Source organism: Mytilus californianus, unplaced genomic scaffold (genome assembly GCF_021869535.1).
Source record: "Mytilus californianus isolate M0D057914Y unplaced genomic scaffold, xbMytCali1.0.p SCAF_4, whole genome shotgun sequence".
Classification (NCBI taxonomy): domain Eukaryota; kingdom Metazoa; phylum Mollusca; class Bivalvia; order Mytilida; family Mytilidae; genus Mytilus; species Mytilus californianus.
This window is the reverse complement of record NW_026262690.1, coordinates 47240332-47362227: the sequence shown is the minus strand read 5'-3', so window position 1 is coordinate 47362227 and position 121896 is coordinate 47240332. Positions and strand designations below refer to the sequence as shown.

The 121896-nt window shown below is 32.9% G+C and overlaps 1 protein-coding gene and 2 long non-coding RNA genes across 4 annotated transcripts in view; 1 reads left to right on the top strand and 2 right to left on the bottom strand.

Moving 5' to 3' along the window:
- Window positions 1-4272: 4272 nt before the first annotated feature.
- LOC127738162 (uncharacterized) lies at window positions 4273-72096 on the bottom strand. 2 transcript variants are annotated; one of them, XR_007999947.1, is made up of 4 exons: window positions 71975-72096; window positions 28440-29099; window positions 4646-4686; window positions 4273-4416 (listed from the first exon to the last, which is right to left on the bottom strand). It is a non-coding gene; the product is annotated as an uncharacterized LOC127738162 (long non-coding RNA). The 2 variants fall into 2 exon arrangements; XR_007999948.1 differs by lacking the exon at window positions 71975-72096 and adding an exon at window positions 42290-42531.
- A 30467-nt stretch (window positions 72097-102563) lies between these two features.
- LOC127736943 (collagen alpha-4(VI) chain-like) lies at window positions 102564-116833 on the top strand. The gene is given in 13 exon segments (XM_052247507.1): window positions 102564-103161; window positions 104710-105276; window positions 105480-106040; window positions 106809-106826; window positions 107061-107624; window positions 108408-108437; window positions 108992-109083; window positions 109085-109550; window positions 113062-113625; window positions 113946-114014; window positions 114379-114555; window positions 115587-115636; window positions 116781-116833. Coding segments are annotated over 13 exon segments (3792 nt in total). The 3' UTR covers window positions 116817-116833.
- Window positions 116834-119250: 2417 nt separating this feature from the next.
- Window positions 119251-121896, bottom strand: part of LOC127738167 (uncharacterized) — a 7507-nt gene continuing 4861 nt past the window's right edge. The window contains exon 3 of the long non-coding RNA XR_007999952.1: window positions 119251-121836. This is a non-coding gene — a long non-coding RNA (uncharacterized LOC127738167). The remainder of the gene's footprint in view (window positions 121837-121896) is intronic.

Here is a 121896-nt window from a genome sequence, read left to right as displayed (position 1 = left end):
TACTACAAAGAAAATCTCACTTATATTTTACTTTAAAGTGCAAGCAGGTCGATACTTTTACACGAATCAAACATTTAACAACATTGTGTTAACTTGAAACAACTGTAGGCTTTATGGAGTACCGGACACGCCATATCTTTTAATTCTTTTATCGGGTTTGTCTGACATTTCGTCGTTCATTTTCTTTCGGTTGTTTCATTTAGAAGTCGGCGAGTACATCCCTTTTACGTGGGAAGAAATTATACGCACTGAATATTTAAAAGATAATTAAAGGATTAATGATGCACTTTAGTTTTCACAGATTGATTTTTTTATAAGTTTACAAGAATAGTTTTGTTTGATAAAGTTAAGTGCTTGACCAAGAAATTTAGCCATGAAGAGCAGAGTAAACATTAAGAAATCAAGTACTATTTGTTCATTTTAATTGAACAAAAGATAGCTGCAACTATTTAAACAGTATCCTGTTCAAAGATTAACTATTTTATAGTTGATACCATAATGGAAGAAAATAGTAACTATATAATAATGTTATTCTTTATGTCTCTTGCATACCAATACCGATTGCAGTCTAGCTATTTTCAATATTTTTTTTATCACAACTGAGCAGATACATGTTTGAAACGTGCATCAAATTAAAATCAATATCTTATACATTTTATTATATTACCACTTCTGGTGAACTTGCAGGTTCAAGAAGGTACAACAAATGTATCACCAACGCTGTTCTCTTGTTTGTGTTCTGGCATTGTATAACTTTATTATACATTTTGGGGAAATTTTCGGCAAGTTATCCTCTTATTGCACAAATTTCTTAGCTGGTTTGTGTGTTCCTTTTTAGTGTTAAATCCCAAGTTCACGAATTTTCACATTATTTATTCCCTTTCTGTCACATATTCCGAAATGCATTACAATGTATTTTTTCCCCACATAATATCTATATCTTTTGAGTGTATAAAAAAGCTTTCACAAAGTGTCTGTCAGATTTTAACATGAACAGTACTAACATTTACTAAAATATTTGTTGGTATCATAGCTATTTTAAACTTAAAGCTCCTCCCATCAGACTTTAAATTCTGCGAACACAATTTTCTACCCAAAATTTAAAAACCGACAAATGCTCCATTCAAGGATATAGTGAAGGCGAAAGCATTCACTTACATTTTTTAAATCACTGCGTGAAAAAACGTCAAAGATCCGATGCTATCCCGAACATTCATTTGCAAAGCGAGTGCATATGATTCGGAAAATCTGAACAGACAAACAATGTATTTTGCCAAAAATAATAACAATAACCGGCACCCTTCATTGAGAAAGAAAAGATGGCTTGATATTTGACATCTAGTGGCTAATATTAGAACCAAAAAAAACTGTTAATATGTAATAAATATGAACCCTGGTTGCTTTGTACACTCAACCGATTATTTAATATCTGACTAGGTAACGGTCTGTAGGAGGGCAGGAGAACGTATCACTATTATGAGCGTGTGAACACTGAACAAAAATCCAGTAAAACACTAGGAAATAACAAATATAATCAAGAAACCGATTGTGGTTTAATCATTTTTTCCAACAGAACTAAGCATTTACATAAAATGCCCAAAATTCTTATATTTCTCATTTTACAATAACTCTAGTATATATAGCACGACACTACCTCAAAGGCAAACTATTTTTGCTGAAATTTTAAGTATTGATTTAGGATATATTTCTTATGTTTCCCAAAACGTAAAATCATTAAGTTGGTATTTAGCTATTAATTGGCCAGTAGATTACTTTATCCTGTTAATGTCAATCACAACTGTCTCTTTGATGGGCATTTATTTATAAGCAAATAAACAGATTATCTCTTAACATAGTATTAAGTCAATGAAGTATTATCATTTCAAAGAAGGATGAACAAAATTTAATGCTATCCAATATACACGGATTGCCGCTTAAAAAGTATAGCAAGTAACATGTTCTCAAATTAATATTGTTTGAAATGTTCTTTTCTTTTTAAAAAAATTCTGTGAAACAAAATTAACAAATATTTCTAAACTTGTAGTCCAAATCGAGGACACGATCTGGTGTACTCATTTTTACCGGCAAAAAGACGCTATCTCGTAGAGTAATATTGTCGTACGATACCTTTCCAGGTTACAATATTTCCATCCCATTGACTTATATATACTAAGCATAGCCTAGAAGAAAAAAATAATGAGGTTTGTTTTTTTAAATAATCTTTTGACTGAAAAAAGGATTAAACATTACAAATTTACTTTTATTAGACAAAATAATCGCATTTCGACTTTTCGGAAAACTCCTTTGGAGTGGGGTTATATTAAAACTCATTTAAAAATTATTGCATACGTGTGTTTTGTTAATACAACGGTATTGGTGTTTAATTAAGGACGATAACATGCGAATCAATATTACAATGTAATCACGTTTATGTTCACATCACAAACTTCTGGACTTGCGGTCACTAAAATTTCGAGCACGATTATCGTACTCAGATTAAAAAATCAACCAATCAAAATACTGGATTTGATGTTAGGAGCACAAGTTTTGTACTCCGAGTACTGAGTAAAGTTATATGACCGTGGGCCCGGTAATTGTGATGATTGTTAACGTAAGATACAATTGCAAAGTTGTTGTGTTTTCGCAGCAAAATTCAACCCATATCCCCGTACATACTATATAATGTTATCTAAAATATGTGATGGTATAAGATGAAAAACATATAACGTTAATTTCTTGTTGTGACATAATTGACTCTATAATATCCATTAAATATGTCATCCTTAATTTTAATTTCAAACAGGATACATGCGATCAACATAGTCATTAAACTTTGAACAATTCAGTTAAAGGAATTCATCTGTATATTGAAGGTTATAGGATAAGGTTAGCTTCCATGAATTCTATTTGAGATTAACATCTGTGCAACAATTGCAACTTGCAGAACATGCATATAGTTCCTCTTTTTATATAATAAAGCGGATTATGAATAAGAAATTGATGTTATAGTACCAGTTAAAGCCCTTATAGAGGAAGACGTATGGATTCGCTGAATGTGTCTAAGAGGTAGAAAAAAAAACGTTACCATTTAATCATTAAAACAATTGGTATATAATTATTCAGTTAAATGCAAGTTTGTTAGAAGTTAAAATTACATAGTCATACAAACCATATATTACTGTACATTAATTGAAAGCCGGGGGTATAGTGAACCAGTAGTATTCCCATGGAGGGATGCACCTCGTTTTATGAAAGTATATTTTTGTCGATTCTGGATTCAGACAATGACTTAGATATCAAATAGAACTGGCTATTGTCGCAAGCTCTGTCATCACCAATTAGAAAACCAAGACAAATGACATAGATATGAATCAAAGTCATAATATCAAAGGAAACGAGAAATTATATTTCAGAATAAAAAAGTAACTTATATCAGAGTAATATACATATGTCTTATTTAGATACGCACATCCGTCTTCAACGCAAAAATAACTGATATGCTCTGTTCGCTTAAACATAATCTAAATTTCATCATCAAGCAAATAACAAAAGAAGAAAAAAAACTTCACAGAACAAAATAAAACGCGTTGCCTTGAAAAATTTAAAACACAATGATATTTTAACCAAAAAGACTGACAAATATTAAATTGAAAAATTCATTTGAACAAATAAAAAATAGAATAGGAATATTTTGCTATTTCAATACTTCTGTTCAATGTATTGCTTCATTTCAATAAAGCATTCATTATTGCTGCTTTTAATGTACAAAATGCTATCAAAAGCCAATTAACTACTAAAACAATCTACAGGTAATTTCAATGTGCCGTCCGAACGTCTTCTAGTTTTTTTTTCCGTTGGGTTGCTGTCTCATTGACGTATAGCCCACATATCCTTGTATTATATGTATTTTTTTTAAAAACTGTTAAACCACTTCTGAACTCACAACCCATGAAAACGGTATCAAAACATACCAATATTCATTGCTTTACCTGTTATTCACTTATTTCCCATAAGAGATTTTCTCTTTTTAACGATACATGCTATATCTGACACCGGATGTTAAGCAACCATTAATTAATTAATCAATCATACATTTATTGTTATAATCATTACTTATCTAGATCTATCGTTAAACTTCATGTTCACGCATTTGCTTCTTTTCTCTAAAGTCATCGTAGACAGTAACTGTTGTTAATTATTTTTACATTCTATACTCAAATCTTTTTTTTATAACGACGTGCATAAAAAAGATATTTATATACATGCCTGTTGTTGAAGTGCCGCTCTAATTTCTTGTATTTTTCTCTCATTTTTATAACATCTTCTGGCAGCATATGCCATACCAATAATACATGCTGCCCCAGCAATACCAACTCCAATAGGTACACAAACACTCATCAGATATTTGCTGTTATTCTGGAGAGCAAACAGAAAATGTCAGAGAATTACTGAGTTATGTATATGTGTATAATGTTTATAAATGATTCTCTACGACAATAATCTAATATAATTATCAAGAAGTGCAATACGAATAATTTTATCATTTTAATCTATAATACTCTGAATCTTTTTATATTTGATAGGAAATGTTTTAAATGCTGCAGTTGAAAACGTTTAAAGAAACTGATTCAGAGCAAATATTTACCTTCCATAACACTCCACCAAATGGTTCATCTTCTATTGGCACTGCAAGGAAAACAGACAATTATTATAATTCAACGTGTGAAATTTTTGAAATAAAAGTTGTTTTTAAAGCTTTACTCATATGAATCGAGCATACTAAACGTATTTGCATATTTTTAGCAAAGTTTCGACGATATTGAATTCGGCTAAATAATATGGCTGTCTAGCCTTCCGAACTTCAATATTGCAGTTTCTGAACACACTATATTGAGTTACAAACAAAACATATCAAACTTTTTTTATAATGCCCCATGGAGTGAGGAAGAACCCTTTTGACTTTGGGTCTAATGGACAAAGTTTGAGATCACAGCAGCTACTGATAAAATTATCATTTGGGGATAGTCCTGGAAAATTTCCATACTATTTTTTTAAAATAGATTTGCAACAAAATACTGATTTAGGTTTATTACATGTACATGAAGACTCATTCATGTAAACTCTGATTATAAGTGATCACATCCTAGACATAGAATTATGGCGATAAAAAACAGACCCTAGTGATATAAAAACTTGTGAAATTTGTAAGGTTTATGATGATTACCTTTTTGGCGTACCAGTATTCATATTAGAAACAATTCAATTGATAACATTAAAAAATCACCCCAATGTTAATCAGCTTGAACCATTCTCAAATCTAATTGTTTTTGTAATTCCTAAAAAACCTTTTTTTCAAGTGTTGTAGACTATAAAAAGCTATCTAGAGAATTGGGAAAGGGAAGTCCACATTAGTCAGTTATATAATATTAATGAACAGATATGGTGCACGTTTTGTAATGTTGTATAGAATATATGTTTTGTATTGCTAAACCCGTTAGTCTTTTCTTAAATGCAATAAAGGTTTTTACTGGCCTCTTACACACCACCATTAATTCCATTTTACTATTGCAGAAAACTTTTTAAAACATAATAATAATTGAATACGATGTCTATGAACAAGGAAATTGTTCACTGGAATTGAATAAGAATGATTAAGATTGAAACCTTACAGAAAATAATTGTTCAACCAATATTAGATCGTGACGAAGTAAAATATCATTTCACAACCTTTAATCTTCAGGAAATACGATTACAAAATATATTTGCTTGGATTTTCAACCCGACCCTTTTGAATGACATTCTGAACATCTTCAAAGGGAAAACATTTTAATTATCTAACAAATGGGAAAAGTTTTTATAATTACATTTTCTTTGTTCTAATCTTTTATTAGTTTTCATCTTTATTTTTGGTAAACGTGATCCACTTAGATGACGTCTTACGTCTTCTTAACATCTAGTAATATTTCTTGATAAAACCAAAAAGTGGATTTTACAAATTTTTGCAAATGTATATGCAACTATAAATAAAACATTCAAGATAAGTAAACAACAACAATGTGTTACACCAAGAGTCAATAGAATACAATCCAGCATCAGGTATAACGTACATTGTCAATCTGGACCGAAATTCATAAAACTAGTAATAGATAGTATTCCCCGATCTTTAGTTTTACCGTTTAGGTGGAGCGATCGTATTTTCTAGACCATACGGATAATTACCATGATATCAAAACAAAAACAAAAATAATACCAGAATGTAATAAGACATTATATACCATCTTCAACAATAAAGCAATATCTGTACCCATTTGTCATGCTGTAAAATGCCAACACTCTAAAAACCGGTTAATATTTAACAAGAACTATCAAAGATCAGCAATCAACACAATATTAGATGTAATTCTTAATTTAGATTAATGGTTATTTAAAATACGTGAAGCAATAGGTATTATGTGACGTGTTTTTGTTAGGTTTTTTTTTCTAAAATCAGATTTTAAATTTCTATTTTTTCCTTAACACTAAGCTTGCATTGATTTCCCGATTTTTGACATCTTTCAAACAATGTGCGAAAAGTTCGTTCTACAGCAAACATTATAATTATACACATCAATTTAATGCTTTTGAAATTGAATTTCGTGCAATTATCCATAACTTAGCCAATACAGATAAACTCGCATTCAATATTTGCTTTGACAGATACTAACAAGAACTATTTCCATTTAAAGCGACTCCTTTTGTGTTTTAATGGGAAGTTGTAGTTCTATAGGAAAATGTACCAAGTTTACAAGATAGATTGAGGTATAATTGATGTATTCTGACAAAGTACATGGAACAGTTACAAAAACTTTTTAGAATTTTTTTTAAATTACCTTTAATCTATATTGGAAGTGCAATAATGTTTCATTTTATTCTTTTGATGATAAAATTTCTTTTGATGTTGACTAACTTTTAAAGGGGTCAGTTTTGTTTTGTTAAATTCTACTGTATTGAAAGAAAAAGATGTTCGAAATGACTGTTCTTTTCTTTAGACAAAAAGTTGTGAGAAGTCTGTGTTCAGAGAATTGTATTTTTGTTGAACATTCATAATTTCTATTTACAATGTTTTTCTTTCATTTTACTCATGTTTGATTTATGCTCGTTTTATCTTTGCAATTATTCACTATTTCATCCCGCAAAAGAATGAAAGAATAACATTAACACTGCGAAATAGGATGATTAATCACAAGTAACAAGGAAGAGTAAATACGACCACTCCATTCAAGGTTAACTTTTCTGTAAAAGTTAACATCATTTCAAAAAATAATAACAGCAAAGATCAATAATGACGCACCACTCACACAAACAAAACTAATTACTCCTCTAAACTACACGAAGATATTTGATAAGCATAAGAAATACCAGTAATAATATTCAGACTAAGTACAGACACCAAATCTCCTCAATCTACCTGAAGCTATACTGTAACGGAATGTCAAATCCATTTGAGGTGAACTTTGCTTTACTAAATTTGAACCACCACCTTCACTATCATCAATCATCATCATCACTATCACTGATCATCACCTTCATTAACAAAACACGTATAATGTTGTGACCACTGCATATAATGTTGTGACCACTGCATATAATGTTGTGACTACTGCATATAATGCTGCCAGTCTGCATATAACGCTGTAACCACTGCATATAATGCTATGACCACTGCATATAATGATCATCAGAATAAGGCCGTCATGGTGTTCAATATAAAACTCCGTACATAATAACAAATATACTAAACAATGGTATTAACTTATTAACAAGTATAGTTTTTGCCAGGTACAAATTCTTGCCTTCGCACTTAATTCGTTTAATACCTGGATTGAAAAGATTCGTTTATTATCCAGAAATTGTGATTGGAGCGTCGCCTATAATTTTCTTCTTTTGACGTTTTCAATATGGCATATACTTAAAAATAAAATACAATGGCGAGAATTGACTTTCGACGATAATTACTCTCTAACCAGTAGGAATCTATGAATTTAAATAAACACAATAGTATTGGTGGTTATACGGTTAGGAATCAGATGTGGATACTTAAAATAAATCAAGAAATCTGTAAGATAATTTCAATCTCCTCATCCACTAAAACATATGTGTCTTCTTTACTCTTTTTACTAGTGTTCCTCCTTCTAAACTTAAAGACCATTTACACGAATTAGTTCAATTTTGTTTCACAGAACAGATTTAGAATGGCCAACGCAAATAAAAATTTCTTGTTTAAGTAAGAAAGAACCAATTTATACCATGTAAAACACTTTGGATTTTTGTATTGACAACATATTTGTTACGTCTGAAGGACCTGTATTTAAACAGGAAATCAGTATTCATATGGGAACCAGCTGTGTCCCTCTGCTTGCCGACTTGTTCCTTTATTGTTATGGACAGACTTTATACAGGAACTTCGCAAGAAATATAAAAATAGGCTGGAATTATTCTTTAGCTTACTTTTCCGCTATAAAGATGACGTCCTTTCGCTGAATTCTAAGTTTGGTGACTATGTTGCCTGGATCTTATGCAATGAAATTGTAATAACAGATATAACAGACAAAAGAAAGGGTTTCAATTTTCCTCTTGTGAACTTTTCATTCCGAGTGTAGCAACATTCCTAGAGCGCCTGCATATGGAGTATATATATTTCACAACGGTTACGATATTCCAAGGGGTTCCTATCATGAATACCTTGATAGAGGATTACTGCTTACAAGGAAGCTATTGCATCAAAGGTTCAAAATGTTATAGTTTAAGTCGTCTCTTCAAAGTTTTACGGACGCTTTCACGGTTTAGTTGATCATTATGGAATACCTATATCATAGATGTCCACTTATATGATCCACTCGTTACAACATTCCCGTCCTCTTTTCCTAGATTGTGACATTACAGGAAGGTAGTTTTTACCGATTGTCTACCGGTACTTGCATGAGCAACACGACGGGTATCGCTAGTGGAACAAGAACTGTTTACCCTTCCGGATTACCTGAGTTTATCATGGCTTGTGATAGTGTTCGTGTTGCTCAAACTTTTGGTTTTCCGTGTAATATTTTCTAAATGTTGTTTTTCTTTTGATTGTTTTTCGTTTTGGTCATGGTGTTGTCTGTTTTCATTGAACTTGTAACTTTTGATTGCCTCCATGATTTCTTCTCTCTCTTATGTTGACTGGGATCATCCTTTTAAAACAGGCTCGGCTAATGAGTAAAGTTAGAAAATTCAAATCAATAACTAATGAACGTTCTGATAGTTGTTTGAATACAGTCAACATAGTGCTGAATTACTGTGATGCAAATATTACAGAATCAATTCTGAGTGGGATAGGTGTTTCTTTGTCCGAAAGTGTTAATCGCGTGCAGAATTCGCTGGCCTTTTCGACCTAAAAGCCGCATATATTATATTTATGGATGCCTAGTGTGTTTTTCTTCTTTGTTTACAAATACAAAAACTCTACCATCGTTTAAACAGAATATTCATAGTTCTGTCATTTATTGATGAAGGTAAATCCAGAAAAGCGCTTCGGATGCATAAAATTTTTTGTGTGTTGTTTTCATTTTTTACAGCACTGGGTCGATACCTCTGCTGGTGGAATATCAGTCCCCGAGGGTATCATCAGCCCAGTAGTCAGTACTTCGGTACTGACATGATTTATAACAAACCTTTCTAAAATTTTCAATTTCCCTCCCATTATTATAATTTATAGTATTATTATTGCAGACGTAAGTTAAGTAAACGTTTGTTTCTTTCTCAAATTTTAACTGAAAAAAAGAGGGCTGGTAAAGTTCTTCGCTTCAGCCAATTTGCATTCGGGGAAATTTTCCAGCCTCTCCAACTAAAAATATGGGACACGTAAATGATTCAAACTAATAAAAATGTCAAGCTTAAAACTATGGTTGAAATTAAGAACACTCAATTCAAAGACTGTGCCAATGCTGTAAAACATTAAGCATGATATTGGATTTGAGTATACCCAGATAGCTTGGAAGTGATGCATTTAGTCCCAATATTAACATGCTCTAAGATATAAAGAAATATTACAAAAACATAACCAGTAAATTTGACTAAAGTGAGAGGTTGAGAAAAGATATAACAGGAGTGAAGTAAAAGACACCAGCTAAAATGTATAAATCATTGCATGATCAAAACCAAATAAAAATAACTGTTCTGCCATGTCAAAGAATACGTTTTCTCACTTGTCAAATCTATTTTGCTATAAAATGCATTACTAGAAGTATCGTGATCAAGGTTGACACATACACCAGTTCTCTTTCAAACGACGTGATGATATTACTTCCAGTCATCAATTCGTTTAATCAGAAATAAGTAAAATGTCAAATTATTTCCAAATTTTGGAACAGGGTAAACATATCTAATTATGTCTTCACCGGTTTAAACCAAATGCAATTATCCTGTGTACATATCTTCCCTGTCTCAAATGATAAATACAACTCCGACATCCTACCGGTATTTGTATTAAACGTTTGCTTTTATATATTTGTGAAAGTGGAACTAGAATAAATGATGCAATAGCATGTAAAATTCTCATTCCTTTTAATATCAGTTGTGCGAGTAAATGAAATCTTCAATGAAAAAAAAAATGAAATAGTTTTGTATAATTGGTTACAATTAAACTGGAATATAAACAGAGAAGTCATTATTTTATCAAATAAAACACAGTCTTCCTTCACGATGTCAAAATTGGAAATGGCTTTTGTTTGCATAACTTTTTATATACTTCCCCCGTTTATTGAATTACATTTTTATGTTTTTTTTTCTTTAAATGTGTGTATACTTCTGTCGGAATGTCCTACATCTTATGGGTAAAATGGTAGTTATTCCTAGCTATTGTTAAAATGAAACAGGTATATAACGCATCATACACACAAACACTATATGCAACATGAACCCTCTCAAAACCGTAAATATTTCAGCACTTCAGTTTCTAGATTCGTATTGAATCATTGAAAAATCCAATAGTATTTCTTATTTCTTTAAATATTAGTCTTCGCCCGATTGTGAACCTCTATAAATTCCATTGACATATATTTTTTAAACCGTATGCTGCAACTCATCAGAAATAGGACTCCTCCAATATTTTTTTAAAAATCTTGAATAAAACACAAAAATCTTGTTTAAATAGACAGCTGTTTACAGAATTGCCGGCAACTGGTTATGAAATCAATTTATTCAAAATAACCCTTATCACCAAATCATTAAGATACGATACAAGACAATCTCTGACGAGGTTTCAGACTTGAGACAGGCACATGCATATGTTGTTTTATTTTTTTTTTTAACTTTTTTGGCTGTCGCCTGCACGAATTAACCCATTCAAAAGAAAATAAATAACAACCTAAGAAGTTGATATATTATCTCATCTCCCTTTTAAGGAAATAATATTTCACATCTTGTGTGAAGTAAGACTACAATTAGATTATTTGTCCGTTATGCCCACACAACCGTTACTCAATGAGGTTATCGTGTATGTATATTGTTATCATTTGTTTCTGGTTATCTTTATTTTATTTCAATCAAATTAAAACAAATTTGATAGATCAGACGGGCATGCAATTTAATTGGAGTATTTGTTCAGTAAAGATAGCAAATCTTATTAGTTTTGCTACATTCCTAAATATCATTACGGAATTTTGTACTTTGGAGTTGTTTTATACTATTAAATTAAGTATTTCATACGGGACAACTCGGAAGGTACGGTATATACGTCGATATTGCACTTTATACTTATAACTACTGTTGTTATATACTTTTACAGAATGGAATGGCCAGTTATTCATCATCTTGAACGTTCATATAAAAAGTAAAATCACAAAAGTACTGAACTCCGACGAAAATTCAAAAAGGAAAGTCCCCAATCAAATGGCAAAATCAAAAGTTCAAACACATCAAACGAATGGATAACAACTGTCATATTCCTGACTTGGTACAGGCATTTTCGTATGTAGAAAATGGTGGATTGAACATGGTTTTATAGCTAGCTAAACCTCTCACTTTTATGACAGTCGCATCAAATTCCATTATATTGACAATGATGCGTGAACAAAACAAACAGACACAATAGGTAAAAATGTCAAAAATAGGGGTACAGCAGTCAACATTGTGTTATCATCTTAATCACTATAAAAACAAACAAATGTAACGAAGAAGCACAAAAAGGCATACATCAAATTTAACATCCTCATTTTGCTTATATTATACGATTTTATTTATAATCTATGTAAAATCCACCCATAAAGGATGGAATGTTTTAAGTACTGGCGTAAAATCGCGCGTTTGAAATTCGCACAGGTAGACATATAATAATTTTGTCGTTCAAAGTATGAAGAGATACATAAATACAGAGTCACGTAAAATGGATATCACAAAAACAGACTTTAACAGTAAAAGTAATATTAATAAATAAAATAATTGTGTGGTTCAAATATGACGGGATGCATAAGTACAGAGTCACGTCAAATGTATATCATAAAAAACAGACTTAACATTTAAAGTAATATTAATAAATAAAATAATTTTGTCGTTCAAAGTATGACGGGATACATAAGCACAGAGTCACGTCAAATGGATATCTCAAAAAACAGACTTAACAGTAAAAGTAATATAAATAAAGACAAATAAAAGAATACTATAACACGTTATTAAGATGATAAACAACGTCAGTACGCAAAATCTATACTTCAAGACCATCGTGTATTATTTGTGAAGTTGATACGGAATATTTATCAACAAGTTCTTGGTACCTTTCGATGAACTTTTTAGAAAAAGGACAAGACGTTCTTTGACATACCCCTGGTTCATCAACTTTCTGCTCAGACACTGGTGACGTTTTACAAAGTCTGAGTAGGAGCTGCAAGCTCTTGTATACCGAATAAGTTGGGAAATGTATATCCCATATGCAGGTGAAGTTGGTATATTGCTACTAAGGTGGGGGAAATTGATAATTTCAAAATTAAAATCGTCTCGTTTGTCATAGATTCTGGTACTGAGTTGACTGTGTATGTCAAATTCGAGGTATAAGTCTAAAAATGAGGCGGAGCAAGCCGTGTCTGTTGTTTCTTTAATTTCTAGTTCTGGTGGATATATTAATGGAACCCAATCAGAAAAGTTCGGATTGTTAATAGAAAGAACATCATCAATATATCTGAAAGTGAAATTAAATTACCTGGCTTCTTTGATCTTCTTGTTTTTGACAAGTGTCTGAAGGAACTCCGATTCATATGAAAATAAGAAGAGGTCGGCAAGGAGAGGCGCACAGTTCGTTCCCATAGGAATGCCGACAATTTGTTGAAAAAGTCTACCTCCAAATTCAACAAATATGTTGTCAATAAGAAACTCCAGCATACAGATCACTTGTTCCTCTGTGTAGCATGTTTTACCTTTTTGTTCACTATTAACAAAATATGCCTTAGGGTATCCCAAAGTAATAAATTTATAGCGTATGCTACCATTTTTATGATGAAAAGCATTGTGGATTATTTCTTTTAGACGGGTTTTCAATTTCACATGGGGAATGGTGGTATACAAGGTTGAAAAAATAAAAGTTTTGATAGAACTAATTTCAGAAAAAGACCGAGATTTAAAATTATCCAGAAGTTCTTTAGAGTTTTTAAGAATCCACATATGGTTAATACCACTACGCGAGTAAACAGTTTCACAGTATTTCTGAAGACCCTCTTTTACTCCGGACAGAATTTTAGTCAATCTAATGGACAATTCTTTAGTGGAACATGCAGATAAGCCGGCAATGTACCGTTGTTTGTACGGAATTTTGTGAAGTTTAGGTATTCAATACAAACAAGGTAAGTCCTCCGATTTGTTGTTCAATGCAATGTTCTTTGAAGCCATGAAGGACTTATGATTTGCCAAAATCTCATCCTTGTCAAATGATATGTTTTTGTATGTGGGATTACCTGAGTGCTCATTTATTCCTAATTCTTTTACAAGACACTCGTAGTAATACGATTTACATATAAAGACAATATTATTTGAAGCATTGTCCGCAGGAACAACAACATACTTATCTTGAAGAGATGATATACATTTCACAGCCTCTTTGTCTCTGAAAACGGACTTTGGTCGGTCATTCACACAGTTTTTCAACTTATGAATGCGAATATAACATATAACGAATATGTTAATGTTTACAATACATTGCGCGAATGAACTAAACTAGTTTAACACCTTCGGTAGTTTAACCCCGCTACCAACTGTCTATGTGTCTCTCGTACATTTACGTAATGGAACATCGTCAGTGATTTACCCCCCCCCCCCCCCCCCACACACACACACACACTATCCATTTATGTGGCTCTCGTGCATTTACGTAATGGAACTTCGTCAGTGGTTTAACCTCACCACTACCTGTTTATGTGTCTCTCGCAAGCGAAAAACATCGTCAGTGGTTTGACAAATGAAGAACCTCGGAAGTGATTTAAATCCGCCACTATAAATAAGAAGATGTGGTATGAGTGCCAATGAGACAACTCTCCATCAAAGTCATAATGTATAAAAAGTTAACAATTATAGGTCGAAGTACGGCCTTCAACACGGAGCCTTGGCTCACACCGAACATCAAGCTATAAAGGGCCCCAAAATGACTATTGTAAAACAATTCAAACAGGAAAACCAACGGTCTAATCTATATAAAAAACGAGAAACACCTATAAACCACACCAACAAACGACAACCGCTGAACAACAGGCTCCTGACTTAGGACTACCTGTTTATAGGACTCCTACGAGTGAGTAACCTCGTTTGTAGTTGTCCTTTGTTATCTCTCGATGGTATTTTTCATTTTTAGATTTTTCGGGTGCGATTAAGAGCATGGCAATTTGTAAAGATACCCGTCTAGTTTCAAGACCTCTAAATAATTTTTGTTTTTATTGTCTTTGGAATTTTGCCTTATTGACGTATGCTCATATCTCCTTTTTATGGTTATTAAGATTTACGATATAATAATTATTTTCCAATAACTTTTTCGGTGACATTACAATTTTAACTACAAACTCTCTAGTAATAAATCATTTCTAATTGGCAAGAAAAGTCTTCATACCATATTTCAAAGAAAAAACGACTCTGCGAATAAGACATTTCAAGGCAAGAAAATTGATTACTGGGAAATAAACTGAAAAGGGGGTGAGCAGGGCATCTTTACATGATTTGCCAATTATTTCAAGAAATATAAATTTAATTAAAGTAATCATTCCTTTGGTATTAATTAACTTTTTTTTACATTACTCATCCATTATTATTAACCTTGCAACCAATTTAATTACACAAGACATGATGCAATCTACTGATGTACCTTCCATTGCAATATATTGCTTCTTCCTTTTTCTATTTACCAGAAATGAACATCGGTAAATTACTTTTGTCTCTTTCTGAATTCCAAAACCTCAATAATTACCACATCATGCCATCTATTATCCAGAGTAGTATCGATGATAGATGTTGATGAATCGTGTGTTCAGATATCCATTTAAATCGCTGAAATATTTCAGGTCATTCAAACAGGAATCCTGAAGTAAAAACCGTACAATATGACGTTTCTTTTTCATTTTCTATATTTCATGGCAGTCTTAAAAGGATTCAAAAATTCATCCTCAATCCTCCACCGTACAACTATTGTGGCTAGATCAAGAAATGAACATAAACTCGCTACAGTTTTCACCATTCATTACAAAACTCAACAGATATCGAAGTATTGATTTACTATGTACGGAATTCGACAACTAATTTCTCTTCAATTGTACTAAAAACCAAAAATTGGAAAAAAGAAAGTATCAAACGTTCTAAAAACAAATCTAACATCGCACCAAAAAATAGGAGTCTGAACTACTCATCTTTTAAAATTTCCTCTTAATTCCTCAACAGAAGACAACTGCTGACAAAGTTAGCCTTCCAAATTTAGTGAAATAAGCCAAGTTGTTTGAGAAAAAATTTGTGATTTTCCAGAAGATTTCAATGGGAACTATATGCCAACAATGCGGCTATCCTTGTCACCCTGTCTTCAAAAGTCAGCAAAAACGGGAAGTTATAAAATGTTTCGCATTGTAGAAATCTTTGAAAATTGGCCTATCGGGATCCTATATTGCCACTGGCTGGAGTGATTTTCATCCGATCAGAACCAAATGAAATTTCATATATAAAAGATATTGCATGTTTGCCATCAGATAAATAATAAATGAAAGGTCATTTTATATGACTAGCCTGGATTCAGAAAAGTTGGGCATGTACCCGCAATCCCTACTTTCTGAGGGTCCCACAAAAAATAAGGGAAGCATATATGTCTTATACAAATATCACAGTAATTAAAGTATTTATATATATATATATATCTAAAGACAAGTCTAAATTGAAAACAACGTCCAAACCTATGATTGCGTTGGATAAAAACCGCAATTTTTATACGTGTGCATGCAAAACAAATTTCTTGGTAGAGGGGTCTAAATACAGTACAAACAACATTTTCCATAAGACCAAAAAAGTGAAAAAGTATATTTTAACAAAACGCATTTGACTAGCAGGTCGAACAACGTATGTTCTTAAACCCTGCTGACTACCATGGCGATTGCCAAATAAACGGATCACCAGATGTAACAAAATGGATCTTAATTATTAATTTAATACCAAACAGAAAAAAATAAACTTGCGGAAAAGATGGTATATCTATATCTATAGACATACATTAAGATGTTTTTGACCTGAATTTACCGACCAATTGTCGAACAGCGTTTAATTTTCTTTAACTTTTCTAAAATTTAAATTATAATTTTGACATGACTAAATGTTATGGATATACAAAGAAATAAAGAATATGTTTTACGGAACGTAAACACATTTGACTAACAGATTGGAAAACAGGCTTTTAAAAAGGCACAAAGCACGAAGACAAAAAATAAGAAGAAATCACATGACAAACGCAACATACTAGTTTAAATAGAGAATATCATATAGATAAACAGACAGAGGAAATCACAAAAATACAAAAAAAAAACCAAACAAAAAAACACAACAACAGCAACGGAATGTGACCTGTAGCTGCTCACATTCTTGACTTTGGTCTTTGGCGGATAATTCGACATGTCACCTTATTTGCATATGTTAGTTGGAAAATATATATATAAAATAGGATAAAAAAAAATAAAAGGAACAAGCAGGCAGAGATTATCTCCTTTAGGAATTTTGGGTCCTCAATGCTCTTCAAATTCGTACTTAATTTGGCTTTTTAAAACATTTTTGACTCGAGCGTCTCACTGGTGAGTCTTTTGTCTGGCGGACAAAATTGTAATCCTTGTATATATGATGAGTTTATTCTACATAGACAAGAAAGACATAGCTGATTACGTAATTTTCTCGTAAAGTAATCTTCAAATGACGATATATAAAAATTAAAAAAAACTTTTCTTACATTCTGATTTGAGAATGTGTTTTCTATTCTAATGAAATCCTATGAAATGTAATAAATCAAAATCTTTATAACCTTAAGCCTATTAATAAAGTGATAGTAAGATATACTGGCATTATATGGCATCAATCCAATTTGGTATTAGACAACTAGACAGTAAAAATGGCCAATACTTGGAAAACAACGACTTCTTCATAAATATATTTGATTTACTTACTTTTGATCGGAAAACGATAAGAAGAGTGATGTCGGTTCATTATCATCTATTTAAGGACCACAAAGTGTGTTGAAAGTGGAAATCGCTATATTTTACCTTTAGTGAATATGACTCTTTTATTGGTTTTGACAACCAGTCACATAATCGATGGTTCAAATTTAGATAATTCAATTTCCGACAAAATTTCGAAAAACCAAATTTCAAAATCAAGATTAAAAATCTTAGAAGCCGTTTCTCTAGAAATTTTCCTCAAACAATCTATTTATGCCTTAACGCTTAAATAAAAAAGCGACAGCAGTTAACCGATTTTCTTAACTTTTGAATTAAAAAATATACAAATCAAGAGAAAACAACTTAAAATTTTAAACTTGAAAATTTATTTGGACAATACCAACCAAAATAAAACAAATTAAAGGAATTCTTAACCCGTTAATTAATTTTCTCAATATCAACATGAGCTCCAAACGGTCGACGATCGGTAAAAGCATCTCATGCTATCCATGATTCCTCCGCCATCCCGACTATGTAAACATGTCAATTGGTAATAGGACAATCGAAACTTTATCAGATCTAAGAAATCCCAAGCTCATTAATATTATCAATTTTATATTGGACTTCTGCATGTTCAACAAAGATTTCCCTATTTTTGAATCATGATTTCATAACATCATCATAGAATCCAAGTTAGTCATTTTATAAACGAAAATATTTTACAGACTACAGTCGAAAAAGGGCAGTAGACTAATGTACTAGGGATGCGAGCGTAATTGTCAGGGAAAATGGGCACACAAAGATGTTATTGTCTTTTAAAATGCACATATATTTCAAAACTCCTGGGTATGTCTGTGAATAGTATATGCAATCGTGCAAACATGGGAACAGAAAAATAAACATTCTAGTGAACAGGTAAATAAAAGACAAAGTTAACAAAAGAGGATTAAGTTCTCAAGAATCTAGTTGAATAAAATAAAAAGATGTCGTATGATTTCCTATGAGCCAGCTATTCACCAGAGACAAAATGACGTAGATAAAATTGAGAATGGAAATGGGGAATATGTCAAACAGACAACCCGGCCAAAGAACAGATAACAGCCGAAGGCCACCAATGGGTCTTCAACGCAGTGAGAAAATCCCGCACCCGGAGGTGGTCCTCACCTGGCCCCTAAATAAAACTGTGTACTAGTTCAGTGAAAATGGACGTCATACTAAACTCCAAAACATATAAATGAACTAAAATTAAAAAAAACATACAAGACTGACAAAGGCCAGAGGCTCCTGACTTGGGACAGGCGCAAAAATGCGGCGGGGTTAAACATGTTTTGTGAGATCTCAACCCTCCCCCTATACCTCTAGCCAATGTTGAATAAAGAAACACACAGCAATAGATGTAAGCAATTATAAAATTTAATGGGCTCGTGTGATTAGTTGCCTAAATGGCAGTCATATTTCATCTCAGGTCTTATTTATATATTGATCCTCAAAGAAATGCAGCTTATACAAGGAATTTTGAAACACCCCACACATAGTTAGCACTGCTATTATATAAGCTTTGTCAAGAATTTTTGATAATTAATCCCTTAACTATAATAATATTATTAGTCAGCACATAACATTTACCTAATGCAGATAAAGATTTTATATCAATTTAGGAAGCCAATGCATCATGAAAAGTGTCAGCTTTAAGTCAAAGTGTGTTACGATGTTTATAACTACGATAAATATTTTCATTGGAAGTGGTAGGAATAAAGGTACTGAAATTTGTAGTATCGCAATGTTGTAACGCTAGTTTCTGAACTAGAACAGACAAACACAAAACGTTAACAAAATATTTAACTTGTTTTAACAATACCCATGGATATATAGGATATACCTCAATGACACACATATACACAATTTAAGATATAAAGAGGATAAAGTACCATACTATACAATTGTGTATCCGATACTTCAAATTTTTATCGCTAAAGGGTCTTAGCAAGTAGTATATAGATAAAACAGAGACCTTCAAAGACCTGACATCAATACCAAGATTTCCAAAGAAATGAACCATAGCTAAAGACAAGTACTGACGAAGCTCCTGACTATTGACATACACTTGAACATGTGGGGTGATTAATCTAGCTTTTAGGATACTCACAACTTCCTCTGTTATCATCGAGTAGAGAAATAACAAAAGATATATAATAGATGAATTTACAATCAAAATCAAAACATAAAGGTACTATCATGTACTATATCAATATACTAGGCAACAAAAACAGGGAAATTAATTCAATATCAAATTGTACCGTATCAACATCAAAGAAGTTACCGAACTTAAGTATTTAAACTGCTGATATAAATCGGTCCTATACTATAATATCGGCGACATTTCTACCAAGTAGATTTCACCCATAACACCATGACTAATATAATACACGATATCGTCTAATATACCCACGTTTGTAAAGAAATCCGATACAATTAAATGGTATTTCGAACTTTAAATACAACAAAACGGAAATTTGGTCCCTTAAGTACAAAATGTAGCAGGTGCAATGTTCAACAAAAAGCGTGTAAATATAACCTCTTTGAATAGAACTGAGAATGGAAACGTGGAATTTTTTATAAAGCTAGAAAAACTAAAACTTATCTGCTCTAAAAATGAATTAATAACCAGTTTAAAAATTTGAAAGCCCAAAATGTATTCGTTCTTGGAAACGTAGTAGTGGAGTGACAAATCAAGGAAAGTCGCTTATTTTAAGAGTTTAATGGACCGACATACCTCACTGCTGAAAATCCACATGATGATAGAGTAAACATTATATTATCATTTTAGCCCTGTCGTAGAGTTTTCCCACGGTGCAGTTTTTTTTGTAAAATCGCGGTAAAGCGTGATTTTCTAATTTTTTTCTTTTTCATTATCAAACACGGGACCGCTTATAACTAATTCCTGAATGAAGACAGCTGCAAATATTTGCTATGAAATGAAAGAGTAATGTGTCAGCTTTCATTTAATATCAAAATTAAATATTAGATAAAATACACATAGAGTGAATTTGAAGAATTTCAATTGCATGTGGCATTTTTTTCAATCTTACCGTCTGTCAAAGTATATTAAATTTCTTACACACATCAACCGTAGTCGATTTTGGCCAAATTTTAAAATTAGTAAGAAAAAAAACCCCAGTACTTAAGAAGTTTTAATATATCAAAGTTTGATAGAGCATACAAATCAACTTTTACAAGTCTTTTTAAAATACTCATAATATAGCAGTTTTACTATTTCCCCCTGACTTATGAATTGCTGTGTTTTTCACAATGAATTAAATATGCATTTTCTTAATTTTTGTAAATAAGAATAAAGATATTTATCAATGTTTGTGTCTAGATGTTTGAATTAGTACAGATGTTAAGGTTTAATAACTTTTGAAGTGATTTTTTCGAATAGACTAATTTTAAATCAAATTGGAACACATCCGAGTTAATCCGGAAAATTATGGGCAGTGCTAATTCCATTGAATAAGAACAAGTAAAGTAGAGGTCGCGTTATAAAGCCTATACATGTACAAGAAGAATACATTTTGATACATTTGAATTGTGGAAAAGAATTAGGGAAAAACAATGCGTGTGATGATGAATCAACTTTCGTTATAAACATGCTCAATAACATTACCATTAGATTGGTCCAAATATTTATTCTGCAGACAAATGTCATACAACGAGATAATCAATTAAGGCATGTCGATTCATTTGAGCGTGCCAATTGTGTTTAAATGACGCAAATTACCAGGCAGACTATCCAGTGGTAAGTTTACTCTCCATATATTACTTCAGATTTGTTGTTCATTTAAATATTCAATAGGTCATGAAGGGCTTGTGGTTTGTCAAAATCTCATCTTTATCGAAGGTTACGTTTGGATGTGGGAATACCTGAATGTTCATTTATTCCTAATTCCTTGAGACACTCGTAGTAATAGGATTTACGTAAAAAAACAATATTGCTTGAAGCTTAGGCCGCAGGAACAACACCATATTTGTCGTGAAGAGACTTCCTACATTTTACAGCCTCATTGGCTCTGAAAACGGAATTAGTTCGAACATTTACACAGTGTTTTAACTTGAAAATTCGTTTTCTCAACGACCTAATTGTTTTAACCCATTCTGACAGAGAGTCTAGTTCAATCTTTTCTCGTTTTGCCCATGCTCTAGCTTAATCCTTAAGTACAAGGCGCTGCATCAATCAGCATGCATTGTTTACTATTGGTTGAACTGAAAAAAAATTACTTGCTTCTGATGCTTCAAATCAGTCGGAGCATGATGTTGCTTTCCAAAAACTAACAGAAAGTCTACATGATGATCTGTTTGTTAAAAAAAAGCATTTTCGTTGTCGTATAGTTTGCTAGATACATATTGTCCCTTTCTTCCAGATCCTTCATGATTTGCAATTTACGATCGTTCGAAATTTCAAATTATGACTATCTATTTCCGTCAAAATTTATTATTCCAACAGCTTTACATTTTATTTCTATCTTTCGGATAAATATTTGTGCCTGGTTAGTAAATGACAATTATTTTCATATGGATGATGATTACAATGCACTCTCATGTGGTACTGTACGGAAAAGAATACCTTTAGCTGTGTGATATACCTGCATTAAAAACCAGTACACCCCTGATCAGAGATGGTATGGGTATTGTACAAAGTCTTTATGTAAAAAGGTACATCAGTTTTGAAGATTTTGCCAAGGACGCCTTTAAAACCATAATAGCTTGTTTTGAAAACTTAGGTTGTGTCGTGGACGTGTTTGATCGATATAATGAGGAACATTCTACAAAATCAGCAGAACTTGAAGAATAAGGAGTAAAATTGAGAATAGAAACAGGGAATGCGTCAAAGAGAGAACAAGATATATTTCAAATGGTGGTAGATCTAAGGTTCTTCAAGACATTGAATGCAGATCAATTAGAGATTGTAAGAAACCTGAAATTAAACAGGTGTTGATAAGATTTGTAGGTGACTATGCATACCACACTACAATGATTTTGATTTGCAAGACCATGACGAAATACTCCTAGCGGGATCTTTTAAAAATCTATGGACTGTGAAGCAATTTTGTGCCGGATCTATAAGTGAATGAAGAGACAGATATAAGAATTATTCTGCCGTCTCATTTTGCTAATGAACAGAAAGGAAAAAGTTATTCCAGGGGTCGCATTATATTAAAATCATCGGCCACTTATATTTTATTTCTAATTAGGTCTTTTCCTCAGATGTCAAACATGATGAATTGTGGTTTCAGACTGGAAGCGTTTCTTCAAACAAAAAACACAAAATGGTTTTTACCCGTTCAAAACATACTTATTTTTAGTTATTGGACCACTGACTGGCACACTACCAGCTGTTCATGCTCTTAAATGATGCGACACGTCTTCTTTAATCGGAATTGGCAAAAAAGACAATTACAAGGCGTCGAAACAAAACCCATGCATGTATCTAGCTGGTTTTAATATTGTTGCAGTTTTGATCTCAGAAGTATACATCACTAATCTCTGGCAATCAGGCATAAATATGACTAGCTGAATTCGTAGAGCATTCCCAGAGCATGATTCCATAGAAATTTTTTCTCAGTTATAATGAGGTACTACCGAGAAATTGTCCAAAATGTCCAAAAATTCCGATTTTCTAAAATCCCCCTTTTTAACCTTTGACCACAGTTTTCAAAAATCTGCACCACTTTGGCACTCTACGACATGCCTTAATCAAAGGATATAATATTTATCTTCAAAATTAGACCAAAATTAGCCGTGAGGTATTTCGGTCCATTATTTTTTTGAATTTACCTTACTTGTCACCGTACTATGGGGATCTTTACGACCAAACAAATTAGAGACCTAAAAAGAATAGCCAAATATTCAACCGTTTTAGTAGTAACTTTTGTTTTAATGTACTTTCGATATGTTTATTAGTACGATCATCAACTAGGTTCAAAAAATCTTTTGAGAAAGTATCCAATGATTTTTACCAGCTTTCTATCGTTAGTACTAACGTTAATTTTCATTAAAAAGTACGACAAATGTCAAAGTATTTTCATGACGAGTTTAATGATACGTAAAAATTGAAAAATACGAGATACTTTATGGAATTCCACCTGGTTATAGACAAATTCAACAGCATTGTAAATATTTTTCATCGCACCATGAACACAATTACTGACTTATCATTATATTTACTATACTACACATAAGAAATGGATTATAATGTCATGTTCTAAGGAATTTTATAGACGTTCGTTAATTAAGTCGTACTACATTAGGAATGAAGAGCAGTAAAAATGTAATTGATATTTCAGTATACAAATATTGCCAGCAGCTGAAAATTCCATTCAAATATTCTTCCTATTCATTATATATAACTTCTGGTATTATATAAAATAGAATAAGAGCTATTCGAGCTCATATATGTATTATTGAGAAAAATATATTATTGAATTAACACATATACATTTGTTTGAACATGTGAGCTTCTTAATTCTTCTTCGTGTACTAGGGACACTTAAAGTGTTGAAATCACCTGTATGGATGATTGGCATGGATCAGACCTGTCCAGGAACTAATCTGCCTTATCTTGTTTATAAAATCAGACTATGAACCAGTCTGCTTCTTGAACGGTTTTGTCTGCAGGTGATCTTCTTAATCAGTCCTGTGAGGGGTCTCCATTTGAATAGACTTGTAGAAAGGTATACCCAATGACATTTATGGTGATTAAATCAAATACCACTAAGAAGAAATATATTTACAAATCATGTGCCTTCTGTTGCACTGTAACGATCTTTCATAAACAAAAATTGAGGCAAGAAATGGTGGCCTCGCGGTACTTCTACATATTTTTTCTTCCGCCTAATTTTTTTCTTGCGCTGTATTGATGTTTCAAAAGATGTCGCTTAAATATTTTGTATATAATATTGTACAGTTTATACGCTTTTGAAACTGACCCTGTTTAACCGAACACTTTTCTTTGTAAAAGTTATCTCCCCAAAAACTGCTTTTCTTGTTATGCCTACTCCTTCTCAACCGTAAGAAAAAGCGACACATTTATTTTTCCGAATTGCTCGCTACATCCTCAGAATGTTACATTTAATTTTAACCGATGCTTTCCGGAGACTCCATATGAGATTTATTTCCCCTTCTGTATTTAAAATAAGTGAAATGTAATTGTAAGTGGTAAACCATTGGTGAGAGAGACCTAGGGTCTTTTGATTTGAGATCCTTGGTCCACAAAATGAAAAATAAGGTCAAGGTCAAAGGTCAAGGTCATGTTCTAAATTTTGATTTTGGCTTGTTATTACTTATTATTAGAAGCCGTATAAGATATCGACAATATATATTTTTACAGAATTGTTATATGCGACATGTAACATAAAAATTTTGGTTGAAAGGGTACGTTGACATTAAATGGGAGTTTTCTCCCCTTTCATATTTAAAACTAGCTGTATGGTGATATAACTCATTATCCATATATAGTAGAAACCTATGGTCTTTTGATTTGAGGTCCTTACTTTTGACCTTGAAATTTAGGTCAAGGTCAGAGTTTAATTTGATGTTCTAGATTTTGAGCTTTACAGTAACTTATTATTTGTACATGATAAAGTCATATGGTTTTTTGAATTGGGCTGTAAGACATATGACCTTGAAAGGTCAACTGAAAATGACATTGTATAAACCGGAAGTAGCCATTTTTGTCATCATCTTAATGTAAAATTTACTAGAACTTTATATTTTAGGAATCGATGTGAATTAAGGTTCATTTGAAACCGGAGTGGAATTTTGTAAACCAAAAGTACCTACCTATCACCTTTATTTTGAGCACAAGTATATAAAAACCAGATATATATATTGAATCAACGTAAATAAAGCTATCATCTGAAAGCAAAATTGACTTTATAAATCTAAATTGAATACTTTTCTATCAAAAGAAGAACATTTGGGTGGAACAATTGGTTTTTAATTAAAATTGTTTTTTTTTTTATTTTGAACCGAAATAGTTACATTTGTAATTGATAAAGTTTTTATTTCACATTTGTGGCAAAAAGAATATTACTGTTTTCTAATGTTAGCTATTCTTTTAGAAAATGTATACTAGTTAACAAAAGAAACGATACATGGCCATGCATTTTCCATATATAATGAAATTGAATACACTGTACCAAGGTAAATAGTTGCCCAATTGGCCTAATATTTACAGAGTGTTATTTTCTTATCGAAACCATTGATTTAAGGCAAATACGCGATTTTTTTTATTGCAATTTTTGTTATTTCAAAAATCGTATTTTCACCCAAAAATTCAAAAATCGATATTAGAACTTAAAACTTTAAACTTAAACATGGTCTGCTTAAAATTTTGAATGCCTTTGCAGAAATTTGAATACTTAATTCTCATCTTCGAAATTAAGTGCCGATTTTTGTCATCATTTCCCGCAAAAATAAATTTGACCTCTGTGTTCAACAAAACGGTATTTTCTCACTTTCCAATTTGGTCAGATTCTTTTAATCATATGCATTTGCTTTGCTAATGAATGTTTTTCATTGGATAATTTAACAGTTTTTCCTATTTATTATATTTTATGATAAATTGGAGTTCAAACTTGTGTATCGTTACTTTTGTTGACTAGTATATTATCATACCGAGCTCCAAGGTAAATTCAAAAAGGGGGAAGTCCATAAAACCTGACAAAATCAAACGTTCGACTATATCAACCAACGGATCGAATGGTAAACAACTGTCATATTCCGGACTAGATACAGGCATTTCCGCAGAAAACGGTGGGTTTAAGCTGGTTTTATAGCTTACTAAACCTACCACTTGTATGATGTTATTTAAAAATTGATAAAATTGTCTGGGCAAGCCAAAAAGGCATAATCACTCATTGCTATCCAGCAGCAAAAATTGTGTAAACATATATCATAAATATACAATACAACTGACTTTGAAATATTAAAACAAACATACAATTAACGCCACAAGAACAAGTTTTGTAGTTGATAGTACAGTATAGTAAATCATTATGACATTTTAACTTTTCTGATAAATTACAAATTAAGTAAAATTTAAATACAAGGATATACAAAATGAAAATATGAAAACTTCATGCGTCCGAATCGCACCTCTGTACCGACCCGCAATGCAAACGGTAAAAGTCAAAAACACGAAAGATTTATGCACAAATATCGAGCCACACCAAGAGTCAAACTACTAAAAGAACATAATATTACAAAGAAAAGAAAGGGGGAAAACTGCAAAGTAAATAAACTGATACATAACGTCAGGACCTCAATACTATCCTGTATTATTTGTGAAGTTGACATTGTATATTTATCTACATGTACATGTATTAGGTATTTGTGCCTTTCGATAAAGTTTTTGAGAAAAAGAACGAGACATTCTTTGACAATACCCTGACTCATTATTTTTTTGTTAAGATACCGATGACATCTTACAAACTCTGAGTAGCAGCGCCAAGCTCTTCAACATCGTATGAGTTGAGAAATGTATACTCCATACGCGGGTGAAGTTTGTATATTGCTGCTAAGTTGAGGAAAATTCAAAATTTCAAAATTGAATCGTCTCGTTTGTCATAGATTCTGGTACTGAGATAACCGCTGGAGTCGAATTCGAGGTATATGTCTAAAATGAGGCGGAGAATGCAATCTCTGTTGTTTGCTAATCTCTAGTTCAGCAGGATATATTAATAGAAAAGTTTGGATTGTTTATGGAGAAAACATCATCAATATACCTGTAGGTGAAATTAAATGATCTAGCTTCTTTGATCTCTTGGTTTTTTACAAGTGTCTAATGGAATCCGACTCATAGGAAAATAAGAAAATGTCGTCAAGGTGAAGTGCATAGTTAGTTCCTATAGGAATGCCAACAACCTAGCTGGTGGAAAATACTACCTCCAAATTAAAAAAAAATATGTTGTCAATGAGAAGCTCGAGGATACTGATCACTTGTTCTTCGGTCTAGCATGTTTGAATGTTAACGGAAGGGTTGATTGTTTAAATCGTTTGTGCGATATACATTTAACTGTCGTCTTTTCCTTTGCCAATATGACCCTGACCAGTCTCTCCGTTATTCTCGAATCACGGCTTTGAGACGCAGGCAGGATTTATCAGCGACGTCACAATGTCCGTGAAGAAGTTATCAAGCTTGCTTTTGTCGAGGTTAAAACTGTCTAAGAGAGGAGAAAATACCAGTAATAGAACAATAAACAGATTGTCGGTGTTTTCAACGTACAGATAGGTATTCTATACGTATCATATTTTTGCTGAAATTTCGTCGTTATTCTTCTTTTAAGGGAAAACATCATTTAGCCAAAATTATTTTCCTTTCGTCTGGATATCACAACGTTTTTCATTCTTCCCAAATCCCACCCACCATTTCGTTGCGATCCGCGTTAATATAACTTCGACATTTCATTAGTGGTATTAATTAATACAAAACGGTTCTGAACAGAAGTTAATTTTAGAAACAAGCAGTTTACTTTAGCATAAAGCTGACCAGACCAGACCATTGTTAAGCTTAGAACGTTTCTGGTTCTACCAGAGCAGATCAGATCCCCGTTAATTTGTATGCAATAAGTAGAGTAATTCTAAAGAATTGATGTATAATATACATTGTATAAATCAGTAAAAAAGAAAGAATACCTAAATGAAAACATGTCAAAGACCAAATTCATGTGTTTCCTTTATAAATTTGGGTTCTTGTTATCTTAAATACAACAGATTACCTACCTAAACTCAAGTGTTTCAAAATCTTATGTCTGGGAATCATAGCAGTTATCTTTAGGGAGTCTTTATGTTTAAACTCGGAAATAGTCGTATGCTTATCTTTTGAGTGACTGTCTGAGATATTGAACTGAAAGTTCTCTGTATTGTTGACCTCGTTAGTATTGACTGAATCTTTAAGAGCTGGTTCTTTTGTGATCTGATTTGATTGCAATTTGCTGTCATCAACACTGGTTAATTCAATCATGTACATTGTATTTGTTGTCCTATCGCTCAAATTGTCTCGTAAATTTGATTTTTTTTCCTCGTCGTCTTTTACAAATGTGATAGAATTATTCACAGAATTCTGAAAAGAACCTTGCGTTTCCTTGACGTCCCTGCTGCTATTCTTGTATTTGCTTTTATCTTGTTTATGTATATGATAAACTGTGGAATTGTCTTGGGACACGAAACTTAATTCTAAATTCTCTGTTTCATTTCCGCCTTGCTTCTTTTCTGAGATTGAATTTAAATGGTGTTCATTCAAATAAAGTGTTGAGTTATTTGTTCTGTTACTCGTGACAGGAAATGCGCAATCCAATAAAAGGAAACAAACAAACAAATAATTAGGTCCTAGAAGAATTGTATCGGATGACATCTTTATATAGATTTCCTTTATTTAGACTCCTGAAATTATAAAACAGAAATACAAAGTGACAAATTGGATACGAGTTCGAATCATTTTTCAAATTGTATATCACAACAGTACTTCCATTTTTTTTATTTCATATTTTTATTTTGTTCATATAGAAGATGAATATAAATGATTACAACAAAAAAAAAACGTAAAGAAAGGCAGTACGTGCTGCTGATTATCGTACCATAACTGTTTGATGCTCAACTCGTCAGGTCTAAGAAAATTTTAGGACCGATATGGAATGTACGTGACAATCTAGACCAGTGTAATAAAAGGCACATACGGAATGTACAGACAAAATCAGTGCAGAACGAACACTTTACTTCATACAAGCGGTATAATATATAATAGATGATAAAACAATACTGCAATAAAACAAACAAAATCATCAAACCCTTAAAAAAATCCAGGAAAGGCGATAATAAACCACATCGTATCAAAATGTGCTCGCAGTTACTGTAAACAAGCTCAGTTGAAATTATCAAATTCTGCGGTCCTACATAAACAGCGAAAAAAGATACGTACAAAGCTATGTAGCAACATTCCAGCATCACCTATATATGATGTATATATCTCTTAGTTGATACGATATTCCAGAGCTTGCATTTCTTATCATGATTTCCTTGATAGAGGGTTGCTGCTTTCAAGGAAGCTATTGGACTAAAAGTTCCAAGTGGTGAAGTTGAAATCATCCCTTCGAAAATCATAAGTTGGTTGACCGTTATGGAATATCTGTTTCACAGATGACGACGGGTATGTTCCAATTGTTGTAACCACAATCCTGTCCTCTTTTCCTCAAATGTGACCTACCGAATTAGATTCACCGGCTTTGTAGTTATATTAGCAACACGACGGGTAACAGCGGTATCTGCTTAACCTTCCGGAGTACCTGATATAACCCTCGGTTTTTGGTGTGGTTCGTGTTGTTCAGTCTTTATGTTGATTTTTTGTGTACTGTTGTTTGTCGTTTTTCGTCTAGATATTGTCAGTTTTTTTTTTGGCTTACGAGTTTGAATATCCCTTTGGTACCTCTCGCCTTTCTTGTACAGATTTTCTCTTGTTTAAACTAGGAATTAACGAACTTATGTTATATAATCCCTGAAATACTAGACAATCACTGAAATGCACATGTATGATTATAACTTTTATCAACTAAAAATTAGTCATTGTGTTACGTTCAATGATAAAAAAAATGTCAATGTCTTATAACTCCAGTAAAAATGTCAAATCAAAATGGCGGTATTTAAAAGTTAATTAGCAATGATGACGTACAATCCCAAGTATAAAATATTTCTTGAAAACGGTCGCGGAGAGGAGAAAATTGCACTAATTAAGGATAGACGGGCGAAGATTATAATCATAACTTCCAGATTACAAAAAAAACTAAGATAATACGCAGAAAACTTATAAAGTCTAAAAACTAAACAAAACACGAAAAAATGAACTGGTAGTTCTTGATCCGTTGGTATTACCCGTTGTGTTACTCCTGTTCGGTGATACGATTTCATGCAGATGGTAAATTTCATAAAATAGGCTCTGAATTCAATTATGGCTTTTTAAAATCTTAGCTTTGTATGCCCCCGCCGTAGGCAACGGGTGCATTAATTGTTACCCTTGACCCTCTGTCCCATTTTCGTTGCAAAGCTTGAGCGGGGGCGTTTGTGTCCTCAGACACATTCTTCTTTTATGTTTATAAGACTTTCACCTGTACTGCCGTGTAATCCAAACCCAGTTCAATGTAAACAACACCTGTTATTGTACGATTCCGTGTGCATTTTCTGAACTTCTAGATAGGAATATTGCCCAGACTGCTAATGCAGAAAATGCATTAAATAAAGACTAGTTCCAGACAGTTTCTGTATTACCTATCCGCATATTAAAAGTTTATTAGCCACTGAAAAACTTTATCGATGAGAAAACATAAATAACATAAATAATTGCTATCAAAATATTAATTTCCGATAAATGTCAGCTAATATAAACACGATATTGAAAATGTTGTCTAGTTTATCACTAAACTAGAGCTTCAATACATAACAAGTTAACCGACATGTTTTGTTATTTTGATTTGCAAGTGTTTATTAAAAAAGACCTATGAATAAAAAATAGTGGATGCCATAAACTTCTGGTGTGTCAATAACACCTACATTGAACATTGGGAAGTAAATAAAAATTCCCACTTAAAACCGTGAGATATATATATATCTGTTGCCGAAGAAGATCGCCATATCTGTTATTTACAACGCCTCTGTGGTACATGTACCTGTCGCCTGTACCATGTATATGTTGTGTACAAATTGTAATGTTGTACAAATTATAATTTGTACAGAATTTTTGTACAAGTTATCAGTGTTTTATGAACCGCTTAACACAAATGGATGATACAAGCACACAGTCTTTTGTTTCACATAATTCTGTCATATTTCCATGACTACATGATGCAGTCTAATACTGAGCATTGATACAAAAAACATTATAAGAACACAAAATGACTTTTTATGGATATGATTTTGGTATAAAGAGAAAAATAAAAATAGAATTTAAACCATTCAGGTGTCCTTATTTCCAGTTTTAGGACAAGGAGAATAACACTAAATGTTAAGTTGAAGTATATAAATTTGAATTTAAGACATTAAGCTGATAAATTTTAGAAGATAAACTTTTATCACCTGGTGCAAAAAGGTATGTGTCAAAAAACTTATAACTTGTACAAAAACCCTGTACAAATTATAATTTGTACAAACTTGCATCGTGTCCACAACATATATATCACCTCAGTCACTTTGATTACGAAGCATTTATTTTCGCCTCGCTCATTAAGTCTCTATATTAGAAGAAATTGATCATAACAATTGTGATCAAAGGTTCACATTATGGGATTTATAAGGCATGACGTCATAATGTATTAAAACGTTTGATAACAGTACAGAATGATGAGTACAAAGTCCATGTATATTTGTACTGATTTGAAAAGCAGATGACAAAAGGTGCAAAATCAAAAATCCAAACACATCAAACGAATGGAAAACAACTGTTATATTCCTGACTTGGTACAGGCATTTCCTTATGTAGAAAATGGTTGATTAAACCTGATTCTATAGCTATATTCCAATTTTGTAATAGTTTTAAAGGTAGGTTCAAGTACGCTCTATGTTAAAATATGAATAATACGAAACTCGGGGTTTACATTAATGACAACCCAATGACAGACACACAACCACCCACACACAAATCGTAACGATATCTAGAGGTTAACATGAGGTCAACAACAAACAGAAAAGTTTATACATAAAATGTCAAGCTCTTAATCAGCCCAATTCAAGAATAAACTTGAACAGAGACTATCAAAAGATTTTTAAAATATTGTAAAAACAAAATTGAAGGACATTATCACATAGAAAGCTATACATAACGACAAACAAACTCAATACGGACGGATGAAGAAAAAAAATATGACCATATCTTATAAAAGGACACAAAGACACAACATTCCATGCTGTACACAGAAAAAACTTAGGACATTGAATGATGTTTTTTAGATGAGCGATTAATAATGTAAAAAATAGTACGACCTGATCACGGAACACTGCATTTCTTATATAGATTTAATTTTTGTCTTGTGGTATATGCTCGTTCTGTGTTAACACAATAAACCACAACCAATACGATTAATGAAGATACGTTTTTATTCTGCACTCGGATACTGCACGAAAGAAGCATAAACAAGCACAGTTATAATCGTTAGATTTCATGAAAAAAAAAAGATAAAATAAAATATAACAAGGCTTCTTGATCAAAAACCATAAGATGCCTGTACTACGTACGTCTATCGATTCCGCCGCGACATCAAAGTCTTTATGGTCTCCTCTCTCCATTACGTATCTACGGGAGGAGATATCGATTGGAGGAAACCGTTACATAAAGTTCGAATACTAGTAGAGGTTTCTCAACATCTTACGAACGGGCGAAACTCTACGAACGTATCGATAAGGAGCAGTGATTTTGTTCAGTAAGAAATTTCTACCGATATTGCCAGTGTGTTTAAAGACAACAGGAAACAATTTGATATTGTATTGTATTGTTGTGGTTAAACATTAGTGTTCCAATTTATTTTGTGTTGTTGAATGTTGCGTAATCTTACGTTGAGTTTCGTTGTTTGCATGTCGTATATGCGTTCGATTTATCTCCCTTATCCATTAAAAAAAGAACATTGTTTTGTAATGTCGTTAAAAAAAAATTCCGCGCATCTGGTTTGCATTTGATTGATTGATAGTTGGAGGTTAAACGTTCAGTGACAAGTATTTCATGCATATCACGACGAGATTAACATATGACAAAGGATTGAAAAGAGATTGAGATGACACAACTTTAATATGTTTCATTTATTACAGGCACACGTCTTTTTGATAACCCCAAAAAGTTCTACAACACAAGAAAATTGCCATCTTGGGTGACGGTACAACGAACCAATGACTCTAAATATTTTCAACTCTTTTATTACATGTTCTACATACAGTGATTTCAATATGATTGATTAATATGAAATCTCTTTATTTTTTGTTTACCCGCAGTTTACACAGACTAAAGCAGTCAAGGTTTTCGTTGTACATGTATAAGGAGGATATATGATGTTAATTTTCAAGAGATTGTATGAGTAGTCTAACTCGGAATAGATTAAAGACGGGTTTCATATTTGCTCCATTTTGGTTTATACAAGTTTTTATGTTCTGCTTTATTGAATGATGAAAAAGGACAGGTCTGATAAAGATTAACCAAAGGGGAAAATTTGATTGCGGAGGAGATATATTTTTTGGCGTGACAAGGTTTAATTTCAATGTTTAGGTTTTTTTTTTAATTTAATTTCATTTTTAGATAGGATAAAAAGTTTGTTGCGGAAAATATGAGAGGAAAAAATGCTTCTCCACATTCGGTATCAATGTTTGTTTCAAACAAAGCAAAAACAAAACAAAAGGACATAATTATTTAAAATCTCAATCCCCCCCACCCGGAATAAAACGTTCTAAAGTATTATCAGTTCACAACTAATTATTGTTTTCTGTTTGCATTATCAGATTAAAAGATTAATGTCGACAAACGGTTTTGCCATAATCAAAACAGAAAGGTGATCAGTTGGGGTGATTGTACATGATACAAAAAGGATATACTGTATTTTATCGTATTCAATTGCAATACATAGTTTTTGTGAACGCTTCAGAAATTCTCATATTCCGACTTTGTGACGTCGAAAAAGTATGGCCGGACATTGGTATGATCTGACCCGAACTTATTATTGACTTCTTTTTGACACGATTTTGATTTAATTTGATAAGAAACTGTATTGTTTCTTGAAATTTCAAGAAAGTATGTTGAAATTTCAAGAAACAAGTTTCTTAAAATTTTAACATAGTTTCTTGTCTGTACGGCTCACGGCTGATATTTTGGTATATCAATATGCGAACTATATAGTTAAAGTACGGAGCCCTTTGGTCTCATACAGATGAAGAGTTGTGGTTTTTAAAGTCAAGCGCTGGAGATGTAAAGTCTAGCGCTGTAGATTTAAAGTCAAGCGCTGGAGATGTAAAGTCCAACGCTGTAGATCTAAAGTCAAGTGCTGTAGATCTAACGTCTAGGCGCTGTATATGTAAAGTCCAGCGCTGGAAATGTAAAGTCCAGTACTAGTGCTGTAGATTTAAAGTGCACTTTACATCTCCAGCGCTTGACTTTAAATCTCCAGCGCTTGACTTTAAATCTACAGCGCTAGACTTTACATCTCCAGCGCGCTTGACTTTAAAAATACAACTCTATATCTGTATGAGACCAACAGGGCTCCGTATTAAAGAGATATAGACTAAGTATACTGTCAGTGAAAACACCTTTGATAGTGACGAAGATAATAAAAAAATATTTTATGTTGGTATTAAGATCAAAATTTGAGTAAACTATAAGTCACAGCTGTGAATTTAAGGATGGTCCGTTTAAAGTTGTTACAAAATGTAACTCGAGCTACATTTTATGCATGAATGACTGCAAAGGTTTTGCATGGATTTATAGGGCAAGCAAGACTAATATATCAGCAGTGCATATGGTCTTAGCTAGTTCTGAAAGTTCAAACAAAGTAGAATAATCTTTTCCTGTCCTCTTGTGGACGAACAACACATATTGAATTTTGAAAATCACAGAGAAATGAAATTTTGTCACTTCATAAACAAGGTAGTAAGAAAGGTCTAATACAAAAACTCGGTAACCATAACAATTTTTTCATATTTACTGATTCAGGTTAATACATGTATACATCTAAGTGTAAAGCAAATTTGATAACAATTTATATTAATAAAAACGGGTTAAGAGATAATATGTCTTTTACGACATTTCAATTTCTTCATTCATCTTCACATTTATTCGATAGTATTCAATAATGAATTTTAGCAACCATTACTTACAGTAAGATAAGACGGCAAGTTTTATGCTTTCTTGGGTATATATTTGTCGTTAACACCGCTATTTATTAAATTTCTCTAAAATATTTTTGGGAATCAGTTACAGAAATATAAAGGTGCACTCGATCGATCGTAAAGTAATAGAGTTTTGTTTATTCTAGTTGAAAGTATGAGTGCTACAGCACCAACAAAACTGATTCACAAAGTTATTTAAAGATACATTTTTTTTAAAAATTTCATGATTAAAATAAAAAGAAAAAAATAAGAAATATAAAAACAGAAGAAAATATAAACAACATGTCATAAAAGAAAGCAAAACAAACAACAAGAAAACAAAATAAATTAATTTATACTAATATTTGTACGACAATAAAAACATACACACAAAGAATAAGAAAGGCCATGAAATTAAAACAAATAAAAACAAAAACAAAAACACAATACATTACAGAACATCTTTTTCAAGTTAACTGTTTTTTTTCAAATATTTATTTCAATATTTCCCTTTATATATCTTCTTGAGTATGCCAGTTTAGCTAGAATATAAATCAGTATTAATCATTTAAGGCGAAGAAGTGATCATTTGGATTTTAGGGGTTGGGGACAACGAAGTTATCTCTGATCCGAGGATGTTTTTTTATCAAATTAAAAACCGATTTTCCCTAGAGGCGTTCACTCCTAGATTTGTGTTACCTAATTTTTGCGCAGGAATTTTTACCTTTGAATTGAGCCTAGATAAGTTTTCAAAAAGATACCCAGCCCCTCCCATCCCAAAGTATTACATTTTCTCTTTTTCACATGTATGTACTAAAAAATTCGATATGATTTCATGTTATCAAAATTTCTTGTACTATTACTGTCCTTGGTCTAAATATTTCATATTCTTCGCCAAAATTTACTGATAAATTAGACTTACTACAGTGTTGATTGAATCGTTAATTGTATAATATTTATTATATATATCAAGCCAATATAATATGTCTACAACTCAAAATGGTTAAAAAAAATCCTGCATGTACTTTTTTTTATGTAAAGGGCATTTCTATGGGAAGTGAACAGCCGATAGTCCTATATTATTAAATGAATAAATGAATGCTTCCTCATTTCTCGTTACGGTAAGTTACGTCAAGTTAGGGCGATTTTTGTTCGTTCGTATGATGTTGAGAAACCTCTTATACGAGGTAATAATGTAATTTGGACATTTCCTATTTACAAACACTCATTACAAATGATTTTCAAGTATTTCTATGCCAAATTTGATTAAAAAGAAATGAGGGTGGCACATCAACAACAAAACGATACAAAAAAAAAAAAGACAACATACGTTCTTAAACAATTGACAAGTTTCTATCTAGTATTAAATTTGCTCTAAGTCACGAAAAGTAAAAACAAACCAGGAAAATATCAGTTAAAGTAATCATTGAGCAGATCCTGACTTGCCTAATAAAATGTACACACGAGAACTCACAATAAAAATCAGAACAAAAAAAACATTTAATAAAAAAAACAAAAACGGAAGTTTCTTTCAAGTATTAAATTTGTCCCGAGTCACAACAAGTAAAACAAAACCATGATCTTATAAGTTAAACCCCATTTTCATAAGTGGAAAATGAAAACACCGGAAAAATAGATGACAAAAACAAAATTAAAAGCACAACAATACTAACCAAAACATATCATTGTAGAATCATCGCAGTTAAACTGAAAGCAAGCTTAATGTACTTATCCTGCAGATGTAAACAAAATCCGTCCTGCACTGTAAAATCGGAGGTTATCGTTCGGAGTGAATTTCAAAAGTTGGGTAAACAAAATACACACATTACTTATGGATAATTGGATTAAATGTGATTTGTTTAGATTCAACTCTTCCTCTTTTCAAAAGTTGATTTACACAAGGAATTGAGAAAAACGTGAAACTAAAGCCAGCACGAGAAAAACCCCACTTAAAGTATCAATATCACAGACGACAAAACGGTTTAACAGACGTGAAAATTTGTCTCAATTTTATTAAATTTTAATAATTCATTATTTGTACCTTTCAATCAATATATATTTTTACATCAAACAGTCATACTTCGAAGATACTACACTTTGTGAGATGAACTATTGATGTATCAATAAACTCTACATGTTACGGTTCTACACTGAGAGATAGACATCCAGTAAATATATCCCGAAGGGAATCTTGTAGATTGGTTATCGTTTCTATATAATCTAGAAACAATTCCGTCCTAGTCTGATGATGAATTGTGCTATTCAGGGATAAACAAATTGTATGAAACTATTGTCATGATGCGATCTATCATGAATAACATTAATACTTTACTTAAATATAAGATTTTAGGCATAAAGAAAATGTAAATTTAAAACACTGAATTCTTCCTGACTCAATCAGCAAAAACAAAACTTCGATTATAAAAAGAAACAATAAAATATAAACTTGAATAATCACTTGGGTACTAGTTTTTCACCAGGAGATTGTATGTTATAGAGGTACATAGTAATTAAACCAATGCATTCCATGTTATTTATTTACTTTAATTGATTACACATCGGTTTTACTTGAGAGAACGAATGCATATATATATAGGATAAAGACCATTAAAATGCTTACGGATAAAACTAGGAGTTACAGTTATTTAACATTGTGTACAAGTCGAAGGTTTCAATTCTCTATTTTACTTTGAGTCGTAATAGCCACTTGTCATGTCGAAAAATGTCTATCTTAATTTAGTTCCGTGACTTGCAATAACAAGAATATTCTTATATATGGCTTTAGTTGCACTTGTGTATATACTGGTATTATTCTTGGTTTTTCCGTACAAATTGAATTGTATTGTTAGTTTTGATATACATTTATATATATATACAAGTCTAAATTGAAAACAACGTTCAAACATATGATTGCGTGTGAATGCAAAACAAATTTCTTGGTAGAGGGGTCTAAATACAGCACAAACAACATTTTCCAAAAGACAAAAAAAGTGAAAAAGTATAATTTAACAAAACGCATTTGACCAGCAGGCCGAACAACGGATGTTCTTAAACCCTGCTGACTGACATTGGCGATTGCCAAATAAACGGATCACCAGATGTAACAAAATGGATCTTAACTATTAATTTAATACCAAACAGAAAACAATAAACTTGCGGAAAAGATGGTATACCGGAAAAGATGGTATACCGCAAACGAAAGGTGCAAACACTAGTACACCATATCCGGATTTCGACAATTAATGTCTCTTCAGTGATGTTATGAATCGAAACGGTATTTGGAAGGCCATACAATTTACCTCAATTTAGGTTAGACTCTTGAAATTTGAAGAGTCGAGATAGGATGAACGGATCATAGAAACCCAAAGGCATATATAATACAAGCCCAAACGAAAAAATGTAAACAAGTCTAAATTGAAAACATTTATATATATATATATATATATATATAAGTGCCTATAAATAGCAGCACATGACATACAAATCTATGGGAGTGTGGATTAATCAGTACAGAGATTAATTCAATTACACAAATAAAATTATAGATTGCCTAACAATGTAATTTTAACACACTATTTAGTATGTAAATATAAGAATGTTTAAAATATTTACAAAATGATCAAAATAAACGCAATATTTCGCTAGACTAACTAGCTTTATCAAGCGTGCATCTATCCAGGTGAAATCGGATGATGATCTACATCCGATTTCACCTGGATAGATGCACGCTTGATAAAGCTAGTTAGTCTAGCGAAATATTGCGTTTATTTTGATCATTTTGTAAATATTTTAAACATTCTTATATTTACATACTAAATAGTGTGTTAAAATTACATTGTTAGGCAATCTATATATATATATATATAGAGAGAGAGAGAGAGAGAGAGAGAGAGAGAGAGAGATCTTCTAACATTGTTAGGTTAATTTTCTAGGCACTTTATATATACTTCTTCTCAAATTTAGCCCAATAATGTTAAATCTGCTAATTTGTGTTAGCAAATTTTTGTTTTTCCCTTAGCGGGATTCGAAACCTTGTATATATTATATAGAACGTCTAGATAGTAGTTAAACCATCATTCTTATGAGGGTGTCGAATCGTTATGGAGAACGATACTGTTCACGGTAAATAAATAGAATATACGTCTAAAAAAGTGTACAACAACACCGAACAATGATAATTTATAAACAAATATAAAACAAAAAATACAAAATCCAATAAATATTCGGATAACATATATTCTTCATCAGTATGAGCAGCCTGGTGTAAAATTGCGTCACTAGCTATGATAATTTTCACAAATCTTGAAAATCGTTTGTAGAAAAGTTTAAGTTACAATTTGAAAATTTTGAATTTCATTCACATTATTTAAAAACCAAAAGATGGAAGGTTAAAAGTACTTGTTTTAATAGATGGTTTGGTATTTTTAACAAAATACAGGTGACATTTTTTCGCAGCTGTTACGGTTTTCCCTCAATTTTTATTTTCATTATTTTTTTGGGGGAAGGGGCTTTCTTGGGGCTGCACATTGATAGCTAAAGCAGCAAATATGAAATATAAATTAAAGAATAGCAAAATAAGTAAAAAAAATATCAGAAAACATAGATAAAGAACAAATATCGCCCCACGTCATATGTTACAATAATAACCCGGAACTTGACCAGTAAAAATAGTTTCAGTCCTCCGGACTAGATAATTGTTTGCACAAAAAATTAAGTCGCATTGAAGACAACAACGATTAGATTTGCTTGTTAATTCAAGCATCATGCTTACACAATTTAACTCATGGAAATATCATTCAAGTACCATATGAATCCGATCATTTAAGTGTAAAAATTAACAGTGACGTTTTTTGAAATCAAAAATCGCAGCTCGTAATTTCAAGATAATGAGAAATAACTACATATATACAGGTTATGGAAAGTAACTAAGGTTTTGTTGATGTAGACTATTAAAAAAGAGTTGCCGGGTATATGTCAATGCGACATATTACCCAAGCGACATAAAAAAACAAAATGACATCTAAACATTCTTTCATGACCGACAAAATACACAGAAAAAGAAAATGCACATAAAAACAGTCCAATTGAAAAGTTAATAATTTAGACTCATCTGTCCCGTTTGTTTGAAGTTAGAATGGGACGGATCACAACAATCAAGTTGGATCATACAAACACCGCGTCTTTCGTGTGGTACTTGTTGACTTGTCGACTGGGTTAGCCTAAAGTTTTTCTTTTTTTTTTTGGTTCAGTTGTATTTTTCTCGTTGAAAAAAGTAACTTATATTTTCTTCCAAGATACACAGAGTAACTTTAGTTCAAACGTTTATATTTTTATTTGACATTTAGTATTACTAAAATGAAGGAGTTAATTCCTGTCAATGTGGTCTATTTACGGTTGAAATTAATATTTTGATTTGCGGACGCCCATTTGAGTCAACGCTGCATGATTTGTTTTTTCATTTTTCATGCCGAACTATTTCCAAAATATCATAGTTCTCCTGCCCCCTAATCTTAACTGAATGATCATCCCCTAACAATTTAAGTTTGTAATTATGCTTTACTTTCTTTTTCTTCGGTTTCCGTAGCTATTGTTCAATAAATATTCATGAATAAAATGATATTAGTTCAACATAAACCTGTAACAGTGCAATCATACTAATTTTTTAAAGTGTGACTATATATGTTTTTTGAAAATGTTTTTTAAATACAATATGAATGTATATAGCCGTTTTTGAAGTAGATCTATTAGAATAAAGAAAAACTTATTTATACTTAAAATATTTGAAAGTTTCAGAAAAATCAACATTCAGTGTAGAATATGTACCCTTTGTATGTCCCTCGATATAATTCAAGCTAGTTGACCGTAAAACAACACACGGGAACCCGAGATGAATGGTCAAGTGAATTTACGATATCCATGCAGTTTATGTGTTCATTCTATAAGAGATGCACAGTAAGTGCATATCGGAATATCAATTTCTAACGGTATATTTAATCTTTATGTACAATGCATAACAAGGGATAATAGGAATCTACAAAAATACCGCAAAATACAGATCACAACAACCACCAACTCCTCCGAAAAACACATACAAATGAAGAAAAATAACAAACAACAAATGGTCTAGATAACCTGACTTAGTACATGCATACATCGTGGACGTGTGCACAAAACTCACCCTTTGATTATCTATAGCATATGTCGTTTAACTTAAACACAATATACAAATTTAATCATCATAAATACAATTATGTATGATTTTTTTGATTTTTGCTTAGTGACGTTGTTATTCATTCATTTATATATTTGTTTTAGATAAATTATTTACTTATTTTTTGCTTTTTATTTTGTTTTTACTAAATCCACTCAATTAATTATTTGTATATGCAACACAGCTAAACGACATTATCCGCGGCTAAAATATTAAGAGTCATTGTTATTTCAACCATGAAGAGAATATATTTCTATATGCAGCAAAACATTTACTGAACATTTCAAGTTCGAACAAATGAAAAAAATTATTAAGAGTCATTGTTATTTCAACTATAAAGAGAATATATTTCTATATGTAGCAAAACATTTTTCTGAACATTTCAAGTTCGAACAAATGAAAAAAATACAATAAGGTTATCAAAAGTTTCCATCATGTTAGTGTTTAGCTACAAGAAAAACAGAAATAAATATTTCCGGCAAACAAAAGAAGCAAACAAATAATATCATAAACACAAAGTGACTACAGTAAAACTTACCATTTAACTTTATATGTATAGTCCTTATCGACTGAATATTAGTTGTTTATGTAACTTTTATGATAAAATCAGATATTTTTCAATATATGAACAATATGATCATGAAATGATACTGTTATAGAACTAAGCTATAAATCACTCTATTGATTTAATAATTGTCCTTCTAATTGAATTCGTGTCTATTATCAGTCATAGTGTGACAGCATGCAAAGGAACCACGCACCACAGCAACAAACCACATGTCGAACACTGACGCGTAAAATGAAGTATTGTTTTTTTTTAATTTCTCACTGTCATAAAATAACCATTCATCATGGCTTACTAGTTCTGATTGGGACAATTTGAAAAACATTGTTTCAGTCAGCATTTCTCTTCAGTTGTCATTTTTCATTAAAAGAAAGCATTGATTTAAGGAATGTCATCAAGAACATATCACGTCAATCCGGACGTAAGACACAGCATTAGTTCAATCTTGAAATAATATTTTATAATAAAAATAGAATATCTGTATATCAGAATTTGTTATAGAATTACTGTCAAATTATCAATTAAACATTTTGTCCACGTAAAGTACTCTTGAGACATATTGTTTTTTTTTTTAATGAAATGTAAAAAAAATGTGTTTTTACTGAAGCTATAAGGTCAATGTATGAGAAGTTAAGATCTTTGTTGCATATTGTAAGGTTCATTTAACCTACATCTCACTTTCTTCATATTGATTCAGATGCCCGTTGAATCTGACTAAAGTGACGTTTGTATTGAGGCGACAGTAGTTTACCGATGTTCAAATCTCATAAATTGATTAAGAAGAGACAAATCAACGGTACCGAACAAAAACTGAAGGAATTACATGAACTTAAAAAGGAGCCATACCGGCTGTGTCGACAGGGTTTAAAGCGCCTCCTACAATGCATCAGTCTCCATGTGAATCCACATTCAGTCAAAAGTTCACAATCCGGAATAAGAAATAATCGGTAAAATTACAGATCAGACAACTATACTGGTATCTCAAGATCGAAGACCACGAAAACATGTCATGTCTCTAGTGAGTTGAGACACCGACACATCGTATCGGTCAACCAATTCGTGATGGTGACCGTAAAACTTATGTAGACGTGTCAATTACAGTCGTTCTTCCTCATAACTCAGTTGGAATAGTTTTGTGTAAGGAGCACACACTGTTGAAGAAATCCATTAAGGTTATACTTGCACGAGCGTAATAAATTAACTGAGATATTTAAATGCCATATGACGGAGCAGAAAGTTTGTTATTGCTGGCAAATGGGGAGTTAACAATTGGAAAGTTGAAATCATCATGATTGTCATAAATTATAGTTTGAAGTCGTCCATCTGTGTCAATATCGGTAGGATTCTTAATATCAATTTCAATGGGATAATTGAGCTGTAAGCACTCATTGAAATGTGGGTGATTGAGTGACATGACATCATCAATATATATACTAGTCAACAAAAGAAACGATACAATGCAATGTATTTTACATATAAAGTGAAATTGGAGACACTTTACCAAGGTAAATAATTGCCCAATTGGTCTAATAATCACAGAGTGTTATTTTCTTATCAAAACCATTGATTTAAGGCAAATACGCGAATTGTTTTTTCTTTCATTTTTTGTTATTTCAAAAATCGTATTTTCACTCAAAAATAAAAAAATCGATATTAGACTTAAACCTTTAAACTTAAACATGGTCTGCTTAAAATTTTGAATGCTTTTGCAGATATTTGAATACTTAATTCTCATCTTCGAAATTAAGTGCCGATTTTTGTCATCATTTTCCGCAAAATAAATTTTACCCCTGTGTTCAACAACACGGTATTATCTCACTTTCTAATATGGTCAGATTCTTTTAATTATATGCATTTTCTTTGCAAATGAATGTTTTTCATTATATAATTTAACAGTTTTTCCTATTTATTATATTTAATGATAAATTGGAGTTCAAACCTGTGTATCGTAACTTTTGATGATTAGTATATATGAAAGTGAAATTAAACATGTTCTTGGTTTTTAATACTGATAACGTGGTGCACAATTTCAAAATGTTTTTTTTCTTTTTATCTCTGAGAAGGTTCTGGATAAAATTTGAGTCATCTGATTATAAAACAATAAAACAAATCGGCCAGTAGTAGTGCACAATTTAGTTTCCATTGGATTACCGACTGTCTGCTGATATATTAATCCACCAAAATCAACAAACATGTTGTCGTTCAAAACAATTATAGGGTAAAATATGTAAAATGTAGAGTTATTAACATCTAAAAGATAATTACTCTTCATCAGTCTTGCCTTTGAGTTGAAGAACAGTAGTAAAAGCGCTATTGTTTTTTATCATGCAATGATTTCTTGTCATGAATTGATATACCATAGATATTATTTTGCATTATAATAGGTTAGACAGATTTTTGTTGTGTAAATAATAAACAAGATAACCAAGATAACTAGCAAACAATCGCTTTTTTGACAAATATTTGTTTAAAGAGATTCGTTCAAGAGCCTATATACGAATGACTCACAATCGGAATAAATAGTTACTCGTTTTAGATCCTAATATGGTTAGATCATGGATAGATATTGCTATTTTGTGTGTTCAACACCTTAATTAATTCATTGCTTATTTTCCTGGTCAATCTTTTAATAGCCGAACTTTACTTGGTTTTTATCATTTAACCGAGGCAGAAAACTGTGTCATGAAAATCCGAAGTAAGAAGGAAAACATACCAAAAAGAAATTAGACCTCAAGAAAAACAACTGTTTACAAAACACTACGCAGAAAACTAAAGATTGTGAAAACAAACCCTTCCTATAACTGGGGTGAACTAAGGTGATGCATAATGGTCAACTGTTCTATAGTACAAAGGGTAGACAAGACCATTTCAGATACTTGCAGCAGTGACATTTAAAAATAATTTTATCACAAATACAACACAGAAAACTAATGCAAAAGGAATCTCTTGACAACTATTTATCAACTTCCGTGCATAAGCAATTACTGCTACACTAAAGGCACATTTTATTTTGCTCACGAGAAGTAAAATTCCGGTAATCTCACAATTAAGGAATGGAAGTGTGACGCAGATATTCCGTATTCGACCAATTGAATGATGATGGCGTCTTCAAAACTGTCGAACAGATAACTTTACCATTATCAACTCTAGTTTCAAAGGCTTTTTCAGCAGCAACCCTCTAGATCTATCTAGAAAATAATGATAGGAAACGAAAGCCCTTTAATATCGTAATAAATTGAAGGTGTATACTACACATGCAGTTACTGCTGAAACATTGCTACATAAAAATAGAAATTTCACAATTGAATAAGTGATCTTTTCAATAGTAAAGCTTACTTCTTAACCGATCCACACTGTCAATTTCTAAATGCAAGTCAAACAAAGAAGCAGACTTAAATATATCTATGGTATCCTTTTAAAATTTAAGTCAGATATATGCGATCAACAATATCACCAAATTATTTACAAGTAGTCAATGAAAGAACATCATGAAATATAACGGAACGTGGATTTATAGTATAATACAAGCTTCTTTTCAGTCTTCTTGAAATCCTGTTTAATGTCTGCCTCGTAAGAAATAAAGGACAATTTCGGTGGTAATAGTAGTAACGCATTTATCTATCTAAAAATACGTTCACCGAACAAAACAACAGTATTGTCAATAAAGAATAGATCTAAAGCATCTTGATGTTTGTTTCATTGAACATTATGTTAGATTTACAAAGAGACCCCGTATAGAAATATGGTCATCATCTCTGGACTTCCCAATCTGACAGTATAACATTTGTCTAAAGGGGGCATCCATTTGATACGTCTTGTCAGAGTAGGAACGTTAGATTCGAGGTTTAGGGAGAGTGCTTTAATCTGTAAACGTAGAATAACCCTTTCAAATACTTTAAGAAGGGTCTAGGGGTGACTTGGTGCAAGGCAACATTTCTGTCTCTTTTCATCATATCTCATTTTCTAGCAGAAGGTCGAAATTTCCGCCCTTCATCCATGTAGACCCTGTATTAAGATGCATGGAATATTTTCAGTTGGACAAACTTTTTTTTTAATACTATTGCTTGAGGCGAGGGAAATATATTGCATGTAGCCCTGATTGGTCTTGGAAATTTTAGAATCCACATTTTATTTGCTCCGCCCACAAAGTAGGCAGCTCCATTGCATTACTGAAAGCCAATTATGTTTGCTGATAAAATAGACCTTAAACATAATAATTTGGAAATGTTTGAAAATTGGTTTTCACGGTGTAGCATTTAGCAAAGAAAAAGAAAAAAATATAACGTTATTTTAAGGACATCTTAAATTGGTATCCGATAGAGAGAAGGGAGACTTATTTCTTTATCTATTGTTGAAATTCCAAAAAAGAATAAAACGGACCTATGATTGTGCAGGATTTCATATATACGTTGTAGTAAGTGCCGTTGGGTTACCAAGTGAATTGTCAATATCTAATTTTCTAATCAAGCAGTTTATACGTGAAAGTAAGTTTTCTTTGCAGGACATATTTGAACACATACATTGTGTAATCTCATTAAAAGAGGGAAAAGCTCATTAAAACCAGCGTCTTTTGATTGCGACTAGTTAAAAATTAAAGAAGATTCGATCAAGGTCGTAAAAGTGTTCTAAAATGTTCTTAAGTATGCAAAATCGTAGACTGATACTAATTGAAATGCTTGTTAACGTAACTTAATTTGTAAATTTGTTGAGGCAGATCATGTCATTAAAATCGTATAAGTCGTAAATAGGTTTTTTAACATATATTTTCTTTTACAACTGATGTAAACTGGTAATTCTCTCTAAGTGAATTCTAAAGCATGACATTTTACTCAATTATCTTCATTTCAAACGTAAAATAATCACCTAAATAACCTTTTGAGCCATGTATATTGACTTAATAGATTGTAATTTAATGGCAGGTAACAATTCCAAAATTGCTTTTCTTGCAGACCCTATATGTTATTAAATTGCAAATTGGTTACTTATCTGAAAATTAAGAGCATACGGGAAACGTTTATATTACGATTTTATGTAAAGAATAGCATGTTATTCTTTAATGTGTTCGAGTTATTATGATATCTTTCAAGTTTACTGCTTAAAGTCAGAGCTAATGAGAGGTGTAATTTGAATACAGGAAAAGCACTTTTGAAAAAGAAAACCGAATCCTAAATAATTATATAATTTTCCTACAAATTGGTAACTTTATAATGAATATTTAACATCATAAATATAATATAAATCAGGCTGTTGCTTTTCTCCTTTGAATTGTTTCACATTTTTTCATGCCTGGACCTTCTATAGCTTACTGTACGGTATAGTTGAAGGCCACACGGTGCCTTATGGTTGTTTACAGTCTCGTACTTTGGTCTCTGGTCATATCATATCACATCTCCTTATTTTCATATAAAACTTGAATAAATTGTGTTTTGACAAAGGAAACCTAAAAGGGATGCAGAGTAAAAGACACTGTATAAACTAAATTAATTCAGAACTTAAAGATTAAAAAAACATAGCTGTGCGAACCAACAAGCAATAGGTCATGATCGAGTGACTTTTTAATAGGGTCTACGGTGTATTTTTCCTTGAGGCATAGATAAACATTTCAAAACTTTGTAAGAATTAAACAAACAGACTGTTTAATATGATAAAACAGTACAACACACAAATGCTTTTTGATAAACAAGCTACAAAAGCAAATGACCGATAACTTAAATCTGTTAAAAAAACTATTCATTAAAAGTTCCAGTAAATAATAGTGATCCTCAAAAGAATAAAACATTTCTTTAGGGATAAACCAGTTAAATAATAATTCTACGGATAACATTGTCTGTTTAGAAAGTGTAGTTTAATTAATTGCTAAAAATTACGATGAATAAGTAGTTCTTCCAACATGAATAGGGTATGGACTAAATTTCAAAGCTACTGTAACATGTCAATAATATGTTGAGATGCTTCAAAACATGCCTTGGTTCCTTACTTCGACCCGGCAAACTTGCAATTGGCTAAGAAGTTTGCCCCCTTGGTACTTTTACTTTTATTTACATTTATAAAGACCATGGATAATGATATATGGTGTTGGTTCTACTTATGTAAATTAAAAGATTTTGCACAATCCGTAAAAAGTAAGGAGATGTTGCATGATTGCCAATGAGACAACTATCCAACATAGTCTAAATAACGTGGATTGAAGCAATTATATGTAAACCCATATCGTATAGTTAGCTATAAATGACGCTGACATGACAAAATGTGAAACTATTCAAACGAAAAAAACCAACGGCCTGATTTATGAAAAAAAAAGAATAAAGAAAAAAGAGATTTAACCAACGACAACCACTGAATTACATGCTCTTGACTTTGGACAGGCACAAGTTCTTAAAAGAACAGATTTTTCTTTCTAGTCAATCACCATTAAGTTTGTGCATTTACAAAAGGAATATTCTTCTTCTATCTAGTTTCTATTGAAACAGAAGTTTTATATTTTAATAATTTTGCATATTTTTATACATTTTTTTATCAATCAGACAGCAGAATGTGTTATTCTTCTGCCATTTTGATGAATAATGGATTTCTTTTACATCGAGATGAATTGTTGCCATTTAAATATTTGACGACCGGGCAAAATATAAAAAAATATATATGGTATGCTGTCCTGTGGTATATGACATAGCCACGTTTTAAGGTACGAACAAGTAAAATGAAATGATGTCCTATGGTACATGACATAGCCATGTTTTGGGTACGAATAGTAAAATGATATGCTGTCCTATGGTACATGACATAGCCAGGTTTTAGGTACGAACCAGTAAAATGATATGCTGTCCTGTGGTATATAATGTAGCCACGTTTTAGGTATGAACAGTAAAGTGAAATGCTGTCCTATGGTACATGACATAGCCACGTTTTAGGTACGAACAGTAAACAATTAAATCATATGGTTGATGTCACTCCACTAACATTTTTTCAAACAATCCCTATTAGGAAAACATCTTGAACCTAGTTTGTTTACTTAGACGCTGTCGATATTTCTTGATTGCTATACCTTGCGGAAATTACTTGTCTAACAAATAACTGAAGTATTTAGTCTTTGCTCAAGCTGAAAGAGAGGCGAAAGAAAAAACGATTCTTCAGCAATTAAAGTAATCTTTATTCAACCGATCGGAAAATTATTTTCGGTGACTTATCTGCTCAATATCGTATTTAATTGAGACGTCGAAGAGACTTTGAACACACATTATCTGTTGTATTTGCGTAGTCTCTGATGAATAATATTACAAGTTAATATTACCTCTGAATAAATAGAAGAACATTATTGCATGTATTTTTGACAAAGAGGCATACAGAGTAAACATGACATTCAGATGAAATGATGGAAGAAATAACAGAAATATTGTGTTATCTGCTAAAATATCGATAAAGTCCTCCTTAAACTGACGATGAAGCGGATTTATAGACAATAGAATCCTTTATGCAAATGATATTCATGATTTTAGAGACAAAATTACTGATACAACACATACAGATATTGATAAAAGTGCAATACACACTGTGATCTAAATTTGAATAGAAAACATTGTCTAGTTCGATGAATATTTACATGCAAAATCAAAATACCATTACACTATCGTTCTAGAAATCTTTTTTTAAAACGAGATAATATATCCACCCTCTGCATACATATGTAAAAGGAGACACCAATAAAACAGTGTTGAACGTATAACTACAGACCCATGTATATTAAAAGTTTGCGCCATAAAATAGCTAAGCCGCTTATTCTTATCGAACCTGCTGTTGGAATGAGTTTTTTCACCCCTGAAGTAACTATGATTATTTAAAATGAATTCCTTGATTGTTTCACTGGAATAAGAAATACAATAAAATCACTGCAACCAAGAAAACTTTGAAAGATACTGTACTTGAAGTAGCAACTTATTCATTCAGGTTGAAACATACAAAACATGCAAGAATATCCTCTCGCTTCAGAATCCATTATTTATATATTTTCAGTAAAAATGTTGATTAATATGATATTACAGAGTATATATCTCCCAGTTGATACGATATTCCAGGGCTTGTATTATCTATCATGATTTCATTGATAGAGAGTTGCTGTTCACAAGGAAGCTATTAAACCAAGAGTTCCAAGTTGAAATCATCCCTTCGTAAATTTTACGGACGCAATCACGAATTGGTTGACCGTTATGGAATATCCATCTCACAGATGATAGCGATCTATATTCCTACTGTCGTTACTACAATCCCGACCCCTTTTCCCGAATGTGACCTACCGAATTAGACTTATTACCGGGTTTGTACTAACATGAGCAACACGACGGATGCCACATGTGGAGCAGGATCTGATTACCCTTCCGGAGCACCTGGGAACACCCCCAGTTTTTGGTAGGGTTCGTGTTGCTCAGTCTTAAGTTTTCTATGTTGTGTTTTGTGTACTATTGTTTTTCTGTTGGTCTTTTTCCTTTTTAGCCATGGCGTTGTCAGTTTATTTTCGACTTGTGAGTTTGAATGTCCCTTTTGGTATCTTTCGCCTCTCTTTTAAAAATATATCTGTTTGAAAAAAAAAATAGAATACGTAAACTGTTAATATTTCGGTCTTTTATTGTTGGAAATTTATAGTCTGCTCTTTAGTCAGACTAAATATGTTTTACAAGATTTGTTTAATGTTTTTAACTTTCGATATCTCGCCTTGACGACCTTTAATATAATGTTTCTAAGTTGTTTTAATGAATGCAAATTATAGAGCAGAAAGAAACATTTGTCTTTCAAAATATAACTTTCAATTAGAGATCGTAATGACGCAAGTGAATAAAAATAATGATTTTCAGGAACTATCTTGACAGAACGTCATCTCCACAAAGGACACAATTTATCTTTATTATGAAAATCAATAAGTTTAATTTTGAAACAATTCTAGCTAGGTAGAAACCTACCTGGCTCTCAATAGATTCAAACATATAAATCACTGATATATGGAATCAACATGCATTATTCATTGTCCAATATATGCAGATTTACGTGATAGCCCTTTTAATCATGCTATAAAAAATAAGAAGGTGTGGAATAAGTGTCAATGAGACAACTCTCCACCAAAGACCAAATGACATAGAAGTTAAAATAAGATAATTTTCAGAATATGTATGAAGATGAAATACTTTTATTTATGTTTAATAAGGATGCAATTTTACACTGCCCCACATTATATTATTAAAAAGAAAAATAGTTTTTCATATGTTTAATGCTTGTATATATTTATATATATATATACAAAATAACTGAATAATAGCCAACGATAAATCTTACGGGGCGATGTATCATAAAATTATGATACAGTACACTACAAAATATAATATATAACAAGTCTAAAAGGGTACAACATCACCAAAAAATAATTAAATCATGAACAAATTTTAGATATTTCGGATAACTAATATCCTTCATCAGTAAGATGTAAAATGAATCTTATCTTGACATGTGGTAGTCAAACTGAAATAAAAATCTTGAATGCTTTAATTATCAATAATCAATACGCTGGTAATTTTTTTTTCAATATTGATGTTTGGGAGGACGAATAAATTTCTTAAAACTGTAAGAGTCCAAAACGGAAGCCTGAGTTACTGGAAACAAGTGATGGTAGGGAAAATGAGTGACACATTCTATGTTTTTTTCATTTATGCCCTCTGAGGAAACTGTCCTAAGCTTTCTTATCCAAAACCTTTCCCGAGCAAGTCTGTCGGCCCTTGACCAACCCTCGTTGTGGTCTATGATAGTGATGGTAAGGTTTTTGAGATCAGCTTGGGCGTGCCCAGGTGATCTCAAATAACGACTTTCGGGGAGGTCGGGCTTGCAGGTGTAGTCACTTCGATGACCATTCATGCGTTTGTTGAATGGCTGTTCTGTCTCGCCAACATATTGCATGCCACATCGGTACTGAAGAAGGTATACAACATTCTGGATTTTGCAAGTTACATTGCAAAATATAGTGTACACAGACCCGGTGGAGTGGCAAGTAAATGTTTGAGTATTCAGTATTTGTTGGCAAGTCAGACATCGTCTGTTACCACACGACTTGCACCATCCTGCTGTTGAACAGCTTTTATTAGAGGAGACATCAGCTCTCACAAATAAGTCTCTCAGACTTGCTGGTCCCCGAAAAGCTAAGACAGGAGGTTTGGGAAAGATCTTGGATAATTTAGGGTGCTTGGCAATAGTTTGCCAATTGGCATGTATCAAACGTGAAAGGTTAGTAAAGGCGGGATTGTATGTTAAAACAAATGGAACTATTTTGCTGCGCCTCTTCTGTTTGTATTGTAATAGGTCATTGCGGCTGTTATTGCTAGCACGTGCAAATCCCTTATCTATGTCCCATTTCTTATAACCTCGTTTGGTCAAAAATCCGCGAAGTTTCTGTAACCGTTTAGTGACAGCCTCCTCATAGGAGCAAATCCGCTTTACTCTGAGAGCTCGACTATAGGTGATACTTTTTGTACAGTGTTTGGGGTGACAGCTTTGGGGAGAAAGGTACTGATGTTTATCTGTAGGTTTACAGTAGAGGTCTGTCGATATGACACCGTCTTTTATAGATGTTGTAGTGTCTAAGGAAGATATTTTAGAGTCGGAAATTTCATATGTAAATTTAATTGACTGGTGGGCGTTGTTTGCATGTCTTATGAAATCATCCAGTTTAAGTTGGGATTCAATCCATTTCATGTCAACATCATCGATGAAACGGAACCAAGACAGAGGTTTGGATAAAGATGTTGAAATGATTTGTTTCTCTAATTTGCCCATGAAAATATTGGCGTAAGACGGTGCCACTTTCGTCCCCATCGCTGTCCCGTTTATCTGAAGGTAATGTTCACCATTAAAGGTGAAACTGTTGCATTTCAGAACCAGAGTACGCAGCTGGACTACACATTCGGTAGGTGGTTCTAAAGTGTTGCACGAGTCCCTCATTTCCTTACACGATTGTATTCTGTCATCATGAGGTATGTTGGTATACAATGAGGTGACATCTAGAGTGACAAGGAGAGTTTCCGGAGGAAGAGGGTTCATGGATTCCATTTTACGAAGGTAGTCTGTGGTGTCTTGAATGTGAGAAGGAAGATTTTCTACATGAGATCTTAAATGAAAGTCTACGAATTCCGAGATTTTCTCAGTCGGGTGGCCGTTTGCGGATACAATGAGTCTACCAGGGTTGTTAACCTTGTGTATTTTGGGGAGAAGATACAATCGACCAGGCTTGGCGTTCTTTGGTTTTTAATATCCGAATGTATCCTCATCTATGTGACCGTCATTGTGCATGGCTTGTAACGCTGTAATAATTTTGAACTAAACTCGGAAGTAGGGTCATGGTCAAGCTTCTTATAAAATCTCTCATCAGAGAGCTGACGCTCTGCTTCAGCGATGTAGTTAGCTTTGTCCATTATCACAACGGCACTTCCATTGTCTGCTGGTTTTATCACAATATCATCTCGGTTTCTCAGCGTTTGTATGGCATTTTCTCGTCAGAAGAGGTGTTTTAAAACGACGAGTACTTGTAGTTAGCTTGATGAACAACATCCGATTTGATTTTGTCGATATAAACGTCTTCCAGTGTAGCAGATTTGCTGGGTTTAGGAATCCATGAACTCTCCTTTTTAAAGCGCGGAATTCCGTTTTGGACTCTTACAGTTTTAAGAAATGTTTTCCTCCTCCCAAACGTCAATATTGAAAAAAAAATTACCAGCGTATTGATTATTGATAATTTGTATAGCATTCAAGATTTTTATTTCAGTTTGACTACCACATGTCAAGATAAGATTCATAATACATCTTACTGATGAAGGATATTAGTTATTCGAAATATCTAAAATTTGTTCATGATTTAATTATTTTTTGGTGATGTTGTACCCTTTCAGACTTGTTATATATTATATTTTGTAGTGTACTGTATCATAATTTTATGATCCATCGCCCCGTAAGATTTATCGTTGGCTATTATTCAGTCATTTTATATTTTTACCTTTTTTGTAGTCTGCATTGAGTGTGTTCACTCGATCCGATATTCTTACTGCATATTCCATCATGCATTTGCAATTTTATTTTAAGAAATTGAGATCTTTTTATACTATCAAAATTTTCAAAACAGAACTTCATATTTCAAATTTAGAAAGCTACATTGATCAAGGAATTATTCCAAAAGGGGTGGTTTTAAAAGCTTCGCCACTAACAACAGGAGAAAAGTCCAACAGATTTTTTCCATAGATGGAATAATATTCTGCACCACAGTTCCTTTAGTTTGATGGATCTGTTACGTCAAGAAGCAATCCGTCAAGTTAATAATTTATACAAACTTAGTGATAACTTGCACTGCCGATCTCGTGACCAATTGTCTGAACTTGACCTTGACGAAATTTTTAAGTACGTCTTAGTGATATCAAACGTATTGAATCACATAAGTTCACGTCAGGCAGATAAACAAATTTAAACGTGATGGTGTGCAAATTAACCACCCTTTAAACAGACCTTCAAATTCAACTAAAAAGCCTCGCAACCGTAGATTTCGAAGAAAAACTCAAATTCCGGTCAATCCCAACAACACGGTTGTCAATTTGTCAACAGTCTCTTCAACTGGGGATGAAATTTTAAAAGTCTTGTCTAAGGGTTTGAATTTTTGCCCTACGCCCAGTAACATAGATAATATGAAACTGGAAGATGACCTGAATAATTTTGCCAGAACCCTCAGATATGGAACGCCAACACTGTCTTGTTATGACCATTTTCATTATATGATGTGCATTTACCTTTATATGATGTGCACTTGTCATTATATGATGTGCAAACACCTTTATATGATGTGCAAACATCCTTATATGATGTGCAAACATCATTATATGATGTGCAAACATACTTATATGATGTGCATATATACTTATATGATGTGCTAAATACTTATATGATGTGCAAATATACTTATATGATGTGCAAATGTACTTATATGATGTGCGAATGTACTTATATGATGTGCAAACATTCTTATATGATGTGCAAACATTCTTATATGATGTGCAAATGTACTTATATTATGTGCAAAGATCCTTATATGATGTGCAAATATACTTATATGATGTGCAGATATACTTATATGATGTGTACATATCATTATATGATGTGCAGTTACCATTATATTATGTGCAAATATCTTTATATGATGTGATTGTGTCATTATATTATGTGCTCGTAATCTTATATAATGTGGTTTGGTTTACTTCATTATATGATGTCGAAACGTCATTATATGATGTGCTTTCATCGTCGTTATGGTCAATGAACATGATTACGATTAGAATGATTACTGTCTACGTCATAACTGATTCCGATCTGCTTCTGTAAACTATAAACCCAGCTCAAATATGTGTCTATCGCTAGCGAGAGTGCAATTAATAGGAAAAATGAGACAATGCAATTTAACAAAATCAACGTTTCAAACATTTCGGAGGGAGATTAAGATCAATTAATACAGGAGCTAATTGGAGAAATTTGCGGCTGTGGCGAAAATATGATAAAACAAATTTTGAGGCTCTTTATAGCTTGCTATTTGGGTTAAGGAAATGCTACGTGTTGAAGGTCGTACTTTGACCTATGATTGTTTACTCTTACAAATTATGACTTGGATGGAGAGTTTTCTCATTGGCTCTCATACCACATCTTCTTATTTCTATTCATTGCAAAATGCACCATTGAACTCACAGTCAGTTTTAAAAATATTTCACAACAATAGCTTTAAAATTATCTACTCGTGCATAATATGGCGAGATGGTTTATTTTATAAAATGTTATTGAATGATATAAATGGTAAGATGTATAATGTAGTGTTACTCCTACAAAACCATACAAAGTCGGAAATATTTGTGATATGACGTATACATGTAGTGTTTTGTACTTCCTTATGCTGCGTTCACACGTAATTCGAATTCGATTCGCATTAACTAATTCGAATTAGTTTAATTCGCATTCGAAACGTTTAACGTCCAAACGTAAATTCTAATTCGAATTGCAATGCGCGTCAAATTCGCTTTACTGTCCTAACGACGTTAACTTTTGATTCGTATTAACAAAAACGCATTTCTAATGCGAATTGGATAATGCGATTTAGCCAATTCGAATCAATTCGAATTAAAAAAGAAGAGTGTGTGAACGCGATTAGCGAATTCGATTCGCATTCGATTCGAATTCAATTCGAATTAAATGTACGTGTGAACGAGGCATTAATTTGTCTTTGAAACAATCTTTTTTCCACAGAAAAAGCCAAAATATCCAAATTTGGAGACCGCATGCTTAGTCCACGTACTGCCCGCGAAATGCGAAATGGTCAGGTTGGGTAATGTTCACATACTTGTATATTCAGATTGTTTATTTTTAACTTATTTTAATGGAGATTTTTTTAATTGCTAATAAAATTCTGCAACTTGAGTATGACAACAGATTTGGAGTGGCGTCAATGGTTTCTGAGATACAGAGGGGTTGATTCCTGGTGAAGTGTTTTGGATTTTATTTTTCATCCGATTAGATGGGATTTTTTTCTTTGTGTACTCATTTTGATCCTTTTCGGTAATGTCAAAGGATTTTACGTAGTTCATACGGTTATTTAGTTAAAAGAAAAAAAACCCCACTGAAAATCACACTTTGCCACACTTTTTCAATTTAGGGTATTTGATGTTTTTATTTTCTGGCATCTTCTAGTAATTATAATTCGAAATACTTTGCTTGCTTGTGACAATGGTGTTCGACAAGGAGTAAACTTATCACCTTTTCTATTTTCTTTACTTTTGATTGACTAAAAAAAAATCTTAGTGAGTAAAAATATTACAGGACTTAACAGAACTATACCAGAAGATCTGGAAAGAGAATAAGAAATATATCTTAAATTTTTTATACCTCCTGACTAAAGACTTTTGAAACCTCTCTCTCTTGTTTTGTATATATTGTAAAGTTATTATTGTTATCTCTGTACTGATGTCATACATTGACTTTATGAGAATAAAGATATAGAGTTAGAGGCCATAATTATACCGGTATGGATGATTGATTGATTAATTTGTTGATTAATTTATATTTACCGCCACTTTCAACACTTTCATGCTATTTCGTGGCGGTGAGTTTATATTGGTGGAGGAAGCCGAAGTTCCCAGAGAGACCACCCAACCTTCGTTTGGAAAACTGACAATTCTGGTCAATTAAGATAGGAGTCGAGCTTACCTGCCACATGCGGTATTCGAACTCACACACTTAAGTGTCGACAGACAAGTATTCACACCACTCGACCAACGAGCGCCCATCTCTTTCGTCCGAAATGCTTTAAAGGAGATATGGAATGAACTTCAACTCGGTGTTTTTCATTTGCTTTCAGCTTTTTATTATGTTTTCGTGCATATATTTCACAACTTCAATATAGATGGTTATGGATGGATGCTTGATGTGCAGCGGCAAATTGATATGCATATTCGTACAAGAACATGTTACAGCTTTTTTCCTGATGTATGTAGTTTAAAGGTTTGGTTGGCTTGCTTGCTTTGTTCGTATAAATGTTTGTTCAAGCATTCAATAACATCATACAAGCTGAAACCCAGCCTATCTGTTGATTAGAATTGTAAAACTTAATTAAAATGCATAAGCAAACAGTTATAAAAACAAAGCAATCAAACCTTTAAACTACATGCATTAGGAAAATAGCTGTAATGTGATATGAATATTAACCCTGCTTTGTACTAGACCGACACCCTGAGCCGGATTTTTAACATGCTATAGTTCACAAGGTAACTTTCCGAAGGAAGACATGTCACCTTACCCGGACAAATTCTTCTGATTCCGAGCCGACCAGCTTTTGCTCTTATTCCTTAATTTCGCGGGCTTAGCAGGGAAGCAGCAAATATCAATTTGAAAGTCTTTGGATTTGACCCGGCCGGGGGTCGAACCCATGACCTCTCCCACTCTATGCGAACATGCTACCACGAAAGCACCACCACATGCAGTAACCCGCAATATAAAAGGTTTTGTGGGAAGCCGCTCATTTTTTGGTGAGGGGGGGGGGGGGGGGGGGGCAACATTTTTGGAAAATGTTTGATTCCAAATTTCTTGAAAGAGATTTTATATTTTCAGAAGGGGAGCGAAATAGTTTGTTTCCATTTTAAATCAGGGAAAAATAAAACAATAATGAAATTAAAAAAAAAATAACCATGTTCTTTTTTATTAAAGTCCATCAAGGAAATACACGTGCTCCTACCCACACTACAGTCGGTGTCTAACAAATGATTAATATATAATGTACAGATCATCTGTCTAAGCTTTAGTTACAGGGATCTGACAACACTTCGTTTTACTTTCTGTCCTGGTTAATATTACATCAGCCAATAAAATTTCAGCCTTCATATTTTTGAAGGTGTGGATCAATCCGACAAAACCAGAGAATCCCAATGGTCTTGAATTGAGCGTTTTCAGATCGGCGTAAGCAAAGGTTGAACACACAATACCTGTAATCTAATCAGATTGGTGTCTAAATGAACTTAAACACTGCATTTACTTATTGTTTACTGAGACCTGTTGTTCTCTTACAGATAGAGAGTTGTATTTTGAATTTTTCAAAGTGAAGATTTACGGCAGCGGCTTTTAATATTTTGCGTTTATCCTGGAAACTATAATAGATTTAAAAAACAAATAGTGCAATGTGTCTGAGTAAACTCTATAGTAAAGGTCCTTTTTGGGCAATTTTGGCTCTTCAGAGTTTTGTTGTTTTATTGCCTATTATCTTGATAACTTATCTATAGAGAAACCTTTTCTTGAAAACTGGTATAGACAAGAACAGATATAATCAAAGTAGCGAAGTACTGATCTTCGGATGACCGCACATTCTTGTGGATGGTCACAAGCACTTGTCCCAGAAAAAAATCATATCTGTATCTGAAAGTAATGTTAATGTACAGAGATGTATTTTTTTTCTGAGACAAGTTCGTGCGTGGATGATGAATAAATGTTCGGGAATTCAACCTCACCGTAATAACTATTATATTGTAGTGGTACAAATTATATACTATTAATCTGTGATCTAAAAAAAAATATTTTTATGAGTATTCATTAAAGAAATAAACTTATAACAAGCAATAAGGAATGTTATTTTGCACTCTATAATGTCCGTATTTATAAATCGGTTACCAGTCAAAAACGAAAGCTACGTAAGTAGAAATCTCTTTGGTAACAATACATCGGAATGTTAAAATAAATTAATAAGTTATAATTATGGTAATTTTCTTTCATTGGGGGTGGGGACGTGTGAGGAAACAGTGGAATTTCTCTTATTTTTTTTCAAGTCTACACCTTGAAGAAGGAAAACAGTCAATAAATACCCCCTTTTCCAAAGACCTACAAATTTCAACCCCCCCCCCTCCCCCCTCTTCCTAAAAAAAAAAGCCACCACCGGACAATTACACACAAACGCACATACACACATTTTTAATACTTTTGTTCGTAATAACAAAAAAATCGTATAAAGTTTCTAAATGCATTATAAGTTTAAAATATTGCGTCAGTAGTGAATCTAGAACTTCAAGTGTGGAAGTTGTTTGCGACTTCACGAACTTAATTTGGATTTGCCGGTTATGGTCTCATTAATATTTACCACACCTTCATTCGATATTAGCTTCAGATGAAAAATTTTCTGCTAGTGAAATTGTTGAAAATAAGGATTCAGGTTTTAACAATTGAGGCGAGCGGAACCAGGCGTAAAAATTGATGCCTACGGATTTTGAGGACATCGCCATAACATTATACCGCAAATCTATAACTATATAAAATTGAATGCACCTTTCCATTAAAAAAATGATGAAATTAAAGGCCCCTTTTATTTCTTCCTATCCCTCTTTTTGGGGTTACAAATGACTGGTCCCTTATATAAGCCTTTACCCTATCAAAGTCCGATTTTTTCCCATTCTTTTGTGTCTATCTTGAGAATATACAAAGAGATACTCGAACAGCTAAAATAATCAGCAAGGCAAAATTTACATTAATGTACATACTAGAAATTCGTGTATTAACTTCTTATAGATTTTTCTTTTATGGTGTACAGAAATTGACAAATATAATGCCCTCCCTTGTTAAAATGAGCATAGAGCATGAAATAAAAGAATTATTTCTTAAATTTAATAATTTTAACCGTATGTTCATTATTGCAGACTACGTATGTTTATTATTTTAGACCAATCGATTAAAACAAAACGTTGCAATTCATATATTTTGACATTTTTCCAACAATATCAGGTGTGATTTTTTACATCTTAAAACGAGGTACTAATATGCCAAGGTTTATCTCTTTTTAAATCTCAACCATTTTCCAAACGACAGCTAAAAATTTGAGCCTGATTAATTGTTACACCGCAGAAGCAGATCGGAATCAGTTCTGACGTAGTGAGTAATCGCTTTAATCGTAATCATGTTCATTGACCATCAGGACGATGAATGCACATCATCATAATGATGTTTCGACATCATGATAATGATGTTCTGACATCATATAAAGATGTAAACCGAACCACACAATATAACGATGTTAGCACATAACATAAGGATAAGTTCACATCATATAAAGAAGTTTGCACATAATATAAAGACATCTGTACATGATATAAGATAATTTGCACATCATATAAGACCATTTGCACATCATATAAGATAATTTGCACATCATATAATATAATTTGCACATCATATAATATAATTTGCACATCAGATAATGTCAAATTGTCATCATATAAAGGTGATTGCATATCGTATAAAGGTGATTGTACATCACATAATGCCGTTTCTACATCGTATAAGGAAAGCATCACATAATATAAGGACTCAATCACATAACATAATATAAGGATACGTGCACATCATATAATGTCATTTGCACATCATATAAGGGTAAAATGACATCATATAATGGCAAATGAACATCATATAATGAGAAATGGCATAATAAGACAGTGTCGGCGTTTCATACTCAGAATTAAAGAATACTTTGGTAACAAGGATAACGAGGAAGTCTCAGACACTTCCGACTCGGATGGAGAAATCAGTATTCCGCGCTTTAAAAGAAGAGTTCATGGATTCCTAAACCCAGCAAATCTGCTACACTGGAAGACGTTATCGACAAAATCAAATCGGATGTTGTTCATCTAGCTAACAACAAGTACTCGTCGTTATATAACACCTCTTCTGACGAGAAAAAAGCCATACAATCGCTGAGAAACCGAGATGATATTGTGATAAAACCAGCAGACAAGGGAAGTGCCGTTGTGATAATGGACAAAGCTAACTACATCGCGGAAGCAGAGCGTCAGCTCTAAGATGAGAGATTTTATAAGAAGCTTGACCATGACCCTACTTCAGAGTTTAGTTCCAAAATTATTACTGCGTTACAAACCATGCACAATGACGGTCACATAGATGAGGATACATTCGGATATTTAAAACCAGAGAACGCCAAGCCTAGTCGACTGTATCTTCTCCCAAAAATACACAAGGTTAACAACCCTGGTAGACCTATTGTATCCGCAAACGGCCATCCGACTGAGAAAATCTCGGATTTCGTAGACTTTCATTTAAGATCTCATGTAGAAAATCTTCCTTCTCACCTTCAAGACACCACAGACTACCTTCGTAAAATGGAATCCATGAACCCTCTTCCTCCGGAAACTCTCCTTGTCGCTCTAGATGTCAATTCATGAAGGACGCCTCCGGGTGCGGGAGTTTCTCGCTGCATTGAAGACCCATTGGTGGCCTTCGGCTGTTGTCTGCTCTATGGTCGGATTGTTGTCTCTTTGACACATTCCCCATTTCCATTCTCAATTTTATCATTGTATACCAACATACCTCATGATGACGGAATACAATCGTGTAAGGAAATGTGGGACTCGCGCAACACTTTAGAACCACCTACCGAATGTGTACTCCAGCTGCTTACTCTGGTTCTGAAATGCAACAATTCCACCTTTAATGGTGAACATTACCTTCAGATAAACGGGACAGCGATAGGGACAAAAATGGCACCGTTTAACGCCAATATTTTCATGGGAAAATTAGAGAAACAAATCATTTCAACATCTTTATCCAAACTACTGTCTTGGTTCCGTTTCATCGATAATGTTGACATGAAATGGATTGAATCCCAACTTAAACTAGATGATTTCATCAGACATTTAAATTTACATATGAAATTTCCGACTCTTAAAATATCTTTCTTAGACACAACTACATCTATAAAGGACGGTGTCATATCATTAGACCTCTACTAGAAACCTACAGATAAACATCAGTACCTTTCTCCCCAAAGCTGTCACCCCAAACACTACAAAAAGTATACCCTATAGTCAAGGTTATAAGAAATGGGACATAGATAAGGGATTTGCACGTGCTAACAATAACAGCCGCAATGACCTATTACAATACAAACAGAAGAGGCGCAGCAAAATAGTTCCATTTGTTTTAACATACAATCCCGCCTTTACTAACCTTTCACGTTTGATCCATACCAATTGGCAAACTATTGCCAAGCACCATAAATTATCCAAGATCTTTCCCAAACCTTCTGTCTTAGCTTTTCGGGGACCAGCAAGTCTGAGAGACTTATTTGTGAGAGCTGATGTCTCCTCTAATAAAAGCTGTTCAACAGCAGGATGGTGCAAGTCGTGTGGTAACAGACGATGTCTGACTTGCCAACAAATACTGAATACTCAAACATTTACTTGCCACTCCACAGGGTCTGTGTACACTATATTTTGCAATTAACTTGCAAAACACAGAATGTTGTATACCTTCTTCAGTGTCGATGTGGCATGCAGTATGTTGGCGAGACAGAACAGCCATTCAACAAACGCATGAATGATCATCGAAGTGACTACACCTGCAAGCCCGACCTCCCCGAAAGTCGTCATTTGAGATCACCTGGGCACGCCCAAGCTGATCTCAAAAACCTTAGCATCACTATCATAGACCACTACGAGGGTTGGTCAAGGGCCGACAGACTTGCTCGGGAAAGGTTTTGGATAAGAAAGCTTAGGACAGTTTCCTCAGAGGGCATAAATGAAAAAAACATAGAATGTGTCACTCATTTTCCCTACCATCACTTGTTTCCAGTAACTCAGGCTTCCGTTTTGGACTCTTACAGTTTTAAGAAATTTATTCGTCCTCCCAAACATCAATATTGAAAAAAAAAATTACCAGCGTATTGATAATTGATAATTTGTATAGCATTCAAGATTTTTATTTAAGATTGACTACCACATGTCAAGATAAGATTCATTTTACATCTTACTGATGAAGGATATTAGTTATCCGAAATATTTAAAATTTGTTCATGATTTAATTATTTTTTGGTGATGTTGTACCCTTTTAGACTTGTTATATATATATATATTACTTTTATGTAGAGGCATAAATTATTATTGCTTGTCTGTCTAAAACTGTTTTCCTAGAAACTAGAAACTAACGAACAAAGAAATACTGTGGATTACAGTACTTCGTTGACCTCTAAATGTCTACAAGTTTTTGTGTCGTCGGATTGCTGTCTCATTAAGATATTTTTTCGCAAGTTTACAAGAAAGAAACTTTACTTAAAGTAAGAACAAACAATTAAAGCTGTAAAACCAGTGATTCTGCCAATATTCAAGATTTGTCGGTATGGTAAACGAGTTATCACCCAGCTCAGAGCGAAGAAAAGTAACAACCACGGATTTTGTTTGCCTGTCAAGATCAACTGATTGACATACGGGATAAGATTCATCTCACATAGAGTCACAACATGTAAATATGAAAGTATATCATATCTTTGAAACAAGGCGGTCAACGAACTAATTAACAAAAAATATAAATAGGAAGTTAACTTATGTAGTACTAATATTAATGAAAACGTTGAAAAACAAATACATTTAATATTTCATGTTAAACTAACTTGCGTGAAGAGAAACATGCAGTGTAGCATTAACAATATATCTGATAATTTTCTTTAAATATTTGATATATGAAATTTTCTTTTGATAGTACTTCTAATTATCACATTTTAAAGTCATTATCTAAACGCCCAAAATAGCATTTTTAAACCTGACAAATGAAATGAAAGATTGAATATTTCTAACATAATTATATAAAGGTATGAGAATGTCAATTGGGTCCCGTGATTCTTTTACAACTCAATTGATAAGCAACTTTTATCTATATTGTGCCGCTTCTTACGATTTTTCCCCTCTATGTTCCTAATGAAAAATAATAATTTTTGAAGTTATCTTCATCTCACTTTCTCACAGTTTTACGGAGCTGACCTTTACATTTCTTTCTTTGGTTTCTATTATCAATGTTGGTAAAATCAGTTCTTTTTCGATTGAAAAGATGTTAAAGCAATATTGAATGACAAATGCAACATGTATTCGGACTATTAATTATTCATAATATGCAATGTCGTATACTTGTTCAGTGCGTTTTACTGCCTTTCCCTTTCGCTTCAATAGAGGTGCCATAAAATTTTGTATTGTTAATCCGAAATAATTGAAACTATTTTGAATAAATTTGCATATTAATTAGTTTGATTAGTATTAATATGAAACTTAAAAATAAACTGACAATAAAACCGATGCTCTTAGCACGTTAAATTTTAAGCTGCTTCAGCAAACAAGTAGTCGTTAATCCAAAAATACTTAATTCTTGTTTTTTCAAAGCTGTCTTGACATTTAACTTCATGGGAACCATAAATATCCCGAATGGTACATGTATCATGTTTCTATGTGCCAATTTTCAACCACTTGTTTATGGCCTTTTGGTTACAGACTACTTATGGAGTTCACTTACTACTCAAAATTTGTACAGTTTTTTTTTCAAAACATTTAACCAGTACATATGTAGCACATCTACTCTAAAATGTTAATGCAAATTTACGGACAAGTAAATCTGGGCTCAAAATGGTCATAATTTATTTCTCATTCAGTAAAACTCTCATTTATGCACATTAATTTGCTGGTTTTAGTAAACAACTACTTCAAAAGTACTTTTTTTGTTTTACAGCTGGGTCTTCTTTTACATAATTTATGTTTATGTTATCGATGCCAACTAGTTAAAATTGATAGTATGTCATATATAGTTTTCCGTCTTAAATTTACCCTTATGAAGTGAGACCTTCATTTTTGCATCTGGAATTCCATCTCCAGCTGTTGCAATATTAACATATAATAAAATAATCATATGAAAATAAGGAGATGTGGTATGATTGCCAATGAGACAACTATCCACCAAAGTTCAAATGAAGTGGATGCAAGCAATTATAGGCAACCGTACGGCCTTCAACAATGAGAAAAACCCATACCGTATGACCGACATGAAAAATATGAAACAATTCAATTGAGAAAACTAACGGCCTAATTTATAACAAAACAGTTTACGAAAAACAAATATGACAGACATGAACCAACGACAACCACTGAACTACAGGCTCCTGACTTGGGACAGGCACATAAAGAATGTGGCGGGGTTAAACATGTTTGTGGGCGCTCAACCCTCCCCTAACCTGGGACAGTGGTGTAACAGTAAAACATAAGAACAAACTATAAAAATCAGTTGAAAAAGGCTTAACTCACCCTTTTGATACAAATAGAAATACATCTAACAAAAACACAAAGTGGACGTGGACGCGTACTTATACATCCAAAAACAAAAAGACAATAAGTACATATCTGAGAGTACTCGCAGTTACTGACAGCTAGTTTAAAGCCATTAACAACTAATGAAAAAAATCATGTATCTAAGACTAAAATATCAGTACACATACAACATCCAATGGATTTAGTGTAAAGACGTCATTAACAGTCAGCGAAAAATATGACCTTGTGCAATGCCAAACTATAAGTATCGACAGATTGTAGTATCTTGAAAGTACATAAGTGTATATTAAGTATGGTTTTAATTTACTGATAACAAAATCAATATTTACACCAATAAAAACAATATTCAAAGATTTAATTACAGTGTTGAATATGTAACCTTTTATAATAAATTTATTTAAAGGATTGATAAGTTTACCCGGATCGTATCTAAATTTCCGGGCTCGGTTTACAACATCACCGTAAAATTTAGGATGTGCTATTCCGTTTGAAATAAGTTTTCTACATGTACAGCCATACTTGCAGACCAAATCTTTGTATCTATGAAAGAATTTAGTAAATGTTTTAAGTAATTTGTGGTAACGAAATCCCTGACTTAATAATTTACTAGTAATACATAGTTTACGCTCATTAAAATCCAAAACGTCACTACAAACACGAGCATAGCGAACGAGTTGGGATATATAAAAACCGTAAGACGGTGCCAAAGAAACATCACCGTCCAAAAAAGGAAAATTAAAGATAGGGAAAGAAAAATCATCCCTTTTGTCTTAAATTTATGTGTAGAGTTTCTGGGTCAATACTGAAATATCTAAATCTAGGAAACGACAGTTATTGCTGTTGATATTAGATTTATTTAAAGTAACTTACTTTGGGTAAATTTCAGCAGTATAGTTAGAGAATTCTTGATTATTTAACGAAAAATATCATCAAGATAACGGTAACTGTTGTTGAATTTATTAATTAAATGGAATTTAGACGGTTCTTTACTGAGTTTGGCCATAAACTGTGATTTATAACAGTAAAGGAACAAGTCTGCTATTAAAGTGGCACAATTGGTGCCCATAGGAATACCTACAATCTGTCGATAAACTTTATTGCCGAAACGTACATAAATGTTGTCAAGGAGAAAATTTAGTGCTTTAATCAACTCATCACACCTCCAGTAAGTGTATCTAGCATATTTACCTTTCTCATTAGAGAAAAAGGCTTTATGTGAGTTGCAGCAAATAAATTTGCAACCAGAGTTATCAAACGACTATTTAATTAGAAGGAAAACTTTTTTTTGATAAGATTGTGTGGAAGTGTAGTAAAAAGAGTGGAAAAGTAAAAACTGTTAACCGAATCACAAGGACCATCAAATGCACGTAATTTATCTAAAACATCCAAAGAATTTTTTACACTCCAAAAATGGTTAATTCTACCGTTTTCAAATGTTTTATTATAAAAATTAACGATAAGTTCTTTGATAGTAGTTAAGGAACTCGTTAAAAGCACCGAAAGATTAGTAGTAGAACACTTACTAGAGGCCGAGATGAAACGATATTTTACGGACTTTTTGTGTAGTTTAGGTAACCAATACATAGTGGGGACCTTCAAATGTTCCGATAAGGCCTTAAGCTGAGCTGGTTTAGTGACATGATTATTTACTATATGACTCTCTGTGGAGCGTACGGCCTTGAATGTGGTTGAATGTATAATTTCATTCTTAAGGACTTCCGTGTAGTATTTACGTTGTACCACCACCCCATTGTTGGCTGCTTTGTCGGCCGGTACAAACACAAAACGCTTTGATTGTACTTGGATTTTGTTTTTAATCCTAGAAATGGGCGTATTACTTACTCTTTTATTTATTTCTAAATTATTTTCGAAATGTGATATGCGAATACCAACAATATTCATACATTTGTGTGAATCAAGTGACTGTCAGATTTCTCCCGTTTACACCATTTTATACAATAGGATGAAAGAGCATCTTTAATAACCTGACGACACTCTTCCCAATTTATTTTCGACGGTGGACGATATGTTGGTCCTTTTTTCAGAAAGTTTATAACCTCTCGGTCTTGAACGATGTTGAGGTCCCCTGTAATTACATGGCCATAGGGATCATATCTAAACCTCGATGTTTCACAGTCTCGTGTTGAAGGAGGATATTATTTTTTATTATACTTCATGTCAAAATGCCAGACTTTGATTGGTTTAATACGAGGGAGACAATTTACTCAATCCCATGGCAAATACTCTATTACCCTTCACGGAGACGCTTGATCAAATGTGCGCTTTATTGAATACGGATGGTTGTTATGTACAAGACGTCATAGTGTATTTCTTTTAATTTGAAACTCAATAGACAGTAATAACAGAACATTCAACATAATAAATTAAGTAACACATATCTGAGAGAGTGATAGAGCAGATTGTTACCCCTCGAAAAGACATTGTCAATCTTGGCTTTGCCTCAGTTGACAATGTTTTCTCGGGGTAACAATCTGCTCTATCACCCTCTCAGCTATGTGCTATTTATATACTATACTGACATCTGATGTAACTGACGTATAATTAAAAACTAAACTTCTGGGTTTTTTATACGAATAGGAAATTATAGGTGGCTCAATGTTATCAAAATATGGAGGTATACAGTTTTGAACCATAGAGTCATGAAAGATATTAGACAAATTAATAAAATCAATACCTCTATTAATGTATTTTATTTTTAGAAAATATTTTTTATGATATTCAGGTTTGTCAATTTGAGGGAACAGTCTATGGTGACAAAAAACTGTAATAATCCGTGTACACTCATATTTTGGACTGAAAAACGATATTGTATCACACTCGTTATAAATATTATGTAATTCTCTAATTGGCATTTGACCCAGTTTTCATAATAATTGATGTATACCATTGTTTTAAATATAGATAAAAAGTCATCAAGTGTAAAATTAGAACGATGTTTATTTCGTTGATTGCGGTTAATGCGATTGCCATGAGATCTATGATTGCGTTGTCTTTTATCAACAATAGTCATAATATCAATAGAGGAAGTTTTAGATATGTTCCCTTGTGTCGTGTACGTTCAATAAATATGCATCCAAAGTAAACTGCCTTCACGCACGTAAGTACACCAAAGTACAACTATATCTAATGAACATGCAAAACTGCTATTTTCTTTCCTATTTATTATCTATCATATTCGTTTTAGTTGTGCTTTATTGCTTCGTTCTTTCTTTTTGATATATCTACCTTCAAATAATCACTTTTGTTGGCCTCGGTGAATATCATATCTCTTGGGTTGATAAATCATTGTATCAACCTTATCAAAAGTCAATAATTGTATACTATTGTTTTCAAGGTGACATTGCATGTAAAACAATAATAATAGAATTTTTCTTTTTGCATCATTCAGGCTTTACATTTGGTAAAGAAAGATAAAAAATAATCAAGACAATTGGATTAAGCTATCTTGCATGCTGTTCTGAATGAGTATCTATGCTTTACTGCTGTATACTTTCTATAGCATTGAAGACATGCAGAAGATCGAGACAGATGTAGACCGCTCTAGAAAGAGTTTAGTTTCCATTCCGGTACGCTGTAAGTCTTTGCGGCATGACCGTTCACGTAAGAATTGTAATGTTAATGATTAACAAATTCATTACTCCTATGTTTGGACAAATGCATAAATCACGAACATAGCTATTATTTGTTCATTTCTATTTCCTAATTTTTTATTGCGCTAACATCTGATCAGAAATCTTTCAGTATAACAACGCATTCAAGGAATGACTGTAATATTTTTTCTGTCTATGAAGAAATAACATCAAAAATGTGGTGCACACTGAATAACCGGCGTAGCAGGTTATTTAAAAGTGTGCACCACATTTTTTTTATGTTATTTCGAATAGACAAAAAATATTAAAGTCATTCCTTATAATTTAATTCTAAAAAGGAGTAAATAATTATAAAATCGTTAATGACGTCGCGGTCACATGACACAATTGTGTCCATGAGCTGATAGACAAAACACTTACAGCCAATCAGAAGAAGCGTTACATCCAAAATTAAATTATTACGGTATAATTTTTATTTGGTCATTACATGTTGACGTCGTATGACCATCAATGTTTCAACTTAGATTTTACATCAGAGCATTTATTTTTTGAACTTAAATTTAATGAAAAAATCTAAGATAATCGTCGTTAGCTGGACATTTTCTTACCTACTTCAACAACCCTAAAAGAGATCTATTATGTCGAAATGTTGGCAATCATTTTCTGTCTTTGAACATTATGTTGTGTTTTCATTTTTTTTGCGTTTTCACCTTTTTATTGGCATCAACCCTACGAGAATCAGATCAACACAGTAACACTTGAAATTTATTCCGTGTGTGCAGTATGGAACTCCCATATATGGTCGGTGTAGTCATATCCAGTTTTCTACCCTTCACTTTCAATATTTGGGGTATGGGCGTTCCTGGTGAAGGTTTATCTTCGCGGGTCGCAAATTATTTATAAAGTATCATTTTTATTTTTAAATTTTACTTTTGGTACTACCGGTATTTCGAAACATGTAATGTATTAATTATTTTACTAACAACGAGAAGAAAAATAGATTGAAGTATCTCATTGTTTCTATACGAAACATTCGTTGATGGTAACGCGATTCTTCGAATATATACATATCTGAAATAAAAATTCAATGGGAGCTGGATAACTAAAGTTTGATTTTATGTTGAATCGAATCTAAAAACAATAAACGGAATCAGTGAAAGTTATGTGAAGAACTGTATGTTCAAAGCAATTTAAAGCATAATATTTAGTTGGCATACAGGAATATGCATGAGTAGGTATAACTGTTACCAATCTCAAACATCAATCCCGTCAGTTGTTGTCTCCAGTGATATGCCTGAGTAGGTATAACTGTTACCAATCTCAAACATCAATCCCGTCAGTTGCTGTCTCCGGTGATATGCATGAGTAGGTATAACTGTTACCAATCTCAAACACCAATCCCGTCAGTTGTTGTCTCCAATGATATGCCCGAGTAGATAAACCTGTTACCAATCTCAAACATCAATCCCGTCAGTTGTTGTCCTCAATGATATGCCTGAGTAGGTATAACTGTTACCAATCTCAAACACCAATTCCGTCAGTTGTAGTCCTCAGTGATATTCCCGAGTAGGTATAACTGTTACCAATCTCAAACACCAATCCCGTCAGTTTTTGTCTCCAGTGATATGCTTTGTTGTTTAAGGAATATGATGATGTCGACAGATCTTTGATACTAGTATGAATTCCTGATAAATGTATTCAAACTTTTCTAGACTTGGGGCCTAACCGTGACATATGGTATAAACTTGTCTATTGTTGAAGTCAATGCAGTGTATTTTTACCTCTATTTGTCGTTTGGTTTAGTTGGTCATTTGAATGTTGACTCATGTGAAAATATTCATTACTAAGTGTATGCGTCTTCATGTTGGGGCATGATATTACATTTGTTGTTTAAAACAAAAACTGTTTGTATTTTCCAGGAACGACTGCAAATTCTTTTTAATGCAAAACAATAGAGGAATGATATAAATGTATCCGTTAATGATTGAATCCATAACATTAGTATCGTCACATATTAAACTGAAGTAAAATATTAAAATGCCGAAACAAGTTTTGTTTTTCTATTTAAATCATATTAAAAAAATCAGAAAAAGGAAGACAAAATGACAATGTCCCAAGCTTCGCATGAACTTATATAGAAATTTATTTAGAAAAACCATGGAAGTATTATAATGACATTTTACTTCCAAGGAAAAACAAAAACGGATTTACCAGATTTGTTCCGCCTTTAGTGCTCGAAAAAAGAGAGAGGTTTAAAGCTTGCCATTGAAAACAAACCTTGTAGTAATGAGAGCCGTTATTTAAAAAAGAAGTACTATCAACTCAGTCTTATTTGTAATAATTTAACTAAAATCGATTACTGAACTTACCAAAACTATGAACGTTGTCTACTTATTCCAAGTTTTTCATTTGCAATAACATATCTAAAGTCAATATTTAGAATTCTCCGGATAGTTAACTAGTTTCTGTGTTTGTATATGCAATTCCCAAAGATCAAGTAAAGATATTTATTAACTAGGAATTGTAAATTATGTCAATCATCGCTGCAACAGACCTAACGAAGTGTGGTCGATACTATCCTTTTTTTTATGTAGCCCTATAGGTGGAAATGTAAGCATTCACCTTCATTAAGACTATCTATACAAACATTGAAACCCGTTAATAGTAATGTATGTATAAGATTATTCAGTGCTACAAGGAGGTTTAATTCAGAATAAAAGAACTTCCTTAATAATACTAAACAATGTAAAGTTAATTAAACATACTTGGCTCTACTTGATGCTTAGCATTCTAAAATCCATTACTCTTTTTTTTTTTTGTATTTCAGAAATAACGCAAACCACACCAGTCTGGCTCTTCTCTCTATATATATTCACAATTTGTAATGCAGAATCTGTATTCACAATTCATATTGCAGAAGCAATCCTGACTTTGAAGGTTATATAGGTTTACTCTGTCTTTATTCTTGATTTATTCAATTTCTTAATTTAGAATTCAATTAAGCCAGGTTTATCATCAAAGGATAAACAATGCTTTGGGAATAAATTAATGTTTTATATACATAAATAAATAAATAAAACAAGTAACCAAATAAGCTGTAAAATATATGTGAAACCAACCAAAAGTCTACATGTATAAATAATGTAAATGTGAATATCAAAATCAAATGGTAAGCTCTTGAGAAGAAATGATGACATGAGGACTTAATGAGGCTAAAATTGAACCGCCATTGAAAAGTTGTATGACGTTTTCTCATTTTTATCACTACTTTTAAAAAAAATCATAGCATTGAACAATAACAAACATGAACTAAACCATGAATCATTTAACTCAATCTTGGCACTCCAATATATAACAGCAATTGTAAATTAAAAATAATAACGTGATTTAAAAGGCAATTAAGGAAAGCATATTTAAAATGGTGTGAGAAAAAGCCGTAAAATTGTACGCAAAAAAAGAAGAACAAAATACAAGGAGAGAATATTCCAAAGCGCAATGAAATACCACTGATGACTGAAAAAAAGAAGATAACTTCATGTCAACGAAAAAAGAAAAAAAGACAAGCAACAGTCCACAAAATAATACTACATATAAAAAGAAAGGACTGAGGAACACGAATCATACAAAAAAACGTAGGCGAAGTCAAGTGCTTCGGAAGGGTAAGCGGCATCTCTTCCATTAATAGCACCTATCGAGTTGATCACAGCGAACGTAGTTACAATGGGTGATATTTTGCCTTTGGCAATATCACAATCGAAGAAAAGAGAAAAGAGGACGGGATTGTTGCTTCGACAATTGGGACATATTTGTTGTCATCTGAGATATATTAGTAGTCACGGGCAAGCATTTAACAGTGTCGTATTATTACTTATTTGATAAAAACTGTTTACACAACTGTCCCAGGTTAGGGGGAGGGTTGGGATCCCGCTAACATGTTTAACCCCGCCACATTCTGCATGTATGTGCCTGTCCCAAGTCAGGAGCCTGTAATTTAGTGGTTGTCGTTTGTTTATGTGTTACATAATTGTTTTTCGTTCATTTTTTGTATATAAATTAGGCCGTTAGTTTTCTCGTTTGAATTGTTTTACATTGTCATTTCGGGGCATTTTATAGCTGACTGTGCGGTATGGGCTTTGCTCATTGTTGAAGGCCGTACGGTGACCTATAGTTGTTAATTTCTGTGTCATTTGGTCTCTTGTGGAGAGTTGTCTCATTGGCAATCATACCACATCTTCTTTTTTATATAACAGCTGTATACAAAACTAGTACTTCGCAAAGTTTGTTTTCAAAACTTCATTTAAAAAAAATATGTTTACATTTGTCGTTGTTTGTCAGTAAGAATGACTTAAATTAACGATGACACACTGCAGCAAATTATGACAAAATCACTGCTCTAAATATTCTTTGGTATGAAAACGTTGATATCAGTGTGATTAAAGAATCGTAGAACATAGTTGCAGATATATAGGCTATTTGCAGCAAGGGACAATAATGAATAAAATTAACAGATATGTTGCCATCTGAGAAGAAACAAATGTTTACTGAAATGAAAACAATACACTCATAAAATGGATTAATACGAAAATAACATTGTTTGAAAAAGTCCTCGTTTTCAAAGCATAGACAAATATTTTTAAAATGTTAGAAAGTTATAAATTGACGGTATCTTTAAAACAAAAGGATTGCAGTTTAAAGGTACAAAAATCATTAGAAAACAGTCTAGTTTTCTTAAGATTTTTACATGAAAATAGTTTCCCATCGAATGGTTACTCAGTAAGCAAGGAATACAAATGGTTAGAAGTATTATGATTTCTGTGGAAAGTAGAACCGATGCAATGTGTTCTGTTCAATACACTCTTTGTATATTTACTGGAATACTTGCGTATAACTTGCGTCACAATTCAGCATGAAGCAGAGACTTGGAAAAACAATTTGCACACTTGCTTTCGATATAAAATGGTGTCTTCCTGACACCCGGGTATAAATCTTCATAACAATGAAAGTATTAGCTTTTATAATGTTGATCAATGATGTCGAACCGGAAAGATGGAAAAGACAGCAAATTTAACTTGATCTGACAGTGCACTTAGCTTGACATTACGATTTTTATCATTGATCTGTTCAATTAGTAACTTTAAAATCTAATATCCCATTTCCGAAAAGTTGGAATCTTAAGTGGATATTATTTTTAACTCGACACGCAATGACGTGAATTTTACTGTTGGTTACCCAAGTGACAAATCTAATATTTTATGCAGTATTTTGAGAACCGAATTTCAAGAAAAATCTGGAACAGTTAACAAACCAGAAAGATTTGATTGTAAAGGAATCTCTCGTAAACAGCAACTGATGATGATGAGTCTTAATGGCAAACAAATGATGTCAAATGTTAGAAAAAGATAACTTCTGATAAGAAAATTATTGCGTAAATCACTATTTCTTTCAAATTCTTTTTTTTAGAGTAGTGTATTAACATTCTTTAAGTTCAGCTTACTTGAGCTGTTCCCTGTTAGCTAAGCCAACACTTTTCATCTTTCGTCTATCCATAAACTATTGGAATCTTCTATGAAACTATTTTTGCAAGGTTTTTTTTTCTAGAATGGCATCTCAATAATACACGGACTGAACGTATGGTGAATTCAAACATGTCGTTTATTAGTAGATGATTTGCAAACTAATCCAAACAGAAATTGCTAGTCCATTTTTAGCATGCAAACCCCAAAACATCACTCAGATCGAACATTCAAATAGCAGATGCATAACTTGATGTCAAAGGGATGAACATGTCCATGTATGTTTGAATTCTATCAAGCCGTTCTCAAGGAAATGCTGATTATAGAGTTTAAACTTCAGACTGTAAATACGACTGTTCGTACGGTGGACCATGTTCTAATCAATGAAGTATTATCTGATAATCTCCATAACCTAACTCGTCTATGTGAAGATGATAACTCTCTTTAATATTCTAAAATTTTGAAAAAATTGAAATTGATATAAACGATGATATTTTTAGTTTAAATGAATGGTCCAACAAGTGGCTGGTTGATTTTTACCCAAAGAAATCCAAATGTTGGACCACGATAAATGAATATTATATTTAAGACTGATTTCATGCTTCGTTATGTAATTTTATAGGGTTGTAAAAGGGTTGATCGTGCACATTTTTAGTATGAAGTGCTTTCGGCCTTCATTTAAAATGTGCTTCATTCAATGCCTTTACACCCTAATAAAATTACGAAAGAAGCATTCAATTCTTTAATATATTTTTAAAGAAACAACAGACACGGCTTCCTCCGCCTCATTTTTAGACTTTTACTTCGAATTTGACATACACAGTCATCTCAGTACCAGATTCTATGACAAACGAGACGATTTTAATTTTAAAATTATCATTTCCCCCCACCTTAGTAGCAATATACCAACTTCACTTGCATATGGGATATACATTTCCCAACTTATTCGGTATGCAAGAGTTTGCAGCTGCTATTCGGACTTCATAAAAAGTTACCAGTGTCTGAGCAAAAAGTTGATGAACCAGGGGTATGTCAAAGAACGTCTCGTCCTTTTTCTAAAAAAGTTCATCGGAAGGTACCAAGACCTTGTTGATAAATATTCCGTATCGACTTCACAAATAATACATGATGGTCTTGATAAATATTCCGTATCGACTTCACAAATAATACATGATGGTCTTGAAGTATAGATTCTGAGTACTGACGCTGTTTATCATCTTAATAACGTGTTAAAGTGTTCTTTTATTTGTCTTTATTAATATTACTTTTACTGTTTGGTCTGTTTTTGGTGATATACATTTGACATGGCTCTGTAAATTGTGTTGTTTGTATTATTTTTCATTTTTACTTGTGTGCTTTGTCCGTGTGACTTTTTATGTTTCTTTGATACATATGACGTGTCTCTGTACTTTAAACATCCCGCCATTGTGTTATTGTTCTATTGTAATTTTTGCATACTTTGAACGACAAAATTATTTTATATCTCTACCTGTGTGACGTTTACATTCTGACGTCAAACACGCGATTCTACACCGGAGTTAATGTTAAAATTACGATTCGGTCCCAGTGCTTAAAATCCCTCGATCCTTTATGGGTTGATTTGGCATACATAAATAAAATACAAAAATAAGTAAGCAATGAAAGAGGTTGTTAAATGTGATATATGCTTCTTTTGTGCTTCTTTGTTAAATATTTGTTTGTTTTTGTTGTGATTAAAATTGTGACACGGTGTTGACTGCTGTACCCCAATTTGGACGTTTTACCTATTATGTCTGTTGGTTTTATTCACGCATCGTTGTCAATATAATGGAATTTGATGCGACTGTCATACAAGTGAGAGGTTTAGCTCTATAAAACCAGATTCAATCCACCATTTTCTACATAAGAAAATGCCTGTACCAAGTCAGGAATATGACAGTTGTTGTCCATTCGTTTGATGTGTTTGTGCTTTTGATTTTGCTATTTGATTAGGGACTTTCCGTTTTGAATTTTCCTCGGAGTTCAGTATTTTTGTGATTTAACTTTTTTTGTAGTCCAACATTTGGTTTTCCTTGGGTAAAAATCAACAAGCCATTTGTTGGACCATTCATTTAAACTGAAAAAATCATTGTTAATATCAATTTCAAAAAGAAGCATTGAATTCTTACAATTACATTCTATGCTACAACCATGAAATTACGAGTTATATCAAGCTTTTCGTTTGATTTCCAATGCATTGTTGTGACGTTGTCATGGAAAGCACATGCCGGCATGGACGTTGTATTTGATTGGAAAATAAAATATAATTTTGAATGCCTACGTTAGCGATTGTTGTATACCAATCAATTGTATACCAATCAAGATTATGGATTCTTACAAAACATTCATGTAAAGTAAATTATAAAAGAGAGGTGAAAGATACAAAAGGGGCATTCAAACTCATAAGTCGAAAATAAACTGACAACGCTATGGCAAAAATAGAAAAAGACCAAAAGACAAACACCAGCATACAAAACACAACATAGAAAAATAAAGACTGAGCATCATGAACCCAACCAAAAACCCTGATCTTGCTCCACATATGGCATCCGTCGTGTTGCTCATGAAAGTACAAACCCGGTGATAAGACTAATTCGGTTGGTCACATTCGGGGAAAATAGGACGGTATTGTAGTTACGACAATTGGAACATATCTGCCGTTATCTGTAAAACAGATATTCCATAACGGTCAACCAACTCGTGATGGCGTCTGTAAAATTTACGAAGGGATGATTTCAACTTCACTACTTGGAACTCTTGGTTTAATAGTTTCAGTTTCCTTGTGAGCAGCGACCCTCTATTGAATTAGTGATATCTATTAATTAATTATTTAATGGTGACTATGTTGAAATTGTTGATTATCACAAACGCTTAGATGTCGCACTCTAATCAGATGAAAACTGAACTAACCATATAGATAATAAAGAAAAAAGATGAAAATGAAAGCTACACTTTCCACTTTTGGAATAAGGATGCAAAGAATGGGATTGGTGTTTTACAAGTGAATTTGAAAAATTAGAAATAAATACAACTAGGAGCTGCTAGAATATTAACAAGGCTTTAATGATAGGTATGCTTAGAAGCCCTATATATCGAAAAGCTTAGAAACCGTGACACAAAGGCCGAGACAACGGAAATTATTATTTTTCTATCAAATGCATAAAAACTATTTCAAAATTTAACGGAAAAAAATAGAAGCCATTAAGACATTACAAAGATAATGGTGGAGGGTCTAGAAAATGTACATACATGCAAACCAGATTTAGGCCCCAATGCAGTTCCCAAAATGCTGACCTAAATAAAATACATGTAGTAAAAAGTAAAATAACAGAAATACCGAACTCCAAGGAAAATTCAAAGCGGAAAGTCCCGTATCAAATGGCAAAATCAAAAGCTCAAACACATCAAACAAATGGAAAACGACTGTCATATTCCTGACTTGGTACAGGCATTTCCTTATGTTTAAAAATGGTGGCTTAAACCTGGTTTTATAGCTAGCTTAACCTCTCACTTGTATGACAGTCGCATAAAATTCCATATTTATTGACAACAATGTGTGAACAATAAAAACCAGACATAATAGATAAAAATGTCAAAAATTGGGGTACAGCAGTCAACATTGTGTTATAATCTCAATCACTATAAAATAAACAACCATGTCAACAAAGAAAAATAAAATGGCACATAGACACTCTATAGACAAAGCACATAAGCTAAAATGAAAGACAAGAATACATAAAATGACCATAGAACAATAACACAATGGCGGGATGTATATATACCGAGCCACGCCAAAAGGATATTACTAAAAATGATCTAAACAGTAAAGGTAAACTATACAAAGACAAATAAAAAGATCACTACAACACGTAATTAATACGATGAACAACGTCAGTACCTAGAATCTATACTTCAAGACCATCATGTATAATTTCTAAATTTGATACGGAATATTTATCAACAAGGTCTTGGTATCTTCCGATGAACATTTTTACATCGCGATGACCGTGAGGGCATTCCCATGTATTGCTGTCGCCTAGATTTCCATTACGTAACTTTCGTTTTGAGTTTGTAACCGATCTATAAACATGATAAATACGCGGATATTAACGAGTGCAAACTAACATTCCTTATCGTTTGTTAAAAATATATCTCTTAAATGAATACTGATAAAAATATTTTTGTTTAGAACATAAATTAATAATATGAAAATGTTTTGTCGCTAGATATTATATATATATATATATAAGTAAAAAATCATTGATAATATCTATGCACACGTACCGAAAAATTGTGTTAATGCATGCGGAAGAACACCCCAAGAACGTTTTGCGACAATCCCGGCAAGGACCGGTAACTCTGCATGCAAGATTGTTTTTGCGGGAAAATATGAATGCCTACTCATATCCAATCTTTTAGAAAAATCTAATTTTTACAATAGAGTGTCCACCATGCACTTGCACTACTAGAATAGTAGAATAGAATGATACAGGGGGATGACAATTATATATACATGTAACTGTTATATTGTGGCACTATTAAACTCAATGGCTAAGAGGAACTGCTTTTATTCAGTGGCTAGTTACAATCTGAACTTGTTAGGGACAGTTCTTTTTATACAACTACGAACGTGACTTTAATTTAGAAAGAATTTTGTTTATGATAGGTACTTACTTTTAGAAAGCCTAAAGCCACAAATAAAATTGTTCTAAAAAGTGACCATTACTTTTGGTCCCATATACTTAACGTTAGGTTAATTAAAGAAAGCCTATGAAAGTTAAATTAACTGGCCACAACACGATGACCACCTGTGACTGAATGAAAAAGCAATTGTCATAAACTTGAACATTCCTAAAGCCAAAGCATGTACATATAGAAAGTCACGTTTGTAGTTTAACAATAATACATACTTTGATTTTATAATTATGAATAAACTTTACCAAATATATTTAATAATTGCAATTCTTTCGATCACTGCATAGTGTTACAATATCAATATAATATATAACAACAAACCAGTGTATACTGATTTGTATCACTACAATATAATAGTTATTACGGTGAGGTTGAATTTCCTGTCATTTATTCATTATCCAGAAAAAAATATATCTCTGTACATTAACCTCAGTTTCAGGTATAGAGATGTGATTTTTTTCTGTGACAAGTGCTTTTGACCATCCACAACAACTTGCAGTCATCCGATGTTCAGTACTTCAGTACTTTGATTTAGAAAAAAGGACGACACATTCTTTGACATTACCTTGGTTCATCAACTTTCTGCTCAGACACTGGTGACTTTTTATGAAGTCTGAATAGCAGCTGCAAACTCTTGAATACCGAATGATTTGGGAAATGTATAGCCCATATGCAGGTGAAGCTGGTATATTGCTGCTAAGGTGGGAGAAATTGATAATGTCAAAATAAAAACTGTCTCATTTGTCATAGATTCTGGTACTGAGATGACCGCTTATGTCAAGTTCGAGGTATAAGTCTAAAAATGAGGCGGAGGAAGCCGTGTCTGTTGTTTCTTTAATTTCTAGTTCTGGAGGATATATTAATGGAAACGATCCTTAACATTCCGGCGGTTCTCCTGTTAAAGATGCAATCCATACCTCATAGTATGCCGATTATATTAAAACCAAACTGTATCTGGTGAATGATCTTACACATTGATATTGCAACGATATTTTCTTCTGTTTGTACCTGTAAATGACACCTTCATTTGCTTTATATTACTAATGTTTCATTATTAATATGTTTTGCTGTCATCATATATGTGTATTGTATATGTAAGATTTTGACTGAATATAATAACCTATGTCCAATCCTATTGCTGAATCATTGCAACAAGATATAATCAAATTTAATCAAAAAGAATTTCCCATAGGAATGACAATTTTTTATTGACAATTCGATCACCGAAACCAACAAAGGTCTTGACAATTAGTAACTCAAACATATTGTTTGGCGTAGTATGTTTGGCATGAGAATTTGTTATCACAGTATCCATGAACTAATATGGGTTTATTTTTGTATATTTGATAGCCTTTTTGTGATAACAGACATTGTATATTATTTGTTTTAAACTGGGTTTCAATTTGTCATGAGGTATAAACAAAAAGTATGGAAAAGTTAACAGTTTTCAATAATTTTCTTTGTGAACATGATATATTTTCCAGGTTCTCAAGGAACTATTTTTGAGAATCCACCATTGGTTTATGATACTAGTCTAATAAACTTCCTCGCAATATTTTGTAGACCTTCTCTGCAATTGATTGCAGATAATATTCTCGTAAATGTAACTGAAACATCAGTTGATGAACCGGCAATATATCTGTGTTTGTGTGGTGTTTATATATTTATCTTTATCCTTCAATCAATCGACCATTCAACTATACAAGTACAGGAAACAGATAACACGAAGCGATATATATACGTATAGTTTACGTACAATATATATTTTTTACAATTTGGAGTCCTCTACGCGTTCTGCGTTTAAACTATGTATTTATTTATTTTTTTTTTTTTTTGGGGGGGGGGGGGGGGGGTAAAATGAACGATTAGAAGAAAAAGAAAAGCAAGCGTTTAACTTAAATTTTAAATTTCAGAATAAAAACAATATTCGTACATTGTAGGAAAATATAAAATGTATTAGTACAAAACCATAGAAAAGCTCGGTATATTATCTACGTTTTAAACGGCATTTTGTTGTGCTTCGGGTGATATAGTTTTAGTGTAGTTTCAAGATACAATAGGAAAAGAATGGTCCTGAAAATATGGTGATACTTTGAATATCAGGTCTTAAATATGCAAAATATTGCTATTTTAAATGTTGATAGCATCGAAAATAAAATACGCAAGAAATCATTGTACACTTATTATGCAGTATATCTGTTTTGATTACCGATATTAATTTGTTTAAAACATTATGTTGACCCCTTTGGCTTTTGGATTTTTGTGTCGCACGGTCAATGTCTCATTGACTAATAGTCTAAATCCCCTTTTATGCAGGTTGATTTTCATAGTCCCACGTGCAAAGTTCATATTTTGCTTTATTTGTAATGCGCATTACCGTCAAGTAATAATTAAATATAAATATATTTTTTTTTGCTTTATGTGAAAACAAACCTATTTGTATTACACTCTTATTAATTAAATGGATTCCCTATTGGTAAAGGCAATGAAATATTGACTGTGTTGAACCCTACATCTCTCAATAAGTAACATCACCAGTCATCACTGTCGATCTAATAATTATAACGTAGACATTCTGTTCAGAGATTTATTGGTGTTATTTTGAATATGAACTCGCTTTGGCTTAACTATTCTATTTTATTATGTGTGTTCTTATAGCTATATTATATGGCAATCTGTTTTATTGTGTACTAGATGTTAATCTTACAGAAATAAATCTGTAAAACTACTAATTAAAGTTAGCTTTCATAATTGAGAAACAAAAATTGTTTTAGAACACATAATAGTTGTTGTTGATAATACTGCAATTTGCAAGGGGACCTTTAGCTAGAACTACAATGTCAAATTAGAAACAAGAAATAAAAACAATGACAGTAACACAAATGTATAATACAATTCTAGATTGACAAAAATTCCATTAGGATAACATGATCTGGTTATATATCAATTAGTAAGATGATACTAATGAGAAAAAAGACCATACGTCGGAGACAGACAATGGTACAACCAAATGCAAGGAATGTGAAAGTTTTGAAAACAGCCATACGGTGACCTTGAGTTGCTAACTTCTACGTCATTCGGTCTCAGGTGGAAAGTTGTCTCATTGCAAATCATACCATATCTTCTTATTTTCATATTTATAACTCATCTGTTGATTTTTCTTTCTAAAAAGGACAAGTAAGGAAAGAATTCTCTATATTCGAATGTTCAGTTACATGAAATAAAAAGTCATTCCTTTAAATATCACTTATTTGTATTTTGTTGTATAATTTTGTTTTAATTTAACTTATCTATTTCGTATCATCAGAACTTTTTTTGATTTTGGTTTTAAGCCCTGTAGCAAGACTGAATGCGTCAGCTTGTGATGGGTCCTGTTTATCATTTTTTGCTTGCACTGGCGTGCATTTCCTTGCAGTCCCCTATGTTTACTTCAATTATCAATAAAAAAAATGTCGCCCTCGCGAAACGTCATTCTTCAGTTCCATTTCTGCTTCGGTTATCCTAAACATCGCTCAATTCAGACTTTTTCTTTAGTACACTTTTACAACATTACCCTAGACATTGAGAGATATTTTAGCGTTTACAATGATACGAGTTTTATAAGTTCTGTGGATAACCGCATGAACTAGTCGTGAATTATGCAGTCTCAATTTTGATCAGATCAACGTTAGTTTTTTGTCAATTTATTTCTTTACCCAGACATCAGTCGGATTGGGACGTGAAACCTGACGCCTTGTGTAGAGAGTAGGTCTATAGGTAGCCTGTTGCCCTTTGTCCAACACACCTTTATTTTTTTAAGTGGCAGTCGAAATTCTCGCCCTTCGTTCCATTCCATTCCATCCACCTTGCAGAATTTGTTTGCAATTTCAGAGCTTAGATACCGACTCTTACCATACCTCCTTTTTTTTCTTATATTAGCCACTGAATAAGAATATTCATTGATTTACAATTTGGTATATCACATATGAAGATATCTCCACGGTAGTTCGGCCAAAATTCTATGATTAAGGAAAAGTGTAATGCCATCATTTCTAACATAAAACATGCTGGATATCATGCTATTCAATTAAGCTCCATATGGAATATAATGACTTGATACAGCATTTCAGTTACTATGATCGTTTCACCTGAACATTCTTTTGATCTTATTTATAAGAAGTGATAAAGAGGTGCAATTGATTTTAAAAATAATTGTCCATGAAATCAAAATACCGAGTGAGCGTTAATCAATCAATGTTATGTTATGTTCAAGCTTGTTTCAAATTATAAAAACACTATGGAAATAGCATGCAGTTATAAAGTCATTATTGAATTCACCTTACCGTAAAATTTTGTTTAAATGAAAAGAAAAAAAAAACCAAAAACACAAAAATGATGAACGGATAAAGGGTCGACTTATGGTGTAGAAATATGATTGCGTGGACTTTTGTAATCCGACAGGAGAACCCATAATAAAGATGGTATTGTTTGACTATAATGGATGTTCATGTACGAATACGCAACCGCTATATATCCGAGTTATATATCTGAATGTCAATTTTCTGCATTACTATTATCTCTTCTAGAACCATGGCCAAATGAATATCCATTCCAGGACCATGATGATTCGTTAATGAATGTAAATAAACGTACTATGAAAGCCATCTCGTATTCACCGTTTAATCGTGAAATATTTGGCTCCATCACTTTGCAAAAACATGTCGGGAAAAAAACGTTTAACACACATATATATAATCATTCACACTACCCGCTTATGGATGGCAACCTACTTATATCTCAATTTGTTTTATGTTTTGCACATTGAAAGTAATTTTTTTTTTATAATTCCTGTGACAGAGGTACGATTAGATCGAGTGTTATTCGGTAGCTGTGCGTTTTGACCGTTAGAATATTAAGGCAATAACTGATCGATTATTGTATAGATTTGGTCGAATCATGCAAAAAATATAACGGAAATGAGATGTGAGATATACGTCAATGAGACCAACCCAACGTCTTAAATACCAAATAACATCTAGAGAGGAACATAGTCTTCAACAATACACGGCTATCTCAATCTAAGCAATTATTTGTTAAGCTCCAAATCGTCCCGACTCTAAATGATATGAAGAAAATAAGCAGAAATTACCAAACTTTTGCCATCAACGTCAAATGCAACACCCTCGATTGTACGCAGTTTTTTTCGCCAGACCTGACGACCTAAACCAACACTTTATGCATATTTTGAGAAGAGTTTGGATCATCTAAAGCTACTTCTTTAGCCTCAGCTGACTATATAATGGTGGTCGTCGCATGTCACAACCTACCCCATATCCGGGGTAGGATGTGACAGAGGTTGGGGCAAGTTGTGACAAATATATAGGAATGACAGTGCTCTGTTCACATGCTTAAATGTATATGTTTGCTTTCTGTGTTTTTATTTGTGCCCAAGACTATATATTTAAAAGTGGATGGACCGTATAAAATAAAGGCACCAGTAGTATACCGCTGTTCAATAGTCATAATTCGATTAAGCAAAAACAAATCCGGGTCACAAACTAATACCGAAGAAAACACATCAACTATAGGTGGAAAACAATGGAACAACAGACACACTGAACTGCAAATAAAGCAAACACCAACATACATAAAAACAGACGGTAGATAAAAGACATGGAAAAATACTCAAATATTTCGCATTCAACGATGCAATGAACCACCGTTTTAACTTCTGCATATTAAGTTAGTGATTTGACAGTTATTTATCAGTCTTTCTTTTTTTTGATTTTGTGGTTTTACGTAAATATCTTGTTTAAATTCTCCGAGGATTTTGAATTGCCTGAAAATTGGACTAAAATATTTTTACTAAATCAGAAACAATAGAATATAAATATGAGAAAACTAGCTATTCAAGCTAAATGTTTACATTGTTTTTCCTATCTTAAAATTGAGAATGGAAATGGGGAATGTGTCAAAGAGACAACAACCCGACCATAGAGCAGACAACAGCCGAAGGCCACCAATGGGTCTTCAATGCAGCGAGAAACTCCCGCACCCGGAGGCGTCCTTCAGCTGGCCCCTAAACAAATATGTATACTAGTTCAGTAATAATGGACGTCATACTAAACTCCAAATTATACACAAGAAACTAAAATTAAAGATGATACAAGACTTACAAAGGCCAGAGGCTCCTGACTTGGGACAGGCGCAAAAATGCGGCGGGGTTAAACATGTTTTTTGAGATCTCAACCCTCCCCCTATACCTCTAGCCAATGTAGAAAAAACAAACGTACAACAGTACGCACAGTAAAACTCAGTTTAAGAGAAGTCCGAGTCCGATGTCAGAATAGGAAACAAATGAAAATAAACAAAATGACAATAATACATAAATAACAACAGACTACTAGCAGTTACTGACATGACAGCTCCAGATCTCAATTAAACTGATTGAAAGATTATGTCTTCATCATATGAATATCAGGCACAATCCCTCCTGTTAGGGGTTCTATCTTGTTTGTTTCGTTTGCGCTTTGTCGTTTGGAATAGAACGGAATGGACACGGAGTTTCAATTCTCTATCTATTATGTTTTTACTGGCTTGTGTGATAAAATAATGTGCTTGTTTATCTATTTTCTCTTTTAGAGTAATGCAAATTATTTACTTATTTTACTTCCATTTTTCTTAATTTGCCTTGGGGTTTGGTATTTTGTTAATCCTTTTTTGTATAAAATAAAAGAAAAGCATTAGGTTTCAATAAGAATTTTGATATTCAATTCTAAATATATGTGCATCAACAGTACGCAATATCGTCCTACTAGTCTTCATCAGAGTCACAATTATGACAAATGAATACTTTGTCTCCTTTGGTGCATTCTTCATGTGCCCATTCTTTGCAACTAGTGCACTGAATCCAAGATTCTCTTGATTTACTGTTCGAATATGGTTCTAGGCAGACTAAGCAAAATCATTCATCTTCGTAGTCCGAATTGTTTGATTTTCTCATCTGTTTCTGTTTGTTTGTTCTTCTCGTGCTTTTTTGGTGGGGCAACTTTCGTTTAACAGTCTTTGACTGTTTCTGATATCTTCTTTTTTCTTGATCTTCCAGTGCATTCTTTTCTGGTGTATCTGTAAGAATAGCACTCTTTCTTTTTCTATTTGAAGTTTTTCTAGGTTTTTTCAGTGGATGTGCTTTTGGGAATGGGCGTACTTCGCTTGGGTCGAATGATGTTGCTGTTTTCTTTTGATGCTGATGACCTGCTGCTTCCTCTCGGACGGTAGCACTGTAGTGTGCTGCTGAATCCTGTCCTGCCAAAACCAGATAGATGTTTCGTTGTATGTCAGCCGTGGACGTAGTAGGTAATTGCGTTAGCTGAGATATGTTGTTGTTCTCAACTCTAATTATATTGGCGCAAACTTGATACACGTTGCATAACATCACAAGGATTAAATCCGCAGTTCCGGACATATAGTTATTTTCGTCAATGTAACTGTTAACCTCAGTAATTAAATCTTGGTCATCAGTTATAAAATCCTTGTAGAAGTTTTTATTTCTATTAGCTTCACCTCTCAGATTTTGAAATATCTCTTCAGTCCCGATTTTTTCTTTTAACTCTGCTTCCATGCATATCTGAAATGCATAAACAAGGCAGTTTCCATCACCCCTGACGTCTACATGAACTCGTTGTCGTTTCTGCAGATATTTTTGCAAATTAGATTCTTCGTTAGGGTCACTTCTCTGTTCTTGATTGTTATGTGTTTTGTCTTGTTCTTCAACTGATTTTTCTCCCTCATGTTGCTCACCTGCTTCTTCTGGTTGATTATCATTTGACTCTGTTTCATTTGTATTACTATTCGGCGCAGCGGATGGAGATTCGTCGCTCGTTTGTTCTCTTTGTGTCAAGTTATCAGAACTGGTTTGCATTGGTCTGTCTGTTACATATGAAGGTGCGAAGTCAGTATCTTCAAAAACATCAGGATTCATTGGAAATATTCCACTTATTCTGAACCCACTTATAATATTTCTTGGTGTAGTAGCATTTGGCCAAGACTCTCAAGATCCCAGGTAGGTCATATATAGTCATTGGCTTTCCAGGGTTATTTCTCAACCAACAATCCTGTGATGTTGCAAAGTATCTTTTCAATGGACCATACACAGTCCTGTCCAATGGTTGAAGCTTGTGGGAACAGTGTGGAGGAAATGAAAGCATTACAATTCTATTGAGTTTTGCAAAGGCAAGTATTGTTACAGCAAGATGAGAATGGTGGTTATCTAACAAAAGCAAAACAGGATGTGCTGTACTGGGTTTGGTATGCATCACATAGTGTTGTGGAAAGATGAGAAAATTCTCAGCTGTCATCCAACCTGATGGATGGGCTCCACCACACACTCCTTGAGGTCCATCTCTGATAAAGTGGTCTTTGAAGTGCTTTCTAGGGAAAATCATCATGGGTGGTACAGTGTTCCCAATGGCGTTTACGGATCCGCATACTGTAACAAGATAACCTCTCTCAGCAGACGTTATACCTCCTACTTGCTTAACTCCTTTAGCACCGACAGTTTTGGATGGCTTTTGTACTGTGGTTATACCTGTTTCATCTACATTCCAGATATCAGAAGCACTGATTTTATATCGATCCATCACTTCTCCAAGCTTTGTAAAAAACAAATTTACATTGGTATGGTTGAAACTAGTTGCCCTTGACAGACTAGTGGCTTCTGGCGTTCTAATAGACAGATTAGGATGTCTCCGGATAAACAGAACAAACCAATCTACTCCTGCACACTTGTGTTCAACCCATGACTGTGGCATGTGTATGTTGAACTTGTCTGCACATTCATATGCCAGTCTTCTTACTTCTTTAGGTGTCAGTCCAAAGTAGATGTAAGAGGCATTTAGTAAACATCTTTCCAGTGCTTGCTCTTGTAAATCATTGAAAACTTTCCTGTTACCAAAGTAGCCAATTGTTACATTACTGGAACCAACCTCTATGCATTTCTTTATAAATCTGGTCAGGGTCATGTGATTAATTTCAAATTTAGACGCTGCCGATCTCACACTTCGGTGTTCGTTAACAACCCATAGCCCTTTCCATTATTCCATGTGGTGTTGTTCCTCTGTTGGTTTTACGTACATACGTTCTTGTTATGTCGACCTGAAAAGTTAAAAAGAATAATTTAAGAATGGATGAAGATGTTATGTTTTATAAGACATATTCATATAATCTATATATCCAATTTAACGCTGTCATGTTAGTATATGATCTTTTTGTCTGTGTGCACATCCATTATAGTGTTTTTTTCATTACGGATAAGGCATAAGCAAATGCTGCTCAAATAGACATATTTGTTATTTATGTTGCACAACATTCATTTTCCCCTACAGTATATCCAACTGTATGTCTATTACAAAAACAATTTTATATTTCAAAAGACAATTAAGTGTTTTACTAAAGTTTTACGTAAGGTGTTGTGTGTGTGTATTCTTTTATGGATTGAAAACAATGTCATATTGGAAGAAATCGTTGAAAAGACTAACAATAAAATGGGATGGGGTAGGTTGTGACACTGTCACAACCTGTCCCGTATGTGTTGTATCAACCTGCCCCTTAATGGTGGTGGTCACGTGGCGATCACGTGTGAAGAAACGAAATGCACTGAGGTTTTATATGACGGCACACGTGATTCCCTTGATTTTATCTTTATTTATGTATATTAATTTTTTGAAAGGTATTGATGACATTGGCAGAAGAAGAATTATTTCTAAAACAATACTCACGGTTTATGTTTTCTGTTTTTACTGCTTACTATCTTCAATAACGCTTCTATGGCATCACCATTACTATCATGACTCAAGCTAGAAATGACGTCACGAAAACTTTGCAAACATGACGTCATTTCCTATTTTAAGGAGGATTCCCAGCCACTGTCTCATTCAACCCTGTCTCATTCAACCCCGGTCTCCCCTACCTTGTGTAAAAAAAAAGACAACATAGCAGTATATAACGTGAGGGTACCCAAATTGCACCTATTTTGACAGTTTTTTCACCTACGTTTATTTATGATCCAGACAAAAGTTTCCGTTCTGGGTTTATTTTATAGGTGTATCTTTATTTACTATATAGTTTAATTTAATTTTGAATCATACAGAATGATAGAGAAAAATGGGTTTGAACCGACCTCCAAACGATCCATGATTCTGTAATGAGGAGTACCCGAATTGCATCCATGCTTAAATTCACATCCTTAAATATCGAATAACTTATGTTTTATTTTATTTCTTCAAATATTTAGAACAACTTGATAATAGTTATAGTCCATGCTTACTTTTCGTTTTTTTTAAGAAATGGATGCCTGTAACATATTTTAATTACTCATTTTTAAAAGATACCTTTTTGTGGACGTCGCATGTCGACGTTTCCATAGATTTTACTTTTGGGAGTGAACACTATATCTATTGACATATACTGTGAACTTTTTGTTTATATTTAAATAAATTAAGCTATGTTGAAAGACGTGCATAATGTCAAATCATGAAAATACAAATTGTTTAGTCCATAAGAGCACTTGTAAGATTTTCGCTGCTATTTTTGCTAAATGTGTGCAATTTGGGTGCTGTGACGTTAAGTATAAAAATATGAATGAGTGGATCTTATTTTTTTTAATTTAATTATTTTGTTATTGCTCCGAAAGCTAAAAAGATACTCGTTTAAGAAAAAATATATTTAAGAAATAATTCATGGGGGCTTGAATTTATCGTGATTTTACCACGGGGCCAACCCGTGGTAAAATCAATATAAATTCAAGCCCCCATGAATTATTTCTATTCTAATAGGATAAAGACAGCAATTCTTTTAGATCGAAGCGCTCTGTGTGAAGGGAAGTGTTTGCTGTTCCCGTAATTAAACACACTATTAATATTGACGTAAACGACGAAGAAAATTGAATAAGTGACATAAAGTTCTTAAGCGATATACAATGACATACTAAGACAAATTTGGACGAATTTAATTGACTATCTTACTTTCAATTAAGAAGATATGGACATTATACAAATTCTTGCCATCGTTTGTTTATGTTTTCATGTTTTGACGACTTTCAGTTTCCCATTCGTGCATTTTCCCGTAAAATCCTTACATTCTTACGTCATCGTTCAATGACGTCATTTACACTATCTGACGTGAGGTAAATCATTTAACCCATTGCATGCCAGAGGGCCGATTTTGGGCCGATCTGTACATACTACGTTCAGTGCCAGAGGGCCGATTTTAGGCCGATGTTATTTTAGCGACGTTACCAACGCCGTCATCAATACAGAATTGTGACGTCGATCTCCCGCCACCTTAGAGCGCACTTGCCACTTCCACTTGGCGTTGCATTTCAAAAATAGCGTATGGCTAATTTTTGGTTCAGATATTATTTGTTTGTCTCGAAAATTACCTCACTGTTTCTCACTATTCAATGAAGACTTGTAAGTGGTCCCGCTGGATGGGTTTTTGTCTTTTTGACACATTTCCCATTTCCATTTAATTTCCTATTCTTTAGAAACACTTTTGTCTATCGATAGTCCATTTGTTTCTTTTACTTGCATGATATTATTTACGACTCAAATGTTTTGTTCAGCTTTGCAATAAGTTTGGTGTTTGGATTTTTTTTCTTTCGCACATAGTGCAGACAGATTCTGTTTTTGTTTTGGATTTTTTTTGTGTGTAGGTGGGTGGGTGGGTGGGGGTTAAGTCATTAGCATATACATGGCGAATAAATAGATAGATTTCACAATTTTAGATATATTCATTATTCTTCCACACATACATGATTATGTTTGCATTTTTTATGAAGTCCATTTCCACATCTAACACAAACAGTTCTCGTTCTCTTTGTCCCATTCCACCCGTTTCTGTCTGAACAACCGCTACAATCTTTTTCTTTTCCGTCGGGGACCTTACGGAGTCGTATGCGCGCATTATTTAGTTCACGATTAGGGAGTCTTTGCTGACGTGATAAAAGATGCTCTTGTGCGAGATCCTCAATTATACTTTGCAGAAATGATAACCTCGAGAGACGTGGTGCATCACTATTTTGTTTATAAAGTATATAAGCATTTGTTACCATTCTTTGTAGTAGATTGAATACAATTTGTTTTCATACTTTCATAGTTTTTCTATCATCGACATATGCGCTGACAAGCTGATCAGCTAGATCTACTCCTCCCATTTTTGTGTTGTAATATTCAATCATTTTTGGTCTCCCGTTATTATTAAGTTCGGCTCTACATGCAGTGGATAACAGACGGACAGGTTTCCTACGCCTAGCTTCCTTATACGCACATAGCAATAACTGTCCTCGTCTTAAAAACTTAGCTTCGTTTTCATCTATTGTCGGGTTTTTTATAGAGCTTGGCATGGCACGATTTTTACGTAAAGTTTCAGTCAAAAATGTCCCTTTCCGCAGTAGTTCTTTTGCTAAATCAAGTGACGTGAAAAAGCTGTCTGTGACAACGTGGTAGTATTTATTAAAAAAATTGCACGAGTCTAAAAGTGAATTTACTACGTAACTTCCCTGTAACATTCCGGCAGGGGTTGGGTCATAACGCTTTCCTTTATACACATTAAGATGAACAATGTATCCCGTTATTGATTCAGCAAGCACCCATAATTTAACACCGAATTTCGCTGCCTTTGAGGGTATATATTGAATCATTATTGACCTGCCCCGTGTTCCTATTAAACTTTCGTCTATGCTTAAGGATTGATTTGGTGTATAATATTGTTTAGATTTGGCATTAAACAAATCAACGAAGCATTGAAATTTTCCGGTCGGGGAATACTGTGGATCATCACGGTTAGGAACCATATCATTGTTAGTTATATGAAAAAACTTCAAAATCAATAGGAACCGGTTCCTTGAAAACATGTCTCTAAACCATTTTGTTGATTGGCTAGCAAACTTTGTATTCCAATATTCGGTTATAACCGGTTTCTTAATGATACCCATATTGAGAATAACCGCTAAAAACGCTTTCAGATCTCTCAATGTTAAAACCCCAACTTTGAACCAGTCATGCAGGCGCGAGAATCGTTGAATTCTGTCTTTACTAGCAATATAGTCTGCTGCATACCTGCAAAGAAATAGGTTTTATAAGTTTTCCATCGAAAGTTACTTTTTCTCCATTGAAACTGTTTGTTTTTTAGAAGCAAGCGGTCATAATTTTCTCTCGAAAATGTACCCTTTCTCCACGAAAAAAGGAGCTAGCGCTAAGATTACTTTTTATTGTTTTGCTGAGAAATAAGGCAACACATCATGAAAAAAGATGAAAAGGCACAATGTTTTTTTTCTTGTAAAGATTATAACCGCGTGAATGAGGGGGGTGCCGATCATAGATCCGCCAATGGTGACTGTTCTAATGTAAATGAGGTAGTGTCTCTTCGTGCATGCATGTGTGTAAAATGAGCGTCTAGGGGCTCATTGTCTTAACCCCGGGGGGTTACTGACTATCCTTTCGGGTATAACTGTGCCGACAGCACTTGCCAAATCATACCCTGTTCTAAACAGAAATATTGAAAAACATACCCTGTTATAGACACGCTCAGAAAATGTATACCTGTTCTAGACACGCTCAGAAAATGTATACCTTGTTCTAGATAGAGACCTATATGTTCTAGACTAGTTCAGAAATTTATACCCTGTCACCAAACAATTCATTAATGTAAGATCCTGTTTTAGACAAATACTTTGTCTAAAAAAGACCCTGTTCTCACCAGCAAGGCATGAAAACGCGACCCTGTTCTAACCAGCAGGACATGAAAAAGGGACCCTGTTCTAACCAGCAGGGCATGAAAAAGCGACCCTGTTTTGCGGCACACTCGTACCACAAAAAATATAGGAAGTATAAGAACCTGTTGGTTTCTGTAACTATTTGTCTTAAGAAATCCATTGTCATAAACAGGAAAAAATAAGATATAGGTCTTGAATTCCTTGGAGGAGCGTCTGAAAGTCCAACATTCTCGGCAAAGTTCTGTTGCATTTCCTCTATTTCTGGTGAGTAGATTCTAAACCATGGACGTTGGTTCGGCACATTTTCATCTTCGCTACTCTCCGATTCTGTGATTTCTTGAGCTAGATCAACATCTGAATCCGTTTCACTTTCAATATCGGAAACTTCGGAATCTTCGGAAATGTCTGACATTTTGGAAGCGCAATGCCAATAGTTCCAAAAATGACGTCATGTTTTTAATTGTGACGTCACTTAAATGTAGAAAAAATCAAGCACTTTTCGAAAAATTAGGAAAAAAAGGTTATATTAGGCAACAGCCATTTTCTTATCCGGGGGGGGGGGGGGGGGGGGGGGGGGGGGGGCTGGGATTTTCATTGTGTTTCAGAACCTTCCTTCGATAAATTTTTTTGTTCTTATGAGAAGGAAAGCAACATTTTTTTTCCTATCATGTGAAATAGAACTACATGAAGCAGGTGACAGCATAAAAATTTGTTCACGCTACAATGCAAAATCTAATTATTTTTCGGTCAGCAGCTAGGCCATCAACATATTTTTTTTCAAAAAAAATGTTGCTATTTGGTAATTGGACTAGAACTCCGCCGGCCAAAACAATAATTTGGAACTCAGATTTTAAGAGGTGGTTCTTCACCCTACCGTGATTTTCCCATTTCATTTTATTTTTGTATACATCTGATTGTCAAATACGTTCAATATAATATTGCATCTTGGATCACGGATGTTTCTAAAATGCGGAAATCATAGTAATTAAAACATGCAGTTGAAATTACTTCTAGAATCAGATAAAATCAATCACTTAGCTTCAGAAGCAAAAACGTTCAAATTAAATTTGTTTTTGAAATAATAGTCAGTTCTTTGAATTAAATACATGTATCTGTAAACAAAATCGTTTTTACTGACAATATTGGCTTCCACTAATATCTAGAGCCGGCAAAATAGCATATATATTTTTTTGTCGACGCCAGAAAAATAGCTTCTGCCTTATAAAAACTCAAATTGGGACAGAGTCACAGAGTGTGATCATTAATGGGCTTATAAGTACCCGTTTTTATCTACGTGTAGTTACAAATATTTATTTTATTCCTAATAAAATATACATTTTATATTCTCTTACATTGTGTAACATTCCAAACACAAGATTTACCGTTATCGCTTCATGACATGAAATTATTTTATTAGTTTTATTCCGGGGGGGGAGGGGATATGTTTGAGGTCAAATGCAGGACGGGGTTTCTTAGTGAAAATATCAAGGATGAGCAATTGGTTAAAATAAAAAAGCCGGAACACAAAAGGGGCACACAATTAAAGATTATTTTAATTCAGAAAAAAAAAATTGCGCGCACCAGCGTGCCGAAAGACAATGCCACGATCGAAATTTTGCCTAAAAAATAATCAGGATCCATAATTTGATTCAAATTCCCCATCTTGAAAATTAAATGATTGCTTTTATAGAGACAAACAAGATTGCATCTCTTTAGGGAAAGAAGCTGGACTTTTTGTTATAAATATTCTGAGTTGTTAGTTTTTGTAAATATATTATGAAATATCAAGAAACTCTTGTTTATTTTCTTAGACCTCGGCGTTTTATAGTCTTAAGTGTTTCTGGCGAAAGTAATATTTTGCACCGGGTGGACCTCTGAACAAAGTTTTCTTTGCTTGATAATATTTGACATAGTATGAAACGGGTGGCAAAAGGGTTTCGTAATGTGTATGGTGGCCTTGCCATGAATTGGGCTTTTCAAAATATCTGACGTTTGCATTTTATGTATCAATACATTTTTCGGAAGGTATTATAGTTTTCCCCTCATTATCCTATTACATGTTCTGCATAATTTGCTTTGCATCACAATTTCAAATATAGCTAGACTTGGTGTTTTTTTTTATTGATTGTATGTTTATAATATATCGTGTTATTTTGATTTATGTTTCTGAGGGTATAATGATTTGTTATTGAATAAACATTATATATATATATAAATATTAATTTTGACAAGTAACAATATTGTATTGTTCCGGAAATATCGGACTTGCCATATCACATGCTGTAGAAATGGAAACCATCATTCATTTCTCAATAGAACTTTCTTCTATTGTTGACGTCACAAAGCCTCCTTTACCTTCGCAACGACTTCCAAAACAAGCCGTGGCACTGAACGCAGAATTTTGAAATTTTGCCGTGGCAGCGAAAGGGTTAAAAAAGCATACGACGTGGAAGTAGGATTAGAACAGCCCAAACAAATCATGACGTTGCCTATCAGCTGACATATGAATATATTCAAATTATACCACGGGTGTGTACTCAAAGCGTTTGAAGAACTTGATATTAGAATCTCTCCTTGTGCACACTGCGCTGTAGAAAAATAAAAATTGTGTTGATATTATACTAACATGATCTCTTCATTGATGTCTTCTTTTTTATTCAAATACTGCTATCCGTCATTCTGTTTCCTTTTACCTTTTTTTTCCTTGCTAGTTATTAATAATGCTTATTATGCAGCAGCAATATGGCTTTATTATGCTTATATTTTGAACTATATACTTAGTCATAGAACATGAAAACATTGAAATATAGAAAAGACGATATACAGAATCCCTTGATATTACCATAAAGCAAACCAATTGAGCTTTATGTGGCTGTTCTCCATCTTCAGTCAAAGTGAGGCCTTCATTAAGGAGCAAAAGTTCACATCTCACTGTATTGAAGTTATTTCTAGATGGTCCCTGGTGCCGATTTGAAAAGAATTATTTGCTGGATGTCGATGGTGCCAAATAAGTATATTAAAGCGCACATTTGCGGGTACTATCAACAAAATAAAATATGACGGACAAAGAAAATAAAAAAATACTATCATAATTTGCCAGACAGTATCTTTTGAAGATTACATAAACAAACAAACAAATAATTATAAAACCACAGGGAAATCAAAATATTTGTTAGATGACAGGATAACGATGCATGAATAGTCCAAATTAAATCTATTCGGACGGACTGCAAATTGACATATACTAAAGTCTTGGTGCATGAAAAAATTGAATCCTTACCTAAATATATGCGTATTACAATTGGAAATATCTCAAATAAGAGGTTTTTTCACATGTCCTCTCGATCGTTGGTTTCTCATTTTACATAACAGAAGTACCAAATACCGACACTTGGCTTCGACGTTTGATACTGGATATTATTACATTGGTAGCAATGAATTACATTGATTTTCCAGTCAAATAAAAACCGATAATTTCACATGTGAAATAAACGTGGTTATTTCACTCTCTGACGTCATACAACAATAGGCGTTGTCAAGACGTCGATAACGTCGGATCAAAACAAATTGTGAATGCGTAGAAAAAAGATATAGTTCCTTACATTTTCTACATTAATTTCATTAAAAAAAGCCATTTGCCAATGTAATAAAAAGAATAACTAATCAAAGAATTCAAATATCGAAAAATATTCAACTCGTGACCGAACAACACTGATAATTAACTCATGCGCTACGCGCATTCGTGAATTAATGTGTTGTTCGGTCACTCGTTGAATATTTTTCTCTATTTGAATTCTTCGATTAGTTATTCTATAATGAATCTTGATGATGCATTTATTGCAGACGTTTATCCTGTTGACGCATCAGGGGTCACCCTGACTTAGAGTTTATAAACTCATTCTCATGTCTGTTTTTTTTTCTTCACCTAAACGTTTGATATTTCAACAACAAATATTTGTATACAACTTTCATATTCTACGACTACAGACTACGAAGGTTTAAACTGGAAACCGATGCTGGGAGATTCTGATTGGTGAAAATTGTAATATACAAATATTGCTTACATCTCGATATGTACAAAGACTTTGGACAGACACGTGCAACTAAATGTAGTTCTGTTCAGTTGTACCATGTTTTCCCCACTTTTTGAACTGATATTCTATTGTTGAACTTGTTCACGTCATATTTTAAATATGATAATACATGTAGATTGGAATTGGCCTTAAGCAACCAACTATACATTTCACTGATCGTGGGGATATATGATTACACAGCACAGGCACTTGTCTGAAAAAAAATTCCAATATACCTTAATATAACATAAGGTACTTAACTCGCATTTTTGAAAAAATGTCACCCGGTCGCGAACGTTTGTTATATTTCGATTTCTCGGTTGTCTACCCCACTAAAACTTGTTATGCCGTAAATCTAAATTGATTTATCTACACAATGGTGTATAACACGCCTAACTTTGTTGTCGGGGTCATTCGTAGCAGGCCTGCCCAAGTATGTCAACCGTTATTATTTCGTCTCCCCACAGCCGATTGGAAATATAAGTCTCGCAGTAAATGATTATTTATAAAAAGCATTTCCAAAAAACCTGTTAGTTTTTTTCTGAATAGAACTTATCATCCAGATAGTATATTTGTAAAAAATTCCGTGAAAAAAAATCTAACTAGTGTTATTTGAGGTATGTCTAATGAGTTACGAGTTTCTTTTTTTAGACTCAAATTTTCCCTTCCATCAATGTTATTTAGACTCTCTCTGGACTTTACATATAAAATGAGATAACTCCAAGAAACATTTATTTTCAGCAATAAGATTTGACCAATCGGAAACCGAGATATGTAAGAGAAAAATAGAGATGATAAGTTTTTCTGATGGAAAGTTGTCAGTGGTCAACAAAGCTAAATCAATCGTCAAAAAGCCATGCCAAAGAAAACGCCCGACAAAGAAAGGACAGCCAAAAGATGAACAATCAAACTGATTTCAATATTTTATTTTTTTGTAATATATATACAAGATTACTGTAATAAATATTTATAAAGAAATGTAACTTTAATTTGTGTGTTAAAAACTAAGGCAGTATCAGGAAGGCGAAATTGGACTACAGAATGACAAAACAGACCCTAAAATGACATAAATATAGATATTGAACAAAATAAAAAAAAAATTCATCTGCCCAGAACCAAAACAATACCTTCAATAATTATATTGAAATAGACATTGAATCATATGTATTTGATTCACAGAAACAATAACAGAATAAATAGAATTTCACAAACGCTGTGTGTATTCTCCGTTTAATTATTCTTTGAAATTGCGATAAAAAATCATCAACAAATTCAACAGTTTTCTGCTTTAATTGACACACATTATTGTTTTTTTTCATAGTTTCAATTCACTTTTGGGGTGTTCGGTGGTGTTCGGCGGTGAAAGGACATACCCATGTATAAAAGAGGGGAAAGATACCAAAGGGACAATCATAATTAACCATTTACTGCGAGACTTATGTTTCCAATTTGCTGAGGGGAGACGAAATAATTACGGTTGACATACTTGGGGAGGCCTACGAATAATTCCGACAACAGAGGTAGGCGTGTTATACACTATTGTGTAGATAAATCAATTTAGATTAACGGCATAACAAGTTTGAGTGGGGTAGACAACCGAGAAATCGAAATATAACAAAAGTTCGCGACCGGGTGACATTTTTCAATATGCGAATTAAGAACCTTGTGTTATATTAAGGTATGTAGGAAAAAAATTTCAGAGACAAGTGCTTGTGTGACATAATCGATAAAATCAGTTTTAATATAGTGAAATACATCAAGGAACACTTCATACACTTATTTTTGAGGCTCGTATGTTGACCTCTAGATGTATTCTGGTTTTCCTCTGTCGTCCGGTAACTGTCATTATTATTAATGATTGATGTATGCCCCACATCTCCTTTAATTTAAATTAAGAATGATAAATTTAAAACAATTATCTATTCCAGTTTGGAAGAAAAGATAGAGTCTGAAACTATGTGGAGTTGGCACCAGCAAAAATTTTATGAACATGACACTATTTATTAGTGGATGTAATTCATTGTCGGTAAAAATAGAAGACTGGTAAATTTTAAAAAGTTCAATGGTTCGTATACGCTAGACAAACACAAAATGTACAGTTCAAATCACCTTTCATATATATATAACTTTACCACGTAAACCAGTAACTGTTGATCATGCTCGAAATTGTGATGTAATGTAGAACTACAAATTTCTTATCCGTTTTGAAAGATTCGTGTCAATTTGTAGACTGACCTACTTACAAACAGCTAATTCTGGACAATTTTTATCAAATGTCTATAAACAGATTTGGTCAGTGCTAAGCTTACAAAAAGACCTGTCGTGTTTTTAATTTTTTATTACCCTCTAGGTATCCCTTTACCATGAACATATACAATCTAATGCATTTCGATGGTTTTATTGTCAATTTGCATCTTAAAGCATTGGTGCATGACGATGAATATGGATCATGTATAATATAGTAATGATGTTCAGTGTTCGAGTAACGAATTAATTTATGTTGGCCTAACGTTGAGTGGCAAATCAGTGGTAAATCAGTACAGGAAGAGTTTTAACAGTAAATTCAAAGGGTAGGTTTTGCAAAGTGGTTCGACCGTTGTTTAAATGGCGGTAATGTCGAATGTCACAGGAATACATGTGTTTGTTGGATGGGGACTGAAATATTTCCTTGCAACACACCTCATAGAGTTGTTGTAAGGGGTCCTCAACGTGCAGAGACATCCGATTTAACGTTCCTTTTCCGACCATTTATGACTTAGTATTTATACATCATGCACTGCCAAATGGATGCCCTCTCTCTCAGACGTCCAAATCTGGATGACAATACATCCAAGTCTAAACTTTGGTATTCAGTATTAGAAAAAATGAACTCCCTTTCTTGTTCGGCCGTGTAAAATTAAGGATACCGGTATAGGAAATGGTTTTATAGATTACTTTGAAAAGTCAATCAAGGTAGCCATATCTTGATCCTGAAGTTAGAATTCTTTGACATGAAAAACCTTGTAGTTACATTTTCAATTGCTGATGCCATTTTATAATGAAATAATTTAAAAAGTTGGAAGTAACAGAGGAATTTACGAATGAAAATGAAGATATTAAGGCAAATTAAAATCACAAATAATTTTACAAATGTCACACAACACATAATAAAAAAAATTATCCCATCTGTCATATAAAGAAACATTACATTCAATACTTGCACATAGTTCAGTATTACAAAGTTATAGATGATACCAAGAGGATAATAAAAAATCGAAATTCGAAGAAAACTGACATCACTATTGCCAAAAAGAAAAACAACGAAAGTCTACAAAACACTTCACAAAAAACCAAAGACTGAGCAACACGGACCCCACCTAAACCGGGGTGAACTTCAAATCGCATTTCTTCTTTTTATTATTTCTTCACCACCAAAAAAGTTTTCTGTTTGAGCGAATAGGGTGCAACAGATGTTGTTTTGTTGTTTAGATACATCAAAATTTTGACGAATGTCTGTCCTAACCAAATCCCTTTGAACCCGTCAGAGAGCTGTTTTATATTTTGATATGCTTCCTCCATTCGTTTAAGAGTATTGTAAACACTTTGCCTAAAACCTTAATAGAGCCAAATCTTCAGAGATAAGTAAACTATTACTTGTTCATACCTTCAAATATATCCCATTTGCACAATAATTATCTTAGTTATTCACCGCCATATAAATCTAAATATCTTTTCATTCCTTTCTAAATCTTCCCTTTATAACTTCAATTGTCTCGAAAATGAGATGGAAGACATGTAGATATTTGGTTTAGATCAGATTTAAATAAATAATTACGAATTGAAGAAGAAAAAAGGAAATCCCAACAAGGAATTAACTAGTGAGTACACTTTTCAAGTTAACTATTGAGAGGTTATGAATGTTCTTATCAGTGGTCTATCTTTCTGTACACTTCTCACTATCTCAAAGGAATTCATATTGGATAGGTGCCATGCATATCGCACCAATTTTGGTCTTTTTCCTTTCTCTGTTCATTATAAATGGCTATGGACAATTCTCAACGTCAAGTAAGTGTTTAGATGAACAATGCATTTACATTGATTACCATTTGCGTAAAAAAGAAAATAGAAAAAACGTTTTCCTGATTCAACAATAAAATGAGATAGAAATTACAATGAAAACATTCATTTAAACTTTGGTGGATAGTTGTCTCATTGGCAATCATACCACATCTCCTTATTTTTTTTTAATAAATACAAAATGAACATAAATTCAGAAAAATCGAATTCGGCAAGTAAGAATAATTTATTCACACATTTGAATCAGGACATTTTATTAAGTAGAAGATAAACAAACCAATTTGCCGATAGACATTGAATAAATGCAGTTGATTAGAAACAAAAAAAAAAATAGTATCACAATCGACACTTTTCTGTTTCTTCAATATGCATCTACTAATAACTATATGTGTAGCTTATCAGAAGATAGTTATAAATTTCAACGGTAGTGCTTGAAAAAACATTAGCATATTAGGCGAGTGCCGCATCAAAACAAATTCTTAAACATATGATAATACACATGATACAAAAAATATCCGAACATTTATTAGTATTTACCTACCAACCAGAAATATTAAAACAATGGAAAACTATTCAGAATTATGAAATAGTCGAATGTCCTTATCAAGTTATGATATAAATAGACATATTTTTCAGTTTAATGAAGAGTTGCATATTGAATACTATATTCAACCCGATTGCACGTATAACTGCACTTATATAAAGATGATTAGGGACATTTTATAAGTTTTTGTATATCTACTTTTCAGTTCTTTTGCCTGCATTAGTCTAAATATTTTTGGTGATTTTTTATTTATTAGTTCTTCAAATAATTATAGTTGCTTTGTTTTGGATAACCTTGAAGTTGTTCAAAATGCTGTTTCTATATCTACATTTTACAGATTGTCCATCGAAGGCAGACATAGTATTTGTTCTTGATGCGTCCAGTAGTGAGGGTAACACAAATTTCCAGAAACAGGTCAACTTTGTTCGAGATTTTGTGAGCAGGTTTTCTGTAGGTTCCACTAGAAATCAATTTAGTGTCGTTACGTTTGCGTCTAATGTTAAGAATGAATTTTGGTTAAATGAATATTCTAGCAGTTATAGCCTTAGAAATGCAATTAGCAAAGTGACATATCAACAGGGAACAACAAACACACACTTAGCATTAGATTTTGTTCGACAAAACTCATTTCTGCCTGCAAATGGTGGACGACCAGATGCCGAAAAAGTCGTAATAGTTTTGACAGATGGCCAGTCAACAGATCCTGCAAAAACAAAAACTGCAGCAGAAGACCTACATTTAGCAGGAGCACAAGTGATTTCTGTAGGAATTGGGAGCGGGATAGGGTCGCAAGAACTGGAAACAATCGCCAGCGACAAACAACATGCTTTTAAGGTGGCAAACTTCGATGCACTAAGGACTATAGAGACACAAATTCAACAAGCTGCATGCCAACCACCATCATTAGGTATTATGTTTATTTTTTTTTTGCTATTTATTTTCAAAAAGATAAAAGTAGATAAATAAACGAAGTTCTAGTCGTCATCACTTTAAAAATAAGAAGATATGATTGCAAATGAGACAACTCCCCATCAAAGACCATATAGTGTAGGGTTACCATACAGCTTTCAACAATCCCATACCGCATCGTAAGATAGTCTTATGCAAGGCCCCGAAATGACAAATGTAAATCAATTCAAACGTGAAAACTATAATCGGTCCATCATCCGTTTGTTCTTTTATTTTTTTTATCTACAAGCAGTATACTAATTGGAACTAAAATTGTCGAGGTAATCAATTATACATTGTCCTTCTTTTTTTTGTTTTCGTTTTTTTTTGGTATTTCTGTTGACCAACCTACATGAATGCCATTGTTGTGGATCCGAGCAGCCAAAAAATATGACCACCAACGCAACGGAAAATTGCAAGCGAAAAGGAAAGAGTGATAAAGACTTTTATGGTCATCCCAGTTAATTTTAGATAATAAAACTTATTATGTCACGAGTTGTCAAAGAATACATATTAGTTTCAATTTATATGACCTTCGTGTAATCGAAATGCGACCTTTCTTGAAACCTTTGACAAATTATTTAGATATAATAATAAAATAAGCGGTTGATAAAGACCTATAGTTGTTGACTTCTACGTCATTTTGTCTCTGATGGAGAGTTGTCTCATTGACAATCATACCACATCTTCTTATTTTTATAGTCTTTAAGGAAAAGCCATGTATTTGCTGCGTTTGCAGCCGTCTTTGTGGATATTGTCCTTAGTCATTCATTGTAAAATTGATAAGCTATCTTTTGGCAGTAAATTATTTGGCTTCTTTCCAATAAGTATTTTACATGATAAGTATCGGCATTGATTGTTTACATAAAGATTTCAATAATTTGATATAAGAAAACTATCACACATTGATTGTTGCTTGCTTAACGTCCAGTGGCAAATATTTTGAGCATATTCAGGACAAGAAACACATTGGCATAAATGCTTTGTATACACTTATGTATAACTCATTTGTATAATTATTTACTCAAAAGTGATATCATTTTCTTGCAATGATGCTGCATCATCAATTGTATACATGTCATGTCTTATTCCACGAACATTTTCTATAGTTCTTATTGATAAACCACACTCAATAAATCACTAGTATTCCTACGTGTATCTCGTATATATTTATCATGACATGATTATACTTAAAAAAAAAACAGCATATAAAACTACTGTTTCAACTGAAGAATGCACACCGTTGATGGTGAACGAAATTCAATAAACAACTTGAACGAAATAGAGAAGGAAATCTATTTACACAAACATTGTGTAAGTCATGTTTAACCAAGTGTTCTTTACAAAGTAAGACGAGCCTTACGTCCTGTTATATTTGAGGATTTCAAATGTATGTTGCTTCGGCAATCTTACAACAAAGTATGGACAATAGTAAATATACCCAATATGACTATAATTTGTTTTAAATTAAAATTTGCTAGCATTTTTATTCCTGTATTTCTTTCAGTTTGTTCAAAGAAAAAGGCCGATATCGTATTTGTACTCGATGCAAGCAGTAGTATTGGAACAATCGACTTTCAAAAGCAATTGGATTTTGTCAAAAATACGGTTAGACAGTTCAATGTTGGACCATCAAATACACAATTTTCCGTCCTTTCATTTTCTGATCAAGTCTACAAGGAATTCAGATTAAACCAGTATTCGACAAAAACTTCTGTTATATCTGCTATATCTAAAATAAAATTTCACACGGGATCAACGAATACTCATCTAGCATTGAACCAAGTAACGAACGACAGTTTTTCAATAGCCAATGGCGGAAGACAAGATGCGGCGCAAATTGTGATCTTTCTGACTGATGGACAATCAACATACCCACCACAAACATTACAAGCGGCAAAAAATTTACATAAGGCTGGACCGGAAGTTATCGCCATTGGAGTAGGAAGCGGAGCAAATTCCAATGAACTGACACAGATAGCTACCGATAGAAACCATGTTTTTCAAGTCGCCAACTTTGATGCTTTAGCAACTCTACAGACCGATTTAGAAAAGACAGCTTGTAAAACAAATGGTAAATTAATGTATCTGGTGTTTATAAATATTTATCTTTCAGTTAGTGATCTTTATATATTTCGTTATTTTTTTAATAATGTAATGTAATGTCCATTTGATCTAAATAACGATTTTTTTTTACAAAAAAAACCAACAAAAGATGGACAGTGGGACAAAATAAATTGATATAAATAGTTATACTCATTATTTCATTTCTTTTAGAATGCCGTGGAGTAAAGGCAGATATTGTTTTTCTCTTGGATTCGTCTTCTAGTGAAGGATCAACAAACTTTGAAACACAGCTCCAATTTGTTTCAAATTTTAGCTCCCGATTTTTTATTGGCCCGGATGCAGTGCAGATAGGACTAGCTACTTTTTCGAGTAATCCACAAAACCAGTTTTGGCTGAACACTTATTCCAATTTAAGTGATGTTTTAAATGCTCTTCAAAACGTTCCATACACCCAGGGAGGAACGAATACAGCAGACGCCTTAAGTTTTGCTAAAAACAGTAGCTTTACAAAAGCACATGGGGCACGCGATGGTATTCCAAAAGTTCTTATAGTTATGACCGATGGCCAGTCTCAGTCTCCACCAGACACCGCAATTCAGGCCAAAAATCTCCACAAAACTGACATTAAAGTTATATCTATTGGAATCGGAAGTTCAGTCAATAAAGACGAACTCATAACCATTGCCACTGATCCAGGACACTCATTTACGGTTGCAAACTTCAGCGCTTTGAAAGATATAGCATTAGAACTGGAGAAACAGACATGTAAAGGTGATTTTCAATTATTTTATTATCTTTTGCCTATTTAGTTATAGATAATTTGCATTCATTTTTTACTTTCTTCGATTATTTGAAATACTCGATCCCTACTTCTAAGACTTCCCAAGAATGTTTATTGAAATATTACATTCAATATGAACCAAACTTAGGCAGACTATGTATGTACTTGAGTCGGGAAAAACCTGCTGACTTTGAGTTAACAAGGTCAAAGTCTTAACAGAATTAGAAAGAATGTAATTAAAGGACACAATTTAATGACAATATTTTGTTAGATATCACTCACATAATGTTTTTGAAATATCCGTAAGGTTTTTACAGTTCACGTATTTTGAAACAAGCTGCAAAACTGCCAAAATTGGATAATTTTTATGGTTTAAAGTGCTGAAAATAGAATGTAGTATAACTTTTACCACAAATCTTGAATTTAATCCCAAACCACAACCTTTGATTTCCACAAGTAGATGTCCTTCTCAGATTGATAGAAAATATTTGTTTTAAACTTTTAAACATATTGCAGTTTTGTTCTATTTTACGCGACAAAATTTGATGCACGGATGACAGAAATGTTAGATGTTTTGAACTCCTTCCTCGCCAGTAAATAAATAAAAATAAAAATAAAACGTTATGACCATTGTCGACCAAACAAATAGGACGTATTCTGTAGCAGGAATGAAAGTAACCTTGTACAGCTAATTTTCATTATCAGGTAAACCTCATAATTAAGACAGCTTTAGATGACCTCTGATTTTTATATTACAGATGAGACTCCATTAGGCCGTAAGTATAGATACAAATAACTTTCTTGTCAGTGCTAATCACTTGTTAGAATTATTATAAAATCTTCAGAGTAAATAAGGGAGCTGTAAACATAAATATTTTGATTTTTTGTTTTGTTTTTTTTTCATTTGGGGGGAAATGGAGGGGGGGGGTGGGGGTGGGGGGTTGATAATTTGTTTATTCTCTTATTATCGTTTACTTAGTACAAAGACTAAACATGTGGTATATTGATAGTTTGTGGTGCAGCAACGGCAGATGTGGTATTTGTCCTAGACGCATCCAGCAGTGAAGGCAGTGCTAATTTCCAAAAACAAGTGGATTTCGTTAAAGATTTTGTAAAGCGATACCAGATAGGACCAAATAACCTTCAGGTTGGATTGGTAACCTTCAGTACTTACGCATCCAACCAGTTTTATTTTAACACCTACCATGACCAGGCATCGGTACTTAAGAAACTGAATTCGATTCCCTACAACAGCGGGTCAACCCATACAGACAAAGGATTACAGTATGCAAGACTTTTCTATGTACATGGTTCTAGCCATGGTCAAAGAGCTACAGCTAATCAAATCGTGGTTGTGCTCACTGATGGACAATCCACAAGTCCAAGTGCCACTACATCTCAAGCAAAACAACTGCATGCTACAGGAGCTACAGTATTTGCTATAGGTATTGGAAGCAACGTTAATACCCATGAGCTTCAATCCATCGCTGACAGTCCAAATCACGTGTATCAAGTGTCTGGCTTTGATGCTTTAAATGGTATACAGTACGAATTAAATCAAGCAGCGTGTGCTAGTAAGTTCATAATGAAATAAATATGCAAAACACTGCCTCTGACAAGTTATTTATCAAAGAGGTAGGACCAATTTCCCCTGAATTTATTCACATGAGTGCTATTTTCAAAAGTTCCTTCAACCTTTACCTTAATTTACAGTATCACAGCGCGTTGTGTGTTCTTTTTTTCTTTCTTTTTTTATCAAAATGCCTTTAACAGCAGGATGTATCGCTAAATCACATTTTTAATTTATTGAAATATGTATGAATAATGAAAATTGTTTTAAGTAAATGATATAGACTCTTTGATAACCAAATTACAGAGGACTTGACAACTTTTACATTTTGACCCTAGGAGTGAAACAAATACAAGGGAAATTGACCCGGCCTCATTCCATTAAAATATTGTTTGCCAATAACGAAAAACCGTAATTCATATGTAAAATGCATTTTGCAATATCACTAAAAGGAGATGTGAGGTAAATGTCAATGAGACAGCAGCACAACGACAAAAATAAGTAAGATAAAGTGAGGGCAAAATAGTCTTCAACAAAAGTTAGGTTTCTATGTAATACTAAGTATGGCAAGCTATAATAATTCGTCCCGAGTCTAAAAAAAAGACATGAATACATTTAACCAAAACCATCAGAAATTTGCCTTTAAACTCTATTCTCAAAATGTAGATAAAACATTAAGATATGACTTTTGACAACTACTGAAGATGTTCCTGCTTCATGTAATATTTAGGTATTCGTTTATTTCGTTGTTTTGATTTTTAGCAAACATTTTAACTTTCTTTTACAGTGCCAACACCTCCACCAACCGTTGATCCAGGTTAGTTTATTTTTAATTTGAGGTTTTTTACTTTTTTATTACTAAAGTAGTTACGATAAGACATGGAAGTGTAGTTCACAATGGAAACACGTCAATTTACTTTGACAGAAAATCCCATAAATAGAAAAGAAGTAAAGCAGGATTCTATACTTCACTGCAAGATTTTTTTTTTTATAGTTTTTTAAAAGATTAGAAACTTCTAAATCCCACATAACCTGCGTTTGATAAATTTGCAGGCAAATCATTTATTTTAGAACAATCGCGGTGTTTAAAGTCGAAATGAATTCATGTTTTATAATCTGACTTGATTTTGATTCCAATTTTCACTAGAATTATTTCTTCAGTTTGTCATAAAAATGTGAAATTAAGCTGTTAAATGCAAATCAACACTTTTATTTTTTTTCCACAAAATGATTTATTTTCGTGTTCTTCATTGTAAGTGTATAAGAACGAAAAAAAAATATTCATTTCTGTTCAGTTCCGGCATGTTACACTGGAACATATGTCAGTTTGTATTTGGACTGGTCACATATAGTTACATAAAAATATTGTAGAGTGTGGATCTCAACCAGCAGATATTTACTTTCTTCTGGATTCATCTGGAAGTGTTACGACAACCAACTTTAAAAAACAACTGCAGTTTGTAAAAAGATTTTGCCAGTCAGTATGTAATCGGTCCTGCCAACATACAAATAGGACTAGCTACCTTTTCTACTTCCGTCCATGAACGTATACGACTTGACCAATACAAAAGCACAAATCAACTTGTGGCTGCAATTACCAGCGTATATTATGATGGTGGACTGACATACACCGAAGATGCATTGAAATATGCTCGTACAACAGCTTTCACTCATGGTGGACGACCAAATGTTCAGAAGATTGTTGTTGTTCTCACAGATGGTAAATCATATTCACACACAAATACAGTCACAGAAGCAAATAAACTGAAAAGTATGCCTGGAGTCAAAGTTATTTCTATTGGAATCGGATCCTCTGTGGACCGGAATGAGCTACTCGATATTGCGTCGGACTCCTCTCATATGTTTACAGTTGCCGGATTTAATTCTTTGGCTGCTATCAAGTCAGAAATATCATTTGCTGCCTGTCAATGTAAGTAAACTATTGGTGAATTTATATGGGAATCAATGTCATGCTATTTTTCTGTAAAGCATCATTTACGGTACAAATTTTACTGCACCAGATTTGCATTTCGTCAAGTCTCTTCACTGATGTTCGATGACAAAATATTTGAAATTCCAAAACCTAATACAAACGTTGAAGTGTTGATAAAACCAGAATGTATATCCAAATTCGGACAAAGAATCAGAACTGTGCTATAGGGATGTGGAAGTAAGAAAATTCCCAACATAAAAAAAGTGAATAATGATTCCTTGGTAACTTTTCCATAAATATTATTAAAATAGTATACTATAAAGATATATCATTTAAAGAACTGTTTAACCTAATTTACCGTCGCCTTAGCTGTCAAAATCTTTATAAAGTCTTTGTTCTTGTTTCTTATTAGAGATGACCAGAATATTTCATATTTTACTGAATAAAATAAAGAAAAAGATCATACAATCATAACAAATATTTAATTTCTGAATCAGCACTGAATTACAAGCACAATTTTATATTAGCATACTAATATTATCATATATAATTAGCACAATTTTAAAGATTTTTGTTTTTGATTTTTTTAATTAAAGTTTCTGTTATATATGTAAACAAGTCTGTGGGGAAACTTGTCTTTTTTGTTCTATTAAACTTTTTGTGTTGCATAATGTAAAGGATAATTGAATTATTTAGATTTTTCTAATTGCATAAAATTCATAAAATTGCAACTTTTATTAAATGAAACAAAAAATATTTCAAGAGAAGCAACATTCCTACTGACAAATCTTTTTATTGCAGATTTTTTTCTGATTTCACAACTTTTGAAATCAAAGAAATATTCAATTTTATTAATTGAATATAAAAATAACAACTCAAGAGAAACAATTCACCCATTACATGTTGTTTAAATTGTTTTCTCTAATTCTTCGTAAATTTATCCCTTTCTGCACCCATTGTATAAAAAAAAATTTAATCAACGTGTGGTTCGTTTGATCTCAGTTCTTCATTGGTTAAAATCCGATTATGACGTCGAATTTTCTTGCTTTCCTCTGAATTTCCTATTGTGACGGCATGAAAAAAGGCGACCATGCCTGATGACGTCACATAGAAAGAACACATCTTTTTGCAGATCATTCGAAAAGAAGGAATAAATTTGCCTGCGTATTGTTTGAAAATCATTAGAGAAACAGATTCCACCACCAAATCTCGTGTAATACGATATTTATCCACTCTCGACAGTTAAATTTTTAATATTTAAAACGCTCGGCGAGCCTCGCGTTTTAAATTTGAAAATTTAACTGTCTCGAGTGGATAAATATCGTATCACACTCGATGCAGTGGTAGAATCTGTATATAAAAACACAAAGGTTTGATTTGTTTATTTAGATTTTTTAACTTAATTCACATTTCGCCTTAGTTCATTTCCCATCTCGCCTTGGTATTTTTTTTTTTTACCTTTTTAACCTGGAATTCACAGCTAAGGCGAAATGGGAACACACCGACCGATGCATTCACATGTTTATGATAGTACGAAGTAAGAAAAACTGCTTTATAAACTAAAAGTAAAGATGAAACAGGAAAATAGACAAAATACAGCAAAAAATGTTTTTATCCATTAAACATTTAATTGATAACTGTTACAACACGTTCATGTCGCTGTTGGTGTCCGCAATCATCGATTACAATTGAAACTGGTGAAAAACTGTTCATTTTTCATTTTAAACTGGAAGAGCCTATATCTAAATTCAAACTGACAAAATGTATAATTTTCAAAGTTAAAATAATTTACATGCATTTTTTCACACTTTAGTAAGCTTTGACATTTAAACACTAGATAGAGCATAGATATAAAAAAAAAAAGAAGATGTGGTATGATTGCCAATGAGACAACTCTCCACAAGAGACCAAATGACACAGAAATTAACAACTATAGGTCACCGTACGGCCTTCAACAATGAGCAAAGCCCATACCGCACAGTCAGCTATAAAAGGCCCTGAAATGACAATGTAAAACAATTCAAACGAGAAAACTAACGGCCTAAATTATGTACAAAAAATGAGTCGATTTGATTCATAGAAATCTGAGTGATTATGGAACAAATGAAATGAAAACTTCCTTTACTATTTTTATTGAAAAATAGCATTTTGACACTTCAATGTGAATTTATAAAGCGAATCAATATGTCATCAATATCAAGTAAGGACTGCTTTATTTTGATAAGAAAAGATTGCATACCATTTTACAGTGTTATGCATGCAGTTTATTTGTAAAGTTTGCGATACAATATCAAATAGACAGTAAAACCGATGGAAACAGAGAGTTGCACAAAGCAACACATTTTCTTTTGTGTCTTTTGTTTTTCTTTTCCATTCATTGCTGAATTTACGATTATTTTTTTTTAAATTCTATTTATTATGAAAAAAATTAAAGTGGACAAAAGTATTTTTGAAATTAATATCTTACCCCTGCCAATCATTTTCAAAATTAATTTGGTGAAAAAAGTTTGTTTCCACCAACCTATGGCATAAGTAGCGCAAATGGTTCGATTAAATAAATGAAATAAAATTAAGTATAGATAAATATTGGTTGGTGACAGTATTTTCGAATGCTAGGGCTTTATTAGTAAAACATCTTTTTTTAAGAAATCATGTTATCACAGTTTTCAAATAACGGCTTTAATTTATAATAGAGAAAAACACAGGCGACATTATAATCTACATCATACAGCTGTATGAATGAAGTAAATAAGGATATATAATGTATACAATAAAAAATGAAAACAACACTTTATAAATTTCATGCGTCCGAAGCGCTTTTCTAGATATGCCTTCGTCAGGAACGCTCAAAGCCGAATATTTTAAAGCTTTATTAAGGAGTGTAAGGGAATGACAGTTGTCTCTCTTCTTACAGAAAATCGGATTACACAGTCCCGATATACAAATAGAAGTGCTATGATCAAAATAGTGCTTCCATGGTATGCATAACGTATAAATGTCACAGGCATTTTTATTATTTAGGCATTTTGCAAGACGTCTGAATGTTTAAGCAATTTATTAAATGCCTAACATTCATCAAATTCCCTTTTCAGTTTTACGTAATTTGTAGAAACATGATTTCAATAAGAGATATTACTGTTCAGTATAATTTATTATTTTTTTCAAATATCAGCAAGGAAAGTTTTAATTAGGATAATACTTATAATTTCTATCATAAGTATAAGACTCAGAAATAACCCAAGAAATGTACACATCTCTTCATAATTTAAATTTGTCAAGGATATAAGGTATAATTCTGAGTGTTGCATATGTTGGCCTGTGCATTTTTGTTTTTGAAAATCATTATTTCGATAAGTGAAACTCAAGTTGTAAGTCATAAAGAAGGCTTTATCTTTATGGGCCCTATTGTGATCATATTCAGCAGATATTCATAGTATGTTTCATAATGATTTACAATTATTTCATGCATATTATCAATTTATCTAAACAAACATCTAATTTATTACAGCATGTGGATTTGTACAACGAGCTGATATTATATTTGCTCTGGATGCTTCATCCAGTGAATCAAGAGTTGACTTTCAAAATGAGCTGAATTTTGTGTCTCGTTTTGTAAATGATTTACCGGTAGGCCCAAACAATGTCCAGTTCGGATTGGTCACATTCGGATCAACGGCTCATAATGAGTTCTTCCTGAATCAATACGGGAACAAACAATCTACCCTAGATGCAATTCAAAAGGCCACGTATGTTACAGGCACTACAGCGACAGGTGATGCATTGCAGATGATTAGACAACAGCACCTTCTCCCTTCGCACGGAGCACGAAACTCTTCAAAACACTTTATAATAGTCCTTACAGACGGAGCGTCAACAGACAAAAATTTAACTGCAACACAGGCAGCATTACTTAAACAGGAGAACGCTATTGTAATAGCCATTGGAGTTGGTAGCGGCATAGATAAGAACGAGTTAAACGTAATAGCCACCGACTCTAAACATGTGTTTAATACTCAAGATTTTATCACTTTACAACAGATTCAACAAGAAGTCAAAAGTGCTACTTGTGATGGTAAGATCGCGAATTTAGTTCTATGTTAAATCAATATTTATGACTCGACAAAACTTAAAAGTGTATTTCATTAATGATATATACATTATTGATTGTCTTCAGAAAATACATACTAGTATCCTTTTTTGCTATTGCTACTCGGGTGGTGATAGTCTACGTATATTTACATTTAGATAACAAATCTTCAATTGAGAAATTTTTGCATGCTTTATAGTGAAGTACTGAATTAAATGTTCCAAACAAAATGTATCGTATTGTATTTTTTTAATCCAATTTTTGATTTTGCATCTTGTTGAAACCCACATTTTCATTTTTTTCAGCCTTAAAAACAACTTTACCGACAACCACAGTTTCTACAACTACAGTTGCTACAACTACGCCCACAACAGGTACCATCTTTTTATACTAATAATGTAATAGTCCTTGAGAAAGTAATGGTGAATGTTATTGGAAGGTTGTTAATATTTAGTCTTTGATTTTGCATTATATTCAGTCTTATATTTAAACATAGATAATGTCTTTTACTTGTAACCTTTGAGCAAAACAATTATGGAGAACAATTCGAATACTTTGAAATGAAACGTGAACCATTTCAAAACGTCCTCTGAATTTCAAAGTGTTATGCTAAAAAATGTCATGTAACAATTCCTGTACTATCATCTTGTGTTACTGTTCTAAGTTTAGTGTATGATTGTCTTCTTTATTGGTATTAATAAAAAAAATGTAATTTTTAATCTTTTTATTCATTTCTAGTGACAACGGCGGAGCCATTCATTGAAACACCAACCCCAACACAGCCAAATATTGAAACGCCAGCACCAACACAACCAAATATTGAAACTCCAGATCCTAACCGGGAATACCCTCCAACAACGACGCCACCTAACCGCGAAACACCTGCACAAGCATTCCCATTAACACCATCACCAGGTAAAAACTTTAATTTGTTAATGTAAATAGTTGCACAATATTTCAATAAAATTGAAAAAAAGATTATTGACCTATTGTGTTTGTTGATGGACAATGCTTAAACAAACTTATGGTTGGTTTGAAACAACAAAAGGTGGTACGCCAGGCAAATATTTGTCAACGGTAAATATATGTGATAATGTTTAGTAAATAAAATAATATTTAATATTAAAACAAGATGCTTAAAAGAGGTCAGGCAGTATATAAATATAATGCCTCATGTTTATAACAAACCAAATTTTTAACAACAAGGTGGGTAGCATTTTAATTTTTCACGGAATTTTGTTCGGATTTTATAGAACTTCAAAATTTTCACACTTATAACGGTATTGGTCGTTATGTTCATCATCAACACTATTCTTTATTCGGATCATAAATATTTCGTTTCCCCAAACGTTTATAGTAAATGTAGTTGGTTTTTCAGAAATGTTTCAAGATATCTAAAACATATTTCTTTTTCGACTCTTTAAATTTGTAAAGGTTTTCGCCATGTTTGGTGCCAATTGGCGTCAACATCAATTATTCGAAAAATGAACATAACTGTATGATTTCCAAAGGTATTATCAGCGTATAGGTATTGTATTGATATTCGGTTTTTCTTTTGTCAAAATGTCCTTTCTTCAGTACACCAAACGTCAGTCGACATATTTGAGGGAATTTAATTACTTATTTGTCATATGTTTTTTTTGGTGTTTTTGTTTGTTGTAACGGAAGTGGTAATTTTGAATGACGATTTTGGTCTTTAATTAATCTTTAAAGTGATGACGACTGTATTTCTCCTAAAATTCCGGACACAAGTCGGCATTTCAGAATTATTTCTTTGGATTTCGTTGTTCACAACTTCTATTATTGGTGAAAGAGGCCTTGTTTGATGGCGGATGTTGTAATAACCTTGATTCTTCAGGGATCACTATATCTACTACTTGATATAAATGTCTTAGTTTAAAAGTATGTCCTGTCCCACATCCTTATATTAGTTACTTTTCTTACAGATCCCAAAACGTATACAGGCGATTATAACGAAAGGCAAACAATTTCAGGGGTAGGTATTTGGCACATCCTTTCAGAATTTTGGGTCCTCAATGCTCTTCAGCATCGGTCTTAGTTTGGTCTTTTTGTCTTTTTTTTATTTGAGCGTCACTGATGAGTCTTTTGTAGACGAAACGCGCATCTGGCGTAAAAAATTATCATCCTGGTATCTATGATGAGTTTATTTTCAGTTGACATTTTTGGGCTCTTAAAATACATTTTGATAGACAAAGTGAAGTTGAAGGCCGAGTAGTTGGTTACACATTGAACTTTTATGCTTGTTAATAATGAGTTAAGCATGCGTTAACATAGAATAAATTTGTTTTCTGCATTATGCAGAAAAAAAATCACTAAGTTGTTTTCCATTTCATACACGTACTACAAATTAAAATAAAAATACAGTTTATTATACTTACTTATTTTGCCAGGTTTATTGTTTTTATAATGATGCAAGTAAAATAAGTCTTAAGGTTTTGCAAAATCTGCCCTCACGTTTTGGTGAAATTCGTTTTGTGTGTACATATCAATTCTATAGGCTTAAAGTTGGTAAAAAAGACTTTCAAAACAGTTGTATGCTTCCAAGTTTTAGTGTAGCATTGTTGCATAAATGTAAACGTTTGGACTATCATACTTTGTACACTGTTGTGTCTGAGAATAATAAAACTTTGAATCTTGAATTTTGAAATCAGAAAAATTACAAAACTCAAAACTTGTTTTAATATCTCTTGGAAGTAACTAATCTTCCAAACAGAATTTCACGGAAGAAATATTTTTTCCGTGTGATGTCAATAATTTCCGTTTGGATTTTGGTGATTTTTCCTATATGAGTATAATATATTTCTATGATTCAGAAAAATTCCTGTGATACATTGTATAGAATTATGCATTTATTTCTTTATCATAATCTGTTATTTGAAATTATAACCTTTTTGTCATCTTGGAACTTCTTAAGATTTTTTCCAATTCCCATATTTATAAACCAAATCACAAACTCTTAGTCGAAATTCCACTGACATTAGAGTATCAGATTTGCATTTACGTTCAATTAAATTAGTAGCATATTAAATATAGAAAGAGTAGATAGAAAAAAACAATTATACGTGTATATATTTATTTATCTAATTATGAAATTTATATATATTTTCTTTTTTTTTCAGCAAAGAAATGAAAGCTCCAGTCTTATTTTCTTATAATAAATTGCCAAACAAAAGATTCTGCTAGCTTTCTATTTATAAAAACCGAGACTAAAAATGACAATCAAATCCAAAACCATCTATTATTAAGACTGAAGGTTTACATTTAGAATTATAAACCGATATCTTTAAAATCAATATGTTTCACATATAAGTAGAACCAAATCTCCAACTTCTTTGTGGACGATAATGATAAAAACAGAGTAGAAAGACAGAGAACATGCAATATTTTTTAACTGCTTATACCTGCGCATAACGGAGCTAATCTCTTAGTGCAATTTCTTATTTAAAAAAAATACATAAGGAATGTTGTCTCTGTTCCTTGAGTTCTTGACATGAATTAATCAAACAAGAGCCATGGCTACCTTACCATAAGCGAGCACATTTTTAATATATATTTGAAATCATATTCCGTCTAATAAACTACTTTGCTAAATGTAGTGGTAATCTTATGGACATCATTACGGTTCATGCTTTATTGTGGTTTACGACATAGGAACTTGATAGGAAGTAGGATTACAAGGATCAATGCTTTAAGATGTTGAAAAGGCAACGGCGTTACTTTATCTGAATGATGTGTTCTTCTCTTTTGTATTTTATTTTTTGTATTTTCTTTCTAGGACGACATGGTTATTTGGTGCAAATTTTCTTTTTGTGTCCAATATATATGGCAATTCCTTTTTTTCCATTTTTTTTCACTTATATCTGCCACACACATATCAATAGTTAGTCAAAAAATAATCTTATGATTTGGAGGACAGCATACGAACATTGTTATTTGTGATTACAATAATAACATTAATAATAATGATTTATACGCATAAAAGATACACCAAGATAGCAACCCAACGGTAAAAAAATCCAAAATAAAACCAAACAACTTGCAGAGGTCAACATAATAACTATTTCAAGAATAGACAAGTGTCTTTACAATTTGTCAAGCTATAAACCGCCATTTTTTTACAGAGACTTTCAAAACATCTGTCACCAATATTTGGTGCAAAGTTCTCTAAGTGACAAAAATTCAGATGTTACAAAAGAATACCATTGACAAGTTTCCTTGATTGGGACAGGTACACAGACATGTGGCGGCGTTAAACCATTTTATTTATCTGACTCACCCTTTTTTTTAATCTCCATCCGTGGAATAACAAACCTGGATGAAGGAACAATAAATTCAGTAGAGGAAAAGGATTTAACTCTACGATATAAACAAATATAACAGACAGCAACCAACGAAAACCACTCTATTATATGCTTCTGAACTAGGACAGTCACATATAGAACTTACAGTGCGCGCTCAACCCTCCCCTAACCATAAATAATGATGTAACAGCAAAAAAAGACATGTAAAAATCAGTTAGAAGTAACTTGACTCATCAGATCGACAAGAATAAATACCATGCTGGCAAAAGACTAAAAAGACCGACCAAAATGTACTCGCAAGTACTAAAAGCTAAGTCAAAACCAATGACAACCTATTATAGATAAATCATGTTCTCCCATACTAAAGTATGAATAGTACATTTCCAATGGATTTAGAATACAGACGTCATAAACAGTCTGGAAAAGGATAAGATTGTGCAAAGTCAAAATATAAGTACATTATATCGACAGGATGTAGTAAGTTTGCATGAATGTATATCAACACATGTTTAGTTACAAAATGTCAATGTCTTAATTATCAAAACAAAATGGTGGTACCAATAAAAAACAGTATTCAAAGACTCAACAACGGTGTTAAAATGACATCCTTTATGAATAAGATATTCAAAAGATCAATAAGTTTATACATAAATCGTACTTGATTTTAAATAGAAACAACATTCCCGTAAACATTATGACGTGATATCTCGTTTTGTATGACGTTACGCACGATATTGCATCTCAATTGGTAACGTGATATGTATTTTAGTAGTGCTTTGCATGTATTTCAATATGCCTGTGCTGTTATATATCCTGTCTGCATGTTGTGTGTTTTAATGTTGTGTTTGTGTTACCATATATTCGGTAAAAAGCTCTTAAGAGCTTATGTTTGTATTGTTATATATGAACCGAATCAAAACAAAACTTTTGTATTCGTATTCGTATTCGTAACGTCAAAATATTTGACTTTTTACGAAGATAATCGAGGATATTTTTTTTTCGTTGGCAATTTTTTTTCTATACATCAATATGGATACTTCTAAATGTTTGATTGTACAGAATATTCATGAAATATTTCCCACTTAAAGTACGCAAGCAACAAACAAAATGATATATGTATTTGAGTAAGATAATAGTGTCTATATAAAAATAAGAAGATGTGTTACATGTATGAGTGCCAATGAGACAACCCTCTACCAGAGACCAAATGATGTAGAACGTAATAACATGCAATGCCCCCCCCCCCCCCATTTAAATCCGAGAAGAAAAAAGTGTGGGGGAGGGGGGAGTTACAGGTTAAAAACGTCTTACTTAAAAAGTACACTTTTTTTAATAACGGAACAATTGAATTAAGAAATAAAACTATTGTCAGATAAAAATAGTTATATTCATCCCATAAGCTCACTAGCTTTGTATGATATCGAGGTGTAACTCTTCAGGCACAACAATTTGATTTTTACTTGCAATTTCTATTCATATGAATCGTATTGCAGAGAAATAACAAATCGCAGTTTTACGCCTCACAAATTTGAAAATAAATGACTGATTTGTTATCCTCTCGTAATACAGCCTTGTCACAACTTAAATAAACAACCCCAGTCATCGGAAATATTTCTGTTATAGTTTGTGGTCTTTTTGATACTATTACTACTCATAATCTATATCGTCTACCAAAACAGCAATTATCATGTCCTTTTCAACAATGTCTTCGATTATATTATAATTTGTATCACAATGGTCATCATTTTTCTTTCGGAATTTTGAATCATTTTTACCTTTTTGAAATTTCCTATAAATTGCGTTTTCTCGCAATCGTTTATTGCTCCTTAAAATCAGTTATCACAATTGTAAAATGATAAGTCTCGGACAAGAAGATTTGCTACAAAATTTGTTGAAATTATTTGGTGTATTTTGCGAGTCTGTTCTACGGGTTTACAATTCATATTACAACAAAGGTTCTCTGACTTCCTCTACCATAGAAAACTGTCCGATATGATACAACCAAGGGCGATAAAAGTTGCGTTAAACAACGAAACACTAAACTAACAAAAATTTCGATTTAGTTTTTATCGTCCCGAATCGACAACGTTAAAAACGTAAGAAAATCCTTCAGTGGACAAACTTGCAAGACATGGGATTTGTTTAAAAACGAAGTCGTTTTGACTACGCAAATTATCAAAAAGTATGTAACTATTTTGAAGGATTAAAGTACAATTACGGAAAAGCACCATTTTCTTTGCAACAAATCGATTTTTTAATAAATGACTTCGCAACTGACAGTTTACGTGTAAAAAGCGGCGAAATTCGACACTGGACATTCTTGCAAGACATTTGCCATAAGCCGTTGCATTTTTATTTGTGGTGTGAGTGCTGTACAAATTTAGTTTTCAAATGGTCTATCTATGTACTTTTGTGAGCATGATTTATGAAAACGAAATTTCATATAATTTTATATTTTAAGAACCTATAAATTTTGATATTTTACCATTTTCCGAAATCTGACCATGATGAAGACTATTTATTTTTGCAAAAAATTAGTTTTGGCCTTTGCATCAACGCAAATTCAGTTATAACGTAATACTTTATATATGACGCATAATATTCATGCGAATTTTCGCAGATTTTACACTGTTTCAAAGAGCACAAACACCCCTATCAAATTGTTATGCGTATAGTCTGTTACATCTGACACACATATTTTTGACGTTTTGCCAATATTTTTGTCCTTATTTTAGATCATTGTAAAATATTATAAAACAATTTGTTGATTTTTTGGAAACAGTAATACCTGCCTAGTCTTTGGATATACATTTAATATAGCTTAACTGTTTTAATCATATAGAAAATCTGTTTATCAGTGTGGCCTGGTTTATTTCACGGTATTGACGCAATAACGTGCGTAACGTCTATAATATGCCCCCGCCGTAGGCAACGGGGGCATTAAGTGTTAAATCCTTGACCGTTCGTCCTTCCGTTTCTGTGCTTACGTCCGTCCGTCCCATTTTCGATTGTTTGAAACTTGAGCGGGGGCATTCGTGTCCTCAGACACATTCTTCTTTTATTTATAAGAATTTTACAGGTACAGCCAAACTTCAAAACTAAATCTGAATATATGAAAGAATTTAGTAAAAGATTTAAGTAATTTATGGTAACGAAATCCCTGACTTAATAATTTGCCAGTCTAGAAAAGGACAATTATTGTTGTTTATGTTACATTTATTTAAGAATTTCCCTTACTTAAATTTCCGGAGCATAATTAGAGACATCAATTTATGATTTTTCAAAGCAAACTTATCATCAAGTTAACGGTAAGTATTATTAAATTTATCAATTAAACGGAATTTAGACGGTTATTTACTGAGTTTTGCCATAAGCTGTGATTCATAACAATACAGGAACAAGTCTGCTATTTAATGGGCGCAAGTGGTGAGGTAAACTTTATTGTTGAAGGCCGTACGGTTGCCTATAATTGCTTACATCCACTTCATTTGAACTTTGGTGGATAGTTGTCTCATTGGCAATCATACCACATCTCCTTATTTTTATATTTATTGCAGAAACATACATAAATACATGTAAACTAATCAACAAAACACTGAGACACAATAAGAATACGATAAAAATATCTTAAACAAGAAGCACATTGATTCCTATACGAAAGATAACTCGAAAATCATAATACAGTTGATCAGTCATGTACACGATCTTCTCCAAATGCTATCATGAACTATTTACACATTTACAAAACCTAGGATAAGACACAGGAACAAATCTTATCTTCGGTTCAGAGTTTATTTCTGGATCCTTTATAAGGATCCACGTATGGTAATCATGTTCTGGTTGACATTGGCCGAAGTTACAGGTAGCCCTAACTCTGAAAAGTAGAAATTAAGATATGGTTATTTATATACTAGTATACTTAACTTGAAGATAG